The sequence below is a fragment of the Musa acuminata genome, chromosome BXJ3-11, assembly GCF_036884655.1.
Source record: "Musa acuminata AAA Group cultivar baxijiao chromosome BXJ3-11, Cavendish_Baxijiao_AAA, whole genome shotgun sequence".
NCBI classification, from domain to species: domain Eukaryota; kingdom Viridiplantae; phylum Streptophyta; class Magnoliopsida; order Zingiberales; family Musaceae; genus Musa; species Musa acuminata.
In genome coordinates, this window is record NC_088359.1 from 1,567,123 (window position 1) to 1,685,584 (window position 118,462).

Here is a 118,462-nt window from a genome sequence, read left to right on the forward strand (position 1 = left end):
TTTTATTTATATATGTTAAGAAAGAAGATTTTTCTCGACAGAATAGCGAATGCATTCAATTTTAATATATTTTGTATGCTCATAAATGATGAGATTTACTATAATATTTAATTCTACATTATTCTCACAATGTAATTCGATAGGCTCCAACAAATCAACTCGTAAATCTTATAAAAAAATATTTTAATTATGTAAATTCATAAGTGATTGCCACCAATACCTAGAATTGATCTTCTTATAGTTAAATAACCTCTATAATTATTATCACAATGTTTAATTAAATTTAAACCACCCAAAAAAAAAGTCTTTGTTCTGATGTTCATTTTAAATATTACAAAACTTAGATTACCACAACAAGATTTGGTTTCCAAGGTTGAAGAATAAATCGATTAAGAGGTCTTGTGATTGTAAGATAAATAAGTCACCCAGCAAGCCTTCTATGCTATGATAAATCGTTAAGAAGTTCATCAGTAATTGAATCCAAGGAGACCCATATCGTCAAAAACCATCAAATATATGCTTTCGCTACGCAATGTGTTACTTCCATCTCAAAGAACTATTCTAATTTTTCAAGATCCATAATTCAAAATTGTTCATAGAGAGATTATTATGATAGCATGACCATTGTCATCTATAATTATAAAAAGAGTTGTTAATATTATTCATGAGTGAAAGTTAAAAGAGTCATTGATTGTGAGTTGTAAGCGAAAGGATGTTACTATTTTATTTCTTGATTTCTATTCTTTTGTGAAATTTATGTCTACGAGAGAAGCCATGCAAATCATAACATCTATCAATATTGTGGTTGTTCTCGTTATAATGACTATAATGCGATTTTCCTTTTATTTTATGAGTTATTGTTAGGATTTTTTTTTTGAGAATTTGCCAACATAACATCTTTAGAGATGATTCTTATTGTTTTTATTATTAAAAAAATCAACTAATAAACTTTTTTTTATTAGGAAAATTTTAGCATGAATAGTAGAATATGAGTAATTCAAACCCATGAGAAATTGTATTGCCTTGTCTCTTTCCTTTGGATGGCTCTGCCTCTTTACGATGACTACAATATAATTATTAATTTTACTTTATTTGATGAGTTATTATTAGAATTTGTTTTTCTAAAAACTTATCATGACCTCTTTAGAGATTATTAGGAAAAGAGTCGACACTAAGAGATGGGATGAATTATCAATTAATTTCATCGTCAAAATCCAAGATTCAAGATGACGCTCATTGTTTTTATAATTAGAAAATCATCGAATAAACATTTTCAACAATAGGCAACATATGCATTAGGAGTTTTTAACACTGATGGTAGAATATGAGTCATTTAAATTCATGATAAATTATATTACATTGCCACTTTGCTCTCGTTCCTCAACTTCCTTCGTTACACCACGCATGCAGACTTGTAGTTCAATGTAGGCGGAAAATTCATACCATAACTCTTCTGATTTGGTGAAATGGGCATACCTTAAAGTTATATTCTCTCCGTTTGGAATATTAACGAAATTAGAGTTTTTTTAGCTATTAGCAAAATTAGTTTTAATAAAGTTGAGGAACTAAGATAATATCATATCATTGTATTCTTTTAAATGTGATTTTATTTTTTTTGTCTATACATAGTGTTAATAGCTTGATGTCATGGATCAGGAGTCAGTACGGTTCAATCAAGGTGCGAATTCATCCAAGTGAGTCTTTTTGAGGGAGGGACGGAGTGGTTGAAGTTGAGCTGACAAGGATGATTTCGAGGTTATCTCGAGGTAGAACTAGAGTATATTTGATCTCCTCTAGAACCCTGCATAATAAGTCGACGTCGGAGGGATTCTAGACCTGACCCCTCCAAGACTTAAGTTAGCTAATGGGGATTTGGTTCTATATCTGGTTGGGTTTTTTGGGACCGATCCCTCTTTAGACATTGGGATTTGATTTTTTATACCTATGAAACCGGCAAGAGGGAATTATGATTGTAAGGGTTGCCCGTACCTCCTGCGATGCATTCATGCGAGCGGTTGACTCGTACAATCCCCTACCATGCGGGTTGGCTTGTCCGGGCTCCTATGATATGACGCTAATCTATACTACCTCATACAGCATGGGATTAGCAAGGGATGATTAAGGGAGTGCCAATCGCCAGCCTAACCCTCTCCCTCATCAAACAAATGTCATGTTATATTTACATCAGCTCCCTGACGACTACCAGCTAGCTCTTAATATATATATATATATATATATATATATATATATATATATATATATATATATATATATATATATATATATATATATATATATATATATATATATATATATATATATTCTAAAAAATATAAATTATATATTTTAAATTTTTACAAGATGTATTTTGGCTATGTTGATATTTTGTTTATACCATATAAGATATATTTACATCATGCATCATGCAAAATCTCAAATGTAATACTTGGTAAACAAATATTGTCTTCGTCAATTTATGAGGATCATTCATAAATAAAGTGTATTTATATGATATAAAATCTCAGAAAAATATTGTTTTCATCATTTTAGGAGAATCATTCATTTAATTTATTATATTTTGACAATATTGCTATTTTCAACAAATTTAAGTTTTCTAAAAGTTTGTATATATTATCGACGGAGTAAAATTTCTAAATCAACATAAAAAAGATCAAATATCAATTTTATAATCGATGACACCTAATTCAATTGGCTTCAGGAACTAAAATTTTGTTATTTCTCTGCAAAAATAAGAAAATTTTGTGGATAGTAATGAGAGTACTAATGATTCTTACAAAAACAAGTTTAGTGTTCCATCCAGCTTGTCTAATCTTGGGGACTGCTGAATAACCATGTTCTATAAATTCAATATTACATACCATTAAGGCATGAAACCATTGATTTAGATTAACTTACAAGAATATGATATGAGTGCACTAATATTAATTTAGATTAAATATTTTGAACCATTGATTTAAATAAGTTATTACTCGGATAGAAAAGAATTACGTATGGAAGGAATAAAAGGATATACTATAAAGCTTAATAAAATTAATGAATCAATTATGCTACAAAGATTTTTGAGTGAGACATATTCGATCACTTCTAATTCTATTATTCCTAACAAAAACACACATCTGAACTTTACAGAACATCGGAGCGCTACGATTCCATAGTGGCCAATTCTGGATTCTGTCACCCGCTATTGGTCACCATCTTGTGATTTGCTCTTCCATGTAGTTGACTGGGGACTTTTGTTTGCTTGCATGCAGATAATAATAAATAACAATGATTCAGATATGGAATAAGATCATGCATTTGTTCTTTATCCTCCTATTTAGTGGCTACGGGTAGTCTAAGCACCAAATCCTGACTTTCCTAATTGTTTTTTCGGTTTGCATGAAAGCAAGGCTACTCTTTGGTACAGAAAGCATATGCTAAAACTATTTAGTGGCCTGTTGTGAGCCTGGAATCACTCTGTCCCTTCACTTTTTAGAGTACATTGATCGGAGAGCTCTTCGGTTTTCATATGTGGTATCCATCTTTACATTTTCTAAGTCTGATGTGGATCATGTCATTATAACTCGGAGGTGTATGAGAGAGATGATGTCGATCATCCTCTTCGGTGGCATTCAACATTGTGTTTTAGGTTAAGCCAGGATTGCACCTCTTGGAATGGTGTAACCCATAAGCAAAACGATCTAATGTAACCCTATTATGTTTTGTAGCTTACCCCAAGCAGCAACTCGAAGCACTGTAACCTTAGCCTTTACGGCTAAACCCACTTGCAATAAGCAAGACAATCGTCCTGATTGCCCAATCCTTTATCCAAGGTGGAGTAATTTATGCACCATGTCACGGAACACCCCACCCCGAGTTGCTTCAGGAGCAAGGCTCTCATGATGAAGCAGCATTAGAAGAACAGCAAGCTTAGCCAACCAAACACGAGCCTGAAACGAGATCATTGGCCTGCTCTTTCACGAGCTAAGCCATGACACTAATAATAGCTCGTCGAGGCCATGAGCCTTGTGAAAGGAAAGCGCATGGTGATGGCAGGAGCAGGTGACACTCATCAACACCTCCTCCTTCGTCTTCCTTTGCTTTGCCCTCGGATACTCGAACCGAGTCGAGGTGTGCTCCCTTCCACAAACCTACTTTTTTTGTTTTCTTTATGTATGTCTCGTCTTCCATTTACACGCTTTGAGTGAATGGATTAGTTTGTTTATGGCTTAGTCACGTGTGAGTCTCTTCGATGAAGGGCATATATTTGTATAGTGTTTATTTAGCTGACCACATCATGTCCTTCCCCACCCCTATGGCTATGGCTATGGCACGATAGAGGGGGGGTTTAAGGGTGAGGATCTTCCGAGTCCCACATCAAAAATCACACCAAGGGTGAGATCAAAGTTTGGACTAAGATAGCTAGCGAGGATCCCTGTCTTTGGTTTCGATATACCTACCTAGCAAAGCCTTTAATGGGGTTAGGAATTACGGGGAAACGTGGATTGATGCGATTAGGGAGAGTGTTCCGAGGCGCCCAAGACCCTTAAAACAAGGGCTACGTGGAGCGCCGCTTAGCTTTATTGCTTTTTGCGTTGCATGGGCCCCTCCCCCCGCCCCCTCTTTGCATCCACCAACCTCACTAACCTTGAGAGCTGTATGTGTCTCCAAAGCAGTACGCTGTGCAGTGCATCCATTGCACTGGGCTTCTGCTGTATAAATAAATGTGGCCATCTTGATCTACAGACTAAAGAACAGAAGTAGAGGGAGGGGAGAGGTACAAAGCGATGTAAGCCAAGGCCGGAGAGGTGAGTGATGGAATCTACCACCATGTGGTTTTGGCCTTGGGATGTGGGTAAAATGCAGCAGTCCAAACTTTAAACGGGGTGAGTGGGTGGTGGCGTGACCTCAACGTGGATGACTTACATTATTCTTCTTTTACATTACCTGCTGTTTGCAATGGTCTGTGATATCACTGTGTAGCATGTGCAATGCATGTGAAACCACAGGCCAAGTAGCTGGTTCTTGCCCATGGATAGAAGTTATTTCAAGTATGGAGTTACTATAATGCATTCAAACTCAAAAGGCTTGGTTAAAAACGAAGCTGTAGCAGGTCGAGCACTGGATCTCCTCGTAAGCCTACTAGATTGATGTCCATCCTCAAAATGATGGACAGAATGATATAAATGGAATTGCATGCAGCTTCGTAGAAGCAGTAGGCAGAACCACGGCAGCTGCACATCGTAATCTGGGTTGACCACAAAAGGACACACCCATGCAAACCTCCACGAAACGGTTCGTAAACATGCCAAGTTAATAAATGACATGGTTCGAAAAAGACCTAACGACAGACCCTCACTGTTTATTAGGTTTTGGAGTTCATGAGGAGGGCGGCCCGGAGCCCCAGGCGAAGCCCCTTCGGAGCCATCTGAGCCGAGGGAATCCGAGAGGGAGGAGCAAGTGTGTACCAGTAATTGCTGCGTCGCCGTGGAAGAAGAGACAATAGAAAAGACCGGGAGCAGTAACAAGTAATAAATACACGGATTGGTCGCGTCATATCGGTAACCCTCGTCGGTTACGACTGACGTGTTATTTATGTGGGTGCTGTCTTCTTCCTTTTTCTAATCTCTTGCACATAAAGACTTACCACCGGGGTGAGATGCTCCGTGTCTCCCGAAACGACACTTTGCCATGGAGGCGAGCGCATCCCGGTTTCATCGACTCACCGCACGAATCCATAGGGAAACAGTAGCCCCACCCCACCATTTCATGCAAACACGCACACATGGTGTCGTCTCTTTGCTGCTGCCGGCCCCGCGGGTGATGCGATCCGACGTCGCCGCCCGGTCCGGTCCGGTGCGCCCGATTGCAGCGGGAGACGAGTGTACCCAATATACGACGCTTCAAGGAACTCGTAGAGTACGTGGAAAACATGGATAGCTGGATCGATAGATATGTGGAGGCAACCCCACCAAAATTATAGTGCTGGGCTTCGCTATATTTTTGAGATTTAAACGAGGAGAAGCGGCGAGAAAGAGCAAACAAAGAGGGAGGAGACCCGATGCAAAACAAGCAGTGAGAGAGCACCGGGGAGAGCGAGTCGGGATTTGAAGTCGAGGAGTTTTTGATGATGCCGAGGTCGAGGCAACAGCGCCACCCTCCATCATCCCCATGCCAAAACCGCCACCTCCTCCCACTCTTCCTCTGTCACCACCCTCCACTCTGCTGCTTCTATCTCCTCCTGCCACTGCTGCTCTCGCTGTCACCTTTCTCCTCCTCCTTGCTTGCCTCTGCCAACCAAGAAGTCACTGCGCTCTACCAGTGGATCAACTCCTCTTCCTCCTCCGCCCGAGCGCTTCCCGACTGGGACCCGGCGCACGCGACCCCGTGCAAGTGGAGCCGCATCGCCTGCAACGCCGACGACTCCGTGTCCACCATCACCATCCGATCCGTCTCCCTGGCCGTCCCCCTCCCCGCCGGGCTCTGCGCCGCCCTGCCCTCCCTCACCACCCTCGTCGTCTCCGACGCCAACCTCACGGGCGCCATCCCGTCCGACCTTGCCGCCTGCTCCCTCCTCACCCTCCTCGACCTCAGCTCCAACTCCCTCTCTGGGGCCATTCCTGCCGCCCTGGCCCGCCTGTCCTACCTCTCCTCCCTCATCCTCAACTCCAACCAGCTCTCCGGCCTCATCCCGGAGGAGCTCGGCTCCGCCGCCGCCCTCCGCCACCTCATCCTCTTCGACAACCGCCTCTCCGGCCCCATTCCAGACTCCCTTGGCAACCTCTCCCTCCTCGAGACCCTCCGCGCCGGTGGTAACCGCGACCTCTCTGGGCCGATACCAGACTCCCTCTCCCTCTGCGCCAACCTTACCGTCCTCGGCCTCGCCGACACTAAGATCTCCGGCCCCATTCCGGCGTCGCTTGGCCGGTTGTCTAATCTCCAGACACTGTCCATCTACACCACCATGCTGTCAGGGTCGATCCCACCGGAGCTCGGCAACTGCTCATCGCTCGTCAACCTGTACCTCTACGAGAATTCGCTCTCTGGACCGCTCCCAGCGTCGCTCGGCAGGTTGTCGAAGCTCGAGAGGCTTCTCCTGTGGCAAAATGTGCTCTCCGGCCCCATTCCAGACGAGTTCGGAGACCTTTCTTCCCTTCAGTCCATCGACCTCTCCATCAACACCATCTCCGGCGCCATCCCGCCATCTTTGGGCGCGCTCTCAAACCTCCAAGATCTCATGCTAAGCGACAACAACGTCTCCGGCTCCATACCGCCTTCTTTTGCCAACCTCACGTCGCTCTCGCAGCTCCAGCTCGACACCAACCAGATCTCTGGCCTCATCCCGGCCGAGCTCGCGGCGCTCAAGTCGCTCACCGTCTTCTTTGCGTGGCAGAACCAGCTCGAAGGCGCCATTCCTCCCTCCCTCGCCTCGCTGACGAACCTCCAGGCTCTCGACCTCTCCCACAACCACCTCACTGGCCCCATCCCGCCCGCCCTCTTCCTCCTTCCCAACCTCACCAAGCTCTTGCTGCTCTCCAACGACATCTCCGGCCCAATACCCGCCGAGATCGGCAGGTGCGCTTCCCTCGTCCGTCTCCGCCTCGGCGACAATCGCATTGCCGGTCCCATCCCCGCTGAGATTGGCGGGCTTAAGAGCATCGACTTCCTCGACCTCTCCGGCAACCGGCTCACCGGCCCCATTCCTGCGTCCATCGGCAACTGCTCCCAGCTACAAATGGTCAACCTCAGTAACAACACGCTCTCCGATGCCATCCCCGATTCCTTATCATTGATCACCAGGCTGCAGGTACTTGACCTGTCGCTCAACCGGCTTACGGGGCCGATCCCCGGCAGCTTTGGCAAGCTGGATTCGATGAACAAGCTCGTGCTTAATGGTAATTCACTGACCGGCCCGATACCAACATCGCTCGGCCAATGTTCGAATTTGGAATTGCTTGACCTGAGCAGCAACCAGCTCACCGGCGGCATCCCCGACGACCTCTGCCTCATTGAAGGGCTTGACATTGCTCTTAATCTTAGCAGGAATGCGCTCACCGGACCGATCCCGGCGAAGATGTCTGCGTTCAGCAAACTATCAGTGCTCGACCTTTCGTACAACATGCTTGACGGAAGTCTCACTCCGCTTGCTGGACTAGAAAACTTGGTCACATTGAACGTCTCCAACAACAACTTTACCGGCTACCTTCCGGACACTAAGCTTTTCCGCCAACTCTCGGCCTCTGACCTTGCCGGCAACCAAGGGCTCTGCACCCACGGTGGAGACGTGTGCTTCGTCACCTTGGATGCCAATGGCCGGCCAATCATGACGGTTGAGGCCGAGAGCAGAAGAGTGCATAAGTTGAAATTAGCTATAGCACTGCTGATCACAGCGACGGTCGCAATGGTTCTTGGGATGATCGGAGTGATAAGGGCGAGGAGTATGGGAGGGAAAGGCGGTGAAGATGACGGCTCCGAGATGGGCGGGGAGATGTCTTGGCCATGGCAGTTCACGCCCTTCCAAAAACTGAGCTTTTCCGTGGACCAGGTCGTGCGTAGCTTGGTCGACGCCAATGTCATCGGTAAAGGGTGCTCGGGAGTGGTCTACCGCGTTCAAATGGACAACGGGGAAGCCATCGCCGTGAAGAAGCTGTGGCCAACAAGCGCATCAGCCGGAAAATTGGCAGCAAAGGAGGACTGCAACAGCAGCAGAGTCCGGGACTCGTTCTCGGCTGAGGTGCGGACGCTCGGTTCGATCCGGCACAAGAACATCGTGAGGTTCCTGGGGTGCTGCTGGAACAAGAGCACTCGGCTGCTAATGTACGATTACATGGCCAACGGCAGCCTGGGGGGGCTGCTGCACGAGCGCACCGGTTTCTCCCTGGAGTGGGATTTGAGGTATCAGATCATCCTGGGAGCCGCCCAGGGTCTGGCCTACCTCCACCATGACTGTGTTCCGCCGATAGTCCACAGAGACATCAAGGCCAACAACATCCTCATTGGCCTCGACTTCGAGGCCTACATCGCCGACTTCGGGCTCGCGAAGCTCGTCGAGGACGGGGACCTTGCTCGGTCGTCGAACACTCTCGCCGGTTCCTATGGCTACATTGCTCCCGGTAGGTATCGAAATCGAAATCCACGCATTCGTTGCTGCAGTGAACGCCAGGAGTGCCTAACTGCGTCAAATGTTTTGCAGAGTACGGCTACATGATGAAGATCACGGAGAAGAGCGATGTGTACAGCTACGGTGTGGTGGTTCTGGAGGTGCTAACGGGGAAGCAACCGATCGACCCCACGATCCCGGACGGGCTCCATGTGGTGGACTGGGTGCGGCGGAGGAAAGGGAGCGCGGAGGTGCTCGACACCGGCCTCAGAGGCCGGCCAGACTCGGAGGTGCAGGAGATGCTGCAGGTGCTCGGGGTGGCACTCCTGTGCGTGAACGCCGCGCCGGACGAGCGACCGACGATGAAGGACGTGGCCGCGATGCTCAAAGAGATCCGGCATGAAAGGGAGGAATACGCCAAGGTGGACTGCCTCCTCAAGGGAGCAGCACCAGCCGCGGCAGTCGACGCTACGACGTCGACCTCATGCAGCGCGTTGCTGGGCCAACGGGGTCAGAGTAACAGTAGTAATTCCAGCTTCTCTACTTCCAGCATCTACTCTTCCGCCAGGGCCAAATCACCATTCGAGTCCACTTCTGCCTATCCTTCCTGACCAGCATTTTGTGTATCTCATTTTTCTTTTCTTTTTTTTGAGCTTTGTAATTTGCTGTAGTTCTTTTCTTGTGCTCTCTACTAAGCACTGGCCTTGGATCTGTAAAGAAGAGGGTCAGCATATTGGTTTTGGTTCCTCGCTTAGCTATATGTGACTACTAAACCAAGAGTGAAGGGCTCGACGAATAAAGATGATGTTGGATTTCTATCTGTGTGGTTGTGCTGCAGAATCGTACTAGCAAATATTCTGGATGTTAGACTGACAATTTAAAGAAGAATGCCATCACCAGTGAATTATAGTCAGGCGACCGAATGAATGGACACGCTTGGTAATCTAGTTTATGCCTTTTAAGCTAGATAGTGGCAGCAGGTCTAATGATCAACATAAGACTAGTTGAGAAATTTCAAGATTTGCCAAGAAAACTAGTGACTGATGATCATGTGTTCTTTGGCCTTCAATTTGTCTTTTTGTTAACCTTCCCATTACACTAAACAATTCTAATTGTAGATAGATGGTGGGAGTTCCTTGTTTCATGCATAGCAAGGTTAAAGAACCCTCACAAAGTATCATATTCATCTCATTCCAAGAGACATATATTATTCATACAAAGAAGCCTAGCACTTTGTTTTGGGACCACATCAATTAGGTAGGTTGAGGAAGGACTTGGGAGGGCTCCAAGTAATCGGACAGTGCCAGCTAATCCCAATAAACAAGACAGAAAAATAAAGCACATAAGACAGGAGAGATGGGGAGACAAAATGCCTATTATTTGTTTCTATATCCTACCTGAGAAGCCCCAATAATGCAAGGAACCAAATCTTATATTGAGATTTCAATTAATGCTGCAGTTAAATTTCACTTTCAAAAACTAATACAAATAGGATGATCACAAGTACCGGATAACAATACCTGACCAACCAAAAGAACAGTGCTGAAAGCAGTAAACACCAGCATGACATGCTACAAAAATGATAATTAGAAGCCACAACTGCATAGTATTATGAAACAACAGTTCATCACAGCATCACCAACTATACAAGATTAGGACCCGGAGGCCGTAGCTGCATACCATCCTAAAGCATCTTTTCCAATTATTCCTTATAAACAAAACAGGCAGGAGAGATTTAAAGGATGGATTATACCTCCTGTGCCTCCAGTGCTTGGAAAATGTCGGTGCGAGTAACCATTCCTAGTTTTGAAAAGAAAAAAATCAGTTCATGGTAGGAAGGGCCTCATGATTGAAATTCTCCCTAAACACTCTGTAACACTTACCTATAACTTTCTGACTTTTATTCAAAATAGGTATCCTGTGGATCTTCATCTTAAGCATTAAAGCTGCAGCATCTGCATGATTATGAACATCGAAACAGTTTTATTCAAATTTGACCAAAAAATTTTGAAGCAACATGCGTAGTAAAGAAAGGTTACCCAAGACCGTCTTGTCAGGTGATAGTGTGATTGCAGGAGAAGACATGACTTCACTGACCTTGGATTTCAACTGCTTAAGCAAAATTGGATATTAGCAAATTATAGAGCTCCGAAAATACAAGGTTCATGAAAAGACAAAATTAGCTTTTATCCCCATGATCAGTGTAACTAGCTGTCAACTGTTCAGGGCAATGGACATGTCTTAGATATACTCACAATAGAAGATTTGATCCCAAAATTTTGAGTATACCATTACTTCTCAGTACAAATTAATACTTCATGATAATGTGCCGTCTATGATGGATGACCGAACCAATATTTAAGATGCTTCAGTTCTCTAGATAAAGTTGCTCCAAGTCATGGAACCTAGTGACATGATTCACAACCTCCGTGGAAATGGCTGAACTGCAGACAAGTGTTGAGACAAGATATTGGTGATTAATTAAGCAAATGAACTACCAGGAAAAAAATTGTTATCTTCTGCTTAGATACACCATGAAAATCATACAAATTCTCTATCTTGAGCCCACTCAAGGCGCTTCATTCTCAGTCATAAATGATTTCCCCAACCAAACAAAGGCTATTTATCATATCTTCATCCATGCCATTAGCAAAATAAGTCCGACTCTTTTGCTAGTTCAGATATGGGTTGTATGTTCAATTCATTCTGACCATGTCTTACATAGTTATCATATGCAAAGGATGAAAATGGACATATTGCTACTGTGATGACACAAACAAACAACAAGATGTTTGTTTGTTCTAATACCAAACAAACATCTTGTTGTTTGTTTGTGGCCAGAGAAGCATGCCAATTAAGTGAGTTCGGTTCAAGAGCAAAAGCTTCAGAGGAAGCATAAATGAGTTGAAGGTGAAAGTAGATTGCAAAATGTTACTTGATCTGTTTCTATAGCTGCAGTCCTTAGGCTGATGGACAAGAATCCTGGAAGGTAGCAAAGAGTGTAGCAGAAAAGAGGATGAAGTACCATGGAAGAGCAAGATTAAGCCTTTTGTTGTAAAAAAAAAGAAGAAGAAAGATTAAGCCTTTCACATGCCACAATCACTAAAAAGCTACCTTGCTTAATGACCGGTAGCTCCCAGTACAAATGTTTGTTTCAACATCCAAATCCACAAGCATCCCAATATGGACGATGGAAGGACTGAAAAATGTGAGTGAATGATTTGAAAGGCCACAGAAACTCTGAAAATATGAATCCTAAGTGAACTTTAACATTAGTCAAATCGTCAAATGATTTTATGTAAGCAATTGAACTGAAAACTCTATGCATAGAAAACTTCAATTCTGAGAAGATCTCCACTGATCTTGATTTTTCACGAGGCAATGGGGCAATTAGTACAAGAAAGATCCACTGTCTCAATGATAAGTTGTCTTATTTATACATGCACAACATCAACTTTTTCCTATCTATTTCTCCTGAAATGAGATTCAACATTTGACTCATAATGTAAATACACTTCAGAAAATAAGGCAGTTACATAGATTGGAATTGTGAGAGCTCTGCAATAATCCAACTAAGAATGACCCTATCAGAGACCCCTATAACTCATTGGATCCACAAAGATGGGCAGCCTGAAGCAATTGTTTAGAGATTAACAAAGTGAAAATCAAGTGCAAGACTCTTGACACAAGAATGAAAGTAGGTTTGAGAATTGATAAGTGCTTCTAACATTACCATACACACACAAAGTCACAAAAAGAGATCTCGGAAATAGGATGATTATGTCTATGTAAATAGATTGCAAGCAATTGTGCACTTTCTGTAGCTGTGGAAGTGACAGCTCAATATTCAACATCAAGTTAAAGAGGAAACTACAGAAATGGTACTTGTCCAAATAATGATGTTTGAAATCATGTAACAAGTTCATGAACATATAAACTCAGATTGTGAAGCTCAACTTTTTGTATTCCCATACATATGCCTATTTTACATCATATGTTTATCGGTATACATGTATACAACATTTACACAGGTTGATTAAGCCTACATCAACCTTTTGTGATAGCATCATACAATTATGTGTAAATACATCATAGACACACATCGATTAAGCCTAATTAACCATAGAGGCATGTATAATATATCATGTTCACAGGCTGATTGAGCCTAAACCACTATGACGAATTTAATATGCTTGACTAGACTAACGTGATAGTACCTTAAACTAATGAGATAAATATTATAGTCATCAAGCGTAGCTTGAATTTCGTTATTGTATGGCATATGAACAGTCAAATTAGAGAATCCATCTGAAAAATTGTGATGGACTTTCTGACTTCCATTGATGAGAAACTATTATGGTGACGACTGTTTGACTCCTATCAGACATCAGCCAGCCACAACACGTTAGAACTGAGATCAGATCGAAATCAATCGATTATGTTAAAGAAACTCTTCAGATTACATGTAAAAGATGATGAGAAAGAAAAGAAACGGATAAAAATATGAAAGAAACAAACCCCATTATATGCTCTGGCTTTGTCCTTCTTGGAGATGACACCGATACACCTCAGCTCATCATCGACGACTGGAAGCCCAGAGATAACCTCGAAATTGTGGTCGATCTCTTCCAGCGTCTGCTCCGGCCTCGCCGTCCGGATCTCCGTCGACATCACTGTATCCAGCGTAGCTGACGGCTTCGTCTGCGCGAACACCAAAGAAAAAACAAACCGAAGGAAGCCATCAACACCACGGTCAAGGAAGAAAGAGGACAGAAAGGGAGTAGGAGCGAGACCTTCTCGCTGATGATCTGGGTCTCAAGGTAGGCGCGGAGGTCATCGAAGCTGAGGAGCGAGAAATTCTCCGGCCACTCTCCGGAGATGATTCCCTCGGGATTCTCGCCAAGGGCCGGACGGAGGTCGTCGGATAAGGAAGCAAAGGCCGAGAGCATCTGTTTGCTCCGGTTGAATCCGACGCCCCCGTTCCTAGAGAACGCGGAGGAGGGGGAGGAGAGAAGTGGCATCCTTGGCGTTAAAGCGGTGGTGGAGGAGAAGAAAGAACCGGAGAGGGGTTTGAGGGGAAAGTAGAGGAAGTGGATTCGGTGGAGAGAGATGCTGCAAGCCATGACGGATTGCTATTGTCGCCTCCAAACTCCGGGGAAGGGGCCGATGAAGAAGGCTCCTCTAGTAATCCGTTCGAGAAACGCCGATGAGCGTACTGGATCGGAAGTACCTGTGATCGCCGTTGCATTGCAACGGTAGATGAAACAGAAACGTGGAGATCCAACGGCTCAGCTGAACAAGCGGCGGGATGGCAGGTCGAATCCATCGGAGGCACTTCCGATCACTCGGCGCTCGCATCCGCAAAGCGACATCGTCGCCATCTCGTGACAACAGAATGGGCTGCCATCCCAGGCCACCACCGAAGACCGTGCCACGCTTTAGTGGGCCGAGTGTGTGCGTACGGTGTCGCAGCAGGGATTCGGATTTGTACGCCCTTATGAGTGTTTCTCGTGTCGGGTCGGATCTTGATGCGAAATACGAATAGATCCAACCCGAAGACAACCCGTTTCAACAAACGTATCAAAAACATACACACGAACCTGATCCATTAAATTTTCGGGTTTAGGAGACCCAATCCCTGTCACAGCATTAATAAGACAGGTCGGGTTGGCCTGCGATGGGTAGAATTGGAGCACCGATGGGTGGGTGGCGTGGATTAGAATTTAGAACGTAAGTGTACGGTCGGATGGGACGTAAGAAAATATTCGATTTGGAAATTCGAAGAAATAATTTTCTTTTTATTATTCATTTTCCATGGAGCATATGTGAGTGCTCGATGGCACTGAAGCGGATGAACCATGTCAAATAAAAAATTGGAAGTCGAACTTGTAGAAATCAAGCAGAGTTATGTCGAGTTTAATCCATTCAAGCGATCAACAAGTAATTGTGTCCAAGAACGACAAAACGAGTTTTAAGGTGTACATAAGACGGTGGTAATGAGATGTGTGTGTGGTGATGACGATGATGATGATGATGATGATGATGAATATGTGTGTGTGGTGATGACGATGATGATGATGATAATGATTAAAGAAAACATATAATTTTATAAATAAATCTTGATAATATAAAAAATTATCTTTTCATATGATCAATATTTTAGGCTAATCATAATTTGATAAGTAAAATCTAGTTAACTAAGCTTGGCATTTGATAGGGACAATCCTAACACTCCTCGGCTCCTCTTGTCACATAAACACTTAAGAAAATGTCCGTAAATAACATACTCTCTATAGCTATCAACTGAAGGTCACGTTGCTTGTCTTACCTTCCCAAAATAGGCTCGTGAGACCCACTCATTATCAATCCTGCATTTAGAAAAGAAAATCTGATTCAGTATTAATGGTCGACGGCATGGCTCGACTTCACTAGCCTTCTCTTCCGAATGGACAACAAAAGGATAATGCCTCGCCTGACACAAAGAAGCAAAGAAGCCAAACCGGAGGCGTCACCCTAATAGTCCCTAGGTGCTGCCCCTAAGGGCACACACTGATAAATCGCTCATATTAAATGCCTCCTCCGTAGGGTAAGAGGGGCCTTGACGAAGACCCATATGCTCCACCCAATGCCTAGGTATAAAAGCTAAGACGTGGGCTAAGTTGGGACAAGCAAGTAAAAATGATTTTTTACTCTCTCATTTATATACTATTGTCTTCCTCCCTTTATGTTTTCCTAACTTAAACGTCAAAGGATCAAGCTGAGACACTCTCGACACTGGCCTGCTATATTGGATCGTCAGCTCAGTATGAAGACATGTCCAAGAGGCTATCCAATAGAGGGGACTACCCAGCTCCCCAACCAAACTTCATTGTTCAAATAGAAGATTATTATTTACAATTTTTTTATATTAAAAATATTTCTTTCTTATTTCATAAATAAGAATCTCTTTCCTAGCAGGCGAGATCATTCTTTTAACTCATCTTTTGGACTTTATATTGATGTCTTTGCATGTTCTCGATGTTAGGTGAATAAATTATGCTGAGAGATTCGTCTTAGATTGTGCCATAGATCCAAGATTAATCTTGACAATAGTACGCCTAAGTCAACCAACACAAATTAAATAATTAAAGTAACATTGTTTTCTCTTTTAAGATCCAAGCAATTAATAAATATATATTTGTAAGAAATTTATTGAATAATTCTACGTAGAAATATCCGCTGCTGTATGGGCGCACCGACGCGGGGCCCATCATCCGACGCGTGATACCAGCTCAATGACACGTACGGAATGAATGCTCAGGGTCCTACCGGAATACGGCACAAGGACACCTGCCTACGGAGAAGGAACAGTGTGTGATAGTGTCGTGAAAAGGGCCCGATCCCTTCGTAGCTTCGCCTGCTCAAAGGTTCGTCTCACTTCTGCATTACCAACTCAACCAGGAAGTGACTCCTAGTGGACATCCATTGGTTCATGGAACCACATGCACAGTACAAGGCCAATGCCAATGCCAGGAAACTAGTTAATAAAGAATGCACCTGATATGAACAGTTGAGATTGATCCAAGCACATGCCACAGCACAGAGAGGCAAAGTGGACGCTCCTATGTAGCTATCCCTTATCTGGTCCCGAGACAACCATCGTTCTTCGATAAGTGGTTCTAAATGACTTAGGATATGATTTTGCCATCTATGTACATCATGCACGGGAATCAGCATCAACAACCAAGTCACTCTCGCTGGAGCTGCCTTGAGAATCTTAGCCAAGTCTATTGATTGATATGGATGGACACAGACGTCCAAAGGGAGCCCCACTGGAGGACCATGCCCATGTTAATCGCGTGGACCGTGTTCCCCTGGACCAAAACATTAATGGTAGGCGGACTTATGTCGCTCGTCTTGAAAAGGATCAATCATTGATGCGCCTCGACCAATTATTGATCGGTAAATGGTTGACAACTTTGTTTAGTTGTTTTCGCTTTCCTTGCTAACCAATCATTAATCATTGAGAAGAATGAGACCGGTGTCATCGAGAAGATTGAGGCCTGCTTGACATGAGACTACGATCATGACAACCGGTAAATCAACATTAAGTTGCGTGCGTTCTACCCATTCCAGCAGCGATCGATCAAACACAGTGCTGTCGCTTCTAACTCTCTTGGCATGGTGCCTGTAGTATGCCACAAAGGATAAAAAGGATGGTGTGCTGTCGCTGACAACTAGGCGTCGTTAGCTTGCATGGCAACAAAAAGGATTTCCGTACAACGTGGAGCGTAAGACAAAAGAAAGCGACTCAGCAATGACCGTCCGAGTCACTGTGCAGAGTCTACTTGACATGGTAAAAACTACCCACGTCCGGTGAACAGAAAGGAGGCGAGGAAAGGAGGGAGAGGCCACCGGCTCTCGGCGTCCATCCGGCCTTTAATGCTCACCACACGCCATGTGAGCATCTATATATCCAAGCCTTTCTGTGGGCTCAAGCTTTTTGTCGGTAGCACTTAAAAGCGTAGTCCCACCAAACGACTTCTGCTCCAAATCTTCTACCCCCCCTTCAACTGCACCCCCAGTTATCAAGCTCGCCTTCGCCATTGATGGCGAGACTTAGTAGGAGGTACAACCAAAACCTGCAGACTCGGCGTTCGGAGAAATAACTCGAGCGAGAAGCCGTAGGAATAGAAGGATCTTCTCCACTGAAATAAGATTTAATGAACCAACTTACTTGTACCATCTATTCGTCAAGGTAAGGTAAGACGTCGATGCCTTCATGTTTAGTGATCTGATGTGCAAGCTGATCGAAGAAGCAAAGGGAAGATTTCTCCGCTGACCGATGATTACGGAGGTTTGAGCACCACCAACTTTCTGTCACCCGCCATTCTTCCTTTGCTTTTCTGTTTCCCGTAAAAGATTAGAGACAACAATACTGTACTTCACTGTTCCAGGATGTTGCAAGGACAAATTACAGAACGTTTAGAGTATTATTTTAGGGATCGTCTTAACAAGTGCTCAGATCTCATGCATTCGAAGACAAGGGACGCGAGACATATCCAAGTCATCTCCGTGTAGACGTTCACGGATTCACATGCAGTCCTGCAACGTACAGCCTTATAATCCAGGAGAGATACTTGCGTGGAGTTGCCACAAACAAATCTTTGTTCACTAATGTCGACAGAATTTACGATGGGAGGAATCCAACTGTTTCTTGCTTGGCCTCTTGCCATTATTTCATGTGCTGCGAATTGGATTGGTGTCCATTACAAGCTCAAAATAACAGCTAGCGGAGTGAAGATGGTAAGGCGTCGTTGTTTCGCCATGTTATAGTAGTACTAGTGGATTTGATCTGAGGTGCAACGTAACAATTACGACGGTCCTCTTCAATTCCTACTCTACTGGTTAGCCTCACTGACAACGAGCGGTCAATTACACTGTCCAACATCTCAAGTACGCTAAAGAAATTGAATACTTGATGTCGTATTTGGCTTTTGATTCCAGTTCTAGTTCTGGACGAACCAAGTCAAAGCATTTTCCTATTCTGATTGGAAGCGGATCTAGATCGGATTCTGATTCTTCTTTCAACACCAATCAAAATGACATGTCTTAATTTGTCATTGCAAGAATAAAGCTTCTATTTTTGCAATGATTTAAGTTGACGATTCAGGATTATTCTCTCGAGACAATTCATCTCTTTAACATGTACGATGGATACGAAACATAGTGCAACATGACATCAGTCAGAGAAAACCATTTGCCTCTACCTTCGAATTGAATTGCAAAGGCTATTTAGGTATAACGAAACATCCCTGTGATCTTTCGGCGTCGATGTGATATTTCCCAGAGTCACTCACCACTGCCACCGAGATAACATGTTTCGATCGGAAAGAGAGAGTAGTCGACCTCAGATCCAACGACGTCGTACGTGCTCATCCACGAGCAAAGTCTCTCTCTGCGATCCATGAGGTTTAGTTAATTAGCAGAAACTGTTATCCGAAACTTACGTGTTACGACGCGTTGCGAGTTTGCTTAATTTGAGCCGTCAACGAGAGAGAATAACGGAAGCAGGAGTAAGCAAACGAGGTGGTCGCACGGAGTCCTATCTCGCACGTGTCCAACCGACACCGCTATCACGTGCGGCGTGTTTTCGTCCCCGTCGGTGCTCTCCCCGCCTCCAACGACTCCGTTTGACGGCAGTCAGGATCGTTGGTGCTGGTAATAACCATAGCCAGTTTAACCGCGGTTAAGTTGGAAGCGTGGTGGTGGCAATGAGCGGAACGCTCGACTTCTATATAAAATGGCGGTGCTTTTAGCCTCATATGACTATTCCTCTCTCTCTATCTCTCTTCCACTCCTTCTCTTATCCTTTTGACAACTCTCATCTTCTCCCTCTGTCACGCCGACATTTTTGAGTGCCTGTGGGGATTGCAGCGTAGATCTGAGATCAAAGAAGAGAGAGTACGAGAAAGCAGAGGCAGTGGCAATGGCGGTACGATCTCTGAGGTGTTCCAGTTTGCTGGTACTAGGGCTTTGGGTTCTCCTACGTGGAGCCATGGGGTGGTCTGGAGGCGAAACCGTCTCTGTCTCGAGGTACATTTCCTTCTTCTCTTCCTTGGATTAATGGATCACAATTTGTTCCAAGCAATCTCGTGGAATATGATCTCCCGAGGAATCAAATCGAATATTTCGTAATTTGGCTTCGCTAGGTTCTTAATGATGCCAAATGTACGCGATTTACCTGGATCAGGGGCTTTTTCATGGCTTTTATGGGTCCTCTGTTCTGGAACTAGCGTGCATTACGAACTCTTTTCCTTCTCGTGCACGTTCGATGCGTTACCCCCTCGTCTTCCATAGCAACAACACAATTACTGGGCGAGAAAAGAGAAAAGAGGTCTAAATTTGATCTTGAGTGGAATCTTGACCTTCCATCTCTTCGATTCCTGGAAGTTCAGTTTGGATTCCATGAAGAACTTGGGATCAGGCAACGCATTAAGAAGAGTCTTCCCTCATGGCAAAGATGTCAGCGCTGGAATAAAATCGTGCCGTCGATGTCGTCCGTGGAGAGATCTGAAACACTTTGGGCGGTGATGGAGACGGTGGCGCTTCGGACCTCAAACGCAATCGCCACCGCATGGATCTGAACCATCAAATCCAAACCGTTGAATTCCTTATGCGTGCTCTATTCTCCCACTCCTTTTTATCTTTTTTCGACCAAAATTTTACTGCAAATAGAAAGGCGCAATCAAATCGATTCTTCTTTCCTCCAAAATTCTCGATCCACCACCGCGAGGACCGAGACAGAACACCGGTCAAATCGGGTAAAGGATGTGGGAGTAACTCCTCTCCCGCTCCGTTCTCTGCTTGAAAATTGACATGAAGGTCACTGATCGCCTCAGAGGGCGTAATTCTCCCAGACAGTGGAGGAGATGTATCTTCTTCGATGTCCATAGAATTGGATGCATTATTTTTCTTTATCGCTCGAATGGTCAGATTAGACTTTTGGATTCTCATGGTGTTTGTTGGCCTCTGTGTGCTCTCTTTTTCTTACAGTGCCGCTGGGAAGGAAGTGGTGGTGGGCGCGGTGGACGATCCGGAACTGGTCGCGTCTGAGGTACACATGTAAGTCCTCTCGATCGCCACCTTCCTTCCCTTTCACCAATTTTTTTACCCGTCAATTTTTTGTAGTTTCCTCCGAAGCAAAGATTAAATAGAATTCTCCTTACTCACGTGTCCTCTACCTCGTCACGTGACCTGTAACCGTGGTTACTGTTAGTTAGCATTTGGGACGCGTACGGTGCGGCGGCAGCGCGTTGGTTACCCCTCAAAAGCAGCCTTCAACTGCCCTCTCTGATGATGGAAGACCGTTTTGACATACGCTGCGTCTATTCCCACGTATCGATGTGCCATTTACTTTTTTCTTTTTTTGAAAGGAAAAGGAAAACTATATTGGATTAAGCATTAGCTACAGAAAGCTGAGCCTGTAGATAGATGCGCCTTTTCCAGCCGGTAATTTTGAACTACCTCGTAACCCCACCACTGCGGTCCACCAGTTGCCCACCAATTGTACTTTTTGTCTTCTTTTTCTCATTTACTGTCCGAGTGGCACCATGGTTAGATCCTGTCGCCACACACGATGGGTGGAACATGCCATGCTCCGCTGGCTCTCCTTCCATTAAGCAATAATAATGTTGCGACCAACCCCCACGGCCAACCACTGCTTCTGAATGCACTGTTGGTCGGCGCATGAATGCCTCCGTGAATGAGGCCCACTAGGTCTTTTATACAGTGTCAATAACAAGAAATCGGAATCTTCACACATTAGTCGGCGCATCATCTTTTTTGTTTTCGTAATATTGCCGTGAACAGGATGATCAAAAACAGCACCGCTCGCCGGGCCCTCGGGTACTTGTCCTGCTCGACAGGGAACCCCATCGACGACTGCTGGCGGTGCGACCCCGAATGGCACCGCAACCGCAAGCGCCTGGCAGACTGCGGCATCGGCTTCGGCCGCAATGCCATCGGCGGCCGAGAAGGCCGCTTCTACGTCGTGACGGACTCCGGTGACGACGACCCCGTGAACCCGCGGCCGGGCACCCTCCGGTACGCGGTCATCCAGGAGGAGCCCCTCTGGATCGTGTTCAAACGCAGCATGGTCATCACCCTCACGCAGGAGCTCATCATGAACAGCTTCAAGACCATCGACGGGCGCGGCGCCGAAGTCCACATTGCCAACGGCGCCTGCATCACCATCCAGTTCGTCACCAACATCATCATCCATGGACTCCACATCCACGACTGCAAGCCCACGGGGAACGCCATGGTCCGCAGCTCCCCTTCCCACTACGGCTGGAGGACGATAGCCGACGGGGACGGAGTGTCCATCTTCGGAGCAAGTCATATCTGGGTCGACCACAACTCTCTCTCCAACTGCGCTGATGGCCTTATCGACGCCATTATAGGATCCACTGCCATCACCATCTCCAACAATTACTTCACCAACCACAATGAGGTATGGTCCCCGATCTTTCTGTATTAGAACGAAGCAGCTCCGCAGTGCGACTCGGTTGCTCACTAATCACAAAATCCTCGATCGACTTTAAGCAGGTGATTCTTTTGGGCCACAGTGATTCTTACGTTAGGGACAAGGCCATGCAAGTCACCATCGCCTACAACCACTTCGGCGAAGGTCTCATTCAAAGAATGCCTAGGTAATTCTTTCTACTCAAAGCCATACCTTTCAGCTTTACTCGGAGAGCTTCAGTTTCACAAGAGTTTCAAGTCAACCCACTGTCTAAAATGCGGTAAAAATACAGGTGCAGACATGGCTACTTCCACGTGGTGAACAATGACTACACCCACTGGGAGATGTACGCCATTGGCGGAAGCGCCGACCCGACCATCAACAGTCAAGGAAACAGATACCTCGCTCCTACCAACCCCTTTGCCAAGGAGGTAAGATAACATCGATATCATCAATTCATTCGCTGCTGATGATGCTTGCATTATCTTGACATATGGTACTTCCCTCCAACAGGTAACCAAGAGAGTGGATACGGATTCGAGCGTGTGGAAGAGTTGGAATTGGAGATCAGACGACGACCTTCTGCTGAACGGCGCCTACTTCACCACCTCCGGAGGTGGATCCTCCGGAAGTTACGCGAAGGCCTCCAGCCTCGGAGCCAAATCCTCGTCCATGGTTGGCTCCATCACATCTGATGCAGGCGCCCTACGCTGCCGCAAGGGTTCCCAATGCTGATTCAGTTTGCTTAAATGGTAATATTAAAGGGAAAACAAATAACCCACATTTGATTTGAGAGCAATCAATCCTTTTACCCCTTCCCAACCTCCCCTGCTTCCACTGTAACTCAGTCCATGGAGAAGGTGGAAGCGTTGCTAATTCTTTTCTCCGCTGCAAGTTCTCTTTCACTATGGTGTATTCTAACAGTTGCGTTCATTTGACCACTACTTTCTGTACGACGTTGTACTTCGCTTGAAGCTTGTTCCCTCTTCTCCCTTACCATTACATTTCCTTGTGAAATAACTCTGATGAATATATATATATATATATATATATATATATATATATATATATATATATATTCATCATGTAGTGATAATTGCGGCATAAACTGTATTCTACTGGAAGATTAATAGTCTGGTGAAGATAACATTTAGTTTGTCCTCTCGCCCGGCCAAAGAAAATCCAGATCCGTCGAGTGGTGCGTTAAGAACTGCTTGGAACGAGGCAGAAGCTAATCCTTCCTTTAGCACACATAACTCCGACATATACGGTATACTTTTCCTATCATCATTTTGGTTTATAGCAGAAGATCAAACAGCAATCCCATAGCTACCATCCACATCTAATAAGCTGTGATCTGTTCAGCTCCTGCTGCAACCAACAGGCTGCCTCCTCATGATGACTACCAGAATCTCTCTATTCAAGTGATTAGTCTGCAATATGTTCAAAGAGATACTGACGTACTAATATATATATAGTCTCAAGGCCCCAAAAAAGATCTGTTTTTAATGTTTCAGATCTCAATTTGTGATCGCCAGCACTTCAGAGCACAATTGAACTCCTGCTTCACCCTCTTGACAATCCTGAAAGAGCCAAGAGTGATAACCTTTTTTTCAGCATCACTAGGATTACATGTAAATGGATTCATTTTGTATCTACGTTCATCATTTTGAGCATCTGAGCTGATACACTTGTCAAAGTACCTTACATGTGAATTGACTTCTAATAAACCATGCAATTTGAGGGTGTAGGAGTTTTGCTGAAGTTGGATTGGAATTGGTCCTGCTCTTGCTATTCTAGCGACTGCTAAGGCTGCTAATCTTCAGCTTGGTGACACTGACTGATCTCTTAGAAATAATTGAGGTAATAATGCAGAAGCTACTATAGCATTGAAATTAATTGTAAAGAACAAAAGGCAAAACCTTTATTCCTTTTCTTCTTTCTTTCTAGGTTTTCTCGTTTCAATTTGTGTATCGTTGCAGAAAGCTGAAGTTGCACCACACGTAGCTACAAATGTAAGTCTATTTCATTTGTGATATATATTTTAAAGAATTTTAAGGTCAAATTTCCGAGAACAACCTTTTCCTCGGTAGCGTCCCCGTTTTCAAAAATCTTTAGTTGTTCTTTTCTTCTTCTAAGACATGGAAAACCCTAACCATATATGTCTTTCTTCTCATTTTTCATATGGATCAGTGAACCAATTCAATTATAATATTTTTTTATAATATATTATAATTTTTTTAATAATATAAGAAAATAATATAATATAGTACAAAAATAGTATAATATAGTATTTTTGTAATATGTTATAATATTTTCTTGATATTACTTAAAAAATTATAATGTAGCATAAAAATACTATAATATAATTTTTTTTGATATTACTACAAATATTATAACCAGATCAATCCATTAAAAAAAAGAAAAAAATAGAGAGAGAAAAGGAGTTGGTGTACAGTCAAATGAAAGTTTTTTAGGTATTAAGTAAAAGGGACATTATTAGAAAATTTTAGAAATGATGATACTTTTGGAGAAAAAACTAAAAAAATTTAAAAATCTGCTCAAATTTTAATAGTTGCTGATAAGAGGTAAATGACATGGTCGGTATGTTCGTCCAAATTTTAATAGTTACTGATAAATGATAAATAACATGGTCCACACATTCATTGTTCAAGGCCGCATCGACCACACATGATTGACAGGTCGTAGATGGTTTAGGCAACGCATTAGCATCGCATAACTATACGTGGTCGATAGGTGATAGATGGCTCGGATAGTACACATGTACCATGTGATTACGAAAATTTCGTAGGACCTTCTAGGTTAAATCATGATGACTTTGAACGAGTTGAGTAGCACCATGTCAAATGCCCCTATGTTGAACCCACCTATCCCAATTCTCTAAGGACTAACTCAACCTAGACCATTAATCAAACCTGCTCCTCAACCTTTTCAATTACTTGATCCTTTAGTCTTCCGTCAATTATTTTAGGATTCGACCCCCAACCTACCACCACTTGCTTAGAATCCAATTTTATTTCATTAACTAAGATCATGACAATACTTGCTGAAACTTTTCACAATCTAATCTAACCCCAGCAGGTCCAATTTTTGACTAGAATATTCTAGATCGTATCTCCCATAACTTATCTAAATGGCACAATAGTTGTCACACCTAGTACCATTTCTTCCATATTTCCCTTTTCCAATTTCATAATTTGGTCTAGCTCCCAACTTGATAGCAAAATCATGTCCTCCCCTCGTTGATCTGCCTTAAGAGAATAACTCCCTTTAAAATCTCATAAGCCACTTAATGATCCTCCTTAGGAACCCCAGGGACAAAAGGAACTGATTTCCCGATAAGCTGAACTCTCGTTAGATGTTTGAGTCTAGCACTATGAGATGACCAGTAGTTGGAAGACATTAAGAAAGAGATTCATATAAGGAAAGCAGCTAGAAGCCGAGCCCTACTTAAGGTCTTCCTTCGTTAGACGTATTATAGAGAAATCAATCCAATCGGAGCTCCGAATGTTAACATTGGAATTATATAAAAGAAGTTCTAATAGGCCTATTGTATGTATAGTTTCATTCACTTCACAAATGACATTGTTCGGAATGGCGAACTCTCTTACATGTCATCTTTTCATGATAACTTTTAGGGATAACAAGAGAATGGTTCTCTAAGCTACTTCCAAAACCAATCTCCTCATTTGGGTAGCTTGCCAAGGAGTTCAAGCTCAACTTTATTAGTTACAAACTGCTAAAAAAGCTTACAACCTCCCTTTTGATAATCCATCAACAAATTCTCTAGTAAGCTATATGAAATGTTTCGATGATGAAGGTTGAAACAATTCAATGATAAAGTTTGATCGTTGACCCAAACTCATACATCATAACTAATGCATACATCGGTGAGCTCCAATCATATAAGTTTTACTATTTGGCCATCACACGACCTCTAGTCACATTCTTAGAGTTGTTATAAGAAGCAAATCGTGATATCATGATTGAATCTATTATTACGAAGAATAGAATCTTAGAACCTAGGAAGATAATGAAAGAGGAAAGAGCCCCTTGGTCTAATATTCTAGAATGACCGTATAACGATAGACTAAAGGGAGATCAAATTCTCTCCTATCGAGAATTTACCCTATTAAATACCTTTCATACTGAGGTATTTATGCAGATAAGGGAGAAGGGTCTCTTCTATATGCCTGATTTGCTATGAGCTCCATCTACAAAATAAAATTAATTAAAAATTATTATTTTTACCAAGTTCATGGGCACGGATGATTGTTATGACCTCAAGCAACAATTAGAAAAGCTCAATCAAACTGGGCACCTCCGCCACTATCTCCACAAGGTTCGAGAAACTTCTTTGAGACCTTAAGGGCCCATCGAGTGATAAGTTGATATGCTGGTTGGGGAGCCTACATAGAGAGAAACTAACACATCGAGTGATAAGTTGATGTGCTTATTGATGGCGCACAATCATAAGACTAAATGCACATGTCGATGACACCCTTGTCGAACGCCAATCATCTCCCTTTCAGTATCCATAGTAGCAGCAAAGTTGCTTCTTAGCTCAATAGCATGGCAAATGATAGATGGCAAATGACATGGTCCACATGCTGATTGCTCGAGGCTATGTTGACCACGTGTGGTCGGTAAGTGACAAATGGTTTGGGTGGCATGCTAACATCACGTGACTACACATGGCCGACACGCCGACCTCTCAGGGCCACGACGATCACACATGGTCGATATGTGGTAGATCGTTTGGGTAGCATGCTAACACCACATGGCTACACATGCTCGACACACCGATTGCTTGAGGCCATGATGGCCACATATGGCTAACGTCATATGTTTTCAACATGAATTGAGCCAACACACTAATTTGATTCGACCTGAGAATGATGCACAATCACCCCATGATCGTTGATGATATCGAGAGTAATGGTCTTCAGAGCTACCTATAAAAAGAGCTCCTCATATTCATTTCTCATACAAAAAAAAAAAAAAAAAAAAACTCCTCAGGAGAGTTTCTTGACTAGTCTAAATATTCCGAACCCAAAACTAACTTGACTATTAGATAAACATTTATCGGGAATACACTTGACTTAGTTTTGTAGGTCTAACTCTTCGAGGTGATGATTAGGACAAAGACCGATACAGAAAGGATCTTGGATCTAAATTTATTTTTAATTCGAACAATCAAAATCTAAACTACCAGCTATCAATTTCCTTGAAAACTTAAGTTGATGGATGAGATGAGATAATATTGTTTATATTTTAGGACACCCCCTCGAACGGGGGCTGGCTGGTTGAATGGCTCAAATCCAATATATGTGATTTGAATTTAATAGGTAAAAGAGTGGCTTACATTATCAAATCTCCCACTCTAGTATCATGTTAAAGCTATTAAATAGTTACATATCTTAATTGTTCTGTGAGTCGTACATAGAAAAGCATTTCAGCCATCCTTGCAAAGAAAGATATCGATTTACATCGTGATCGATATAAATCTCGAGTTGACTAACATATTTTGGTCAAATTATGCTGTTGTCTCTAGATTGGCATCCAAATCATCATTAGCTGTGAAGCGCGGTTTTGATTGGATCATCTACTCTGCCCCTTCCACCACCAAATATAATTTCAAACATTGCAACACCCTCGACAAATTCGTGACATTGATCGGAGCAATTTTTCCTGCCATCAAATCACCTTCAAGTCTACCAAGTCGAGGCAACACGAGTCCAATCACTCGGCATATAAGATCGTGACAACACACCGGAGACGTAAGCTAATTGGTTTCTCGAGGTTTTTCTTCCACGGCGTGTTCACCCATTTTTACATCTAAAACGTCCGTAATATTTCATAATCACGATTAATTTTAGTGTCAATTTATAGCTACAACAACAACAATCAAATAGTTATTTGCTAACCAAAGAGTTTTTTAAATTATTTATTAAATAAATAATAAATAAAATTGATATTTTTCTTTAAACCGAATCGAAAACGGATTTAATTTGCTTTCAACGCACGTCAGTCCGCCGACAGCGTCGGTGCAGCTGTCTCCTTCCTCCCCGACACCATTAATGCCGGTCTCTTCCACCCTCTCCCTTTTTCCGTTCGTCCTCCTCCCATTTTCAAAACCTTCCCCCTCCAAATTATTAACCACCCCCGTCCCCACGACGTCAACCAGCGAGCGCTCGCGTTCGCTCGTCCCTGCGCGGGCGCGCCATCCGCCTCACCCCCCGGCGCTCCGACGGCCGATCCCAGCGCGCGCATGCGACGCCTCGTACGAGGCGTGTAGGCCGGCCGTGGGCCCCGCGGGGCTCGAGCAAACTTCCCGTCTGCGGTCACCGCCGTCGGGGCCCACCCCTGTCGGCCGTTCCTCCGCGGTCCTTTTTTTCTAAGCGCTCTGGGGCCCCACCTCGGTGCCCTCGGCCTATCGATGCCCACCGTTGGATTACTCACGACGCGTAAACCAACGGCCGATGTCGCACGTTCGCATGCGGGGAGCTTCGGTTAGCTATAACTACGGGCCACGACAAAACAGAAAAGGCCCAAAACCAAATCGGAAGGAAGCCCTCGTCTTCCTTCCTCCGTAACGCCATTCCTCTCCTCGATAACTCCTCCACCAAAACCCAACAGCTTCTTCGTGACGGCGTTACTCTCGGATCGCCTCGTCGAGGAATCGACCGATATGGTTTTCGGCGGAGGCGCCGCCGGGGATTACTCATCGGGGTCGATGGCGACGCCGGAGGCGGCGGTGGCGGAGGAGGATATGGTGGGGAAGGACTACGTGGGGATATCCGAGGTAAGCTCCTCTTCTTACCCCGGTTCCGCCGGCGTTGGAGGTGGAATGGAGGAGGAGGAGGAACTGGAACTCGGTCTGAGCCTGGGGACAAAGAAGGCCGTCGGCGGTGGCGGAACGCCGTGGGCCGATTACTGCCGAATATTGACGGCGGAAGACTTGCCGTCGATGGGGTCGCGTGCTTCGCCCTTATCTTCTTCGTCGTCTGTTTCATCCTCGTCCTCGCCTATCGCGGGCGGGGAGAGGTGCAACGGCCGTGTGGCTAAGAAGACCTCCAGTAACCCACCGAGGTGTGCGTTTCCTTTTCTTCTCCACGGCTAAAAGAATTAGAAATCCTCTTTCTTTTATTGCTTTAGTATCCTTAGCTTTGGGCTTTCCTTTATTGCTCCCACTGTTTACTATGATTTTCCCCTGATATATGTGTTTGGTAAAACAATCATGTATTACAAATGTGTAGTTCAGTGGTGATTAGGCTGCTTTATTTAAAATCTATGGGTTCAGTCTCAACACATCAACTGCGTTCGTGTATGTAAAGAAAATAATAGGGCATCTTAAATCAGTGTTGTATGAGATCATTTTGTTTTTGTTTTTTCTCATTAGTGTCAACCTATTATCATCTGGTATTTTGCTGAGTATTGGTCAGTTTTTTGCCAAGTCTGTTAACTAGCTCAATTTGCATTGGGTTGACTTCTTCCTATATGCTATTGGGAGTCCGTTCTTGGCTCATTGCAGGAATAACTTGCATGAGCTAGTGAATTTTATTATCTTATAGAACTTTGTTGTCTTCGTAAAGTGAAATGGATCAAAGTCAAGCTTTCAACTTTTGTGAATTTGTCTTCATATTTTTTTTCTAGTTTGGGTATTAATTTTCTATGCAGATATTATTAGAGAAATTTATCCTGTGTGCTAGCATTAACCTTTTATCCATGTACTTCGTGTAAACTCCAAATATGGAATACTTTTTATGAGGATAAAATTAATGCAAGAATATGCAAAATTAGTGGAGGGATCTTGGTTTTGCAGGAGGATGCACATGGAGAGAGAGTAAATAATTGCATGGATTTGTAACGTCACCTGCATTAAGTGGCAAAAAACTAAAATTCACTTCAACTAATTTATTCACCACCCCCCTTCATGAAATAGGGTACATTAGAGAAACATTTCTGGTGAAGGTTCACAACACCAGCAGATTCTTTTCTATGGCTCAGATTATGATGTCAACAGTCAGGATATAATGTAGAAACCCTTTTATCCTAGCCATTTAGTTTCTTAGCTTCCATAAATTTACTCCTTCAGGCCCTTGCTCTACATTGAATGTGAGCTGTAAGCACACCTCTTTAGTTCTTTTATGGAGTAGTTGAAACCATAATATCCTCGTAAAGTACCTAATGGTAGATGAGTGAGATGAATCCATTGAGGCCAGAGGAAAATGATCAGGATTCATTAAAAGTTGTTGATTGGTCATGCATTAGAGTAGCAGTCACTAGATGGAAATGGAAACTCTAACAACTGTTCTGTCCTCAATGCCCTCTATATCCAGAAATTGATCACTTAAATGATCTTTGACGGTCATATGGGTACCAAAAGTATGTACGAGATGGATGTTTATTGTCCCAACCATTTTTGTTAGCCCAATACCAGTGAGGAAAAACATAATGGAAATTCAAAGTATGAACGAGATGGATGTTTATTATCCCAACCATTTTTGTTAGCCCAATACCAGTGAGGAAAAGGATAATGGAAATTAGTAAAAGAATAGCACATTTTATTTCCTGTTCAAGGCCATATCTCCAGAGTTAGTGTTGCTTTTGCTCCTGGATGTTGAGAATTCTTGGGTAACAGTTATAGTCACAGAATATTTTATAACATGCTCTAAATGGAGATAATCAAGGACCATATGCAAAGTTACAGCAGCGTCATTGCTAGATAGATGTGTGGATATGCAGCAGCAAGAAATACACTTCAGTTGAGTTTATTACAAGGGTTGCTTTAAGATATTACCAACCAGTTTAAGGTGAAACTTTAGCAGCTCTCAATATTGGACATGATTAAGGACAGATAAGTTTGAAATAAATTCAAGAAGGAAATTAAGAAGCTGATTAACCATCCATCGACTAGAGGTTTCAATAAACATGAGAGGCACCGTGTTTTGTACTCTTTTCCTTATTCTGTTGCCCTTTCTATACTCCATCATCAATAGGTGTGAGCTAGAGAGGTTGCTTCAGGGTCAAGAATATAAAAGGAATCTGCTCTATGCACCAAAAGCACAAATCTGGTTCTGTTTGTGTTTTTGGTTTATGGGCACAAGCTATCAAATGGGAACTACTCATGTTTATTCTTCCTAGACACTATGGTAAAGCTGTGGAGTCCCTTGGTTAGGTGTGTCAGAAACAAATGGGATAAAAGAGCGGTTAAATTTACTAGAGAACACATTTGGTGACTTTGCCAAAAAGAAGTTTCTCGTTCTAGTTATCCCATGAAGATGGATCTTCCTATTGGCATTCTCTTGTACTTGTCACTTGTGCGCTTGATCAAATCAAAGAGAGCATCGAGTATTGACATCATGTACTTTCTCTTTTTATTAACTTGTCGGAACAGCATATAATTCATGTTTCCAAATTTTCATTTGGCAGTCAAATGGTGGTAGGATGGCCACCGATAAGAGCATACAGGATGAACAGTTTAGTCAACCAATCCAAAGAAAACACATCCGCGCATACTACCATCACGTCAACCCACAAGAAGGCATCTCAAAACATCAAGAACAACAAAACTGGGGAGAGAATTTGCTGCAAGGAAATTGAAAAGAAAGGAAGATCCTCTGTGAATTCCCTCTTTGTTAAGGTGAATTTGGATGGAGATCCTATTGGGAGGAAGGTGGATCTCAGTTCCTATCCCTCCTATGAAACCCTTGCGCTAGCACTTGAGGCCATGTTCCTCAGACAAACATTAGTCCTCGGTAGCTCCATTTGTGAGTTCCTCTATTTTTTATTCCTGTTTCTGGATGTATACTTAATTACGTATAATGTTTCTTTGAGGACATTTAGCTCATTGATCTGTACATTTTAGACCTGTGGCTTTCACTGGTAATACTTAGATAAGATGCTGCCTGATTTCTTGACTCTATTGTGATAGATGATGGCCCAAGGACCTCAAAATTGCTGGATGGCTCATCTGGATTCATAATAACATATGAAGACAGGGATGGCGACTGGATGTTAGTAGGTGATGTTCCGTGGGGGTATGTGCGCTACTTCTTTTGTTTCTCGCACTGATACTATTCCAGTGCAGGAGAAAACTTAACCATCAGCATAAAGTAGTGGAAGGTTTGCTTGTGCAAACCAATAATTTCTTGTTGGTGTCACTGTTCAGTGATGCTAATAGCCATTTTAATTGCAATTAATTTAAGTTGCATTTGATGATCGCATTTACTGTCCACTTTCTTATGCAAGAAGTCATTTGGAGGACTTGCATAAATTACTTTGCAATTTGCTTTTCCTTTGTCTTTCTTTTCCTGGGCCTAATTGCCTCTCTAATTATTAGTTTTTTTTTTTTTGCTTTTAACAGAATGTTCCTTAGCACTGTCAAGAGGCTTAGAATCATGAAGACCTCTGATGCTAGTGGGCTTGGTAAGTTTCTTCAGCCAACCTATGTGGTCAATTTATCATATGCCACCATTATACAAGGACCATGGTCCTATATATTGACCTTTGGTATGACTAGCTTTAACCAACGTATTCCTAAACCCTTTGCTCATATGAGCAAACAAAATATTCATCAGAAATGTTGAAAGTGTATCATATTTTTTGTTGCTTTAGACCATTTGGTGGGGCTAAGTGTCTAATGAGTCTGTTGGCTAATAATGCTGTAGATCAAAATTATTGCTAATGGCTTTAGTTCATAGTTTTTCTTCGATATTCATTTTATTGTGGTTTGGTTTCTTTCTACAGCACCAAGATTCCATTCCTGGCCCAATATTGGTCCTTTCTAGGTTCCCATCCTAGCATCAAGGCAAGGCTTTTGGGATTTTTTATCTTCAGCACCGACGTCTTTGTTTCTCTGGCATGTCTAGTGATTGGTTAGACATCAAAGCAAGGTGCATGACAATTGTAGAGAGAAGAGCTCCAAAATAGAAGGCAAAAATATATCTGATACCTGTTTAGGGTCAAATGTTGATATGATTGATCATATCAACAAATTTTCATACTGCCTTTTCTTGTCATTTTGGACTCTAAACACTGTTTTTGGGGGTTTTTTATTGTTCACTAAACTACATAATGTTTCATATCTGGTTGAATGCTCGTTTGAACATTGTATATATCGATTTCCTTCGGTCACCCCATTTGATCTTGGACTTAATTGTTTTTCGTTTTCACCTTTGTCTTAGTTTTTCTCCATATTCAAGTTTACTATTCTGTGAGGTGCTTTGGGTAGATAGTGTGTTGTTTATTGGACTTAAAAGCTCAAATCCTTGTTCTTAAGGATTTTAAACTCCATTTATGGTGTCTGTTTTAATTAATGGCAGAAAATTAAGAGGTGATTTAATCTACCTTGTATGACTATTCTTTCATCAAGTTTGAACTGTTATTTAATTGATTTGATGATCGAGATTATATTAAAAAAATACTTTTTTTTACTATATTAAATAGTGTTCATGATGCTCATATGTGGATTCAAACTTGAGGTTACAATGTATAGATTATATTGCATGACTGGTTGTTAGTATGCTTAATAGTTTTTTGTTTTCTTAATTTTATAAATTTTCATATAATTTTTTTTAATATTTAATATTAATATATAAAATTTCAAGTCCCAGCATATTCCTTGAACTTGAGCACTCAAATAATTCCAGTTATTTGTATAAAAAATCTTGCAAAAAATGCTTTTATTCCAAGTATTTGAGGGATAAATTCGACCTATAGCTGCTTTATAAAATTAATCAAATACTTGCTGTTTTAAATTGGCCTTGATGGACATAATATAGAACTCATTTTCTGTATGTTTAAAATTAAGTAAATGCCTTTTAGAAACTATAATTCAATGTTTTACTGACTCTGTTCTTCTTCAGGCAAATGGGACTGCCAGAGTCATGTTCACCCATCTTGTTCTCCCGGAGTCTTTCGTATGTTACCTCACTCTGAAGGGTTACTTTAACTTAGCCTCATTTTCAAATGTGAATCAAGCATTGTTTCTCTCGTATTCATCCTTAAAATGTGAATCGAGCATTAGAGAGATAGTATGGATATTTGTGTTTAAGATCTTGGGTGCTGTGATTCATGAGAAACTTAAGCGCCTGGGAAAGTATATTGACGCATCACACTTTTGCGGATTGACGTGTAGCATTGTCTTTATGCAATGTTTCATGATCGATTAGATGATTCACACGTCTAACTTTATGCAATTTTAAGCTGGTCTTCTGCCACTGTCATCCAATGGTAGATGGAACACTATAATTTACATTTATCTTATTTTTTGACTTGTATTTCTTCCATGACCAATAATGAATTTATCTTGCTTTTTATTTGTTTGTATAAAGCTAACGATCAAGTGAAACACCAGCCGATGGCAGTAGTAGAGATGACGGGAATCACGTCCACTTGCAGCAGCAGCAACAGCAGCAGCAGTTTTACATGCATGTTCGAATCTAATCTTGAGTTGAAGGTAACCAAATAATTGAGTCGCTGCACTTGTCACATGCCGCGCCTACGCCGTCGATCCCCCTCACCATCTCCATGTGAGCGAGCTGATGCGTTCTACCACTTGGTAGAGAGGTCAACATAGAAGAACATGATTGAGAATCCAAAACACCTGACTCTTTCATCTTTTCTCTTTTTTCTAATATCAAATACATAAATTAGTGCAACTCCGCAGCCCAAAACAAGAGGAAAGATTTGCTAGAGGATTAAACAATTATGCACCACTGTTGAGCTTAATACATTCTTTTCTGCATTGCCAATAATAATAAGTCTGCCAAACACCCCCAAAATATCTTAGAGATCTCGGTAGTTCCATAGGCAAGATATGCAATATCCAACTTGATTCACTTCGAGCTTCAATGTTACACACAGGGAGTTCTCTTGTGTTCACTACAATTAAACTTAGACGAAGAATTCTCACTACAATTACTAGGAGATATATTTTTTTCTTCATGTTTTCCTATTTATTCTAATTCTTGAAATACCCCCTGATAAAATAGTTAGAGTAATACTAGTCCATACGATGAATCGATCCAAACCCGCACGTATAAGATTCACACTATCCGTCATAATATTTTTGACATCTCCGTCAAAACACTATGAATCTATTTAAAATTGAGATAAATTAATAAAAATCAGCTTAATATAAAAAATATAATTTTATGTCAGTTATAGTATCTTTAAATAGGCTTACATTGTTTTAAAATCATCTTACTTACAGACATATTCACAAAAAAAGAATGAGAATTATTATTATGACTCATCAAGTATTTTTTGAAAAATAGGAAAACAATATCGATTGAAAAATCTAAAAAATAGACACCTCTTGTGAGAAAAAAAAAATCTAAAAAGAGGATCTTTCTCACAAATTCGTCTATGAAACTTACTACGGACCTCAAAGTATCACAAGTACATAGATTCCGTGAAATGATGTTACTTGTGCAGATATGTTCAGATGAATCGAATCCCTTTACGTGTCCATCCTCCAAACCGTGCAAGCATCTGAAGACATGTTCTCAATCACCAAAGAGTTGCATCACCCAACTCACCTCCAGAGTTCTCTAATAGTTGCTTTGCGGTACCATGTACATGGTGTAGAAGGAAGTCTGCCCTAAGCATGTGCCACTGATGCGTGGAGCAAGATGATCCACGAGGAAGATGAAGCTAATCAAATAACAAAAGGCCACAGAGAAATTGATGCAAGCATTCTGATGTGCTACACTCTATCCCCGCCATATTACTTACCTGCCATGTGATGCACCTCAAGGGCACAAATCCCACGGAGATGCAAACCTCTATTAGATAGAGGAGCTTTGACGAAGAAGACATTCCTGGATGTGGATTCCAATGGTAGTTAAATGCGGTTAGCTACCGACCAAAGGAGAACATGAAGTAAGTAGAGCGTAAGAGATGAGGTCACCCACATTGCTGTGCATATGTTAGATGGATTTAGGACGAGTCTTACGAGAAGGGAGTATGAATCCATATTTTATCTTGTCCCCATTTGTTGAAGCAGCTGTTGCCACCAGATGATTTGATTCTCCTGTGGCCGGATGCCATGTGCCAAACACTTGGATTCTGGTTTGACCGAGCACCTGATGTTTGACTATAATTTCCATTATATTAAGTGAATGATGCGCCATTCTTATCGGAAACCAACATGGATCACTTGCATGAAGAAGAAGACGAAGTCTATTGACTGCAAAAGAGTTACATGCAATTGTCTAATCTTCCCAGTGGAAAACACCATGAGTTAAGTTAAACATTAAACCGACTCACAATGAATCAATGTCACTAATCCTTCTGATTAAGGATTTGTTATGTCAATGGAGGTATGGCAATCTTTCTAATTATGTTTCTCTACGGCGTTCTTGTATAAAGTTAATGGAGCATGATTAGAGACTATGTAGTATTGACTCAACCATCATCTATTGCTAATTATTTGTTCTCACATGGAGCCATCAAACTTCACAAACCCATACAAAAATGAAGGAGAATATAGAGAACTCAATGAGTTAGACATAACCTAACCTCTCATAAAGATCCTGTGGGTCCCTTCTAATCATCAATCAGAATCGAGAACTATATTTTATATGCCTCATGTTAGTTCATGGCCATTATTAGGGTCCACACTCCTCATTTTATATGGGACTAGGCTTTTATGAAGAGGAAGAACCTCTGTTTAAGTAAAACTACATAGCTCAAAAATTTCCTTTGAGATTGGATCTTATTTCCCCCGCTAGAAATGTTAACAAGCAACATCCCCTCCTTCCACCTTTTGAACTGCTCTTCCTAAAAGCCTGCATCATATCCATTGGAAGCCACAAAGAAGCTGTCATCCTTCATCCCATGATTTCTAGTTAGGAGCTTTTCGTGAATGAATATAACAATGGTTTAGTTCAATGTGTAAAAATGTGATTTACGAGTGCACAAGTAAGCCTCAATCAAAGCATAAGGAGACGTGGCCATGGCAGTCTCCCTCCATTTGTCTGAGGCAACAACTGCTGCTTCTACTCACTTCAAGGCCTATGGAATAAGAGCTCGAGGAAGGACTGCACGTTCTACCTCTCCTTGTGACATGAAAAGGAGAGTCTTCTCTTAGCAAACCGAGGTTTCATGCATGCACATGCCTCACCACACACACACACACACACTCTCTCTCTCTCTCTCTCTCTCTCTCTCTCTCTCTCTCTCTCTGTGTCTAAGAACAAGAATCCTTAGTTCATCTTCAAGCTGAGCACCACACAAGCATCACAGGTTGCTTCCTGATTAGCGAAATTAAGATCACATTGATCAAAGATGGCAGAAAGTGAGATGCACAAGATTAGAACATGCTCGAAGTGATGCCATGTAAAAAGAAGGCAGCTCATCTTAGTCTTCTCTTCCCCGCATACAAACTCCCTCGGTAAAACGGCACAGATGCATTGTTTGTCTCTCCTGCTTTGAAGGTTTTCCGTAGTATGATGACACCCAGTGGGTGTCTTTGACCCTGTAATCTGCAACTTGGAATCAAGGATCTTTTCTTTCTTTGAGACGGACAGGATTTGTGCACCATGAACACGTAGTTTAATGGCGCGTTGGCCAACGAGGGTATTAACGTGGTGGTGGGGAAGGCGCCGACTCCCTAAAACCACGTGGGAAGAAGGCGAGTGCCGTCTGGGTCCCCCACCGCACTCAGATTCTTTTCCCTGACGGTGGGACCCACAAGGTAGCGGATTATTAGGACTAAGGGCTCGGTAGGGAAGAGGAGGCCGTGCTCCCGTCGATGTTCGCCACGTCATTTTCAGTTCTTTTTCTTGCTATTTATTTGGTTTGATTGATAGATGAACGGACCATCGAATAGTGGATCCAAACTTTTGTATTTAATGTTGTGAAAGTAGTCAGGTTTCCATCGGCAGTGGAGGACTTTATGGAAGACTAGAAATAAAAGACGAGCAAATCCATCCATTCATGTTATGTCGCCTTAATCATGTAGACATCGTTCTTCCATAGGAAGAAGATAGCCATCAGGCTCCGAAAGCTCTTACGTGAGGCCTTGCAGAAACAGGGCACCGCTATTATGACAACAGTAATGATCTCAACCACTTGTTGACTACGACAAAGGAGTTTGTGGCTCTTGCGAGGAACAATGGACGGAGGAAATATTTTCTGACAGATCTATCGATCGACATTAATGCAGTAAGATGTCAAAACGATAACCCCTATCGATCCCCATCAACTAAAAGCAAAAGCAGCAGCAGCAGAAAACAGTGGCTAATAGTTAAGCGACATCCATCTGAAAATGATTGATCGAACAAGTGCTTAAGATGAATCCTCCCCTGTTTGAGATTTTAACTTAGCTTTCTGTATACCAACCTACATCTTCTTGTTTGATACTATGAAACGGCGGTCTTAGCATTATCTATGGGTGGTTCCAAGCAGCCAACGTATCTGACACAAACTTAGATAGATATCGCGATCAACTCCTCCCAGAAATATATCCATGGGAGACCTTGTCTTTGATGTATTTTAAAGAGTAAACTAGTCTATGAACTTTAAACAAAGAGCAGAGGCGGCAAATTTATCATTCGAGGACCTAAACGATACCTGTTTCTCTATACTGCAGGAACATGCAGCTCGGATGAGTAATGTGGTAACACCCCCTATATAAACACCTCCCCTTCCTGTTAAGCATCATCCTCTTCAGCGCAAGTCTCTCTTCTAGTTCCCTTTCGCTAACCCAATTCTTCGCCATCTTCATTTCCTATCTTCCGAAGCCAAAATTCCTACTGGCTAAAGTCACTTGTGCTCGAACTAATCTTCTCTAGCTCTGCCCTGTTTCCTGCTACTGTACAATGTCCAGCATGGCTGATCAATTCGCGTTCTTCTCCCGGAGGTGTGTATGGGTGAACGGTCCGATCATTGTCGGAGCTGGCCCGTCCGGCCTGGCCGTGGCAGCGTGCTTGAAGGAGCACGGCGTACCGTCGGTGATCCTCGAGCGGTCCGACTGCATTGCCTCCCTCTGGCAAAAGCGTACCTACGACCGCTTGAAGCTTCACCTCCCCAAGCAGTTCTGCCAGCTGCCCAGGTTCCCCTTCCCGGAGCATTACCCCGAGTATCCTACCAAGCAACAGTTCATCGACTACTTGGAGTCGTACGCTAAGCACTTGGAGATCAGCCCACGGTTCAACCAGTCGGTGCAGTTAGCGAGGTACGATGAAACGTGCGGCCTGTGGCGGGTGAGGACCACAGGAACAGGCACCGCCGCTGGAAGCCGGAGCCAGGAGGTGGAGTACATCGGCAGGTGGCTGGTGGTGGCCACCGGCGAGAACGCGGAGAGTGTAGTCCCCGAGCTGGACGGGCTCAGGGAGTTCGGCGGTGATGTGATGCATGTTTGTGACTACAAGTCCGGTGAGGCCTACCGCGGGAAGCGCGTGTTGGTGGTCGGCTGTGGCAACTCCGGCATGGAGGTCTGTCTCGATCTCTGCGACTACGATGCCTTTCCAGCTATGGTGGTTCGCGACTCGGTGAGCAATCACTGCTCGAAAGCCATCACTCCGAACATATCTCTGCCATTAACATTGTCCTTAATGGAGTTCCTTTATGAAACTTGATTACAGGTTCACGTACTGCCGAGGGAGGTACTCGGGAAATCGACGTTCGAGTTGGCTGTCCTGCTGATGAAGTGGTTGCCGCTGTGGCTGGTGGACAAGATCCTACTAGTGTTGGCGTGGCTGGTGCTTGGGAACATAGAGAGGTGTGGCCTGAGGAGACCTTCCACCGGTCCTCTGGCGCTCAAGAACACAGAGGGGAGGACCCCTGTTCTCGACACAGGGGCTCTTGGAAAGATAAGATCTGGCGACATCAAGGTTGTTCCTGGGATCAAGAGGTTCTCCCCCGGAAAAGTCGCGCTCGTCGACGGCCAGGTCCTCGACATTGACTCTGTCGTCTTGGCTACAGGTTACCGAAGCAACGTCCCTCAGTGGCTTCAGGTACCAACAAAGATTATTACACACAAGTTAGTTGATCGCCAGTAACATGAATTAGAGCTTTATATAGGTTGATTCCAGTGAAGTTGAGAGAGAAAAGAATGCTGATGAGACACTGCTACTGTTCGCGAACTATCCAAACCACAGCTTCTTCAGTACAAACAATGAAAATGACATCCGAGAAAGTGGTCTAGAATAGAAAGATTAAGGCTTAAACTAAAATCTCTACACAAAAGGGAAGAATGGAAGATTGACCCACGCTTGTTTGGTTTTTCAGGGATGTGAATTATTCTCCAAAGATGGGTTTCCGAATACTGCATTCCCGAACGGGTGGAAAGGACAGTCCGGGCTTTACGCTGTGGGTTTCACAAGGAGGGGCCTCTCTGGTGCTTCCTCAGACGCAGTGAGGACTGCCAAGGACATCGGCAGGATGTGGAAGGAGGAGCTGAAGCCCGCCAAGAGACCCGTCGCCTGCCATAGACGATGCATCTCTCAGATCTGATGAAATGTCTCCTGCTGAATTCCCTCCCTCCTTTCTTGCGTTACTCGGATTGTAGACTAGTGTAACACAGATCAGCAAAACTGCACAGAACCCTCTCTCTCAATGGAACAGGAATGTGCCTGACATGACAGATACGATGAGGCTTTTCTCACTTTCATACCACAATTCTCTTTGATGTATATGAGAATGCTCCACATACCACTATCAGGATGGAAGCAAATTGGCCCCTTGTGTCTACTATTTTAGTAGGATAGGGAGTTCTATGAGCTTCCTATCAATAAGAAATCATCTAATTATTAATGCTTTTCTACTTCGAAAACACCTTTTTAAGAGGTTGATGCATCATATCAGCCATCTTTAGTGACCTTAGAAGTGTAGTAGTAATCATGGAGGGTCACCATCTATCATATGCTTGCAAGTGTCATTCAATTATTTAGGCTTTGGAGGACGGTAACCTCATCGCCAATGTCCATCACATTCTTTATGAACATTCATTCAACTATCAAATATTCGCGCGCATTGCGTATAGAGAGAATCACATCTATTGCTATTATTCTAATGAATCACCCACTAAATGAGAATCACATGCTTTTCTCCTTACAATTGTCTTCCACCAAGTGGAGATCAACTGCAAATAGGCTCACCAGAGAACCACTCGCAATGATGCACAGACTCCAGCCTGGTCGATGGATGCTCGATACAAACGCGTTCCTTCATAGCATTCATGGGTACGAGTGTTGGTGGCATCTCGAAGAGCCATCTATTACTGCCCTACTCGGTAGCAGTCAACTAATCTACTGTTGCTAGAAGACACGAGTTCTCTATCATCTTACCATTCTATCAGTGTATCTTCTTTTTTCTTCCTCTTCCTAGATGTTCACTTCTCTACATATCATGTTGAGTATTTCCATGAAAAGTTCTTGCAAACCGTAGTGAAAAGAAAGGCACTCTTGGACAGTACCGATATTAGATAGATATATATTATGATTCGGCAGAAATTTAGGAGATTTGGCCTCATCTTTTATGACTCGGCGTCTTCGAGGATACAATGCTGAAGTTGGTGCATGGAGTAACGCAGAGTATTCCATCTATTTAGGCTAGCAGTAACCGGGGACGGGTTTCTCGAGCTACATGGACTGCAGGGTGCTGGGCGTTGCCCATGGATCGAGATGTTATTGAGATAGATAGATATAGCAGAGCTTGAAGCTCTCCGGGATCATGCATCTGACCAAGTAATGTCGTAGTCACCATTGTGCGACTTGTAGAAGCCCAACGCCTTCCACACTGCTCGAGACGCATCGACGATGTTGTTCCTGCAGGGAGGCTGGAAGTTGTGCTCTTCGTCGCAGCCGTTCACCGAGTCGCACTCGCCGACAACTTTGGCCAGCACAGATCTGCCATTGGCGTCGATCCTGACGGTGTTGCCACACCTGCTGCCGTCTTCGTACCAGCCGGTGGACAGCGCGACGACCATCTCGTGGTCGGAATGGTACTCACCGTCGCACTTCGAAGGAGCGGCGCTGTCGCCGCCTTCGGAGAAGTCGTAGATGGTCATGTGTGCCTTCGTGGCTGCGGTGACCGGCGGCGAGCAGCGATACTGGCGGTACTTCTTGCCAGCCTTGCAGCACTCCGCGCCTTTTTCTTCGTTGCATTTGCTTGTGGTGCCGGTCAAATACCCGCTGTGGCTGCACGACTGGACGTAGCTAAGAACAACAGTTGACAGTAGCAGAACGATGACCAGTGAAGGAAGCGAACCAGCAGCCATTAGAGAGGACTATGGTTTTCTTGTGATGGTAATAAGGCCTTTGTGGTAGTGTGCGTATATATATATATATCTGCGTGTGCTATGAATTCTCGCCCCGAACGGTTAGCTGATTTGATGTGACGAAGTTGGCTACCGATCGTGACTTCAATTAAATTGATTCTGAGATAAAGCTATACGAAGGACTTGTACTTTGTCGATAGTTTTAATGTGATTCTACTTCTACGTTGTCATGACTAATATGATTGAGTGATGGTACTTTTATAGGCAATCGAACCCACTACTGAGGCATAAGTAGGACGCGACGTGAAGCCAAAGACGGGGATTGACCGTGGCATGCCATCTCTTTGTTTGCCGTGTTGGACTGAGACATGCCACATGCGCATCTCAATGTAACGATGTTGATGAGTCACAAGGACGAGTCATAATGTCACGCTATAAAAGTTAATCTATTGTAGTCTGAATCATTGTGATTCAAGTCTACAAGACTGCATGGATCAACCCTTCCCTCTGCCTCATCTCGTTCATGCTTCTCCTTCTTCACCTCATTCCCCCTCCTTCGCTACATTGTTGATGTGTTCGTGGGTATTGTTGTTGTGTCACCAAAAAATTATTAGAGAAAGATGTCACTAATGCATCATTGAAACCTTAACAGCGTCGACCAAGTCTGACTGCATTGTTACAACATTTACCATCACAATCATGAAGCACTCATGGAAAGCTTTACCACTGTATTGGCGATCATAGTTGTGTCGCCAAACTTTTGAAGGAAGATGTCGCCACTGTATCGTCGAACCCTCAGCTACATTGACGAATCCTTCGTTATATTGTAGAACAATTCAATGAAGTTTGAGGTGTTCTTTGTGTTTTATAACCAAATTGATGTATTATTTCTGAATTGATTAGAATTTGAATAATTAGTCATATGAAGCTTGATTTCAAATAAGAATCGAGTGGTTTTACAAAGGCGAACATTTGAAAACTCTTGAAGTACAACAAAGTGTTAACAATTTAGTCACAATTGATACTCATGCAATTTTCATTGGTTGTCTAACTCAATATTATCAATTGTAAAGCAATGTTGAATCTTCAGTTTTTTATATAACCTAATTTTGATTATAGTTTTTTTATTATCTATATTGATTATAGGAGGTGATATTTTTATAAATAATATATATATATAAGTTTTTGGCAAATGTGTCACCAAACATTAACATTGTCAACTATTGTTAATTTTGAATATGAAGTTATCAATGTGCAATCGATCTTATAATCCTTATTATAATTATGCTTTAGTTGAGTTCTGAACGTAGATTTTGGTTAAGTAAGAATCATAATTTAGTTAAGGTAATACCATTAGGGTAGTATCTTACAAATTTACCACAACATATAAAATTCTATTAATTATCCTAAAATACTAAAAATAGAAGAAAAAATAAATAAATAATCCTAGTTATCTTAAAATCATGTTCTAATAATTATATGGAAGTTTGGATAGGTTTCACATAAATTCATCGAGTTACACTCATTTTGGACTAAGTTACACTCGATCATAACATCTTTTAAAAAATTCTCTAACTTTGATATTTAGCCATCATAAAGTCCTCAAAAAATAAAAAATAGTACTAATTATCTTACAATCATATCCTATTAATTTTGTGAAAGTTTTGATATATTTTATTTTTTAACTAAGTTATACTCGTTTTTTAACTAAACCTTGTTATGAAAGTGGATTTAGTTGAGTTAAATCATGTTCTAGTTGAGTTATCTTACAATCCTACCACATCGTGCCAAATTATATTAATCATCCTAAAATACTAAAAAAAAACAGTAACACTAATCGTCTTAAAATCTTGTCATATTAGTGATGTTGAAGTTTGGATAAGTTGGATGAAAGTTTATAGAGTTATACTCATTTTCGAACTAAGTTATGCTCGTTCAAAGATTTAACCTAAAAAATACCTAATTTTGATAATGAATCATTCTAAAATTCTAAAAAAATAATGTTAGTCATCTTAGAATAATATTCTAGTAGTTCTGGAGAAGTTTGGATTAGAACAATGAAATTTTTCAATTTAGATTAATACGATTGAGTTACACTCATTTTTAAACTAAGTTGCATTCCTTCGCACATTCAATCTAAAAAATACTTAATTTTCATGATTAATCATTCTAAAATTCTCAAAAAAATAAAAAATATTACTGATCATCTTAGAGTCATGCCCTTAGTAGTTTTGGAGAAGTTTGGATTAGTTTAGTATTTACCGAGATATACTCGTTTTTTATTTAAGTTACACTTGTTCATAGATTCAACCCAAAAATATCTGATTTTGATGATTAATCACTTTAAAATCCTCAAAAGTAGAAAAAAAAAATACTACTAATCATCTTTAAATCCTATTCTAGTAGTTTCAAAGAAGTTTAGATTGATTTACTGAAAGTTCACCAAGTTATTCTTGTTCACATATTTGATCGAAAATATATCTAATTTTGATAATTAATCACTTCAAAATTCTTAAAAAATAAGAAAAATACTACTTCACTATAGAATTATGTCTTAATGGTACCAGAGAAATTCAAATTAGCTCGATGAAAGTTTACTAAGTTACGATCGTTTTAAAACTAAGTTACACTCATTCACATAATTAACTAAAAAAATATCAAAATTTGATAATTAATCATTCTAAAATCTTTAAAAATAAATAAATACTACTAATGATATTAGGATCATGTTCTAATAGTTCCAAAGAAGTTTGGAGTGGTTTGGTGGAAGTTCACTAAGTTACACTTGTTTTTCACGGATTCAACATAAAAAATATATAATTTTGATAATTAATCACTATAAAATTCTCAAAAAAAAAGAAAAATACTACTAATTATCTTAGAATCATATCCTAATAGTTTCAAAGAAGTTCAAACTAGTTCGGTAAAAGTTCATCAAGTTATACTGAGTTTTTATTTAAGTTATACTATTCAAAATTTCAAAAAAAAAATGCAATTTTGATAATTAATCACTTTAAAATTAAAAAAAATTTAAAAGAAAATACTGCTAAAAATCTTAGAATTATATCCGAGTAGTTCTAGAATAGTTTGGATTGTTTATGTGAAAGTTCACCGAGTTACCCTCGTTTTTGAACTAAATTATGTGTTTCAAAATATTCCCCATTTTTTTATATTAATGACACTAAAATTCTCAAAAACTACAAAACATCCTATTAATTATCTTACCAATATATGCTAAAACTTTTGTAGGAGTTTGAATAGGTTTCATGCAAATCGATTAAGTTATTTTTTTTTTGAACTACGTTACACTCGATCACAACTTGAAAGTTTCTTATTTTTTATATTAATGACCTTAAAATCGTCAAAAAATAATAATAAAAAACTTTTCTTTGGTTTTTTTTTTTTCTAAAATGATCGATTTTATAATCTTCTATTCTCTTCGTAACATAAATATCAAATAATCTAAGAACATCAAAATCAATTAATTTATAGATCTATACACTTATCTAATCAGTAGGTAGACAAGGGAATTCAAAAATATACCTAATGTAATTTTTTTTGACATGATTTAATTTCATCTCATATCAAACTATGTCCTCAGCATATTTTCCCAAATTTTTTTCCTCTTATTCTTCTCTTTCTTTCTCCTTTCGTTTTTCTTCTTTCTTCTTCTTTCTTCTCATTCTTCTCTTCTTCTTTTTCTTTTCTTTCTTCCTCTCCTTTCTTCCCACGAGATCCTCTCTCGCTTTCCTCTCTTTTTTCTCTTCCATTTTTTTCTTTCTTCTCTATTCTTTAAACTTTCATGTTGCTCCCTCCCTCACTCCCACGCAGCCTCTCTTTTACTTGTGAGAGAGGCGGCGGCACGGAAACCTTAATTTTATGCTTTTTATAATTAATCTCTAACAGTTTAATATTTACAGTTAGATCCTAAAAAAATAAGAATTTCACGAACAAAACTCGTTGGGTAGGAGAAGAAAAAGAAGGATAAGAAGAGGAAAGCAAAATAGGAGGAGGAAAAGTGTTAGGATCAAGAGCACTAAGAGGGGGAGGGGGGGGGGGTGAATTAGTGCAGCGGAAATCTTTCAGCGATTAAAAACGAAAGCTGCGTTCGTTTGATAAAAACTATTTTGATGCAAAAGCCGATTCTAAGAATACTTATGATTAAGTACAGTTTATGTCTAAACATAGTTTGCGTCTAAGCGCAGTTTACGCAGTTTGCGTCTAAGTGCAGTTTGCGTCTAAATGCATATTGCGTCTAAGCGCAGTTTGGCGCAGTTTGCGTCTAAGCGCAGTTTGCGTCTAAGATCAGATTGCGTCTAAGCGCAGTGCAGTTTGCATCTAAACGCAGTTTTACGTCTAAACACAGTTTTACGTCTAAACGTAGTTTTACGTCTAAACGCAGTTTGCGTCTAAACGTAGTTTTACGTCTAAACGTAGTTTTACGTCTAAACGCAGTTTGCGTCTAAACGCAGTTTTACGTCTAAATGTAGTTTTACGTTTAAAAGTAGTTTACGTCTAAAACACAGTTTTACGTCTAAACACGGTTTGCGCAGTTTACGTCAAAAACACAGTTTTACGTCTAAACACAGTTTGCGCAGTTTACGTCTAAACGCAGTTTTAAAGGAATCTGAACTTAGAAACTTCGTTCGTAAAAGCGCAGAAGACAGTTTTGCAGAATCAAAACGTAAACGTAAACTGTAATGTATGAAGACATCGATTTACGTCTGAATGCAGATTTGGAAAGATCAGCACTTAGAAACTTGTTCGTAAAGGCGCAGAGAGCAGTAGCTATGTAGGAGGTTTGTAGTAATGATAAAGTGCTCAAAATAAACGCAAACCAGAGATTTAGAGTGGTTCGGTCAGTCTTGACCTACTCCACTTTTGGCTTCCTCCACCGACGAGGTCACCGACGTCAACTAGAGGCCTTCCTTCAATAGGCGAAGGCCAACTGCCCTTTTACAGATTCACTCCTTTTGATGGGCTCAGGAGACAACCCTTACAGGACCTTTCTCTCCTCTCTTTACAACTCAAGACTTGAAGAACAGAAGGAGGAGAACTTTAGGACTTTACACAAATTTGAGCTCTTAGAATCACAGAAAAGATCAAGAATTCGGTGTAGGTATGTATCTTTTCAGTGCTGAATGGGTGGGGTATTTATAGGCCCCAACCCAATTCAAATTTGGAGTTCAAAACGATCAAATCCCGGAATTCCGGGACCAGGCGGTTGCACCTCCTGACTGGAGAGGTTGCACCGTTTGGCAGAGCTCGAAGACTGAGCCCAGGCGGTTGCACCTCTGTGTCAGGGGCGGTTGCACCGCCTGAGTCTGGCTCGGAGACTGAGCCCCAGGCGGTGCCACCTCTTGGCTGAGGCGGTTGCACCTCTCTGCCAGAGCTCGAAGACCGAGCTCAGGCGGTGCCACCTCTCTATCAGGGAGGTTGCACCGCCCAGTCTAGCTCGAAGACTGAGCTCAGGCGGTGCCACCTCCTGGCTGGGGCGGTTGCACTGCCCAGTCTTGCTGGGAGACTTAGCCCAGGCGGTGCCACCTCCTGGTGCAATCAGGGTCCGAATGGTTAGCTCAATTCGGCCCAATTTCAGTCTTTCAGGGGCCCAATTGCCCCAAGATTAAGCTAATGGGATCACCTCTCATTTTCCAACTTAATCAACGTGCTAACTACGATTAGATCTAAGACAATTTCTGCAGCTTTGCTTCGGTGCGTCAATCGCTTCTTCCGGCGAGTTTCCGGCGAACTTCCGTCGATCATCCGATGAACCCTCGGTGATGCTCCTGCGGACTTCCGGCAAACTCCTGGACTTTGCGACGATCCACTTGGCGAGTTCCGACGAGCTTCGCTTGGCAAGCTTCTGGACTTCTCGGATCTGTTCTCGCAGAACCTCCGACGACCGTCCGAACTTCCGTCGAACTCTCGAACTCCCAACGTGATCATGAACTTGACTCCAGCGCAACTCCTGCTGCTTGTCTAACTTTCATCGTAGTTAATCCTGCACACTCAAAACAAAAACTTCGATCGAGACAATTAGTCCTAAGCAATTAACCAAGTTGTCCGGCATGTCATTGGTCCCTCGACGCTTCGTCCGATTCTTCGGCGCATCGTCCTTTCCTGCAGCCTATTGCCTAATCGGCCAGTTGACTCCGCAACTCCGATATCCTTGGCACAATACCCGCTCTTCTTGGCCCGATGCCCGAGTCCACGACCCGAAGCCTTCTGTCGATACGTCAACCGATCCATCGGCCCGATGTCCAATCTTCTGACATGTTCCTCCGGCACAACATGATGTTCCTACTTTAATTGTCTCATCCTGATCGAAGCACCCTGCGTCACTCAAAACACAGATTAAATCATAAACATATATCAAGTAGTTTCATCATCAAAATACGAGATTCAACAAAAAGTAGTATGAGGAGGAAGCCAAGGAAGAGAGGAGACAGTGGAAGGGAGAAGACAGAGGTAAATAATAAGGAGGAGGTGGAGGTGAAAGGGAAGAATGAGATAACCAAGGAGAGGGGATGAAAAATGATGAGATGGAAGTGAAAGAGGAGGAGAAGGAATGAGATGAGACGAAGGAAGAGAAAGAGAGGCGATATAGGGGCGGAGGCAAAAGTGAAGAAGATAATGAGGAGGAAGGAGGTAGATGAAAAGGACAAGAAAGAAGTCGAGGGGGGAAGGTAACTAAGGAGGAAGAATGAGATCTGGCATGTTTAATTGAACGGGTTTAAAAGTTGGGTTGGTTGATAGGTTATTTTTATTGTTAAAAGAAAATTCTCGGATAAAAACAAATTAGAGAGGCATCATCAGATTAAAAATAAATAATATTTTATTTGATAAAAATACGCAAATAATATAGATCATTAATTGGCTGACTGCTAGTTCATAATTACTGGTCCGAGCAAATCTATTAGAGGCCATCTAAATTTAAAAGTAACTTTTTTCTAATAATCACTTAAGTGAGTTTAGAACGAAGAAATATGACCGGATCCACGCAAGTGAATCCATCTATATCAAGCTCTATCGTCTCCTCCTGCGACGTCAGAAAACAAGATACCTACAAATGACGCCATCGCGTGCTTCCAAGAGAAGAAGAGAACCAAGCTTTTCCGTAGCGGCGTAGGTTGAGTTGCAGGCAATGAATGGTCAAAATTCCAAAGATCAGTTACGACCAGCTGGTGTAGAAAAACACGCCACAACGACTCTTGCAATAATGCGCAATGAAATAGAGACAAAAGCCAGATGGCATCCATCGGGAGGGTCGTTGACTGTCAGTACCACGTGTCCTCCTAGATTCTTGTCTTTATAACAGTAAATAACTAAAAGATGGTCATACTTGAAGGCCATTAGAGTAACAGTCACACGGAGGAGTCGACTTGGTACTGCAAATGTAGGCGTCACATCTTCATCCCCGCACCTCTCATGGAAGCCGCAGCTCGGAAGAACTCGCTCAACCCCTTCACCGACGACCCGAGTCCCTCCCTCCATGCCTCTTTCATCAGCCCCCTCACTTCCTCCACCCTCCTCCTTGTCTCCTTCCCCCTTTGTCCTCCGTGCATCACCTCTTTTACCACCTTCTCCACCACCACCCTGTCCGCCTTGGAGCTCTCCATGTTCCCCCTCGCTACCTCCACGCATACCCCCAGCTCCTCCTCCATGATCTTCGCGTTGTACAGCTGATCCCCCGACAGAGGCCACGCGACGATCGGCACGCCTCGGCTCAAGCTCTCCAGCACCGAGTTCCACCCGCAGTGGCTCAGGAACCCGCCCGTCGACGCGTGCGACAAGATCTCCAGCTGCGGTGCCCACCCGTGCACCAACACCCCTGTCCCTTCGTCTCTCATCCGCTCCTCGAACTTCTCCGGCAGCCACTCCGCCTTGAACTCCCCCTTGACATCGAACCCCACAGGGGGCCTGATGACCCACAAGAACCGGGTCCTGCTCGCCTCCAGCCCCATCGCTAGCTCCTTCATCTGCGGCGCGGCGATGGTGTTCTGCGAGCCGAATGAGATGTACAACACGGATGCCGGCGGTTGCGAATCCAACCATTTCATGATGTGATCGTTACCAGCGCTGGCTGAAGAAGGGGAAGAGAGCAGTGGACCGACGGGCCAAACGGGACACGGAAGCACTTTGCGAAGCATCCGCAACCCAGTCTTCTCCACCTCTTCGACGGTGTTGATGATCACGGCATCGGTTTCCGACGAGAGAGATATCTGTCCCTGAAGGAAGTCCGACCAAGGATCGGTGCCGTCGGCCATGAGCAGGTGCTTCGGGAGCTGCGAGCGGTGGATGATGGTATCGGGGAACTCAGGTAGCGGGAACTCGTCGGAATTCGTCTTTCTGTGGGGTAGGTGAGTCCACAGCGAGGAGTCAACGGTCGTGCCATAAGCTCCGCTGGTGAAAAATATGGAATGAAAAGCTCCGAAACGGCGCGCAACGTGGACGCTCCATGCAAAGAAGTTATCAGCGATGATGCAGAGAGGCGGACGGCCGTCTTCCTGCGTTATGTCTTCGATGAGCTGCTCGAAAGCGGGCTGGAGGGACCGGGAGGCATGGAGGAGAGTGACGATCTGGTGGAAGGGGATGGCCCCGGTGGTCTCAGCTTCAGGGGGGAGTCCGTGGGCGGCGGGGGAGAAAGGAATGGAGCGAAGTCGAATCGAAGAGAGGGAGTGAGGGCAGGACGAACTTTTAATCTTTTGTATGTTGAGAGGGGTGCTGACCAGAGTGACGATGAGAGTGGGACGGCGGCGGCGGAGGAGCTCGGCGAGGGCGACGAAGGGAGTGATGTGGCCCTGGGCCATGAAGGGGAAGAGAACTACGTGTTGGCGCTCGCCGTCCTCCATTGTTGCAAGGATCAGTATTCAGAGTGCGCTGTTGGGCGAGCCATGGTGGAGGTCATGTACAAGCTTTGGATGTGGAAGTCAATCATGTCCACTCTTTTGTTTTTTTTTTTCCTTTTTCCTTTTCTTTATTCATTGACAGGTCATCAAAATTATAACCTCATCGTATTTGGATTGAGATCGTGCGAGTAACTCAACCCGATGACGTCCGTGTGCAATTAATCTAGTGGCTTCGCTGCCATATCCATTGACGATCGGAGAAATAACAAGCATAATTTCTACCGACAAGCTTAGCAGCCCCATCGCTTTTGCTATAAGAATCGCAATTACAGCAGCACTTACGTCAGCTTCCTCGAGAAGGACTCAGACAAGCATTAATATATATACGTACGGGAATCTCCGCAATCCGGCCTGCAAGCCTTTTATTGGATAAGATAAAATTTTCAGATCGCACGTGAGAATTTATCGAAGAATACCTCGTTTTCATAAATAAATAAATAAATATGCTCTACGGTGAATGCGGAGATATTGACAAGGATCACAGTGACTGCGGAGTCGCGGCGAGGAGGAGAATTCTTTAATTATTATATTATATATTTTTTAATATTATTTGGATATTATATATAATATTCGAATAATATAAATATATATATAATAATTAAAAGTAGGAGTCGAAAATTATGTCGAAAGACTATTTTACCGAATGTCAAAAATAAATTTTATGGAATAAGGATTGAATATCACACTAAAAGATTTGTCGTGACGAAGTTGACATGCGAGAAATAGAAAGTTGACAAACAATGCTTTGTCAACCTTTTCGATAGTAGTACTATTAATGATTTTGGTAATACCACTTGGGACGATGATGGTATTATCCAGAATTTAAATTTTATAATAATAGAACTATCACAGTCTAAAATTGTGATATTAAAGGTTAAGATAATAGTATCATTCAATATCAATGTCTTGCTCGTATTCTAAAATTTTAGAGATTTAAATTTTTTATCATATTTTTGAAATCTTGTGGGGATTATAAATACTTTGCTCAGACTTTGTTGATGGTGCATCTATTTATGAGGTTACGAAATATTATAATTCTCTTTTTGAGTTTTGTTTGAGTCTTCTATGATGGGATATAATGCGGAATAACTTTTGTATATGAACAAATACTAGCAGGCCATGAAGCAACGGAATTAAATGAAATCACAATAAAATAGAACACCAAGATATACGTGAAAAATCCTTCCAATATGAAGAGTAAAAATCACGGGGCAAACTAGAGATAATCATCCTAAAATACTAAAAAAAAATAGTAACACTAATCGTCTTAAAATCTTGTCATACTAGTTATGTTGAAGTTTTGATAAGTTGGAAAAAGTTTATAGAGTTATACTCATTTTTGAACTAAGTTATGCTCGTTCAAAGATTTAACCTAAAAAATACCTAATTTTGATAATCAATCATTCTAAAATTCTAAAAAAATACCATTAGTCATCTTAGAATAATATTCTAGTAGTTCCGGAGAAGTTTGGATTAGTATGATAAAATTTCTCAATTTAGATTAATACGTTGAGTTACACTCATTTTTAAACTAAGTTGCATTCCTTCACACATTCAATCTAAAAAATACCTAATTTCCATGATTAATAATTCTAAAATTCTAAAAAAAAAAATATATTGATCATCTTAGAGTCATGCCATTAGTAGTTTTGGAGAAGTTTGGATTAGTTTAGTATTCACGGAGATATACTCGTTTTTTATTTAAGTTACACTTGTTCATAGATTCAATAAAAAAAATATCTGATTTTGATGATTAATCACTCTAAAATCCTCAAAAGTAGAAGAAAAAAAAAACTACTAATCATCTTAAAATCCTATTCTAATAGTTTCAAAGAAGTTTAGATTGATTTACTGAAAGTTCACCAAGTTATTCTTGTTCACATATTTGATCAAAATTATATCTAATTTTGATAATTAATCACTTCAAAATTCTTAAAAAATAAGAAAAATAATTTTGATAATTGATGAAAGTTTGCTAAGTTACGCTCGTTTTAAAACTAAGTTACACTCGTTCACATATTTAACTAAAAATATATCAAATTTTGATAATTAATCATCCTAAAATCTTTAAAAATAAATAAATACTACTAATGATATTAGGATCATGTTCTAATAGTTCCAAAGAAGTTTGGAGTGGTTTGGTGGAAGTTCACTAAAGTTACACTTGTTTTTAAACTAAGTTACACTCTCCTTCACGGATTAAACATAAAAAATATATAATTTTGATAATTAATCAATATAAAATTCTCAAAAAAAAAGAAAAATACTACTAATTATCTTGGAATCATATCCTAATAGTTTCAAAGAAGTTCAAACTAGTTTGGTGAAAGTTCACCAAGTTATACTAAGTTTTTATTTAAGTTATACTATTCAAAGTTTCAAACAAAAATATCCTATTTTGATAATTAATCACTTTAAAATTAAAAAAAAAGTACTACTAAAAATCTTAGAATTATATCCGAGTAGTTCTAGAATAGTTTGGATTGTTTATGTGAAAGTTCACCGAGTTACCCTCGTTTTTGAACTAAATTATGTGTTTCAAAATATTCCCCGTTTTTTATATTAATGACACTAAAATTCTCAAAAACTACAAAACATCCTATTAATTATCTTACCAATATATGCTAAAACTTTTGTAGGAGTTTGAATTGGTTTCATGCAAATCGATTAGGTTATTTTTTTTTGAACTACGTTACACTCGATCACAACTTGAAAGTTTCTTATTTTTTATATTAATGACCTTAAAATCGTCAAAAAAAAAAAATTTCTTTGGTTTTTTTTTCTAAAATGATCAATTTTATAATCTTCTATTCTCTTCTTAACATAAATATCAAATAATCTAAGAACATCAAAATCAATTAATTTATATATGTATACACTTATCTAATCAGTATGTAGACAAGGGAATTCAAAAATATACCTAATGTAATTTTTTTTTACATGATTTAATTTCATCTCATATCAAACTATGTCCTCAACATATTTTCCCAAAATTTTTTCCTCTTATTCTTCTCTTTCTTTTTCCTTTCGTTTTTCTTCTTTCTTCTTCTTTCCTCTCATTCTTCTCTTCTTCTTTTTCTTTTCTTTCTTCCTCTCCTTTCTTCCCACGAGATCCTCTCTCGCTTTCCTTTCTTTTTTCTGTTCCATTTCTTTCTTTCTTCTCTATTCTTTTAACTTTCATGTTTCTCACTCCCTCACTCCCACGCAGCCTCTCTTTTACTTGTGAGAGAGGCAGCGGCACGGAAACCTTATTTTTATGCTTTTTATAATTAATCTCTAATAGTTTAATATTTACAGTTAGATCCTAAAAAAATATTTGCGTAGGAGGAAAAAAAAAAAGAGAATGAGATACGACGAAGGACAAGAAGAGAGAGGCAAAATGAGAGGAGAAGTAGTATGAGGAGGAAGCCAAGGAAGAGGAGACAGTGGAAGGGAGAAGACAGGTAAATGATAAGGATGAGGTGGAGGTGGAAGGAAAGAAGGAGACAGCGAAGGGGAGGAGGTAGAGGCGAAAAATGATAAGATAGAAAGGAAGAAGGTGAAGGAGGAGGAGAATGAATGAGATAAGACGAAGGAAGAGAAAGGGGAGCGATATAGGGGCGGAGGCAAAAGCAAAGAAGATGAATGAGGAGGAAGGAGATAGATGAAAAGGACGAGGGGAAGGTAACGAAGGAGGAAGAATGAGATGAGGCATGTCTAATTGAACGGGTTTAAAAGTTGGGTTAGTTGATAGGTTATTTTTATTGTTAAAAAAAATTCTCATATAAAAACAAATTAGAGAGGCATCATCCGATTAAAAATAAATAATATTTTATTTTGATAAAATACGCAAATAAGATAGATCATGTTAGTGTAAACAATTTTTTAGCCGTGACCTCGGGGTCGACGCAGCTTGGTTCGGGTCCGGATGACGGGTCACCGATTCCTTCGGGAGGAGATTCCTGGCCAATGCGCCCGGAGAGAAACGCCTCGCCTTCGTCCCTGCACACAGGTCGGGACGGGAGAACTCGACCCGACCTCTCCGACGATCAAGTCGGTAAATAATCGTGGTGGGGTTATTTTTTTTGTCCTTCCCCTTCGTTTAGAATGCAAGGGTATTTATAGGGGAGTTCGGTGTTACTTGATGTGCCTGCCCGCAGGGGGTAGGATCGTACCTTCTGATGACGTCTGACATTGCTATCGACATAGCGTGTGGAATCGAACCTGAGCGGTCATTAATGGGCCTCGGTTGGCGTTTCGACCTGTGTCAGTCACGCGGTGTCGAACTAACAGGGCAGTGGGACGTCAGCGGGTGTCACGTAAGTCTTATCATAATTATTACCCTCATCAGATCATTAATTGGCTGAGTGCTAGTTCATAATTACTGGTCCAAGCAATGAATGAATCTATTAGAGAGCATCTAAATTAAAAAGTAACTTTTTCTAATAATATAAATATGGTGAAATTAATAAATTAATTATTTCATCAAATTGAATCAAATTTGACGCGAAGACTTCCTATATAGGAACGTTATTTTGTCGAACTAAATCCCTTAAGTGAGTTTAGAACGAAGAAATATGACCGGATCCACACGTGAATCTATCATCTATATCAAGCTCTATCGTCTCCTCCTGCGACGTAAGAAAACAAGATGCCGACAAATGACACCATCGCGTGCTTTCGATAGAAGAAGAAGAGAACCAAGCTTTTCCGTAGCGGCGTAGGTCGAGTTGCAGGCAATGAATGGTCAAAATTCCAAAGATCAGTTACGACCAGCTGGTGTAGAAAAGCACGCCACAACGACTCTTGCAATAATGCGCAATGAAATAGAGACAAAAGCCAGATGGCATCCATCGGGAGGTTCGTTGACTGTCAGCACCACGTGTCTTGGTAGATTCTAGTCTTTATAACAGTAAATAACTAAAAGATGGTCATTCTTGAAGGCCATTAGAGTAACAGTCACACGGAGTCGACTTGGTACTGCAAATGTAGGCGTCACATCTTCATCCCCGCGCCTCTCATGGAAGCCGCAGCTCGGAAGAACTCGCTCAACCCCTTCACCGACGACCCGGGTCCGTCCCTCCATCCCTCTTTCATCAGCCCCCTCACTTCCTCCACCCTCCTCCTTATCTCCTTCGCCCTTTGTCCTCCGTGCATCACCTCTTTTACCACCTTCTCCACCACCACCCTGTCCGCCTTGGAGCTCTCCATGTTCCCCCTCGCTACCTCCACGCATACCCCCAGCTCCTCCTCCATGATCTTCGCGTTGTACAGCTGATCCCCCGACAGAGGCCACGCGACGATCGGCACGCCTCGGCTCAAGCTCTCCAGCACCGAGTTCCACCCGCAGTGGCTCAGGAACCCGCCCGTCGACGCGTGCGACAAGATCTCCAGCTGCGGTGCCCACCCGTGCACCAACACCCCTGTCCCTTCGTCTCTCATCCGCTCCTCGAACTTCTCCGGCAGCCACTCCGCCTTGAACTCCCCCTTGACATCGAACCCCACAGGAGGCCTGATGACCCACAAGAACCGGGTCCTGCTCGCCTCCAGCCCCATCGCCAGCTCCTTCATCTGCGGCGCGGCGATGGTGTTCTGCGAGCCGAATGAGATGTACAACACGGATGCCGGCGGTTGCGAATCCAACCATTTCATGATGTGATCGTTACCAGCGCTGGCTGAAGAAGGGGAAGAGAGCACTGGACCGACGGGCCAAACGGGACACGGAAGCACTTTGCGAAGCATCCGCAACCCAGTCTTCTCCACCTCTTCGACGGTGTTGATGATCACGGCATCGGTTTCCGACCAGAGAGATATCTGTCCCTGAAGGAAGTCCGACCAAGGATCGGTGCCGTCCGCCATGAGCAGGTGCTTCGGGAGCTGCGAGCGGTGGATGATGGTATCGGGGAACTCAGGTAGCGGGAACTCGTCGGAATTCGTCTTTCTGTGGGGTAGGTGAGTCCACAGCGAGGAGCAAACGGTCATGCCATAAGCTCCGCTGGTGAAAAATATGGAATGAAAAGCTCCGAAACGGCGCGCAACGTGGACGCTCCATGCAAAGAAGTTATCAGCGATGATGCAGAGAGGCGGACGGCCGTCTTCCTGCGTTATGTCTTCGATGAGCTGCTCGAAAGCGGGCTGGAGGGACCGGGACGCATGGAGGAGAGTGACGATCTGGTGGAAGGGGATGGCCCCGGTGGTCTCAGCTTCAGGGGGGAGTCCGTGGGCGGCGGGGGAGAAAGGAATGGAGCGAAGTCGAATCGAAGAGAGGGAGGGAGAGCAGGACGAACTTTTAATCTTTTGTATGTTGAGAGGGGTGCTGACCAGAGTGACGATGAGAGTGGGACGGCGGCGGCGGAGGAGCTCGGCGAGGGCGACGAAGGGAGTGATGTGGCCCTGGGCCATGAAGGGGAAGAGAACCACGTGTTGGCGCTCGCCGTCCTCCATTGTTGCAAGGATCAGTGTTCAGAGTGCGCTGTTGGGCGAGCCATGGTGGAGGTCATGTACAAGCTTTGGATGTGGAAGTCAATCATGTCCACTCTTTTGTTTTTTTTTTCCTTTTTCCTTTTCTTTATTCATTGACTGGTCATCAAAATTATAAGCTCATCGTATTTGGATTGAGATCGTCCGAGTAACTCAACCCGATGACGTCCGTGTGCAATTAATCTAATGGTTTCGCTGCCATATCCATTGACGATCAGAGAAATAACAAGCATAATTTCTACCGACAAGCTTGGCAGCTCCATCGCTTTTGCTATAAGAATCGCAATTACAGCAGCACTTACGTCAGCTTCCTCGATAAGGACGCAGACAAGCATTAATATATTTATATACGGAGGCTCGCACAGGAATCTCCGCAAATCGCACGGGAGAATTTATCGAAGAATACCTCGTTTCCATAAATAAATAAATAAATATGTTCTACGGCGAATGCGGAGATATCGATAAGGATCACAGTGACTGCGGAGTCGTGGCGAGGAGGAGAATTCTTTAATTATTATATTATATGTTTTTGAATATTATTTGGATATTATATATATAATATTCAAATAATATAAAATATATAATATAATAATTAAAAGTAAGAGTCGAAAATTATGTAGAAAGGCTATTTTGTCGAAATTGAAAATGAGGATTTGTCAACGTGTGAAAGAATAAACTTTATGGAATAAGGATTGGATATCATATTAAAAGATCATATGACGAAATTGATATGCCAGAAGATAAAAAATTAATAAATAATATTTTATTAATATTTTTGATAGTAGTACTATTAATGACGATGATGATATTATCCAAAATTTAAATTTTACAATAATAAAACCATCAGATCTAGAATTATGACATCAAAGTTAAGGTAGTAAGATCACGTTATATCAATGTTAGTAGTATTTCAAAATTTTAGATATTTAAATTTTTAATCATATTTTTAAAATATTGTGGAGACTATAAATACTCTGTTCAGAATTTGTTGATGGTGCATCTATTCCTGAGGTTATAAAATATTATAATTCTCTCTTTGAGTTTTGTTTGAGTCTTCTCCACTCATTTGAGTGTAGTTATGATATAAAGTATTAGATATGAGAAGTCTAATATAAAATAACGAGTATGAAGGTTCTTTTCTAAACCCAAAATGGAAAAAATATTGTAAATATTGCTTATCTTCATCTGTTAGAAATAATGTCAGTAATTAAAATTGATGATCTCGAGGGAAGAGGAATTATGAGTGGATGTAGGTTGGAAAGATCAAACCACTATAAATCGATTTGAATTCTTTCTTTTACTTATGATTTTTTATCTTCCTTACTTATTTCTATTCACTTTACTTAAAACTCTTACTCACATGCAACACTTGGTTAATTATATTTTCGAAATGTGTTGTTTTCTTGATCGAGTTTTTAAATCAATCAATGCATAACGTGAACTCAACAAGCAACTACAAATAAGATTATAATTAGAATATTACTTTGTTTTCATGTCATGTTATTAGGCTAAAATGCATTTGAAGAGCCTTTAGTGGGGGCAAAAGTAAGACATTTGGCATGCTTCTCATAGATCTAGTTGAAACTTTTGCAACTCTTAAGAAGTTTCGAATGTGACCCAACCCAACTAAGTGTGCTTTCAAGGTTGGCTCTGAAAAATTTTTAGGTTTCATAGTCCATCAAATCAGAATTGATGTAAATTTAGAGAAAGTGCAAACCATCTCGGATATGAAGCACCATCATCTATTAAGATAATTTAGCAACTAACCAATCAAATCGTGATATATGATTGTATTCTTTTCCTATCAATCACACACTACCATCAAAGCCAAGTCCTACTCGTTCGTCATGGAGTTAACGACCACAAAAGACCACATCCTTTGACTTTTGACCCTGGATCTTAGATGTCAATGGGTCAGTTACAGCCAAAGGAGGCATTGGGCTCATCCTCCAGGAAGCAAAAAGAATATGAGCACTCCCTTCGCTTTGAGTTTGAAGTAACCAATAATGAAGCTAAATATAAGGCTCTTCTTATGTTGGGACTTCACATTAGCAAAGAAATGCTGGTAAGAAAGTTGAAGATATATAGTGATTCATAGTTAATCGTCAAAGAAGTTAAAGGAATCTATGAAGCTAAAGTTCCAGTGATGACTCTCTATCTCATGGAGGCAAAGCGAGTGACGACTGACATTACCCTTTTTTAGTATTGAGCAAAATTTTCGAGTGCACAATGTAGTGGCTGATGCTTTATCGAAGTTGGCTTAGGAGCTCCACCATCTACCAAGAGAGTTGCATTTCATAAGCTAAGTCAAAAGAAGTGTCCATAAAGAAGAGATTGCAACAACTTCCCTTGATCCCACCTGGATGGGTGGAATAATGCGATATCTAATAATTGGAGATTTGCTAGCAGATCTCAAGCAAGCTAGGAGAGTTCGAAGGTAGTCACCTTGGTTTTGTATTATAAACAATATATGGCATCATATTTCTCTCACCAGCTTCTTTTCTGCTATCTACACCCCGAAGAGGCTACTCGAGCCTTATTTGAAATTCATGAAGGAATATGTGGGGAACACGTTTGTTACAGTAAGTAACCATTTTAGTCGTGACCTGGGGGTCGACGCGGCTAGTTCAGGGATCCGAACGGCTAGGATCAGGAGAGACTGCAAGACTCGGGGTCTCGGGGCGGCCGATCACGGGGAATAAGGCTGGGATGCTCCGCGTCGCCGGGTTGGGTCGGCTTCAACCGAGTACCTGCACTAAGGTCGGGTCGGTGATTCGGCCCGACCCCTCCAACGGCCAAGTTAGCGGTGTAGAGGGGAGTTTTTTGGGGAAAATAGTGTGTTTGTCCGCTTACCTTGCCCGCTTGAAGCCCGAGGGTACTTATAGGTGGGCTCGATGTTACCTGACACGCCATCTTACCGGGGCAGGGCCGTGCACCTGACCCCGTCCGTTGCCGAAGTGGGCGTTGCGTGGACGGTCGAGTCGAGTCGCCGTAGGGTATGGCGAGCCTTGGTCGACGCCTTCTCCTGCCACGTCCGGGCGTGCGTGGTCTGGGTATGGCTAGCGAGGGTGCGCGTCATGCTGACATTAATGTTCGTCTGCTGGGGCAGTGTGCCGTCCGATTGAGGCTGACAGCGGGCGGTGTTATGTTAAATCCGGTATGTTGCACCATATTTGTTTTTACCCCTATCAACGTTGGTGTTCAAGATCCTTAAGTAAGGTTACTATTGGCCCACACTTCGTCGAGATGCGATAAAATATGTACAGTGATGTGATAGATGCCAATGCAATGCTTATGTTCAAAGGTTCCCAATTGTAGAATTATTCCCTTTAGATGTAGCCTAGCTATTTGCACAATGGGGACTTGATATCTGAGATCATTTCCCATCGGCATTGGGATTATATTGGTTGGTGTGGACTATTTTACTAGATGGGTTGAAGCCAAACCATTAGCTTGGATCTATTAAAAAATAAGTGAAAAACTTTCTTTGGAAGAATATTATCATCAAATTTGGTATTCCAAGAGTCATCATCACTGACAACAAGATCCAATTTAACAACTTTAAATTTGGAGACTTCTATGAATCATTTGGAATCTGTCTTTATTTTAGCTCAATAGCATACCCCCTAACTAACAAATATACTAAAGTTACCAATCGGACCATTCTTGAAGGATAAAAAAAAAATGTTAAAAGTTAAAGAAACCATGTTGATGAACACCTAAGTATCCTATGGAGCTATCGGACTACTCCAAGAGTTCTGATTGGAAAATCTTTATTTTTCCTTACATTCAATGGCTCTAGTCGAAATCATTCTTCTGATATCCGAACATAAAAATATGACTCAAAAAGCATTGGACGAGGGGCTTCGAGTTAACTTGGATCTATTTGATAAAGTTAGGGTGATAGCACATCTTCGAAACTTAGTTTATAAAAGAACAGTGACAAAGGCCTTCAACTAAAAGTTTCGGTCTTAGCACCTCAATGTAGGAGATCAAGTCTTTCATAAGGCCAAGGTAAGTGATCTAACCTATTCCTATGAAAAATTAGCACCCAATTGAGAAGGGCCTTATAAGGTTGTTGAGGAGGTTCGTTTGAGAATTTATCATTTGTAAACCCTCAAGGAGTTGGACATCTCCGAGACTTGGATCATGTAGCCGAGAAAGTACTATCCTTAAGAGCATATCAATCTTCAATGTAATTATACTTTAATATATACATTTTTATGAATTAAATTTTTTTTTATTCCTCTAAAATAAAATCTTTACATTATGTTCAGTTTGGCCCACATCAAAAAGAGCCATTCAACTAATTTAGAGGGGTTGAGACCGATAAGCATAAGCTTAAAGCATCGACTTGAATTGAACTCCTACCAGTGACTAGTTTGATCATTACAAAGCTTAAAGCACCGCCTTAATTGTCGAAGGGGCTATAGTCGAAAATATCATCGATTTAGTTTTATAGGAACTTAATCGTAAAAGGGATGATCTAGAAGAAAACATCTAAAAGAGCCATGATTGGATCTGGATATTTATTCTAGGATGGACAATCGAAATTTGCCTCATCAAATACGTTATTAAGATCGAACTAATAAGAAAATCTACAAACCCAAATAAAATATTAGAAATTGAAAGCTAAGAAGATTATATCAATATTAAAATAAACAGCACTACCATAAAACATCCAAACAATATAAATTTTAATGAATTATCTAATATTTTTTAAGATGAAGGCGACATAAATTTCTACAAATAATTATTTCAATTAATGAATTTCATGATTAGCAATTATTCAAGAAATTTGAATAAAAATAAATTTGAGACAAATAAAATATCATAGTCGGTTAAGTCAGATAAGATGGATCACTCACATCGATAATTATTATGTTAGCAACTATTTTTGTCAGATAATTTCGTAAATGATGAATGGTTTAAAAAATTGACAAAATTAATTCGAAGCAAATCAAGATCTCATAACTAATTGATTTATTACAAGATGGATCGGATAGTATTCTCATATATTTCCGTGAATGCTGACAACATCACTATCGATTTTATAATTCACATAATATTAAATTTTTAATTTTTAATTTAAAGACTGAAGGTAAAAATATTAAAATAGTGAACTTTTTGTTTAGTAAATATGAGGTTTTAGAGTCAGAATTAAGGGCATTGTGATAAATGAAAGATTTATAATTTATGAAACTAAGAAATATTGATGTACAAAATTTGATAATTTATATAATTTTAAGATTTCAATGAATTATTGAAGTTTAATATCACCATCCCGAATTATTCTCAAGAGACTCATGACATTTGGGTAACCACGATAGACTGTCAATCAATTAAAGCAGGAGAGAGGAGGCAGCGACAGCCACGAGATAGGCAACCATGACGGCACGCAGAAAGCCATGGTTCTTCTTCCCTTCACGAGAGACGACACCATCAATAAAGAGGCACGACGAAGAACAGACGGAACCATGATTGCCATGGCCAACCTGAGGTGTTTCTTCTAAAATGATATGTTATTTAAATTTATATGAATTAAAGAGGCTCATATGAGGCCAGCAAATCTTATAAGAAGAGAGGAGAGGACGTGGGACCAGTGGAACCACGAGAAGGGAGACAGTCACCGAGAGAGGATTCGGAAGGACCAAGCGATGATCGTCCGAGGACGACAGGGACAACGTGGAGAAGACGTGCCTTGCCGGGTAGAGCAGTAGAGGAGAGAGGAGCAGAAGAAATCTGTGGACCCAAACCTTCTCACTCTTCTTGTTCTCAAATTCTCAATTATTATTTTGGATAAAAAATATATTTTTGATTTCTGTTGATATTTTTATTTCTATTAATCAGTAGATATTTGTAAAACAAATTTGTAATTTGCTTTTGTATTTTATTAAAAATATAAAATCGGAAAAATAAATTGTTTCTCTTGTTTGACGTTTAAAAAAACACTATGATAAAAAAATACTATTTTATTTTGTTGATATTTAAACTCTGGATCTCTTAATCAAGCATCACTGATTTCCATCGAGGCTAATTGCTATGTCAGAGCTTAAACTAAAACTTGTACATTTCTGTCGTCGTTCCACCGTATCATAGTGATTAAGATTAATTATTAATTACTTAAAAAAATTTATTATTTATTTAAAAATACTAATTAGAGCATCAGAGAGATTACGTTGAGAATCTCATTCGATCTCGGCCATCGTGCATATTAATTATTTAACTAACATTCAAACCTTCTTTCTAAGCACATCAGACTAGTTATGTATGAAGACCTATATTGAATTGAGCTGATTCAGTCATCACTGATATATGATAGTATTTTGGGTGTGAAGTTTTAACTTGAAGTGTGGAGCTTTTTGTTACATGACAGCATAGTCTGGGCTGCAAAAGAGGGTTTTGATCAGGTAATGCAAATGCCGAGATGCCTCTTTCCTTCTTTTCTTTCAGTTTGACCAAAAGCATTCACGTTATGCTGTAGTTCATCTACTTCTTGGACTACTATGAGTGGATTTTTTTTTTATTCTATATCACGCTGGTGTTTCTTATTAGCATTTCATCTGTTTCGAGTCTAGTAAAAGGGGGATTTGGAATGCGCTTTTATACTAGGTGTTTGCTTTTGTAAAATTTACTTATTTTTAGATCATGATTTAATCATGTTATAATTATAATGGTGATATAGGAATAATCAAGGTTAACAGTACCGAATGAAATCACCCGATATGGATGATATATATCGGTCCGACGATATATTGATATGCGGATTGTTACAGTGCTTCAGTATTATACTGTAGCACTGCTATAGTACTACAATGTTATACTATAGCAATACTATAGTATAAAAATATTATAAAATAATTCGATGTATCGCTCGGTACATCCTGATGTACCGCTCGATACACCGATATTGTATCATACCGAATCAATATCAAAACACCGATATAATATGATATTGTACAACAATAATGATACATTCTTACTATACGACTGACACTCCGAGGCTAACACTTCATTTTTACTTGATCGACACATCATCGTGGTGGTCGATTTCTTTTTACCATGTGTCTGCTATCTCAAAGTTATAAGGTCAATACCTAATGCCTCATTACCATGTGGCTCATATCTCGATACCACATGGCTAACACTTCACTGCTATTTGTCCGATATGACTTCTCTCTCCAAATATTACATCACTATATATATATATATATATATATATATATATATATATATATATCTCGAGAACTTTTGAGTTACTTTATGATATGACCGAGTAAAACATTGCTACAGTACTATAATGTTATACTATAATAGTGCTATAATATAAAAATATATTATAAAATAATTCGATGTATCGCTCGATATATCCTGATATATCGTTCGATACATCTATATCGTACCGTATCGAATCAATATTAAAACATTGATATAATGCGATATTACATAGAATAATGATATCTCTTTTATCATACGACCGACACTCGAGGTTGACACTTCGTTTTTACTTGATCGACACCTCACACCTATATGATCGACACATCATCGTGGCACACCTATATGATCGACACATCATCGTGGTGGTCGATTTCTTTTTCCCATGCGTCTGACACCACAAAGCTATACGGTCAATACCTACTACCTCATTACCATGTGGCTCATATCTCGGTACCACATGGCTAACACTTCATTGCTATTTGTCCGATATGGCTTCTCTCTCCAAACGTTGCATCGCTCTATATATATACCGACAACTTTTGAGTTACTTTACGAGACCAATAGCATTTATTGGCTATCGACCAATATCATTTATATGGTACAGTTTACTATGTGAGATGTCCCGTCAAAGTAATTCCAATAGTAGAGGATTTGTTCGCGGAGTTGAATCGAATTGTTTCTATACTTCGTTGGAAGATAGTAAACAAACAACTTAGAGAATGAAAGATAATACACCCATATGCACTAATTTGATTTTATTAGACTACTCATCTTACATAATCGGTAATTTTAATTAATCGATAATAATTTATTTTAGTCGATCAACAAACTCGGCACATCTCCCATGGAAGCCGCAGCCCGGAAGAAGTCGGCCAACCCCTTAAACGATGACCCAACTCCCTCCCTCCATGCCGCTCTCATCAGCTCCCCGACTTCCTCCGCCCTCCTCCTCATCTCCTTCGCCTTCTCTCCCCCGCACATCACCTCCCTTATCACCCTCTCCACGTCCGTCCGGTCTGCCTTCGAGCTCTCCATGCTCCCTCTCGCCACCTCCACGCACACCCCCATCTCCTCCATCATCTTCGCGTTGTGTGGCTGATCCGCCAACAACGGCCACGCCACGATCGGCACGCCTCGGCTCAAGCTCTCCAGCACCGAGTTCCACCCGCAGTGGCTGAGGAACGCGCCCGTCGACGTATGCGACAGGATCTCCAGCTGCGGCGCCCATCCGTGCACCACCACCCCCGTCCCTCGCTCTCGCATCCGCTCCTCGAACTTCTCCGGCAGCCACTCCGCCTTGAACTCCTCATTGCTGTCGAACCCTGAAGGTGGTCTGATGACCCATATGAACCGTGCCTCGCTGGCCTCAAGCCCCGTCGCCACTTCCATCATCTGCGACGCCGTGATGGTGCACAGCGAGCCGAACGAGACGTACAAAACGGACGCCGGTTGTTGTGAATCCAACCATTCCATGATACATCGATTTTGGCTCGCGCTGGCAACAGAATGAGAGGAGATCAGCAGAGGACCGATGGCCCAGGTGGGAACAGGAAACAATTTACGCAGCATCCGCAGTCCTGTGGCCTCCATCTCGTCTACCGTGTTCACAAGCATGGCGTTTGTCTCCTTCCAATGAGATATCAGTCTCTGATAGAACCCTGAGGTCGGATCGGTGCCGTCGCAGAGAAGCATGAATCTCGAGAGCTGCGAGAGGTGGATGGTTGTGTCGGGGAACTCGGACAGCGCGAACTCATCGGATCTCGTCTTCAGGTGAGGTAGGTGAGTCCACAGAGAGACGAATACGGCCATGCCGTAAGCTCCGCCGGGGATGAATACGGTATGAAACACTTCGTACCGGTGCGCGACGTCCGCGGTCCACGCGAGGAGGAAGTCGGCGACGATGCAGAGCGGAGGACGGCCGTCTTCTCGAGCTATGTCAACGATGAGCTGGTCGAAGGCGGGCAGGAGGGATTCGGAGGCGACGAGGAAAGTAAGTTTCTGGTGGTTGGGTACAGTGGCGAAGTTCTCGGCGTCAGGATGGAGGCCGTGGGCGGCGGGGTCGAAGGGGAGGGATCGAAGACGGATGGAAGAGGGGAAGGAGGAGCTACGGATGCATTGGATGTGGAAACGGGTGTTGACGAGGGTAACGGTGAGGGCGGGGTGGTGCCGGACGAGGCGGTGGGCGAGGGCGAGGAAGGGGTTGATGTGGCTTGGAGTCATGAAGGGAAAGAGAACCACATGCTGACTCTTGATGCGCTCCATTGATGACACAAATTACAGGCGTCGGGCTGCCGATTGTTGCGGTGGTGGGGGGATGATTATAAAGAGATTCTCGATGGCTTTGGACTGTAGTCGTGTCACACAAAAGAAATCGATTGACGCCACCGGGCGACATGGCTCAGCCACACATGGGAATAGATTTCCCCTTCCCCTCCCCCTCCGACGATAGCAGCCCACAGTATAGGAGATGAATTGAGTGCAAACGTTAGCAGCAGCGACTTGGAACTGACTACATCTTTCTTGGGAGCATCGAGGTGGAGCTGTCCTGTTGACTGTCATTGTTTTGTGTACGACATGCATTCATTGGTTCACGATTGAAATATCTTTCATGCAATTAATGACTTTGAGACCTTTTTTTTTTTACTTCTTAATGTATTTTAAATTGATTATTGACGAGGACAGAACATATAGTACCAAATATAATGGTCCATTAATATATCTTCAACTCAGATCTCTCACAGTTACGTCGGTGTAGCACTTTCGGACATATCGAGACGTGCCATAGCACCTTGCTAACATTAAACATGCATCTACATATTTGCATTGGTTACATCATCAAGATGATGATAAGACAGTATCAGCTTGACTGACCCACGGTGTTAGAATATACTAAACGTTAGTTTCATGCTGCGGATTCACTGAATTGCTATAATGGTCCTACACTCAAATAGTGTACGATCTGAAGAGAGATTTGTTGGGGCCCTCGTTGATCTCGAGTCATGATTCCTTCGACACACCTCCACCTGTGAAAAAGTGACCTCTTCTTTGTTCCAGTAGATGGACGGCCGCCCCGCAAAATCCGGGAAGTCATCCTCATCTTTTTTTTTCTCTCTTCAAATATTAAATTAGATAAGAAAAATAGAGAAAAGAAATCACATAAACGAATAAAATCTTTTATGTTTCACTCATGATTTTCTACAACTTTAAAAACTTTATATATTTCATTACCTGTTTATATAAATGAATTATTCTTTTTCAAACAATCTTTTTCAAGAATCAATAAATAATTTAATTTATTATTTTATAGACGTATTTCTTTTTTTGATGTAATGAATCTCTCTCTTGATATAATGAATCTCTTGATGATACCTTAGCAAGTTAAATGTGTCCTGGGATGATATTAAGAGTGAGCGAACAAGGGTAATCTTTGTTTTCAATAAATCTTCCTCTTTTCTTTTTATTTTAGGTAAATCTTCACATGCCTAAATGTAAGAGCCAAATATTAGAGCATCATTATAACCCTTCATTCAATGTGAATGAGAGAGTCAGCAAGGCTATCTAGACTTTACCATAAATATCTCTCTTTCCAAGCCCATGTTGCAATACAATACCCTCTAATCTTAGCACAAGAGAAGAATTATTGGTTGAAACTCAACAACATTTCTCTCTCTATTTCATAGACAAATCTTTATGAACCTAAGCATAGGAGCGAGATGACAGGGTTTAGTTGGAATCCATCGAGCAACACAATGTAGGTTGTGGCCAGGACTAAATATTTTTATTGGTGAACGGGATCACTATTTACAATTCTATTTTAAAATGTTTTTAAATTATCCTTTGCATTGTAAGTAATTTTTTTTTCTTCTTTCTCCTCCAATTCTTTATTCTCATTGAAAACGAATAATGTCAAGAGAGTAGTGAGCAGGGTCAGACAACTAAAGCAATGTCACAACGATGACCAGCATCGACAATAACAATGAAGGTCGATCATGACAATTAACAAGGGGTTGTGAGAAAGAAAAAAATATATTAAAATAAATAGTATTGAGATTAAAAATAGTAATATAATATTTTTATTTTTATTTTTTAAAAATATCAATGGTGAAAATAGGTGCTTCAAGTTTTATATTAAGGAAAACTCTTGCCTATCCCTTTGATTAGGTAACAAATATAAATATTCATAGTAGTAAAGCAACTATATAGTTAACCATTGATGAATCAATAAGAAATCAAGGTAATTATAAATTATCCCCTATAGTTAATTATGGTTAGCATTTTGGTCCTTATACATTAAAAAGTAGCATGCGGTCTCTATACTTATAAAAGTAAAATATTTAATCTCAATTCTCCTTGCATCGTTAACTTTGTGAATGGAAAAAAAAATACACATGTTATCACGTACAAAAATAACACAAATGAAAAGGATAAAAACATAATCTCACTATCTTTAAATTATTAATTTTATATAAACTTCCCTCCTAACCCTTTCTCTTTCCAACCTACTCACTTGTCGCACATGCTCTCCCATCATGTGTTTATCATTGACCATAGATTTCAAGAAGATACATAAATACCATTAAACACAAGTCACGGCGTTGAATGTGCAAGAAGAAGAGACTACCTCGTTGCTTTCAAAAGATGCAGAGGACTACCAACATTAGTAGCAAGACGATAGGACTAATAGGGCATATTTTGGTATTGCTCACATGGACCCAAGCAAGTAGACACGACAATATAGATATGAAACTTCAAATACGATGTGGCATGCAACACACACGTGGTGGGCAACCGCTTGTCGCCCCCTCCGTATGAATCATATCATCATGGAACAACCATCCCGGAAAGCTCAGGGCGGTATCGTGCGGCATCGATCTGTGCATGTCAGTCAACGCTCACACAAAAGCTTAAGCTGGCTGCTCGAGAAGCCGACCGCAATTAATTAACCTTGTACGACCAACTCATCATCACATGTATAAAAGCTAACCCTCCTTAATCAGGAGACGAGGGGTACTTCGAATACTCAACTCTTTTTCATTCCACCAAAAAGCTAACTTGAACTTTGGAGGGGTCGAGTCAGAAAATCCCTCTCTCGACCTCGATCTTTGTGCAAGAACCGGTAACGAAGCAACAGCAACCCGTCGAGGGAGAACCACACTCGGGAGACGACACTTGGACCCAACTTGACCCGACGTCAACCTTGCGAAACTAGGATTAGACCAAGCCATACTGACACCTCGACCATGACGGAAAGGTTGACTAACAAGAACTACGTAGGATATCACGATAATAGTTGGTACAGTTTTCTTCGCTTTGCTTCGCATGAAGTGGCATCGAAACAAACATCCCTATTATCCTCGATTCTACCATTCAAAGGATTCAAGGTCAATTAAACGGTGACGATTTGCAATGAATAATTCATGGCAAGGATTCACCGTGATTTCATTTATGTTCTTTCTTCCTTTGAATGATAAGGTATATAACAGAGAGAGAGAGAGAGAGAGATAGGACGTTTCGAGAAGGAAATAAACCTTAAAGTAAGTGATCCATTCTGTAATTTTGTAAGGCGAGAAGAAGGGTACTAATCCACTCAGTTCATCGTTTGCCAAATCTCTGCAAGCAGCTTCGTGATGTTAAGCCTAAATAGTTTCAGCAAAGGAATCATACAAGTCATTAGGAATACTTCAGTGATGACAGATATGCTAGAAAAGCTGGTACTGACCCTGTCAATTTATTGTAAGAAAAATCCCTGCATAATTGAATACATATTGCCAAGATTACACTACGAAGCTGATGTCACCAACTCCAGAAGAAGCACTTACAAGTATTGGATTTCACTGAGGTTGGCAAAAGAAGTTGATATTTCGCCTGTCATTGCGCATATTCCTTTTGCTTCCTAAAATTCCTTCGAAACTCTTGAATCATGTTAGCATCATTATGAATATAAATTACATCATCTATAAATAAATAAGCAATTAATATCCTTTCTACCTCTCTATATTTTACAAATAAAGTATGTTCACAAGAATGTTTTTCAAGTCAATGTCTTACGATATGCATCGATTTGACAATATCATATTTTGGATGCTTGACTTAATCCGTATAATATTTTTATTTATTTATATATTTTAGCAAAAATTATTGCTCACTATAAATAACTCATCATGCAAAAAGATAAATTTAATATGCAACCGATAAACAATCAATTATGCAATTAGTGCAAACACCTCATTATTCAATTTCCAACAAATTCAATACTATAGTCTTATTTATACATAAAAGACTCAAATCTATTCGGAACGAAGCATTTAGGCAAAAAAATTATGATTTGGTATAAATAAACAACATTATTTTTTACTATCTCATAATTTTTAATATATATTAGATATTAATGAAACACATTTGCTTCCATCATTAATCAATATATTCAGTCATTTTATTTTTTTAAAAAATAATTTTTATTTAACATGATTTATTTTTATTACAAAAGATAAGTGATGAAGGCGAGATTCGAAGACGTTTCAACAACATATTAGCCTTTTATAGGTCATTATTAAATTTAATTTATAATAATCCCTTACATATTATATTGTCTTGGGAATTTTACATATATATTAAGTTCAAAAATAACATATATGCCCTATAAATTCTATCGTGACATATACATTCCTCCGTATATTTCGATCATCCACATACTAATCATGTTTATCATCGATGTTAAAGAATAAAAATGACAATATAATTAAAATTTGTTTATCATCAACTAAAGAGTTGGATGTTCAAAGTAATGACTATTTAAGGACAATGGAGGAGGAAGAAGAAGACGAAGAAGAAAAGAATAAGATGCCATCGCCATGATATGAACATGCAATAACACTGCATCTTCCTCACAAGAATCCAACAGTCGTTTACTAGAAAAGCTCTAAAGTGCTGCAGTCGTAGTTAGGTTTGATGGGCAATCAAGATTCTTGATGAGGACAAGAATAGGTTGAAGTCAATTCACAGGTGAAGAAAAATCTTGATGAGGGCAAAAGTTCAATATAAGTCAATATAAGTGATTGTTGATGAGGACAAATACATCATAATTTTCAATATACAAGTGAAAGATCGACCCTTTAATTATTGAAGTATAAAAGAGAGAGAGAGTTGTATTTTTTTCTCTAAAAATTCATATGACGTAACTAAAAATAAAAACCCAATTGGATTTTCTTTTTATTTTTGTGACTTATAATAAGCCTTAAAACTCGCTAAATAAATAAATAAATGAGTACCAATTAAGTAAAGCTAACATTTTCTATGGCTAAAATATGGAAAATATGTAGTCCTCCCTCAAAGGCAAAAAAAAAAAACAGTTCTCTAAGAGAGAGAGAGATTTATTGTCTATTTAGTCTTTTCTAGAGAGCGGTGGGTTACATCACCGGAGAATTAACGAGGGGGGCCGGCGGTGGCGCCCCGGCACTTCTCCGCTGGCGGGTAGACCTCTGGCGACGCATTTCAAGGATCTGCCGGTGGAAGTTGGAGTGATTGGCGGGGGAAAACGTGGGGCTGCTCGCTGGCCGGTACTCCGGCACGAGGCGACCGGACTTATACCTCACGCCGCACGCGTTGCACAGCGTCTTGGGCCCTTCCGGCCCCGCCCGCCACTGCGGCGTCTCCTCCGCCTCGCAGTGGCGGCACCGCCGCCGCTCCACGGCCGTCGACTTCCCCGCCACGGCCACGGTGGGAGGTTCGGGCGAGAGGCCGGTCAGCACCCTCCGGCGCGGCCTCCGCCCTTTGCTCCTCGGTCGAACCGGCGCGGAGAATGAAGTCGCGGCGGAGAAGACCGAGACCGGACTCTTGCGCTCTGCCACCGCGCCTACGGTGGCGCCGTCCCAGCCCTCGCTGCCTCCGCTGCCGGTGCGCGGGCGGGAGGGCGTCTCGAACGACGTCTCCAGCGCCGGAAATGCGTCCTTGTTCGCGAGCCACTCGAGCTCCTCTTCCTCCTCGTCTCCTCCGCCCTTCCCCTCGGTCGGCAAGCCCTAGAAAGGTACCACCAAACGCAAGAGAAAAAGAAAGAAAAAAAATCAGATTTTTATCATCTTCCAAGCATAAAAATCAGATTTTTCGGGAGGTCGGTGCCAAACCGGAAGCCCTTCGACGGATGGCTCAAAGAACTCCTGCAAAATTTGGGCCTGATGCTTCAACTCGGCGACGGACGGATGGTAAGGGTCAGAGGTTAACTCAAGGAGGAGGACCTCGTCCGCGAAGCACGCCTCCCCCGCCGTCGCCGGCGCCATTTCCAACGTCTCCACCATCGCCTTCTCCGACAGCTCGGAAGCAGCGGAGACCAACGAGAGATAAAAGGCAGCAGTTTTCTTCCTACTCTTTTATTTTCCTTGTTCTTTTCTTTCTTTATGTCTTTTTGGCGGTCTCTGTTTCTTGCTTCTTCCTGTTCACCTTTTAACCATTTCGGCTCTGTTTTGGGTCTCTTCATTGCCATTAACGTCTGAGAGCTATTCGTGTACGCGTGGGAACAAATCGATGTTGCGAGGCGAGTCATTGTGGATGTTTTACTACCCAAGAGAGGATGAATTTGCTCGGGCATTCGTGTGAACCATATCGAGATAAGGAAAGTATTTAAATATCAAATGATGAGAAGAGAGAAGGAAAATTGTATTTGGCAGTGCTTTAGGCATTCAGATTCGCATGCATGGGATGAGGTGAAAGGGTGCTTCTGCCGAGGAGTGTATCATGTTGTGTGAATGGATGTAATGTAAATGGTAATATCACGTTAAAGTTTTCACGGAGGAGGGTGAGTTCATAACATACAAATTTATTTTGATCAGTTGTGTTTTTATACCACCGATGATGTTAAAAGAGGTTTGAAATGATGAGATTTCACCTTTAAGACTAATTCATATTTGGATTCTTGTTTCTTATATTTTTTTTTTCTAACAATGTTTAATTTTAATTTTAATTTTTTAATATTTTTTTGATTGTATCGGTTTATTTTTAGTATGATTAAGTTTTATTTTAACCCTATGATTTTAGTCATGGAGCATTTAAGTCTTTATGATTTACTCGTGTCTAAAATAATCTTTATATTTTTCAAAATGTGGTATATAAGTCCCTTTCGTCAAGTCTAAGTTAATAAATGTTAGAGTCTACTTACGTGATTTTGGTCATAGATCACTTAAGCCCTTATGGTTTATTCATGTCTAAAATAACTTCAATATTTTTAAAAATATAACATATAAGCTTCTTCTATCAAGTTTGAGTTAACAGACGTTAGAGTTTACTTACGTGGCATGCTGACTCTTAATAAATCAATAATATAATGACATGTAATTTAAGTTAAAAAATAATTGAGATCACCATCAATGGCGAGAGGATGCATTGTCGCGAAGGCGACCACCAACAACAACACTGAGTCATTGTTGCATAATAAAGCATTGTATGTATGTAACCTCTCCGACGTTGATGACAAGCTCTAGAGCTTTTGATTTTGTCTCAAGTGGATGTGCATCAACCAATCTGACGTTATACGTTATGCAGGTAGTGGTTTTCTAGTCCCTCTTTATCCTCATAGTATCTTCGTCTCTACCGCCTCCCAATTTGTCCTCTCCTACGCCACACCTATAATGTATTGGTCCAACTCTCCCTCACTTCCGCCTCCAGCCTCTCCTACCTCTACCTCTCCACCTTCATCCGTCATTTGACGCTTTCTCTTTTTCGACAAGATGAATCTTAATCATTTTTTAAACTTAAATTATATTTAACATTATATGCTACGTTTATTAAAATATAAGAATTATTTTAAATACTAGTAAACTATAAGGGTTTAAGTGATCCATAACAAAAATCATAACGACTAAAATAAATCTTAATATTTTTTTAACTTAAATTATATATATTATTATATTAATGATTAATTGTGAATCAACATATCTCTAATATATATATTAACTTAGACTCAACGAAAAGAAATATATTTTGTTTTTTTAAAATATAAAAATTATTTTAGATATAAATAAATCATAAAGACTTAAGTTAACCATAAAAACTTAACTAATTCATGGTCAAAATCACAAAATAAACTTTTAACCCTTTTTAGTATTGTCTTAAAAGATTCCTCGCTCTGCATTACATATCCATGTCGTAAGATCGGGATGGACTTCTTCACCAAAGTTTATTACAGCTCATCATCTCTCCATTATTTCCCAAACGGTCTACTCGTGCTCTCAAATGATCTCAACCATCCGTGCTGTCGATCTTGAAACCTAATCTCGACATCCCTATCCAACCACATCTTTCGGAGCACGAACAATTGCTGCACCCAGATGATCCGAACCATCGATCTTGTCGATCTCATGTCCTTCATCTTGCGATCCCTATCCCACCAGATCTTTTGAATGGTGTTGGATTTTGTGGTCCAGCACACTGTCCAAGCTTGGCCAGAAACCCCAAACTTCCAGAGGCAAGTGACATACAGCACAACTTAACATCTACCAATCCACCAGCGTGCTGAGATGCTTTTCAACATCTTTCTGCTTCTTGGACAAGATTCCATATAAAGCAAAAGTAAAGCAAGAACATAATTAATCCGAATAATCATATTATGTATATCTTACATCCTACAAAGTTGTTCTTAATAAAGCATTCTAATGTAAGCAATATAAAAAGTCTCTAAAGTTAAGCAGTAGGCATCACACATTTTAAGACTGATGAAAGCTGAGCAAGGATCAATCATTCAATCAAGCACCAAGAAGAAAAGATTGTTGCAGAACCTTTGTCCCCTACCTCTGTGCCAGTGTCATCATGCACAGTAAGGAGTAACATGCAGTCCAACATTGATTGCTTGAGTATTCTTGAAGAACAAGTGACACGGTTCTTGGAAGCACATGAAGCTAGGAACACAAATATCTTATACACATGAAACATGCATCACATGAAACAAACACAAAGATCAGTTTCACCACTGAGCTGCATATGTAGCTTAGCAACTTACCCGAGTGTCAAAAGGCATTTTGGTTCCCATCCAAATGATTAGGATTCACTAACTTAAGAAAAAGAATATATATATATATATATATATATATATATATATATATATATATATATATATATATTTATATTTATATTTATATTCTAATATCGATAATCTTCATCAGAGGACTACAATAGAAATGCCAAAGTTTTACATCCATATGAATTTTCAGGATGCTACAATTCATGTTTTAAGAAGCATCTGATGTTACAGTTGCAATTGTTTGTGTAATCATATTGCCACCAAGTAAAACACACAGTAAGACACAAAGTAATCATATTGCCGTGGCCCATGATAATCCATTTTCTTGCACAAAGAATCTCATATATCGACAAAAATGTATGCAAAAAAGCTAAAGAATTTATCATTATTATGTCTCACATTCAGTTCGATAAAAGTGTTTCCATCGTTGTTAAACATGTAATGGAAGAGTTACAGAGAATTAATAATAGAGCATGTACTAAAATAGAAAGAATATATCAAATTCAATATGTAGGGAAGACAACATCGGCAACCTACCTTGGAAGTTATAACATTGTTGTAGGCATGTGTTCTGACAACTTGTGAACAAGCTCATCAAATTCACTCAAAATGAAATATCAAAATTCACTTATCCACATAACTATAATTTGAAAATTCTCTTTCTGTCAAGTAGCTTCAGATTGCACCTATGATGGCAAACCATACTTGAGCAATTAGCCTTATCTTCCAAATCAATCTTGATAGAAGTCAAGTCTGACTCCTTTGTTCATTCTTCCAAGAATTCTTAGCAGCTTCAGCAGATGAAGTGCCAGACTCACCATTACCATCCTTAGGCTTAGAGAAGAAAGGATCCCACTCATGTGGCCCAACTGTTCGCTGACCATCCTCTAACAAAGCATACTTCCAGCTGTTCTCTTCAATGACATCATCCTTTTCTTCGTGGCCTTCAATCATGTCCCTTCTTAGTCTTGTAACTTTGTCGATGATTGCCTGTACAGCCACATCAAAGGCATCATTAAGAGTCTCCAACTTAGACCTAGGGTCTGCATATATCAGGCTTGGTATAAGGCTTATGACTGACTCTCTCATTGTTTCCATAACATGTGGAGGGATTTGCTTTAACCTTTCCTCGATACTGACACTCCTCTTTCGAATATCATCCTCAGGTATAAACACTGAGTATGTTGAGTAGTTTCTTGGGAGATGCCATGTATATTGTATATAAGCAGAGCCAGGATGAAAGAAAACAGGTATGCAACCAGCCAAAATGGAGTCAAAAGCTGATCTCCTTGTATATGAATCTCCCTGAGGTTGTAAGCAAAATAAAGAACTCTGAAACATCTGCATTATGCTGCTTGGGGAGTGACACTTGCTCTCTCCAAAATCACACTCCAGCAACTTACAAACTTTGGACCTTTTGCACTGATCTATGATCTTCCCTCTGATTGATTCCGGATTATCAGGGCGTGGTGCACCCGCAAATGAGAAGAGAAACTTCCGCTCCAACTTCCTCATCCGGTCCTGCCAAATGAAGACATCAGCATCCTTTGCTGGGTGAAAGTATGTAGGATAAGGTATCCCAAAATCATTAGCATTCCATGGGCTTGCTTCCACAACCAGCATCGACATGTTTCTTGCAGCTGGCAAGAATAGAAGCTTGTTTCCCCAATCTGTTTCAGAATCAGTCAATCTCCTGAAATCCCAAGTAATTCTCCCTGCCACCAAGAAGTGGTCCCTTCCCCCCATCACACTCCATTCAGGCCTCTTCATGAGCCATTCAACCAAATCCAGAGATGCAGCATCCCTGACTGAGGTATTGTATCCCCAAAGATATCGAGCTATGTCAAAACCAGCATAGAAGGGCACGAAGATAGCAGCAGCGATGGATGGATCTTCTGTCAAGCACTCGTACTGCTTCATCCGGTTGTTGAAGATCACATCCACCGCAAACTGATTAGTGGCGTACCATCCTGTGTTCGAGAAGACCCCATCTGAATTCTCGAGCGGAGGTCCCATGCCAGCATTGCTTGTGAACTTGCACATGTTGATCCAAAGGCTCAACTTTCGGCAATCTCTAAGCATGTCAGCGTTGAACCGGGAAGGGAGATCATGGACGTAGATATACCTCCCACCGCAAGGGTCGCTTTTGTTCTCGATGGTCTGGAGGGCACGGGTGAAGGGGAACGCCTCTGGTGCTTGACGGGTATCTGCTGGTTTTGATTTGGTCGGCGCCTTCATTTTGGGCAGTTCAAGTGCTTCATATGCTTCCGAAATCCGCTGGGGTTTGGACGAGATGGAGGAGAAGGGAACGGGTTGGTCAGGATTGCTGATGGGGTTGCTACTGAGAACGGTGAAATGGAAGTAGAAGATCATGATCCAGAACATGACCGATAGGGTGGCCAAGAAGCAGAGCCGAGATGGCGGAGGCTTGCCGTTGGCCTTCTCCATCTCCTCCTGATGGTTGAACGCCGATGACCGCCGTCTCATGAGATTCTGACCCAAAATCAGCTCAACTGATCGATCCGAAAGGAATGAATTCTTATCAAACTGAGAGGAGCAGATCCAATTGGCCGCCTCTACTGAGCCCTCCCCAAAATCCAAATGAGACAAGAGGAACTACTACCCAACAGTCTTCGGAGCCCTCAATAAAAAATACTCTCGCTAAAAATCAAATCTTTCATATAGACTACGAAACATTTCACTTTCAAAACCCCTAAAATTACAAAATTTTGCAGGAAATCAGATCCCAGATCGAGATTCCCAGCCTGACCGACAAAACAATTTTGAACCTATCAAATGCCACTACAAAATTCCATATTTCCTTCTAAAATCCCAACAGGAAGAGAAAGGCCAACCAGTCTCGATTTGCACCGACAAAGATGGTAACAAATAGTGAAAGAAAAAAAAACACAAATTTCGACGGAGTTACAAATGAATTAAGAGGAGGCAATGAGAAGAATGGAGTGAGAGACGGGAAGAGAAGACTCACGGAGCAATCGACGCCGCGAAGAGGGGAGAGAAGGCTTTCCTTTTCACCCACGCTCAATGGGGTAGATCTCGGGAAGACAGCAACAGCCGTTGGCGTCACGAAGACTCTGGTATTCTGTCTTATGGAAAAGGGCCGGGAGACGCGCACGCTAGAACGCTGCGCCAGTCCGCCTCTCCGTCGGTAGCCGGTTGCTTCTTCCGCCAGGTCGGACGCACCCCGCGACGTGTCGGTCTCCCCCCATTCAATGCCAAAAAGTTATGCCGCGGGGCCCGGCAATTTGTGAAAAATTACGCCGTTACGCCATCGTCTCCGTAACGGCCGTTAGCTCGCGGCGGTGGCGGCGGGACACTCCATCGCTCAGATGCGTCGCGTTTACCGGTGCTGACTTTCCACGCGTCACAGGATCCGTTTAGGAAGCATTAAAAAAATGAAAATATTTTTCTCACCCGACGGTCTTACCCCGGAAGGTACGACGAAGTACCATGTGGATCCCATTCGATATGCCAAATGGTAAAGCAGGTGGAGTTCTAGGGAGAACCAAATAGGTACGAAATTGTTGCTCGTGAGAAAGAGCTACACTCGCCGTACCGGTCTGCTAAAGCTACTCGTTTGTTGATTGGAGCAAACAAGTGGGGGCGCTTTTGGGGCCCGCAGCACGGCTGGGTAAGCGTCGATTCGGGGACATGTTATCACGTCGGTGGTGTGTTAATTAGGAAGATAATAAGAGGTCACAGTCAAAGCTCTAAAGCGACAAAAATATTACCTTAATCCTCGCCAATTATTCCTAATCCATGCTTATGCTTTTGGGCATCGATAATGATGGGTGAGGTGAGATGTATGTCATCAAGGTTACCACGTCGGTGATATTACCAATTAGAAACATATTAATACGCAAAGTCAAATCTCATGAGACGACAGAAACCAATTACGAGTAACTCAAGTTAGTAGTTTTGGGTGTTGATAATGATAGTGAATTGGAGCGATGACGAGCCATATGCCGTCATGTCTCATCGTGGTTTGATCACCGGATCAGATACGCATTGTATAATAATGGCATGTCTGGATCGTCGTATTATTATTCCCACTGTTAAACGGCGTCAGGTTTGAACGGCCATTTAGATAGATCCAATAAGGAATAAGATTTACTGATAGATCATGTTCTGAGCCGAATAAGATTACTCGGCTCAACGAGTATGACTTGATCCTAATATCGTTCATTATTATTCATAGGCAAATTATTTCACTGTTATTGCCCCTATATATCTGTACTGTTACTGTACTTGGAACAGTAAATCACAGCTCTCCTCATGTATAATTTGTCCTTGTTCGATAAAAAAATAAAATAAAATAAATAATAATAATAATAGAAGACCGTACCATAGACGTGATGGTGAGAATGAGGAACAGCAGGATGACAGGTGTGAAATGAAGGCAGTGCTTAGCACATCTCGAGGCTAAGGGTAACGATTAGCAGTGTTATTATTGATGTAAAATATTGGTGGTTTGATTCGAATGCCACACCATGGCGTGTTGTCGTATTAAGCAGCACTGCTCAGGATGTGCGAACCACTTGATGTTTATTATCTTCATCCGGTGAGAAACATGTATTATTATTTTACCATTTCTATTCCAAATGAAGTTTCTAGATTTTTTACTAAAATTGATCAAAATCAGATTTGTTAACCAAGTTTTATTCCTCCCACTAGATAGAATTGATCAAAAATATTATCTTCATCCTCGCCATTTATTCCTCCCACTAGATAGAATTGATCAAAAATATTATCTTCATCCTCGCCAATTATTCCTCCCACTAGATAGAATTGTGCCAAGTTTGGACGCTGCCATCAAGACTATGAGCATGACATGAAAGATTACCATGACTTAAAGCTACAAATAGAAGAGCTTAGAGAGGTCATCTCAATCGCTACTTACACAAGATACGAGAGACATCTCTAAGATCGCATGGGCTCATTGATTACCAGGTGGATGTAATTGTTGGTTGGCCTACATTAAGAGATAATAGTTCGTCCTCCTGTAAAAAACTAAGCACAAGAACCATACACTAGAGGTTTCACTTGATGGGCAACCTTCTACTCATGTTCAAAGAAGGGGAAGCTAAGCACTTAGAGCTCTTGTCGTGTTGCTCAAAGTTTTTAATGAACTAGTAAAGAGGATCCTGGTTGATACCAAGAGTTCTGTCGACATCATATATTTTAATGCATTTCAAACAATTGGTCTAAGCATGAATATCTTCAACCCATCTCATCTAGACTTACTAGCTTCACTGGGGTCGGGGATAATAGACCTATATGTTACATTCGGATCGGGTGCCCAACCCTCATTTGTTTATGTGCGATTATTTCAACTATTATATGACACTAAAGTTTTCCACTAAGTGTCATGGACAAAACTATAAGCGGAGTATTTGATGTAATGCTCATGTATATCTGTGTCTTTCAATTTTGTTTATGTTTTGCATAACATAAAAATGATTGATAGTAACCTTAGTAACCCAATTTTCTTTGGTTTTGATAGTTGTCTCGACTTCCTCCTCTAGGAGCCCACACTCGGCTTCTTCACTAACTCGAATTTCCCTTTTTGTCGTAGGCGGAGAAAACTCACTGTGATTATCGAGTCCATTGGATCTGACGAAAGCAACCTTCCTATTAGTTGGCTGCTTGTTGTTGTGGCCTTTTGGGAGCTTGAGGCCGAGATGATCGTAGCACGTTTGGGATATCGTACGTTGATACCCAATGTGCCAACTGTTAAGGAGTGTTGCTTGGGTTAAAGGTGGCGATCCCAATGGCCTACCCAGTACTCTGGCCTCCTCTCCTCTTCTGCTTAGAGCTGCTTCGTTGCTTGCTCCACTGCCTGCTATAGACTGATGCTTTCCATGTGAAAGGAAGCTACCTCCACGTCCGACCTCAACAATGCCTCGATGTCACCTTGTTCGTCGATTGGCCAAATCCATCAAACGACAATGCTCCGTTACTAGACTCAAAGATTCTCTCGACCTCATTAGCAATCTCTCTCTGCAGCCCTCACTGTGAACTTGTCCTTTTCTTTGACCTGATCAAATGGTGTCTCTGCAAAGCATAACTCATGATCAAAACAAACGAAAAGCATATAAGGAAAGTTAAATGTATTACCAACACTCACCCCTTAGGCCAATCCTTGGAGGAGCACGTCGTGGTTCCAAATGGTGGCATCTCGGGAAATTTCCCAGGCTTGACCGGGCATCCATTCCAGCCTAATTCAACCACATCCACATCACATTTACATCAGACTTTGGAATCAAAGAAGACTTTTACCTCTAAAAGAATGCATTTAAAATCATAGGTTGCAGATAAATACAGAGGGTGAAAAATATCACCCTTGTCCTTCAGCCAAAATGCATAGTTAACCTACAAATTTTCTCAAGTGGCCAGCTCAGTACTTGAAAGGTACAGAGATTGACATAAGTAACAGAGTTGAAGTTATATCATGCTACTGAAGAACAAACATGGACAAAGAAAGAAAGCCGAAAGAGATCCAAGTGATACGAGAAATCATCAAATATCAGAAAATACATATACACTGTCACCTGTGGCATGGTAGAAATCTGAACGCTGCGGCAAAAACAACAAAGCCAAGTAGAAGAGGCTGAGAGGGAAAAGAAGGCATCAGTAGATACATGCAGCAGCAAGATCTGAAAAAGCCTCTCCAACCAAATCCTTCAATACATCACCAGTTATTTCTTTAGCAATCTCCTCTACTATCCTGTTCAATTCAACCCATCTGTTTCCTCCCGCCTCAGCCCTCAATACTCTATCCACAACTAGACTACCAATGTCATTCTCAGTAAACACCACCGTCCGGTTGCCAGAAGACCAATCCCTCACGAGACCCCACACGTCCTCTGACAAGGCAGAACTTGCACAAGCATTAACCTGTGCCCCACAGGACGCCCTGTTCCATGGGTATACACTCATTAAGGTAGACCAACTGACTTCTAAAAGGGCCAAGTTCACACAGTCAAATAGGAGCCTCAGGGTTGGACCTTTGTCCATGCACTTAGATTCATCTTCTTTCAGACCCAAGAGTTTGTCAAGTAACACTGGATCCAATGGGCTATCAGGAGAGTGCCATCCAGTGAACATCATATCAGATTTCTCCAAGCCAGCATAAGATAGCAATTTCTGAACAAATACAAAATGATCTTGGTCAGCACCATCTGCCTTGGACAAAGCTACTTTAAAACTTGAGGGCTCGGGGAGTCGCATTTCCAGATGGGTGTCATCCCATGACAAAGTACGAGCAACTGACTCTATAGGTGAAGCCCTGGATATTACTGAATGGAGATAAAACATCAATCAGCAAATAGAAAGATAAGCATGGATCCGAATGCAAGAGAAAACTTACGTTGTTGTCTAGCATTTGCTTCAGATGTCTGCAATAGATTTCCATTCACATCATCTTCAAATTGTGCATCCAGAATTGAAGTAGGGCTAGGTTGGTCCAGGTTGTTCGTGTAATTTTGACGTGGACTGAGTTTCTCCTCCTCACTAGATTTGTCACTTGTCCTGGAGTTTTCAACTGATTGCATGTGCTGCAGAGAATAAGAAATTTATCACTGACGTTGAACTGAAAAGAAAACATGTGTGAAGTAAAAGATTGTAAATATGTGAGAAAAGTAGAAAATGGAAGTGTTCAAATCCGCAAGAACAGCAAGAATACTAACTTTTTTGGAAACATTTGTCACCGATATTGAAGCTGTACTGGCAGATTGTTCCTCATCTTTTACTTGACTGTTTGCAGACGAACTACCATGAACTGATTTTAGCATCTCATCAGTTCTGCTTGCTACCACATCAGCACCACCAGAGCCCACCATGGTAGAAGAAACAGGTCTTTTTCTAGTTTCCTTGCTCCTAGAAAAGAAAAAGCTAGAGAATCTTCCTCTGAAAGATGATTTACCGTGTTTGGTCTTTGACACCTCTGACACAGTGGGTTCACAAAGCTGAGTGTTGGAACCTTCATATTTCAAGCCAATGTCTTTGTAAGCTGAACAAGAGACTGGGACAGACTTTGATCTTGATAAATTTTCAGGGGAAAGCTCTCCTGAATTCTTTTTTCCATCCACCGATAAGAAGAATGCTGGTAACATCAATTCATCATCTCCTCCACATGATCTGCTGGCTGAGACCGTATACCTATTGACACATTCTTCTCTTTTTACATCAGAAATCGCAAGCATTTCACCTAAAGTGCTTGAGCTCTTAGGTAAATGCAGTTGCTCTTGGCTTGTACCATTTGATGTCACTAAAGCCCACCTTTCTGAAAGCCGTTTCTTTGCCTCTCTAATCACTGATGACTCAGGTGAATGTGACACCCGGCTGAAAGATGACACTGAGCAAGGACTGTTGAATCTATCCCAAGAATGGCGTGACGTTGGAGCAGCTACATCAGAGTCGCTAAAGCCACCACCATCTTCCTCAATGTAGTCAGTTTCGAACAGATTGAATGAACTCCCATCTCCACCAAAGCTATTTGAGTAAACAGAAGATAGCAAAGACTCATCCCTCCTATGACCAGATAGAATCTTATGCATCTGCTGAGTTCTCTCCTCTGATTTTGGTCCGAAGGCTTCACTATCTCCCAGATCACCCTGTACTAGATGCTTAGGTGACATGGTTGTAGTGGGTGCTTTGGTAGGATTTCCTGTGCTAGGCTTCAAGACAACTATCCTGGTCGGCTGAGAGAAGCTTTCAGCTTTTAAATGGTCGAAGGTAGAGTTCCAGTGGTGATTGTTTGTTTCCCTTCCACTCTCCTTAATCTCTGGACCTTCCTGCTTCTTCACCATTTTTTCAAACTTCGTCTCAACTTTTTTTGATGGCTTCAATACAGTAATGTGATTTGGTTGAGGTGGTGGAGGGACAGAGCGAAGATCAAATGTTTGCTTAGAAAATAGAGAATTCGGCTCTTCAAGAAATTTAAGAAACAAGTCTCTGTTTAAATTCAGAACCTCTAGCGCATCCTGAAATTCCTTGGAGTGAATAAGGTTTTCATCAGTGGCTAGATGCTTTGCTTCCATGAATTTTTGACGGACAAGAGCCATTCTTAGGTCATTCTGAGTCTCTCCACATCTTCTGCTCCTGCTCTGTGATGGCTGCTTCCAGACTTCAGATACATATCTGCGTTCCATCTTCAAACAATCATGTTGATGGAGCTCACAAGGAACTTCCTTATTGCAAAAGACATCATCTTGAAGATGACCTCTATGGACTCCTGCTGAGGCAGTTTGAGGGTAACCCTCTAGCAACTTTCTTTGACTAGCCACTGGCGACAATTGTGTTGTAAGATCATCATCAAGGCCCATTAGTCGGGCAACAACACTATGTGGTTTCCTCTTGGACTTTGTTTCTTTCGACATCTCCTGAGCTATTAGCATCTTCATTGGTGTTCCACCAGATTTCTTTTTTGAAGAATTCTGGTACAGGACACTGGTTATCTGCAATCAAATATGGATTCCATAACACAAAACCATCGAAAAATAGGATTAATGCTTCATTGTTAATGACAAAGTATCGGATTCTTACTTGTTTGTTATCTGTGTTAGTCGCACTCGGAGTGGCGGCTTCGTTGACATTAGGGTTGTTTCTATGAACTGGAGAACCTGTTTAACAACCAGCAGGCACAGAGATGTTTTAAGAATAATAAGCATTTTGGCATTGATTTAAAGCCGGAAAAATACAAAGAGATTAATCTAGAGACACCAACAAATGGACTAACTGCATTTTCCTTGTAGTAATTGTTTTCAGAAATTGCCATGATCATGAAAAAAATGTCTCTGGTTTACCAGGTTAAGGAAAAAGCATGATATCAGTCCAAAATAACCATAAGTGGCAAAGAAAGAGAATAGTAACAGACTTAGGATTGGCAGATCCTTTCTACAAGAACAAACAATGCCGAGACAAGCTATAATTCCAGAAAGTAATCAATTACCCATCCACAATCAACAAACTGTGCCTCATAATCCTAGCATCACAAGCAGATCTAAAACACTTGCAAAACAATGAACTAGGACGAAAAAGCACACTAAAAGTGAATACTCTAGTATAAATGTCAAAACTAACTATAAATCTGGAAAAGAATACTGAAAACCGACTCAGAGGAAATGTATAGAAAGCCCAAAGTAATACCATTTCTATGATCTCTTTCCGGCAGCATTTTGGTTCCTGCCATTCCGGCACTTAAGTCAAATATGTTGATCATCCTTCCTATATATCCAAGGGATGGCTTTTTCAGACTCTGCCTCCGTATTCTGAAACCCACTCATCTCAACTCCTGGAAGGATGCACCGATACCTGAGGTAATCAGAAAAATTCACCGCCATCACCTATTTCTTAAGCACAGTACCATAAAATCACTTACCAAGCAGAAAATCTCCACATGTTCAAAGAAAAGAAGCTCTCACTTTAGGCTTCAGACTACAAGAACACAAAGAAATAGATGTAAGAAAATGCTAGATTACAGGGAAAAGGTACAGCATTCGTAATCCGACAAATCTTTCTTATAAATTACAGCAGCGTAGTAGGATTCTTCACATTTGATTTAATTTAAAGGTTGTGGAAACCCAACATTCACGTCTCGACCGTCGCCCGTTCAAATTGTAGACCAAAAAGGACAGCATTATAAGTTTCTTTGTCAGGGGAACAATTAAATCATAACACAAAAAGCTGACAGATGACGATAGAAATATGCTATTTTGAAGTCCTATCATATAGAAAGACAGACTTATAGCAAATGAAACGAAACCCAGGACTTCGACGGGTGGGGGTTAAAGCAAGCAAGAAGTGAATGTCGAGAGGAAAAAGAGTACCGAAACATAGAAATTAACAGAGACAGGTCTTGGGAAAAAGAAAAGCAACATAGTATTTATAGGAATTTCGAAGAGAAAAAGGTTTGATCCAAGAGAATAATTCTCTCTCCAACGGAATCTCTGCAAAAGGCTGCACTTTTCCTGAAATATGACGAAGGATGACAGGCAAAGGGGGAAAAGCTCAAAAATTTCAAATACAGCCTCTTAAATGAACACCAACACCCACGAATCCAGGCCAAGATCTCAGAGATCCTTATGAAAAGCAGAAAATTGATCGAGGGAAATCAAGCAGAAAGAGACAAGAGGGAGGCAGGGAGAGTAGCAAACTCGCACGGAAGAGGAAACCTAGCACCAAAACCCAAACGAAAAAGGAATCATTACAGCATCGAAAGCGATCCACCGAGCTCCGGAATGCGAGATCAAGGTGTTGGAACAGCTGAGCACAAAGAATTGGAATATATAGGGGCCGAAAAAAAGCGAGATCACTTTACTGCATCTGATCGAATCCATCCCCTCATCCGACCTTAAATCTAAACCAAAAGGGCCGCGCGTCGCCGCTCCGACACCGGAATCCTCCATCTCCGGACGCCGCTCCGGTCGCAGATCTCGCCAGCAGTGGTTTGCCGTCAAGAGGCAGACTGTTGGCGTTAAGTATGAACGTGAGACTACACCCGCTTTGGCCTTCTTTACGGAACTTTGGAATTATTATTAATTTATTTGCAAATGCAAAACTAAAGAAATTTATACTTATAAATAAAGAATAATAATTACCACTAATATTTTCCTGATAAATTGGATGGAGAAGCATAAATACTGAATTAAATATGAAGCATATTAAAATAAGAAAAAATATGGCAATAGCTCTTTCGACAGTGCGGTGAGAGATTCACTTGAATTCTTGGAAATAAGAAAAAATATATATTGGATATCACTCTACTGCATGGAATGAGTGACTGTAAAGTCGATCTATTAAGCCACAATGAGTGAGATTTGCATAAATACGCCAATTAATATGTGCATGTCTAAATCTGGAACTTCAAGTGTCGTACAATACAAACGATTCCAGAAGGCAAAGCGTTCACATCAATGCTGATAAGAGTATAGATACTGCATTAAAGAAAAGAAGGAAAGAAAGGAACAGCTTCCTTTGTCCCTTCCTCTCACTGATGACTCCTTATCTCAATCAACCAGCCATCTTTGTTGGATGAACAATCCTCGAATCCACAGTTTTCTCCACGCCACAGACGAAACGTGGTTGGTGCTTCATCGTGTGCATGCTTGCTCTCTTTTTCCTCCACCGTATTCCATGGCTAGAGGAAGGTGGGGAAGAGAACACAGAAGATGTGTTTTGCTTGCAATTAGGTGAGGCGTCGGCACTCGCTACATGGAATACGATAGCCTTGGAGACGTATGGAACGTTCACTCAGAACTCGGCGCACCAACGTCATGCGCGATGGGCACTCGCGTGAGCTCATCGTCCCCATGTGCGGATGGGCCTCCGCTCTTCCCTTCCGCCACCGTCGTCTCCTCTCGTTTGCTCGGCTGTCCCTTCCAATGGCGTCTTCGGCGATACGTTTTAGTTGACGGATTACATAAACGCCCCTTCTCTGACAAACCCAATTACAAGATCGAATATTAAAATAAAAAATATATTAAAAATTAACATAAGATTAATACTATTCAATAAATTCTTATCTATATTAAAAAATTTATATCTTTTAATAGAATATAAGGTTCCGAGTTAGACTCACTTAAGTATACTTTTTTATTCACGTCTCACATAAATTTAAAAAATTCTTTCGACATAAAATTCTAAAATCATCCTTACTAGCAACGAAAATACCTTAACTTTTTTAAGTCATCAAAACCCTGAAACTCAAGATAAATTTATAAGAATAAATCTGTATTCATTAAGGTTTTTTAATTTAATTAAGATTTTACTAATTAATTTAAATATAATTAGAACTCTTAAAAATATTTACCAATGCTAACAATCTATATCTTGGGAAATAATTTTCACTTTATTTCTCCTATGAAAATTAGACTACTGGCTTAAAAAATTTACCCAACTGTATAAATCAAATCAGTTCATGATCCATCATTTCAATAAACCCGCCAATGCATCCTATGTAGCTTGAACCAAATCAGTAGCACTATTCGATTCCGTCAAGAGAATTTTTTCCCTCATAATTATTTACATTCTAAAAATAATGAGTATCATTTTTTTTTATCAAGTTTGCTATTATAGGTAACTATCATCCCTTATACATACACCTTATTTCCATGTTATCTTACTTTCATCAAGATTTGTTAGATTATGTGGCTCTATATGATTTGGTAAGATATATTATGAATATGATTAGATTCTGATTACGATTATCCATCAATAAAAAGGAAGTTCAATTATGGTAGGATTCACCTTCTGTTGCCTATAAATAGATATAACCTCCAAAGGACTCAACACAATACAAACATACAATAATTGAATAAACAAATATACGGGTATGCGAATGTGTGGATATACAATATGATTAAGAGATCATAGATCTTCTTTCATATTTTTTTTGTCCCTAAATCCATTGATTATAGTGGTCCTCTGAAGAATAGAAAGAGAGGAGAAGGTAAATATAATTTTCCTTACGTATCGATATCACTATAGATCTTGGATCCGACAATGGTGTGCTCATTGATCAATGAAAATTTTTTCTAAATAACATTGAAATGTACACATCATAATCTTTACATCTATTGATATTTGATTTCAGATTTTTGTATTAAAATCTTTCGCTTAATAATATCATAATATGGTTTTTATACTTACATAGGTAACCTAACTTTTATAACTCCACCATTAGTCTTTCGGTTATAACCCTAAGAATATGAAAGACGAGAAATTAGATTCTTTAATATCTTTGAAACATAATTTATATCCTCTAGAATATATATCGCTCTACGAATCATTTTAATCTTTACCTTACTAACACCCATGATCTTTACCATAGAATCATAATATAGATTCAATGTACTAATCAATTTATCATTAACACAAACAAAATCAATAAAATAACTCTTCTAAAAAGATGTGATTTTAGAGTACTCCCGGACATTTTTATCATTATCCATCACAAAAGAGCACTCACTAGTCTTTTCTTTTAATTTCTTTCTTTTAGATAATTTCACTTATATGCTTGTACTCTTTGTATCTATAATACTAAACATTATCCAAATATCTGATTCTTGATCTCAACTCGTTACGTTAAGATATACTTTTATTAAAAAAATCCTCATCGTCGACCTTCACCTCTACCATGAGTAGCTAATGCCTCATCATTCATATTATTAAATTTATCCTTTTTTTTTTTAGTAGCATGAGACACTAAAACTTCTTTAACTTATTCTAGAGTTACTATAACTTTTCTATATATTATCATCCACTCAAAGTTATTATAGGAGTCACAAGCTATGTAAGAAGCAATGTCTTATTATCTTCACATCAACTTCTTCTATTGATCTAATATTCTTTTAAATATATTCATATGCTTTAGCAAGTCTATGTTTTTCTCTATTCTTATATAACTTTTACTTCAGATATAACTCGTAACTTTTATAACTTATCTCAAATAATCATGGTGAAGTTATCATCAATAACATTATTGATAATATTATCAATCATGCAAAGATAAATAGTACTTGTTCACTTTGTCTCGAGCTCCTCCTAATTTTTATTACTCATCTTTTCTAGTTTGCTTACTGACCTTTTTGATATTCTTGTCAGGTCTTATTGAACAAGATATTTCACTCTTCTTTATCATAGGGTGAAACTATTTCTTCTATTAAATTTCTCTATAATAAAACTAGCAAAAACAACTAATGACATCATTGTTGAATCCTTAATCACTAGATTTTTGAGCTCTAAAATAACTTTGTTGGAGAGAGAGAAAGAGGAGAAAGACTAAAAATCAAAAGAAAAACTTGAAAGATCAACGAACTATAAACATCCAAAAAGTCGATACAATATTAACATGGTTCGACAAATCACTATCTATATTCATGAAAAAAATAAATTCTTCAATATATGAGATTAATTATAAGGCTTTTGAGTTATCTCTATTCAAGTATGATTTTTCTTGTTTACCTCTCACATAAGCCTAAAGAGCTCTCTCACCTATCTTTACAAACCTTAGATATCATCGTTAACTCTAGCAATCAAATCTTTTAATTCTCTCTTTCACCAAAAAATTTAAGACTCAAGATATATTTATAGAAACAAATCCTAATTTACTAAGGAGTCATAATTTAATTAAAATTTTATTAACTAATTTAAATAAAATTAAAATTATTAAATTATTAACAAATTTTCCATTGGAATAGAGTTATGCTAGAAATTGGCACCAACGGCACTGATAAACTCTCCAATCACACCAACGGTCAGGATTAAAACAGTTCCTCGAGATCTGTGGATGTCTGCACTCCATGCATGACCAAAAAACAAGCACCAAATCCAGTGAGTCCAATCTGACACCGACGGCCGTGATCGGCGATCGATCAAACGGATGCTTGTGCTTGACCATGGAATTGTGAATCGAACTACCGGAACCGGTCGAATCAGCCGTAAAAAAATAGTGGATGACGTCCGCCCAGCATCACTTAAGTGGGACCCGCATGCGTGAGAGAGAAACCACATGTTAGTCCGCGCTTGTGCCAACGTGGCAAAGATCAACAACGCTCTTTATTCGTGAAATCACCATCTTACCCTCGCGGTGGCCCGTGTCTCAGGAAGGCCGTTCTCGGTGTCCGCCGAATACCTTATACCCCTACTTCTTCGTGCGCCTTTGCCTCGTCGGCCCTCTCCTTTGAGCGGTCATTGGCAGCAATCGGGAGAGACGGAAGCAGCTTTATGAGGAACAAAAGGCGGCACGCTAGGCCGGAGCCCAACGGCCGACCCGGAGTGGAATCAATGGAAGGGGATACTCGAGTGAGGAGACGGCAAGTGACGGTGAGACGGAGGACGAGATGAGAGCGACGATGGATCCCCCGGTGGCGGTAGGGCCGGATATAATCATGAAAATACTCGAGTCCTCTGACGCATGCAGCGTGGCACGGCGCACTCTGGTATCTCTCAGATGGCACGAGATCGCCGCCAGCGACTTTCTCTGGGCCCAAAAGGTTTGGTTTTTATTTACGCCAAAGCGTACTCCTTTCTCTTGTCTTCCGACGTGAACTCAGTTCTTGAATCCTTCGTTAAGGTAACTCGGGTGGATTCGAAGTTTTGCAATATGATTCCATGAGAAATTCCGTCTCTTTGCTCCACTAACTGAAGGGGATTCATGAGATTATTGTCTGGCTCTGCATAAGTTCTAATTCATAGACTTGGCTTCCTTTTCTTCTCATGCAATTCTCTTTTTCTGTTTTTTTTAGCTGTAACTTCTTCTTTGAAGTGACACTCTCTTCTGTGTTATCGTCAGGTTTCTTTTCAATAAAATTACTACTGTTTGGTCCTGTGTCAGTGTGAGGAATTGTTTAAAGGGAAGGCACATAGCGTCAAGACTAGCAGTCTATTCTATGTCCATCATGGATGCAAAAAGAGTAAGGGATAGCCTTTAGATTGAATATAGTGTGCACAAATAACAAAATATTCGTCACCTCTGTTCTTTGATATAAAATTTTGATGTGGCTGATTAGAGTTAAGATAAACTTGTGGTATGAGACGTTTAATGTGGATTAGGGATTCACCTATGTACATCTTTTTGTATGTTTTATAAGAAATTTCTGCCAGATATATGATATAGTTGGTACAGTAATTACTTCAATTATCTTTTTTATTGTATACCTTAAATTGTCTTGATCTAAAATTGTTTCTAATATAGGGCTGAAGAGTAAAACTTATACATAACTAAACCATGATGACATGATCCATATCCAACCACTTATGCGATAACTGTGGCTGTGAATAATTGGTGTGACATCAGAAATGAGCATGCAATCTCCCTCACTGAACCATCCATCAGTAGACTCCATCTTCATCTAACCACTTTAGTTTTCAGTTAAGCAAATGATTTCAAAAAAATTTTGATGGGGTGTTCAGATGATCTAACCCTCCGGGAACAAACGATGAACAGTTTAAAGCTATATGAAGATGAAGAAATATAGGTGAATGGCCATTACCTGAAAGGTCTGAGAGAGTGTGTTGGATGTGTATGCATGTTCTGTTTAAATCAATAATGAACATGAAGCTAAATCGATATCATTGGCATATGCGTCCCACATTAACATTGAAAACAAGCAGAAAGTTGCAAGGTTTGCTGTATCTTTTCCTTTAAATATAACACATTCTTTTGGAAATTTAGTTTTAGGGCCTTTTTTCTGTTTTGATAATCTTAAAGAGATTTTAAATTTTCAACAGAAGTTTCAACTGTTGGATAAACTGTTTAAATTGTATAATAAACTGAAATTGATTTTGCTTCCACCTTTTTTAGTACCTGAAATGTAATTATTTATACACATGGACCAATATGTATACTAAAAAAAGAGAATCTGTAAAGATACTAAAGAAGGGTAGGATTTCCAGCTGCTTTTATTATGAGATCAACACTATTGAACTCCAATGCATTTGAAGTGCCTAGATATCAAAATCCTTTTAATTTCACTGATATTTTACCATGCATCTAATGTGGACAAAACCCATGGTGTAAGGTCATCAAGAGCGCATCTTAGTCCTCATCTTCTCACCATTGGAAATTGTAATCTTAATTTCAAGGCATGTAAAGTATATGAAGTCAACAGCCAACATAACTGTTCTAGGCCATATCTAATCAAGATATGGCTCTGACTTCATTTTCAGATTGTCTGCTGCTAATGAGTTTCTGTCAAGGGACAGATGTTTCTAAAAGACTAATCTTAGTAGCTCGTTTTGACGTCACTTTGTGTATTTGTGTTTGCTTGATTAGTATAAAAATTAGTCTCCACAAAGTAAATTAATTGTATCTGCTATCTTCAGTTTTCCATATTCTTGTATATTAGACAAGGCCACATTATTATATCATTTTATATGATATCTTCTACCGAGTTCATTGCTGTTGAGTTCAGACATGTTTATGCCAGTTCCAATGATCACCTCATTTGCATGTGAACGTGTGTGTTGTTCTAGATTACACTACATTCTAACACTTCATTATCACTTATTCTTTTCGGACTCGCATCGCGGAGGAGGACCTTTGTGATCATGTTTGGGAATTTCATTTTTAGTGGGTATGCACTTCTACACACTCTTTAACTCTAGTAGCAGCTGGATCATGGTGAAGTGCTGGAGTAACTAGTGCTCTCACCTCAAACATTCTTTCTTATTTTTGCAAATCCAGTTAATTTGTTTTGCCAAAGCCATGATCTTGAATATTCATATACTTTTCTTCTCATTGGTGGTCGAAAGTTCAGATATTGAATGTTTGGTTGGCAGATAGCCAATATCTAACATGTATAAGTTCTCTGCTCATTTGTGTATTGAATTTATTGATCAACTAAGTTATTATTATAATATTTATTATTATGATTATTATTCTTTCCTATGGGGACATCTGAGCATCATTGCCTCTGAATGGATAAATGTTTAGTGTAGAACTTAATCGGGCTAGGGTCAAATTTGGAGGTCAAGAGATCAATAATTTCTACCCAAAGCAGAATGTTTTAGCCTGATGAATCGGAGGGTTTTATTGACTCACTATAAAACTAATAATGAAGTGTTTTAAAGCTAATGTTTTCTTATGATTACATGTAGAATTGGAATATGTCAAGATTTTGAAAACATCAAGCACATAGCCTTTGATAGCATGTCAAGAAAGTGATGCGAAGGACGATGTTTCATTTACTTGAAATAATTATTTGAACTGTTTTTACTTGTGTTTATCTTTCCTCTTCCCCCTCTTTTGACATCTTCAATCAACAGACTGCTCCAGAATATTGGCAGAACCTTGATCCTTCATCGATGGGTACTGGCCCTCCAATCCACAGCTACTTCCAGCCAAATGGTTCTCAGGAAGCAGATCCTGATGATAAAGTATGGGGAGGTCATGAATGCACATAATCATCACCAGCTATATAGGCGAGGCACGAATCTGGGATCACTATGTGAGGATTAACAGGTGGCCTCCAATGACCATGTCGAGGAAAGAGGATTGGAGTTGGACCTCTATTGCTACAACAATGTTCCTGATGCTGAGAAAGAGGGTGGTATCGGTCTAGTAAATTAAGAACCACTACTGAAGCTATTGATACCGTCAAACCAGCAATTTTCTAAAGAGGTTCTCTTGTATTTTAATGCTTCCGATCAATCTATCGGATGGCGGCCTTTGCATTGGTGTTACATATATATGTTGTGTTGAATCATCTTATTGTCTCGAAAGGCTTATCTCCGCTATCTGGCTCGAAAACTCTTTTATCTTCATGAATATGGCCAATGGCAAGCAGACTTTCTGCAATGCTCTAATGTCTTGTGCCGTTTCAAAGTAGGCGAATTTTGTCGAGTTATTATCTGTCAGTGCTGAGGTTCATGTTCAATATATTTGCTACAATGGAACAACTTTTTTTGCAATAAAATATTATATCGTCTTTAGCTGGTATTATCAAATATTATGTGTGTATAATCTGGTTTGAAGTTTCCTGCAATCTGCTTTGAGCCAGATCTTAGTTGAAGCTTGTAATATTTTGTAGCTTTCTTATATTTACCAGACTAATCTACATTGGATTTTATTTGGGCTTGCTCTTGTTTCTGTAAGCCTAACAGATACGTCGTCCTGTTTGGGATCCAAAGAAGCTTCGTCTTCTTCCCACAAATAATTTTTTTGGTGTCATTTTATTGGAGTTTGCTTCAGACTAAGAGGCTTTCAGCAGCTACCTTCGCCATCGTTAACATCTCACCGATTCAGAACGAAAACGCAAAGGCAGTCATTTAAAGTGTGTACATTTCATTCGATTCATCTTGACATGTTATGGCTTATTCGAAGCCCCGAAGGGGAGTCCAGCTAGTTCTCTTGAGAGATTACAATCGCATCTGAAGGCTCAAAGTTCCATTCGAGATGGAAACTCACAGGAGACCTGAAGAATTAAGAACATGGAACCTGAGAGTACATGCCAGTGCTTGTTTTGGATGCAGTGTCAGTTGACAGTTCTTGACGATAGATAGCTACAACCAGTAGGGAAAGAATGTAAAAGGAAAGAGATGAGTTTGATTGTGACGGAATACACTGAAGGGATCCAAATCGACTGTCATTATGTACCTTTATCAGAAGCAAAATATTTTTTCCGCGAATCTAAAAGAGAGAAGAAAATGGGATGAGCCTCGAGAGGTACATGAAACAAAAAACATGTTTTTAACCTTCAAATAAAACACAAAAAACAGCACCTTGAAAACCAAACAAAACAATTTCACAAGAACATAGTCGAAGACGGAGTTTCCGAATCTGAAGGTCAAAAGTAGGAGGCTGATACACCTTGTGGAATTGAAATTTTAAGTGGAAAGCAGAAGAACAAATAACTGAAGCTGCATGCTGAAAGGGTAGCAAGCAACACTGTTAGCCGAGAACAATTATTTCTTCATTGAGATGACTTTGATTTATTGGTACAGAACGGAGTTCACGTTACAGATAGATTCTAGCCTTACCGGGGAATGAGAAATGAGGATAACACTTCAAACATGATATCAAAAAATGCCTTATTCTTGTACCTCAACAGAAAATTGTGGCCGATTTCTTGAGCTCCGTTATACAGCAAGTGTCCCAACTCTGAGTTTGTAGTTCTTAAACGAGATTATCCCAGCCGTCAGTATGTTTTCATCATTTTCCTCGTGTTGGTTAGAAAACTACCTGTGATATTGATCTCCACGGATGCAGTGGAACAGTGTCATCAGTTAGAACATGAGTCCTTGCCTTCTACCTTCGTCCATAGCCCCATATACTCAAGCATCTGACATACTGCTAGATCTTGTAGAGTACTCGGAAACTAGCCTGAGAAACATCGAAGACTTGTCTTCCAACAACCGGTGTGGACTATCAAATTCGGTGATTCTACCTGAGATGCATCAATTATAATAAAGTAAGATGAGTCCAACAGTTGGAAATCTACATCGAAGTTGACAACCTATCTTGCAGAAATATAATGAACAGATTAGGAGCTTTTAAGGTTCCAATTATTTGCTTGTGTTGTAGGTTATCAAATTTGTAGATTGGTTGAAAGTATTAACCACATGCAGAGAGACAAGAAATATCTATATTTATCACGTCATTAATAAGCAAAGGGGATGGGCAGATGAAGATATGCTATATGAGAACCTACTGTGAACTACTTTATTCTCTTTTTGATTCCATACAATGTTGATAAAACTACAACAAATGTATAGTTCTAAATAACACTGCAGTATTTCTCAAAGGAAAACTATGAAAGAAACCAGCAAAAGTTTTTGAGAAAATAAACGAGAAAGAAGGTATCTTTTATGCTTTCTCCTTTTTTTTTGCACTAAAGAACTATCGAACAAAAAGTCAACTAATAAATTCGTAAATTAGTAATTTAATTCCATTTTTCATTAGGAGTTTGGCTCGATAAACAACTTACCATCGCTAAGCACCAAAACCAGGTCACTGTCAATAACAGTAGGGATACGGTGTGCGATGGTGCAGACTGTACAATCCTCAAATTCTCTTCGGATAATCTTCTGAATAAGGTTATCTGTAGCTGTGTCAACCGAGGCTGTTGCCTCATCAAGCACCAATATTCGAGCCTGCTTCAGCAAAGCCCTGCCCAACGAAACAAGTTGGCGTTGTCCAACACTCCAGTTGTCTCCACTCTCCAGAACTGGAGAGGTCAAAGTGACAGTTATTAGCCAATTATAATTTGGAGCTAGCAGACTGAAGCTAATAAACACATATGCGGTCTTTTCTAGTTGCACATCACAGAGTAAGATCACACATAGAAAGCTTTTGAGAATTTACTTTTCATTGGAAAGTTTAATCTAGAAATTCATCATAAACAAGCCCATGTAATTAAAATAAATGAGGGATATCATAATAAATAAATATGTTAATCTATTATCTATGTATCTTGTGGTCTCTGTAGTAAAACCTATCTGTGGGTCAAGCCTCTCAAAGATGCTCCTGCATATAAGAAACCTGATAAAATTTGTATAGTTGAGAAGAAATACTATTTTCATCTTCATTTGAGCTGACAATCCAGAAAATTTCGTTTGCAACCCTAGTATTTACCGATAGAAACTGCTCAACAGCCTTTGGGCACATGAACAGGCAACATACCTGGAGCATCTAGCTTTTGTGGCTTAGACCGGATCACCTCTCCAAGCTGACATTTTTCAAGTGCCTGAAGAGGGAAAAAGTTTCAGAACATAGTACAATGTCAAGAGAAATAAGTGCACAAGGAGTTTCAGGATCCTGGATTAGTTTACCTGCCAGATTTCATCATCAGAATGCTCTTCAAGGGGATCAAGATTAACCCTGATTGTACCCTCAAACAAAGTGGGATCTTGAGGAATGATGCTAAGTCGAGAACGAAGATCATGGAGGCCAATGGTAGAAATGTCTATGTTGTCAATGATGATTTTGCCTTCTGCAGGTTCAATTAAACGGAACAGTGCCTGTATCAGGGTAGATTTACCACTTCCAGTGCGCCCAACAATTCCAATCTTTTTCCCGCCAGGAAATGCACAGGTTATACCATGAAGGACCATAGGTAAGGTGTCTTTATAACGCACCTTTTTTGTTATTTAAGAGAAAAATCAAGTCAGTTGTTACCGTATCTGTCAGTGAAAACAATATCCAGTATTTAAAGCAAGAGAAACTTCTAAATATATCATCAACATTTCTGGCTGAAAATAAGTGAATTATTCTCAAGATAATATATGCTCTATGTCTATGCAGAAGTGATTTTCCAAGTCTGGTTTGCACAATTGGTTGAGCGGCACAACTTGGATGATAAAATTTAGTCTACATGGAAAGATCATAACATTAAGAACTTACATTACCAAACAATTGTTACAATCTTTCATGATGATCAAGGATGCCTTATGCATTTAGGAACTTGCACATTGATATTATAGCAAATAATGTATGGATTTAAATTTTGAGAGCTTAGGTTTAGTATCTTATAGTGCTAACCTATAGCACCCTGCAAATTTTTGTTGCAATATATGCATTAAAGCATTACTTACTTGGGGAGGAAATTATTTCAATAACGGTGCAATTTTACAACCCTCTACAAGAGAGAGAGAACCTTGCAGAACTTTATTGCCAACATAAGCATAAAAGCACTCACCTATAGTGCAGGAAAATATTGGGTGATTTACCCAGTAGAACCCCAATTTATGGGTTGTTACCTAGGAGCCTCCACTTCAGAATTTAGTTGGGATGCTCCAATCTTCTCAAATATCTAAAGTGCCACTGAATTGATATACTAAACCTTCAAATGAACCGAATTGGTTTATCTTCTTCCAAATTAAACTTAAAATAAATCCCTAGAATTATAAAAAATAGAAAACCAAATGATATTTCAATCATGAAAGTTTACGTATTATTTATATCATGCGAGTTGGACAAGCTTTATGGTATTGCACTCATAAATGAACTATGCTATATTCAATTGCAGAATCAAGACAAACATGTACCAAATTAAACTATAAAAGTTCCTAAAATCAATAAAAAAAAATCAATGGTTGAAGTTAGAAGAGAGTTAAAATATATATCATTTTTCCCTCGATGGCTAAAGTTTGAGATGGGTTGAACAAACATTATGGTGTTACCCCCATAAATGAAACACAATACAGAATCCAATGTAACATAATTTTCTTTCATCTTGATATTATAATCGAGTGTACCATAGTTCATTTACAAGTGAAATACTATAAAGTTCATCCAACTCACCTCACTTTTTTAACATGGTAGCCAATTATGGGATACATAATGATTCAATTGGTTTTTCTAAGTTTAAGTGATTCTAGGATATTTTTTAGGATGAATTTGATACATTTTCAGATTGATTCTGCAATCAATTATAACTCAAATTCATTTATAAATGTAATACTATAAAGTTTGTCCAACTTACTTTAATCTTAAATATAATAGACAAATATAATGTAAATAGTGATTTTGTTAGTTCTATTTTAGGGTACTTTAGGAGTTTTTAAGTCGAATTTGGGTTGAACAATATAATAATCCTTAAAGGACAGGGGATACTTGTCCTTTCATCTTCTTAAAGCATCCCAAGTAAATTCTGAAAAGTGGCACACTCCTAGGTAAAAGCCCATAAAGTACGGTCGTTCTGGATAAATTGCCAAAAATATTTCAGTAACAATGTGATTTCCATCAATCAGAGAGAGAAAGCATATGGCCCATGTGACATAACATGTCAATGCACCTTTTTTATCTGAAAACTAACAGAACATAAAAAGATGAGAATAACACAAGTCAAATAAAAAAAAAATATGAAAGAAAGATCGAGTGCAGTAGCTTTATAGTTTAACATGAACATACTTTTCTTAACAGAAATGTTCTAAGGTGGGTGACACCCACTAGCAAACATGTTAGACTAATTTGAGGACCTAGAGATGGAAGATATTGTAGTAGTTCAAGTTAATTGTGACATATAATCCCATGTTTGTTCTTCTTCTGCTCTTATAAGCTAGAATTAACTATGTACTCACAAGCACTGCTACTGGTATATGTTCAAATTTTTTAACAAAATGTCCATTGGACATATCTCAATGGTCAAAATGCCTAGTTGCCTATTATAATCCTATTAAAGATACTTTACAGAACAAACTCAAAATCAAATTTTCAGTAAGTGCTCTTAAAATCTAGCCATCACGATATATTGGCAACAAACATTGGCCTATAACTAGAAACAATATATCTAATAACAATAATAAAGATCACTAACAAAGTTCACATTAAGGGAAATCAGAATGTATGATTAAAGTAAACAACGGGAAATAAGAGTGGATATGCTAACGATGTAATACATCAGATGTGGCCATAATGAATTTGCTTTAAGTTATAGCACTTATGAACGAGATCCAAAATGATACAACTTGAGTAACCCTTCATAAGATATTCTTCCAACTGCAAGGAAGGCTGAAGAGCACCAACAACCTAAGAAATGAATTACTTTAAGTTAAAGGAATACATTCTAGCTCTCTAACAAATATAATAGCATGTTAATAATTTGCTGGTCATCCAGTCAGTAGATGAGACAGATAAAATGGCAAGAACTTCATTTTATATTAAGGTTCACAGATTGATGATCATGTGCCCATGTGGTTGCATAAGTTCTTGTAGGAATGCATTAAGTTTGTAAGTGCGCATTTCTACAATCCAGAAGTTCATATTGCATGACTAGTTGCATTTTCTTACCTCAGAATTTTTCATTATTTCCCCATCCCATGGTGACAGACACCCTGGTGATCCACATTATCAGATCTAAATTTACTTCATTACCAAGACTAGACGAAGACTAGCACACATGCCCACAAGTTGATGTTTATCTAGTTTGCATGGGTCACCATTGACTTCTATACCTTCAGATTTTTCTATAGAATTGCTCTGTCAACAAACATATTGTTACTATGAAGTATGAACTAATTATTGCAGTTGGTCTATTGTCACCAGCATTAAAAGGCATCCATCAGCCACTCAAGTGTCAATCAAAGGGGAGCCAAGGCCGGCCATGCTAAGAGTGTAACTACATGGAAGCATCCAGACTATAGCTACTTATTGGGTTTGGACGGCTATAAGAGGAGCCAGTCATGCCATATCAATAACTTTATAACATAGTGCATCCACAGAAGCTTGTCCCAGCAGGTAAGGGTATTCCAGCATCCCAATAAAGGAATATATAACTATTTTATATATTTTTAGTTTTGAATATATTAGACAAGACTAGTTCAGGTTATCTATATATAATAATTGTAGCCCCCCGGACATTGTCTTGAAGTTTATTCTGTAAGTACAATTGGAAGTCTTCTTCTTTTTTGTCACTTCTCTCTAATCTTTCTTTTTCTCCTCTTCCCTTTATATCTCTTGAAAATGATCCTCTTCCCTTGAAATAAGGTGGCATTTGATAGGAACTGGTAATTCTATCAGACGTCAATTTAGTTATATGGAAGAGAAAACTTGAAAGAAAGATCATGAATTTAGCAAAGTCATCAGAAAGACTTGCTGTTCTCTTAAAGAAAATGGTTTTGCGATTCACTATAAAATGTTTCACATGCATAACTACCCTGCCAGTTGTCCTGGTTAGAAGTGATGGAAACAAGATATTTTAAATGGAAAAGAAGTGAGGTGTGTTATCAATGCCCAGGAATTAAATCAGCAAGTTGATGATAAACCTAGGGAACTTAATTAAACAGGGTGAAAATCCACACAAGGGAAGTAATCTTAATACTCAGATAATAAATGTTCCAGGAACAAATTATAGCTCTGTCAAGATAACACATGATAGAAGGTCCAAACAACAGTATATACTGAAAGTACTTAGTGATCAATGTAGTAATGAACCTGACAATTATGTTAGATAGCAGAACAGAAATGAGTTCTGAATACACACCTTGAGATCAATCAGTTCAAGTTTTCCAGTCTCTGGCCATGAAGATGTAGGGCGACAATCCTTGACAACAGGTGGTGCTTCGCTTGGGATTTGGCAATACTGACGTATGCGTTCAATAGAAATAATTTTATTTTCGAGTTTACAAAAGCTCAATATCCACCGTGACAAACGGGCATTAAGATTTAAGCCATATGTTACAGCTAGACCTGCCATACCTTCAATACCAAAGCAAATGTCATGGAAATAGAACTTTCCACTAACAAGTCATGTGAAATGAAAACAAAAACTCATTTCATTTTAAATATTAAGGAAGGGGGGTGGGGTGTGTGGGGTTTTGGTGTTGAGGTTTCATCAGGGTTCAGTCATGTATCAGGAAGAATTTACAAATTATCAGAATGCTGAAGATTATTTAGAAGTCACAGAATACATACTGGGATCGATAGATCCATGTGGGAAGCTAACAAGGAGAGCCATGCAGAAAGCGAATACAAAAGTTGAGAGCAATTCCATCCGCAAGCAAAGCCATTCAATTGCTGCAATACTGCAGAAGAATGGACGAGCAAAGCAATCAAGCAAGTATAGGTTCCTCTTCATAAAACGTTTTTCTTGACGGAAGCCTCTAATAGTAGCAGCTCCTGCAATTGACTCCCCAAAAAGATGGATTACCGGGGATTTTTGGATGCTAACGATCCGGACTAGCTCCCTCGATGAAGCCATGTAATATTTCTGCACAAGTAGTGAGAATTATCAGCTAAAACTTATTCAACAAGAATTCATGTACTTGAGGAATAACCCACAAGTTTACGATCCGTCATCATATCATACAAACAACACAATTCAAATCCAGTAGAAAGTCGCAATTACACTTCCAGATATCAACCAAAATAATGGCATGACAGAAATTTAAAAGTTCTTTTACTTTGGTACTTCATGCAAAATTTTTCATTCTAGTCTAATTTCATTAAAACTGTCTAAGCATCTACCAAGAATGTAAGTACTTTAACAATATTCCAGATATGTATATGGTAAATATACAAATGTGAATATTTGTATATCCCAAATATGTATATAGCAAATATCCCACTTCTTACAGACGGGAGAACAATGCATGTTAAACCTAAGTACCATAATTATACATGATTTATACAGCTCAAGAGTGAAACTCATAGAAAGACCACCTCAGTCTCCATTCTTGCAGTTTCCATTCAAAAGCTTTCAAAAATTGGTATCTTACACCAAAGCTAATCAAATTATCTCTAATAGACCGGTTTGAATGCCACCAAAAATCAAATAACTAACCATCATAAATGCAAAAAAAAAAATCAGTGCCTCTCAGATTATCACAGGTATGGGTGGAACTGAATGTTGTTCATTCTATGCCTGTTTAAAGAACACATTCAATTTGATAACAAGAATAACTTTGTCAGCTTTGTCAGCTTTACCACAGTTTGATAACAAGAGTAACAAGAGTAACTTTACCACAGTTCAAACAGAAGAATATACAGGTGAAATACAACTTTGTCAGCTTTACAATAAGGAGTAACAAATACTTTGACTAATGGTTGAGGCTTTGTAATATTTGTTTTCTTAGTACATTAATCTCAATTAACCGAAATGTTTAGAACCCATCCGTTGGGAGTGTACATATCTCCATTCCCTTTTTCACTTTTGTAAACACTACCAATTAATTTAGCCATAATAAATGATAATTCCAAAAGAAAGTACTTGGAGATAAACATTCTTACCAGGTAACAAACAATATAAAAAAATCATTTTATCGAAGCTTTGGTTATCTAGCATCTAAAAGCTAAAAAGTCAATATGACACCATGGAATACAAAATTAGAATGATCTTTTTGTACCGACCTTTTAGCATCACAAGAAAAAAGAACTATCATTGCATCAAAAACTGATTATTGTCTTGAGTTCCTAGGCTTTTGTTTTGGCACGAATCCCATAATAAGTTGCTAAAAATACAAATGTATGTTCCTATCATGACTTCCCAAAAAGATATTATCTGACCATTGGCAAAACACATAGACTAGAAGACAATCATTGCATCATTTTCCAGACAATTGTCAATAATACTGTCAGACAGTAGATCTGTAGAAATCAATTACCTGCATCCATAAGCAAGCAATCGCCATGGGGACAAACAGAAACAGAACTTGCCAAGTAACTTTAGTCATTACACCAACTATACCAAGAAGTTGTATCGTTGTTGAAGCAAAACCACCAAGTCTGAAAGGTATATCAAGATCCACAACACTTTGATCCACAGAGACCTGATAATTTGTAAATTCAGATGATAAACAATGTTGAAAAATATAGAATAACACATGATAGACATGTTAAATAATAACACCAAATATTATTACTTACTCGATTCAGGATCCGCCCAGCTGGAGTAGAATCAAAAAATGACATTGGTGCTCGAAAGACAGTTTTAAGCATCCTTAGAAACAACTTCTGTGCAGCTGCTAGGCCAAATGTAGCTACAAGAACAGATCTTATAAAAACAAACAGCGAACTCCCAAAAGCAAGGCTCATATAGACAACTAAAAGAACCACACTGTTTGTCTTTGGTTTGTCGCCTCTAGTTTGAGGATTTGCCCATGCCATCCACCAGTTGCCTGCTATTTGGAGCACCTGAAACATAATCTGAGCAAGGACAATTAATGGTATTAATGTTCCTCTATATGCCGCAGCCATATATGATAAGTATACTTTTAAGCTAACTCTTCCTCTTTCACGTTCCTCTTCTTGAGCCAGCTGTTTCTTTCTCATACGTTTCACTTTCTTTTTCTCTTTTATTGCTTTTCTCTCAGATGGCAGTTCATCTTCCGGTGCTTCACTTTTCATTTGATCAATATTGCTTGGACTTGATGTTAACCTTTTCCTATTGGGTTCACTTGAATCTTCTAAAATATCCATTGTTTCAATTGCTTCATGGTGAGCTGAAACTAAAGCATTAAAGTCAGTTCCAGCCTGCAAAAGCTCTTCATATCTTCCAGCCTGGATTATCCGACCATCTTTCAGGACCTGCAGCAGTTAAAATGAGCTAAGAATAACATGGTGAAATTTTCGTACATGGACCTGAATAACTCCTACAAGGCTGTCCTTTTTCAGATTGGTCATTCAGTAACTCAAGTATCAATATTTATATTGCAAATAAGTTCCAATCAATTTGCAATGGCAGTTGATCAATCAATTTCAAGAAAGAACCTTTTTCACAAAATCATTTACCTCACAGCAGTAATCTTCTTAACAAATATTCAGCATATCAATGAGAATAAGGTTGATGCATTTTTAACTTCATACAACCAGAAATGGGAACAAAACACCAACTTCACCACTTAACTTGTTGGCTGTCAATTCTTGATAACAGCAAATACTAGTTACCAGCTGTGAAACTTAGAAGCAAATAATGGGGAGAAAAAATAAGTTTATATAAGGCTGTAAGCACTGGGAAACAGCTGCAAGAAAATTGGCAATAATGTGGACGATTTGGCTGTTGATGGTGATTAAAAAAAATGGAGGATCTTGTTGGTTGAAGTTTAGGGAATGAAGTAGGTAAAGGACAGATGGGATATTGACAATTTTATTTAAACTGTTAGAGAATTCTTCAGCAGCTTTCTTATATAACAGCCAACAAGAACATAAGATCTTTATAAGAATGTAAAAGAGGGACTTTTTTTTTCATATTATGAAACAATAAATTGAAATTGAAGATGCATAAAATGAGTTATTACTTAGTCGAACATATCTAAAGCTTGTCATACCAGTATCTTGCCAGCAGCTGGTAGAAACTCCACTTGATGAGTAACATAGATTACAGTCTTGCTAGCTAATGCACTTAGTATGTATTCCTGCAAAATTACATGAGTTGTGGGAGTCAGGTTGCTAGAAGGGACCGAATGAGGAAGAGCTGTGGATCCTAACCTTAAACAGCTCACTTCCTGTGTGAGCATCAAGTGCACTGAAAGGATCATCAAGTAAATAAATGTCTGCATCTTGATAAAGTGCTCTAGCAAGCTGCACTCTTTGTTTCTGGCCACCACTCAGGTTAATACCTCTATCACCAATGATGGTTTGATCTCCATGCAATAACAATTCCAAATCCTTTTTCAGACAACAAGCATGAAGAACTCTTTTGTATTTTGGCTTATCCATTGGGCTACCGAAAAGAATGTTTTCCTCTATATTTCCAGATTGTATCCAAGCAGACTGAGGGACATAAGCTGCAGAGCCACTTATCCGAACCTGGAATAGGAGAGACAAGTCAAAAGTGACCTAGAAAAGAGTTACACTATAAAGTCAATCTTTGGTGTATTACTTACTTCTCCGGAAGTTTTTGGTATCTCACCCAGAATACAAGACAGGAAACTTGACTTGCCAGAACCAACTATGCCACAAACTGCAATTCGCATGCCTTTTTCAACTTTCAGTTGTATCCCAGAGAGTGTTGGTGTTGCAGATGAGGGGTCCCAACAAAATTCTCCATCCTTGATTTCAATAGCATTGTTCGTAAGGCCCCGAGGAACTACTATGGTGGCATCTTCTTGTAGCTCTTCCTCTTGTAAGAACCCAGATATCCGGTCCAGAGAAACCTTTGTCTGAGCAATCATGGAAATCAAATCTGGAAAATTCCTAAGAGGCTCCTGAAGAATTCTAAAAGTAGCTAAAGCTGAAAGTACACCACCTGCTGTAAGATGACCACCCAACAATATAGAAGTAGCAAAGGTTACAACTGAGACAAATATAGGAGACCCCCAGAAAATGAAGGTTATAACAGATTGTGCATATAAGGCTTTTCGGAGCCACTTGAACTCCACATTCCTCATCTCCTCTAATTTCAAGCGGTACCTGTCTTCCCAAGCCTCCAGCTTTAGGATTCTCATGTTCCTCAAACATTCAGAGGTCTTCCTCATTCTGTCATCCTTGGCAGCCATTAAATTATCCTGATACTCCTCTTGTATCTTGGCGAGAGGAATTGTAACGATAATGGAGACAATGGTAGCCACCAGTGTTGCAACCGATGCAATGCCCACATTTTTGTACAAGATTGCCAAAGCAAGAATGATTTGTAGTGGAAGCATCCATATATCATGGAGGTACCATGAATAATCACCTATTCTCTGCACATCAACTGCCATGTAGTTTACTATCTCACCGCTTGTATGGCTCTGTCGGGATGTGCTTGATAACCTAAGCCCTTTTCTGTACACCATTGCTGTCAAGGCTGATCTAACATGCATGCCCAATATATCTACTCCTAGGTACCACTGTCGGGTGGTAAGAGTCTCTATCAACTTAGCAGTAAAAAATATCGAGGCCAAAATGTAACCCTCATGAGGAAATGCTATGTTGCCACTCAAATAATCAACAAAATAGCTTATCAGATATGGACCAACATAAGAAACTGCAGTGAACAATCCAGCAAATATAGCATTGAAAGCAGCTTCTTTCCAGAATGACCGAAAAATGGCCAATGCCAATGATGGCTGGTTCTCATGGTACTCAGCTTTCAACCTCTCCCAATTTGAATTCAGTATCTTGTAACAAGTCTTTGATCGTTCTTTTGTGGCTAGCAAAGGTACATCCCGTATCTCTAATGGCCTTTTTGCACCCAGCAGCAAGAGTGAGTCAAGCCAGGACAAAGTTGCAATGCTGAAAAGACCTGCCTCACTGTAAGGTGTGACTCTAAGACAGCCCGCTTCTTCTTCTCCGGCAAGCAATGGTTCCCTGAGGTCTCCATGGGCCCTATAAAGTTCTACAGATGTGACACCCCGAACTGAGGCAACGAGAAGGAAGGCAAGGGCAGGTGACGAGGCATAATTTGCTAGTATGTGTGAATTTAGGCTAATCAAATTCGTTATCAATCCTTTGGTATCAAGGTAACCAATGTAAAGACAGAAGATGAATGAAATAAACCACCATAACCTAATCAAGAATGGAAACTTGGCCAATGCCTTCAATTTACAGTGGAATACCGATGAACCCAAGACGAGCCACGCCAATCCTTGCACGGCAGGCAGGTAGAGAAGAGTGTAATCCCTTGATTCAGCGTCTCTTGTAAGGAAGGTCACGGTTTCATACCCCAAGACCGCCGCTTGAAGGAAGAAAACGAAGAAGCAGCAGAAAGCTGTGATCTTGAACCAATAACCGACTATCACAAACCGATCGCAACCAGAATCGCCACGAACGGGATGAGGGCTCTGGACGTCATCCTTGGGAGCCGGGATGCGGCGGATGGCGCAGGCGAAAACTCGCCGTGCAGAGGCAAAGAACAAGAAGAAGAGCAGCAGCGATGCATGGGTGGCCGCCGCGACCTGCTCCGGAAAAGGGAGGTCGCCGAACGAGCTGAGGGAAAACGAACCCATAGCCCGACAAACGATTGGATTTTGATGAGAGATCTCGAACGGTAAGGGGTCAAGGCGAAGACTTCAGCTACGGGCATTTCACCACCGATGGTACGGAGATTAAAAGAGAGGAGGAGAACTAAGGAACGGCGACATGTTGCAGAGAGATTGACGTCCGTTGCACAGCAGCAGAAGACACATTGCACATGACAACAAAAGGGGCTTCCTGGTCATCTACCAAAGGAAAAGAAAGGAAATCATGCGCAAACAGACAAGCGAAAACCAGAGGAAAACCCCGAACAATCCAATCTTTACCGACCTGGTCCGCGGGGCTCCCTTCTCGTTCCACCCCCTCTCCTTTCTCTTTCTCGTTCGATGATTCCAAAGCTGTGATCTTGAGAGGTGTGAGTGACTGATAGAGGTGCAGGGAGGCGGAGCAGGGCAACGGGGTGCGCTCTCGTGCTCTAAATTCCAATGGCTTCTCCTATCGCCGTCTCCTCCGTCCTACTCTCTTTCCTACACCAAACCGGTGGGATGACGCTACCGCGAGGCCACCCTGGAGACGGGTAACACGGGAGGGGGATTTGCAGTGACATTGGCCTGTGGGGGATGCATCGGATCGAGTGGTGGGTGAGGCGGGTGGATTTCGGGAAACCTCCTATCGCGAGTCTAAAAGATGGTGTTGAAGGCGAGGCTGTGCTCAACTTTGTCTCGGATTGCTCTTTTACGGCTGATGCAATGTTGCAGGACTAATTATTATACATGAGAGGGGTGACAACAGCTTTGTGTGTGAAGCTTTATTTCCGCATGCAAGGATGAGGAGGACGACGAGTAGGACACAGAAAATGGCAGGGCTCCTCTTTTGCACAAGAATAGCATGAGGATGATTGCCAAACTCCCCATAATTTATATTCTGATATTGTCAAACACATTATTATGATGGATAGATAGATATCCTCTGGTCATGCTGTTGAACAGTTTTAGATTCGACTCATATCTTTTTTATGTTTCCGTTATGTGTTTATTATGAAATCAGGCATTAAAAAGATATTTAAGGTTTAAAGATCTGAGCGAATTCCAAAAAAAAATTTTTTTTTTTCCCAAAAATATCTTTCATTCTCAGATCTTATTTCTCTCCTCTCTTATATAGTATATTTATAATATATTTTTAATAATAAAAAAATAATATAATTCAAGAAAAAAATGAGTATTGTGTTTACATTATAAATATAGTATTTTTAGAAATTTTATATAACATATTATATTATAATATTTGTTATATATACTATGAGACAATGAAAAAATATAGCACCTAAGAAAAAAGATAGATGACTAATAAAAATATTTCAGATAGTGGGAAAAAAGATTCTAGTAGAGAGTTTTGACAAGGAAGAACACCACTACCTAGGAAAAGTCAAAAGGACTTCAGCTACAGCTACGGGCATTATTGTCGTTGGATCGGTTGACCGTATGGATGGATGAATCAATAAGAACAAAAAGAAAAGAAGAAAAAGAGATAAATGACTAATAAAGATATTTCGAAAACTAGAAAAAAAAATAAAAGACTCTGTAAAGTCAAAAAGATGATTTTTACATATGCACGCAAATTAAACTTTGTGGCGTTGGTTGGAATGAAAGGAGATGATAATGCATGGTGGAGTGTGACTGTGAGAGCATCTATCTTTTAAAAGAACATTTTAAGGTGATAATGGGATGATGCAATCCGTTACAATAATGATAATTTATTTATTTTTTTAAATTTTATTGATAAGATTATTTAGTTTCACATTGATTGAGGAGTATAGAAATCAAGGACTCATAAGTCCGTAAGGTCTTCCTTATCCTTAAAGATATTTTTCAAAGTTCACATATTTCGAAAGGATAAAACCGAGAAGGAGGATAACTCGTACATTTGTATAATATTTTCTTTATTTGACATTAGAATTAATATAGATTAGTTATTTTCTAACCACAAATTTTGGGATAAGCGGAAAAGATGAATCATCCAACATCTATCAAGACCAAAAACAATAAAGAAAAATCCTCCGTAAGATAGATACTACCAAAGATTAAGAGGTTTGAGGATGAGTCAGCATACGAACTCATTTAATGCCGACGACTCATGCCGATGAAACCACCGGAGACATGAATTAGATCAGCACAGTGATGGAAAGAACTTAAAGCGTGTAGAGGACAAGGACAAAGCCATGGATTGCGACTGTGGCTTCCACGCGAGGACGGAGTCGGTGCAATGCGTCGGGTGTTGACGCACCACAAATTGGTATGGTGGCGACCGCCACCCTGCAACACGGTGGCGGCCACCTTCTCATGACGCCACAGGTGTCCTGTTGAACTCTCTGGCCGTCGTCTCTTGTGCATTAATAATGTATATGTATTCTTATATTTCTTGATTAAAGTTTAGAATATATTTCATGATTCTTCTACGTCAAATATGAGTCAAAATCAATAGGAGGAGGGTATTGTAATGTGCACATGCACACAAATTTGTTGGGTCATAATAATTGACCTATTTAATGAAAGCGGACGGTGGGATGAATTGGATATTAGTCAGACTGATGTAACACCTCAACCACTGGTTATAGTCGGACACTAAAGTCATATAAAGTATTAGCTACGTAAACACGTATTGTGAACGAAATGATACATAGCATATCCAATAGAAGTATTTGTAATGGATACATGAGAAAACTTATCATGATTTTGGCGTTCTTTGAACATTAACAAGATTCTTAATCATGCAATTAATTTTTCTTATTTAGAAATAGTGTCGTGATTTTGATTTGAGAATGACCTAATTAATTTTCAGTTGGATTAAGCTTTCTAAACACAGTATTTAAGGACATTAAACCAGTGGATTCTCATTGATTACATGAGAGGAAACCATAAATCCGGATAACATATTTACATGTAATTTTAAGAGTATTCTTCCATTCCCTAAATCCGGATACATATGAACATATTTACATGTAATTTTAAGAGTATTCTCTTATTCCCTAAGTTTTTGTCGCCTTTGTTGCTTGATTAATAAATCATCATAATGCATACATAATGTTGTGTCAAAAAATTTCTTCTAATTAGTTTTTTTTATTAAAAAATAAAAAAATTTATTACATCAAATAACATATATGATGGTGACAGGTAGATTCAAACCTTAGACTTATCACCACTGTACTAATTAATTGGGATGTGAAACTTCTAAATTGAACTTTCAAAGCTCATATTTTTGCTCGTTTAGAATATTTTTATTTTCCCCACCATCTGTATGCAACATGAATCATAAAAGATTCTATGGCTGGGATTAAATTATATATGATTATTTTTTGAAATCTATAATCATGAAAACTATGATCCTTTACACCGTGGCAGAGGAAGTCAACATGGTTTGGTTCAGTCCCGAGTGCGTAAGATCGTCCATGTTGATGTTCGGTCAGCAGGGAACGCAGTCTGGTGAGGTCAGGCTAGGGCTCTGGCTTCAATGTCGAGAAACTCCCTTTGGTGGACCGCCTACCCTTCTGTCGTCGGTCCCTACACACAGGTCGGGGTCGGAAAGGGGGCTCCCGATTTCGATCCCTCCGAAAATCTTATTAGAACTGAGTGAAAAATCACCGGCCATCGTTGCTGCCCCCACGAGGGGTTTTTATCCTTCCCCTAGGGGACCAGTTGTACATATCATATTTATGATTTCCGATACTATACTTGGTCGGCACCGTCCTAAATCCTGCGAAATGGTATAGTACTCGATCGGCGTCGTCCCGACCTTTGCGGGACGGTGTTGTACTCGGTTGCGTCGATTTGATCTTTCTAGGATGGTGTTGTACTCGGTCAGTGTTGTCCCGACTCTTGCGGGATGGCATAATACTTGGTTAGCGTCGTCTGACCTCTGCGGAATCGACGTTAACCGGGGGTACAGTTCGACGTGTTGACCTTGATGCTGATGTGACTATAAATAGTGATAGGAGGGCAGGTTACCAAAATATACCCTATCACATACAAAACCTCTCCTTCGTATCGAAGTATATGCGAGTAAATGGCATCGAGTGAATGTAGACGTCACCTCAAATGTGTCACGGAGCGAAGGGGCATGCATAAATATACATACACAGTATACTTCTCACTTAAGTATGTGCATGGACCTAAATAATAACATATCAAGCACACACAATGCAAGATCCTCTCATAGCATCACTACTTCACATTGATTATGAGACAATCTTTGACATCATCATGTTTCTTTAGAAGTTCGGCAGGCATATAAAAAAAGAGAAAGTTAGGATGATTTCATGTCAAGCATCTTTTTGGAGACCATATAAGAGACTCTATGTTGTCTTATAGCCCTGTAAGCACAATACATAACTGATAGAGACACATGATCCTTGATTTTGCATAAGGAGATACTGAAACAATCCCTGTCCAATTGTTCTTCGATATCAGAATGCAGGCAGCAAAGACACCCGCCCGTGATCATATCCAAAGAGCATATTCCATGTGATTGTTAAACAGGTGCTCCCCCACATCAGCACCATCGCAAAGATCACCTGATGCTACCCTCGGAGTGCTTTGGTACCACATTATCCTCCACAAGGCTTATCCATGAGAGGAGAATCCTAGCCTTAATCCCATGCTCCTTTCAGGCTGCATGTTGGTCAAGTAATGGGAGCTAGTCGTTCATGAAAGGTATCTGCCAGATACTATTTCTGAATGCATATACTTCTAATGCTTGGTTTCTCAGGTAGCTTCAGGAGGGGATATCCTCCAAAGCACTGTCCATTATTCATGGAGTTGTGACCATGAAAAGCTACTCCGGTAGGGAGAGGCATTGATCCCATGCAAGTGGAAGGGGGAGAATCCTTGAAAAGAGATTCATAAGAATAAAGGAAGGAGGTGGAGCAGGCAACGCTAGATCAGAAATCATGAAGCAGCTTTTCCATCCAATCGTGCGTAATGGACAACTCAGACCACAGCGCATGGCTTGTACATCTAGAGGTGCAATACACATGTGGAAACCATTGCGATCCTTTTGTGGAGGATAGAGACATGACACCAGAAATAATTCGAGGGAGACGATGACGGATCTCACAGATGCACAGTAGGATGTACAGACATGCATTGACGCACTGATGATGATATAGAATTGATGTAAGAACTTAATCTCGATGGAACAGTCCAAGATAAATTACGTAACGTTGTATGAGATTTGTTGGGTATCTCTGATGCCCAGGATGGGCCAAACCTGTGCTGTTCCTTGAATTCTCAGTTTAGAGTGGGCGAGTTCGGTGATAGATTCTGGGCAATAGATTTGCTCTCGTGAATTCCCAGTTTAGTAACTGCTCTGATATCTGAATCTGACTCCAATTCGACATGGATGCCTAATAAATTTGGACTTCCTTCGTATAATAGAATTGCTCTCAAAAACTCATTCCTAGGCTTCAAAATCTTTACCGTGAAGTAATAATATTCTTGCGAGTATATATTTTCAAACTTGATCCAAGCTGGAAAAACATAGCCTTCACCACACGGGGTCGACGTGGCCTTGGGAGCTGGAGGTGTCGCCATATAGTCACATGGCATTCATGAGCCATTAGGATCATCTACCATCTGTCAGTCGTGTGTGGCTAATGTGGCCTCGAGCGATCGACGTGTCAACCACGTGTAGACATACGATAATAAACTGTTGATCATGTCATTTGCCAACTATCACTAGGCCCTTGTTTCTTGGCTCGTTTGAATGCATCACTATTGAGTCGAGAAGCGACTTCAGTCAACACTATGGGTGTTATATGAGAGATGATTGGCATTAGATTGGGGTGTCATCGATATACACATTTAGCCTTTTGGTTATGCATTGTTGATATGTGAATTAGGCTTTATGATTACACATTGTTGATGTACAAATTTAGCCTTTTGACTATGCGTCATCAATATGCATATTCGGCCTTTCAGCTATATGTTGTTGATATATACATTCAACTTGTTGGTGCGTGTTATTGATATGTTTGTTTGCCCTTTCAATTATATATCATCGATATATGTATTCAACCTTTTCATTGTGCATCATCAATATGCATGTTTGGTTTTTCAACTGTATGTCATTTATGTACATATTTGGTATTTTAGTTATGCATCGTTGATATAAGCGTTTGGCTTTTCAACTATATGTTATCGATATTTATTAGTACAAATTCTTGTGATTCAAGCTGAAAATAATTTCAAATCCAACGAAGGTCATTCTCGTGTCAATCTTAGTCCAAGTTACCGGTAGAAAAAGATAAACTTATAAAACTAGGTCGGAGGCGTTCCCCAACAAATGCTCCTCCGACAACTTATAAAACTATTTCAAACCTTCGCTTTGCAAACGCCAAGGCTTACACATCGTATCCATGTATTTATACCTTGTCACTTAAATAGAAAGACTTGGTAATAAACAAGTATCATAATGCAACATATAAAGAATATATTACCTTCAAAACATTTACTGTTGTAATTGTATACCTATAAAAAATGTAATAAAAGTTTTATTACTTATACAAGCGTATTTTTTTTCTGTTTTGGTATTTTGTAGAAGCTTGAGGCTCTAAAAAATTTAAAAAAAATATGATTAAGCAATAATTACCGAGTAGATATAAAATAAAATGATAACAACAAATGGTATACTAAATGAACAGTAAATTAAATAAATTATTTAATTAATAAGATATAATATAATAACAATAACCATATGAAACATTCATAATTATCATATGTCACTTATCGACATACTTATATCAATCGATAACTCATTAGAACTCCCATATTCTCAGGATGGATAACTCTCCGATAACAATGGAATATGATCTATATTATACTTTCATTACAGTAATGTCTTTCACTAGCCACAAGTGAAAAGATATTTTTCCTTTTCTAGGAAGGAGACTATTAGTTGCCATGTCTATAATCCACTAAATCCCTAAACCAAATCATCCTACCAATACTATTTGAATGACGGTAATCAATATCCTCAATAAATATAAATATGATGCAAGTACATATTACATAGTGTTTTAGTATACCAATCTAGAAACGAAAATTTATATTATAAAGCTCATCAGTTAATATTCAATGAAATTAATATCAAGTAATATATATATATAATATAATTATATAATAATTATTATTTATACATAACTAGTGTCATGTATAATAGGGGTAGTCTTCTATGCCAATAATAACTTAACATGTGATAGAATACATAGTAATACAGTCAACAATGAGGAGACAAAACCCGATCAATAACTGGGTCATGTAGACATTAGTCCAAAAGGATAATTGAGGAATGTCCTCTCTAGGAACATTTTGCAAAATACCCACTATAAAAAGTAGGGATGTTGATCGAGGAGACATTAGTCTCAATCTTTTCCCCCATATCTCATCCTCACCCCATTCCCCATTTAAATAGACAGGCATTAGAAATCCCCATTAGGAGTTGGAAAATCATAGGTCTTTTTCAATTTTCCTAATTAATTTATTTTATAAAAATTATTATCAAAACTAATTAATAGTTTAAAGATTAACAATAATATTTACAAAGCATACATGTCATAACAATATTCATATATAAATATAACCAAATATATTCAAATATAACCACAATCAAATAAATACAAATATATCTAAATAAATTTATAAATTAATTTTTTTTATTAATCTCACCTTTTCAATTCTTTGCTCATGTATATGCATGCAAGATGAATCTTACATAATGTTATCTTATAATCATCTTTATCGTCTTCAAATACAATGTTTTGAATATATTATTAAACATTAATTATAACATAAGAAATAATAATTAAGAATTAATACTAAATAGATAAAAATTAAAATATTTTCACTCGAATTAATATTCATACAATACATTTCATCCCATAATCAGTCTTAAACTTTTGGTGGAATATTTTTATTATTTATAATTTTTTTTAAATATATTAAAATTAAATAAAAATTGGTTTAGTGGTTAATGTTGGAGTTATAGATGTTGGGTTCAATTCTTAAATATATATTTTTAATTTATATTATTATTAATAAATATTATATTATATAATAACATAAATCGATAGAGATGGGTATGAGGGTGAGGTAAGGTCTTATACATATCCTCACGCATAACCGGGTAATAGAAAATACCCCTTATTATTGTTTATATCTTCGTCTCTATCTTATTAGGGGCGAATCCTCGTAGATACCTGCACTCACAAACATAATTGACATATTAAAATAAAAATAATTATCTTAGGCATAATAATCAAGGTTAATTATTTTTTTACTAAATCTACTCTACTTTTGTTGAGACTGACTTCAATGTTATAGAAATTGAATTAGGAAACCTACTTGATCTTGGTCTTCATATAGGTCAAAATTGAAACATGCACCCAAGTCCACCTTAATTCTCTAAGAGCATTTGCAACAACATCGGCTTCATCACCATCAATTTTATATTTCTAAAGAATGATACATCAACTATTATACCATATAATATAGAAAGACATGATATATCAATTATATTATATGAAATATTTCTAAAGAATCATATATTAATATGGAAAAGCATGATATATTAATCATATTATATGAAAAGATATGTTAGTCATATAGTTTTAATTCAATCAGGTCTAGAGTTCAAATCATAATAATAACTATTTTTATTTCATTACTCTAATTTATTTCTTATGTATTACATATCTCATTAGACTTGCTTCATGAGTGGATTGCTTTTTACTCATGCCTCCTTCGTGGATTGATATGTAGCCTCATACCTCACGACAGCTTCGACTCTTGTCGGCTTTGTTATTTACTTCCCGGAGATGATAGAGAGAACTATGTCCCCGAAAGCTAAGGTGGGAATCGCCCTTGCGATGATGGACGAAACGGCCGCAGCTGCAAGGCTATCCTCCATGGTCTTATGTGGTTTCCTCCGGCGAGCTTGGAGGCTGCTCCCACCACGCCGGCCAGAATTGCGAACACTAGGAAGTAGAAGGTCGCACCGTCGCCCGCCACACCTACTCACGAGTTCATTCAACAACATAGCCCAATGGATCAATTAAGTTTACTGTTGTAAGCAGCATAGTTCGATGACGTGGAACTAGGAAGGGAAGGAGAACACTCCCAGGGTAATTGGTCTGGCCATTGATGAAGTGGTTGAGGTTCCAGCTCGCGAAGCCTATCACGATTATGTACATTATGAAGTTGAGAAACAGCAGCGGCGTCCGAGCCATCTAGAGGAAGATGAACACTCCACCGCTGCTCCTTGAAGGCTCTAAAAGCACAGAAGACGGCAACAAGAAAAGCTTTACTTCACTAGCCTTAGATGCTTGGGAGCCTAAATAGCAAGGTGGCTGTGTCGGCACGGAGGTGACAGTTGTGAGAGAAGCAACATGAGCTCGGGGCTTTTCGAACTGTGTGCCATGGGTGTCCTTACGTTCCCATAGCTCTCCCCGACGTGGGCACTTGAGAGAGTGAAATCATGCTTGTACACCTGATCGATTATGATGACAATAATTAGATCAGTTGCATGGGTGTATCTTGTGCTTCTTTATGTGATATGCTCCATACTGGTGTCAATTATGCATCAAGCTACTATTGGCCCACTTCAAAGGATAAGAGATAAAATTAAGATGTGAGCATAAGATATCATTAGTAACCATAAAAAAAAATT

General features: G+C 40.1%; 13 protein-coding genes and 1 long non-coding RNA gene across 29 annotated transcripts; 5 read left to right on the top strand and 9 right to left on the bottom strand.

The window, feature by feature from the left end:
• The first annotated feature begins 5,908 nt into the window (after window positions 1–5,908).
• LOC135652490 (LRR receptor-like serine/threonine-protein kinase RGI1) lies at window positions 5,909–9,943 on the top strand. Its single transcript, XM_065173450.1, has 2 exons — window positions 5,909–9,113; window positions 9,194–9,943. The coding sequence occupies exons 1-2, from the start codon at window positions 6,128–6,130 to the stop codon at window positions 9,709–9,711; spliced, it is 3,504 nt and encodes a 1,167-aa protein (XP_065029522.1). The 5' UTR covers window positions 5,909–6,127; the 3' UTR covers window positions 9,712–9,943.
• Window positions 9,944–10,680: 737 nt separating this feature from the next.
• On the bottom strand, window positions 10,681–14,484 carry LOC135652343 (uncharacterized). The gene is made up of 5 exons (XM_065173187.1): window positions 13,894–14,484; window positions 13,619–13,801; window positions 11,140–11,209; window positions 10,984–11,055; window positions 10,681–10,900 (listed from the first exon to the last, which is right to left on the bottom strand). The coding sequence occupies exons 1-5, from the start codon at window positions 14,221–14,223 to the stop codon at window positions 10,848–10,850; spliced, it is 708 nt and encodes a 235-aa protein (XP_065029259.1). The 5' UTR covers window positions 14,224–14,484; the 3' UTR covers window positions 10,681–10,847.
• A 4,922-nt stretch (window positions 14,485–19,406) lies between these two features.
• LOC135652594 (probable pectate lyase 8) lies at window positions 19,407–23,102 on the top strand. Its single transcript, XM_065173643.1, has 6 exons — window positions 19,407–19,675; window positions 20,636–20,704; window positions 21,452–22,094; window positions 22,190–22,293; window positions 22,399–22,537; window positions 22,620–23,102. Exons 1-6 carry the CDS (start codon window positions 19,569–19,571, stop codon window positions 22,839–22,841), a joined length of 1,284 nt encoding a protein of 427 aa, XP_065029715.1. The 5' UTR covers window positions 19,407–19,568; the 3' UTR covers window positions 22,842–23,102.
• Window positions 23,103–28,674: 5,572 nt separating this feature from the next.
• On the top strand, window positions 28,675–34,313 carry LOC135652378 (auxin-responsive protein IAA10-like). Of its 3 annotated transcripts, XM_065173247.1 has the most exons (6): window positions 28,675–29,219; window positions 31,563–31,900; window positions 32,065–32,170; window positions 32,497–32,558; window positions 32,880–32,940; window positions 33,998–34,233. In XM_065173247.1, the coding sequence occupies exons 1-5, from the start codon at window positions 28,819–28,821 to the stop codon at window positions 32,918–32,920; spliced, it is 948 nt and encodes a 315-aa protein (XP_065029319.1). In that variant the 5' UTR covers window positions 28,675–28,818; the 3' UTR covers window positions 32,921–32,940; window positions 33,998–34,233. The 3 variants fall into 3 exon arrangements, with proteins under 3 accessions (XP_065029319.1, XP_065029317.1, XP_065029318.1); XM_065173245.1 differs by lacking the exon at window positions 32,880–32,940 and having other exon boundaries at window positions 33,998–34,313; XM_065173246.1 differs by lacking the exon at window positions 33,998–34,233 and having other exon boundaries at window positions 32,880–33,266.
• A 4,536-nt stretch (window positions 34,314–38,849) lies between these two features.
• LOC135652534 (probable indole-3-pyruvate monooxygenase YUCCA9) lies at window positions 38,850–40,793 on the top strand. Its single transcript, XM_065173530.1, has 3 exons — window positions 38,850–39,631; window positions 39,725–40,096; window positions 40,371–40,793. The coding sequence occupies exons 1-3, from the start codon at window positions 38,960–38,962 to the stop codon at window positions 40,593–40,595; spliced, it is 1,269 nt and encodes a 422-aa protein (XP_065029602.1). The 5' UTR covers window positions 38,850–38,959; the 3' UTR covers window positions 40,596–40,793.
• An 857-nt stretch (window positions 40,794–41,650) lies between these two features.
• LOC135652150 (putative ripening-related protein 1) lies at window positions 41,651–42,375 on the bottom strand. Its single transcript, XM_065172899.1, has one exon. It carries the CDS (start codon window positions 42,358–42,360, stop codon window positions 41,812–41,814), a length of 549 nt encoding a protein of 182 aa, XP_065028971.1. The 5' UTR covers window positions 42,361–42,375; the 3' UTR covers window positions 41,651–41,811.
• A 7,172-nt stretch (window positions 42,376–49,547) lies between these two features.
• On the bottom strand, window positions 49,548–51,304 carry LOC135652149 (UDP-glycosyltransferase 92A1-like). The gene has a single exon (XM_065172897.1). The coding sequence runs from the start codon at window positions 51,210–51,212 to the stop codon at window positions 49,764–49,766; it is 1,449 nt and encodes a 482-aa protein (XP_065028969.1). The 5' UTR covers window positions 51,213–51,304; the 3' UTR covers window positions 49,548–49,763.
• Window positions 51,305–56,028: 4,724 nt separating this feature from the next.
• Window positions 56,029–57,743, bottom strand: LOC135652174 (UDP-glycosyltransferase 92A1-like). Its single transcript, XM_065172933.1, has one exon. The coding sequence runs from the start codon at window positions 57,690–57,692 to the stop codon at window positions 56,244–56,246; it is 1,449 nt and encodes a 482-aa protein (XP_065029005.1). The 5' UTR covers window positions 57,693–57,743; the 3' UTR covers window positions 56,029–56,243.
• A 7,943-nt stretch (window positions 57,744–65,686) lies between these two features.
• On the bottom strand, window positions 65,687–67,381 carry LOC135652193 (UDP-glycosyltransferase 92A1-like). Its single transcript, XM_065172979.1, has one exon. It carries the CDS (start codon window positions 67,206–67,208, stop codon window positions 65,760–65,762), a length of 1,449 nt encoding a protein of 482 aa, XP_065029051.1. The 5' UTR covers window positions 67,209–67,381; the 3' UTR covers window positions 65,687–65,759.
• A 4,740-nt stretch (window positions 67,382–72,121) lies between these two features.
• LOC135652888 (GATA transcription factor 1-like) lies at window positions 72,122–73,423 on the bottom strand. The gene is made up of 2 exons (XM_065174202.1): window positions 73,067–73,423; window positions 72,122–72,961 (listed from the first exon to the last, which is right to left on the bottom strand). The coding sequence occupies exons 1-2, from the start codon at window positions 73,235–73,237 to the stop codon at window positions 72,353–72,355; spliced, it is 780 nt and encodes a 259-aa protein (XP_065030274.1). The 5' UTR covers window positions 73,238–73,423; the 3' UTR covers window positions 72,122–72,352.
• Window positions 73,424–76,309: 2,886 nt separating this feature from the next.
• LOC135653168 (xyloglucan galactosyltransferase KATAMARI1 homolog) lies at window positions 76,310–79,061 on the bottom strand. Its single transcript, XM_065174778.1, has one exon. It carries the CDS (start codon window positions 78,436–78,438, stop codon window positions 76,699–76,701), a length of 1,740 nt encoding a protein of 579 aa, XP_065030850.1. The 5' UTR covers window positions 78,439–79,061; the 3' UTR covers window positions 76,310–76,698.
• Window positions 79,062–81,056: 1,995 nt separating this feature from the next.
• Window positions 81,057–87,476, bottom strand: LOC135584744 (uncharacterized). Of its 12 annotated transcripts, none has more exons than XR_010502294.1 (9): window positions 87,325–87,476; window positions 86,354–86,409; window positions 86,122–86,266; window positions 85,519–85,595; window positions 83,661–85,430; window positions 83,342–83,528; window positions 82,524–83,270; window positions 82,100–82,190; window positions 81,057–82,026 (listed from the first exon to the last, which is right to left on the bottom strand). XR_010502294.1 is itself a non-coding variant. In XM_065174535.1 (7 exons), the coding sequence occupies exons 3-7, from the start codon at window positions 86,192–86,194 to the stop codon at window positions 82,603–82,605; spliced, it is 2,775 nt and encodes a 924-aa protein (XP_065030607.1). In that variant the 5' UTR covers window positions 86,195–86,266; window positions 86,354–86,409; window positions 87,293–87,476; the 3' UTR covers window positions 82,281–82,602. The 12 variants fall into 12 exon arrangements, 4 of the variants coding, with proteins under 4 accessions (XP_065030607.1, XP_065030604.1, XP_065030606.1 ...); XR_010502295.1 differs by having other exon boundaries at window positions 86,122–86,286; XR_010502299.1 differs by having other exon boundaries at window positions 87,293–87,476.
• A 4,102-nt stretch (window positions 87,477–91,578) lies between these two features.
• LOC135652799 (uncharacterized) lies at window positions 91,579–95,406 on the top strand. 2 transcript variants are annotated; one of them, XR_010502206.1, is made up of 2 exons: window positions 91,579–92,387; window positions 94,741–95,406. It is a non-coding gene; the product is annotated as an uncharacterized LOC135652799 (long non-coding RNA). The 2 variants fall into 2 exon arrangements; XR_010502205.1 differs by having other exon boundaries at window positions 91,579–91,967.
• Window positions 95,407–96,364: 958 nt separating this feature from the next.
• On the bottom strand, window positions 96,365–109,627 carry LOC103970224 (ABC transporter C family member 5). Of its 2 annotated transcripts, XM_009383916.3 has the most exons (12): window positions 109,076–109,625; window positions 106,735–108,990; window positions 106,337–106,657; window positions 106,177–106,263; window positions 104,777–105,436; window positions 104,515–104,679; window positions 102,827–103,121; window positions 102,396–102,610; window positions 98,245–98,550; window positions 98,096–98,159; window positions 97,401–97,640; window positions 96,365–96,860 (listed from the first exon to the last, which is right to left on the bottom strand). In XM_009383916.3, the coding sequence occupies exons 2-12, from the start codon at window positions 108,775–108,777 to the stop codon at window positions 96,748–96,750; spliced, it is 4,509 nt and encodes a 1,502-aa protein (XP_009382191.2). In that variant the 5' UTR covers window positions 108,778–108,990; window positions 109,076–109,625; the 3' UTR covers window positions 96,365–96,747. The 2 variants fall into 2 exon arrangements, with proteins under 2 accessions (XP_009382191.2, XP_009382192.2); XM_009383917.3 differs by lacking the exons at window positions 96,365–96,860; window positions 97,401–97,640; window positions 98,096–98,159 and adding an exon at window positions 100,813–100,942 and having other exon boundaries at window positions 98,411–98,550; window positions 109,076–109,627.
• Window positions 109,628–118,462: the final 8,835 nt, after the last annotated feature.

Excerpts from the sequence above, each read along its gene's own strand:
- LOC135652490 (XM_065173450.1), top strand. The coding sequence starts at position 6,128 with ATGATGCCGAGGTCGAGGCAACAGCGCCACCCTCCATCATCCCCATGC. Across the intron at positions 9,114-9,193 it reads CTATGGCTACATTGCTCCCG|AGTACGGCTACATGATGAAG; the intron begins GTAGGTATCGAA and ends AATGTTTTGCAG.
- LOC135652343 (XM_065173187.1), bottom strand. The coding sequence starts at position 14,223 with ATGGCTTGCAGCATCTCTCTCCACCGAATCCACTTCCTCTACTTTCCC. Across the intron at positions 11,210-13,618 it reads AAGCCAGAGCATATAATGGG|TTGAAATCCAAGGTCAGTGA; the intron begins GTTTGTTTCTTT and ends TTGCTTAAGCAG. Across the intron at positions 10,901-10,983 it reads TAAAAGTCAGAAAGTTATAG|GAATGGTTACTCGCACCGAC; the intron begins GTAAGTGTTACA and ends TTTCAAAACTAG.
- LOC135652594 (XM_065173643.1), top strand. The coding sequence starts at position 19,569 with ATGGCGGTACGATCTCTGAGGTGTTCCAGTTTGCTGGTACTAGGGCTT. Across the intron at positions 22,095-22,189 it reads ACTTCACCAACCACAATGAG|GTGATTCTTTTGGGCCACAG; the intron begins GTATGGTCCCCG and ends GACTTTAAGCAG. Across the intron at positions 22,294-22,398 it reads CTCATTCAAAGAATGCCTAG|GTGCAGACATGGCTACTTCC; the intron begins GTAATTCTTTCT and ends GTAAAAATACAG.
- LOC135652378 (XM_065173245.1), top strand. The coding sequence starts at position 28,819 with ATGGTTTTCGGCGGAGGCGCCGCCGGGGATTACTCATCGGGGTCGATG. Across the intron at positions 31,901-32,064 it reads AGTCCTCGGTAGCTCCATTT|ATGATGGCCCAAGGACCTCA; the intron begins GTGAGTTCCTCT and ends CTATTGTGATAG. Across the intron at positions 32,559-33,997 it reads CTCTGATGCTAGTGGGCTTG|GCAAATGGGACTGCCAGAGT; the intron begins GTAAGTTTCTTC and ends GTTCTTCTTCAG.
- LOC135652534 (XM_065173530.1), top strand. The coding sequence starts at position 38,960 with ATGTCCAGCATGGCTGATCAATTCGCGTTCTTCTCCCGGAGGTGTGTA. Across the intron at positions 39,632-39,724 it reads CTATGGTGGTTCGCGACTCG|GTTCACGTACTGCCGAGGGA; the intron begins GTGAGCAATCAC and ends ACTTGATTACAG. Across the intron at positions 40,097-40,370 it reads ACGTCCCTCAGTGGCTTCAG|GGATGTGAATTATTCTCCAA; the intron begins GTACCAACAAAG and ends TTGGTTTTTCAG.
- LOC135652150 (XM_065172899.1), bottom strand. The coding sequence starts at position 42,360 with ATGGCTGCTGGTTCGCTTCCTTCACTGGTCATCGTTCTGCTACTGTCA.
- LOC135652149 (XM_065172897.1), bottom strand. The coding sequence starts at position 51,212 with ATGGAGGACGGCGAGCGCCAACACGTAGTTCTCTTCCCCTTCATGGCC.
- LOC135652174 (XM_065172933.1), bottom strand. The coding sequence starts at position 57,692 with ATGGAGGACGGCGAGCGCCAACACGTGGTTCTCTTCCCCTTCATGGCC.
- LOC135652193 (XM_065172979.1), bottom strand. The coding sequence starts at position 67,208 with ATGGAGCGCATCAAGAGTCAGCATGTGGTTCTCTTTCCCTTCATGACT.
- LOC135652888 (XM_065174202.1), bottom strand. The coding sequence starts at position 73,237 with ATGGTGGAGACGTTGGAAATGGCGCCGGCGACGGCGGGGGAGGCGTGC. Across the intron at positions 72,962-73,066 it reads CATCCGTCGAAGGGCTTCCG|GGCTTGCCGACCGAGGGGAA; the intron begins GTTTGGCACCGA and ends GTACCTTTCTAG.
- LOC135653168 (XM_065174778.1), bottom strand. The coding sequence starts at position 78,438 with ATGAGACGGCGGTCATCGGCGTTCAACCATCAGGAGGAGATGGAGAAG.
- LOC135584744 (XM_065174535.1), bottom strand. The coding sequence starts at position 86,194 with ATGATCAACATATTTGACTTAAGTGCCGGAATGGCAGGAACCAAAATG. Across the intron at positions 83,529-83,660 it reads TGACAAATGTTTCCAAAAAA|CACATGCAATCAGTTGAAAA; the intron begins GTTAGTATTCTT and ends TATTCTCTGCAG. Across the intron at positions 83,271-83,341 it reads AGCAAATGCTAGACAACAAC|TAATATCCAGGGCTTCACCT; the intron begins GTAAGTTTTCTC and ends ATCTCCATTCAG.
- LOC103970224 (XM_009383916.3), bottom strand. The coding sequence starts at position 108,777 with ATGGGTTCGTTTTCCCTCAGCTCGTTCGGCGACCTCCCTTTTCCGGAG. Across the intron at positions 106,264-106,336 it reads CAGGAAGTGAGCTGTTTAAG|GAATACATACTAAGTGCATT; the intron begins GTTAGGATCCAC and ends GTAATTTTGCAG. Across the intron at positions 104,680-104,776 it reads CTGGGCGGATCCTGAATCGA|GTCTCTGTGGATCAAAGTGT; the intron begins GTAAGTAATAAT and ends ACAAATTATCAG.